The sequence below is a fragment of the Brassica napus genome, chromosome A3 (assembly GCF_020379485.1).
Source record: "Brassica napus cultivar Da-Ae chromosome A3, Da-Ae, whole genome shotgun sequence".
Classification (NCBI taxonomy): Eukaryota; Viridiplantae; Streptophyta; class Magnoliopsida; order Brassicales; family Brassicaceae; genus Brassica; species Brassica napus.
This window is the reverse complement of record NC_063436.1, coordinates 27491418-27632389: the sequence shown is the minus strand read 5'-3', so window position 1 is coordinate 27632389 and position 140972 is coordinate 27491418. Positions and strand designations below refer to the sequence as shown.

The 140972-nt window shown below is 35.7% G+C and overlaps 16 protein-coding genes, 2 long non-coding RNA genes, 1 other non-coding gene and 1 pseudogene across 24 annotated transcripts in view; 11 read left to right on the top strand and 9 right to left on the bottom strand.

Moving 5' to 3' along the window:
* Window positions 1–5027: 5027 nt before the first annotated feature.
* LOC125590541 lies at window positions 5028–5911 on the bottom strand. Of its 2 annotated transcripts, XR_007326699.1 has the most exons (3): window positions 5825–5911; window positions 5692–5729; window positions 5028–5569 (listed from the first exon to the last, which is right to left on the bottom strand). It is a non-coding gene; the product is annotated as an uncharacterized LOC125590541 (long non-coding RNA). The 2 variants fall into 2 exon arrangements; XR_007326700.1 differs by lacking the exon at window positions 5825–5911 and having other exon boundaries at window positions 5692–5803.
* A 1972-nt stretch (window positions 5912–7883) lies between these two features.
* Window positions 7884–18654, bottom strand: LOC106444704. Of its 2 annotated transcripts, XR_007326698.1 has the most exons (8): window positions 18499–18654; window positions 18127–18230; window positions 17580–17780; window positions 17391–17506; window positions 10799–12481; window positions 10509–10712; window positions 9357–9381; window positions 7884–9274 (listed from the first exon to the last, which is right to left on the bottom strand). XR_007326698.1 is itself a non-coding variant. In XM_013886149.3 (4 exons), the coding sequence occupies exons 2-4, from the start codon at window positions 18217–18219 to the stop codon at window positions 17408–17410; spliced, it is 393 nt and encodes a 130-aa protein (XP_013741603.1). In that variant the 5' UTR covers window positions 18220–18230; window positions 18499–18629; the 3' UTR covers window positions 17321–17407. The 2 variants fall into 2 exon arrangements, 1 of the variants encoding a protein (XP_013741603.1); XM_013886149.3 differs by lacking the exons at window positions 7884–9274; window positions 9357–9381; window positions 10509–10712; window positions 10799–12481 and having other exon boundaries at window positions 17321–17506; window positions 18499–18629.
* A 10483-nt stretch (window positions 18655–29137) lies between these two features.
* On the bottom strand, window positions 29138–30739 carry LOC106444703 (heat stress transcription factor C-1). 2 transcript variants are annotated; one of them, XM_022717742.2, is made up of 5 exons: window positions 30649–30739; window positions 30120–30363; window positions 29879–30026; window positions 29593–29786; window positions 29138–29504 (listed from the first exon to the last, which is right to left on the bottom strand). In XM_022717742.2, the coding sequence occupies exons 2-5, from the start codon at window positions 30354–30356 to the stop codon at window positions 29292–29294; spliced, it is 792 nt and encodes a 263-aa protein (XP_022573463.1). In that variant the 5' UTR covers window positions 30357–30363; window positions 30649–30739; the 3' UTR covers window positions 29138–29291. The 2 variants fall into 2 exon arrangements, with proteins under 2 accessions (XP_022573463.1, XP_013741602.1); XM_013886148.3 differs by lacking the exon at window positions 30649–30739 and adding an exon at window positions 30544–30614.
* A 5458-nt stretch (window positions 30740–36197) lies between these two features.
* Window positions 36198–37867, top strand: LOC125590531. 2 transcript variants are annotated; one of them, XR_007326697.1, is made up of 5 exons: window positions 36200–36670; window positions 36764–36869; window positions 36921–36981; window positions 37116–37178; window positions 37356–37867. It is a non-coding gene; the product is annotated as an uncharacterized LOC125590531 (long non-coding RNA). The 2 variants fall into 2 exon arrangements; XR_007326696.1 differs by having other exon boundaries at window positions 36198–36670; window positions 36764–36981.
* Window positions 37868–44193: 6326 nt separating this feature from the next.
* On the top strand, window positions 44194–52715 carry LOC106440974 (protein REDUCED CHLOROPLAST COVERAGE 2). The gene is made up of 23 exons (XM_013882756.3): window positions 44194–44489; window positions 44571–44632; window positions 44726–44818; window positions 45022–45094; window positions 45186–45518; window positions 45587–45651; window positions 45725–45856; window positions 45947–45988; window positions 46064–46576; window positions 46656–46813; window positions 46997–47510; window positions 47632–47694; window positions 47772–47873; window positions 47987–48295; window positions 48383–48475; window positions 48567–48668; window positions 49108–49212; window positions 49325–49458; window positions 49537–49720; window positions 49825–49956; window positions 50026–50138; window positions 50284–50362; window positions 50460–52715. The coding sequence occupies exons 1-23, from the start codon at window positions 44420–44422 to the stop codon at window positions 52311–52313; spliced, it is 5325 nt and encodes a 1774-aa protein (XP_013738210.2). The 5' UTR covers window positions 44194–44419; the 3' UTR covers window positions 52314–52715.
* A 113-nt stretch (window positions 52716–52828) lies between these two features.
* LOC106440976 (cytochrome c oxidase subunit 6b-3) lies at window positions 52829–54119 on the top strand. The gene is made up of 4 exons (XM_013882758.3): window positions 52829–53044; window positions 53478–53566; window positions 53671–53752; window positions 53837–54119. Exons 1-4 carry the CDS (start codon window positions 52829–52831, stop codon window positions 53888–53890), a joined length of 441 nt encoding a protein of 146 aa, XP_013738212.2. The 3' UTR covers window positions 53891–54119.
* Window positions 54120–54234: 115 nt separating this feature from the next.
* On the top strand, window positions 54235–55788 carry LOC106444702 (tetraspanin-7). The gene is made up of 2 exons (XM_013886147.3): window positions 54235–54779; window positions 55136–55788. The coding sequence occupies exons 1-2, from the start codon at window positions 54273–54275 to the stop codon at window positions 55421–55423; spliced, it is 795 nt and encodes a 264-aa protein (XP_013741601.1). The 5' UTR covers window positions 54235–54272; the 3' UTR covers window positions 55424–55788.
* Window positions 55789–57820: 2032 nt separating this feature from the next.
* On the top strand, window positions 57821–63705 carry LOC106448178. The gene has a single exon (XM_048764109.1). The coding sequence runs from the start codon at window positions 58104–58106 to the stop codon at window positions 63264–63266; it is 5163 nt and encodes a 1720-aa protein (XP_048620066.1). The 5' UTR covers window positions 57821–58103; the 3' UTR covers window positions 63267–63705.
* Window positions 63706–72072: 8367 nt separating this feature from the next.
* BNAA03G48960D lies at window positions 72073–73724 on the top strand. Its single transcript, XM_013882755.3, has 5 exons — window positions 72073–72442; window positions 72604–72759; window positions 73071–73166; window positions 73266–73386; window positions 73458–73724. The coding sequence occupies exons 1-5, from the start codon at window positions 72185–72187 to the stop codon at window positions 73619–73621; spliced, it is 795 nt and encodes a 264-aa protein (XP_013738209.2). The 5' UTR covers window positions 72073–72184; the 3' UTR covers window positions 73622–73724.
* Window positions 73725–74091: 367 nt separating this feature from the next.
* On the top strand, window positions 74092–75892 carry BNAA03G48950D. The gene is made up of 4 exons (XM_013882754.3): window positions 74092–74342; window positions 75142–75214; window positions 75351–75572; window positions 75665–75892. Exons 1-4 carry the CDS (start codon window positions 74191–74193, stop codon window positions 75713–75715), a joined length of 498 nt encoding a protein of 165 aa, XP_013738208.1. The 5' UTR covers window positions 74092–74190; the 3' UTR covers window positions 75716–75892.
* On the bottom strand, window positions 75676–80503 carry LOC106444700. The gene is made up of 15 exons (XM_013886146.3): window positions 80006–80503; window positions 79798–79919; window positions 79630–79718; window positions 79517–79552; window positions 79345–79438; window positions 79220–79262; window positions 79012–79112; window positions 78869–78933; window positions 78300–78793; window positions 78133–78217; window positions 77438–77536; window positions 76797–77365; window positions 76590–76725; window positions 76301–76504; window positions 75676–76228 (listed from the first exon to the last, which is right to left on the bottom strand). Exons 1-15 carry the CDS (start codon window positions 80218–80220, stop codon window positions 76115–76117), a joined length of 2466 nt encoding a protein of 821 aa, XP_013741600.2. The 5' UTR covers window positions 80221–80503; the 3' UTR covers window positions 75676–76114.
* Window positions 80504–81185: 682 nt separating this feature from the next.
* On the bottom strand, window positions 81186–83866 carry LOC106444699 (annotated as a pseudogene).
* Window positions 83867–84396: 530 nt separating this feature from the next.
* Window positions 84397–86771, top strand: LOC106444698 (S-type anion channel SLAH2). Its single transcript, XM_048764105.1, has 5 exons — window positions 84397–84496; window positions 84619–84994; window positions 85224–85994; window positions 86148–86179; window positions 86266–86771. Exons 2-5 carry the CDS (start codon window positions 84626–84628, stop codon window positions 86585–86587), a joined length of 1494 nt encoding a protein of 497 aa, XP_048620062.1. The 5' UTR covers window positions 84397–84496; window positions 84619–84625; the 3' UTR covers window positions 86588–86771.
* A 1593-nt stretch (window positions 86772–88364) lies between these two features.
* Window positions 88365–89070, top strand: LOC106442794 (heat stress transcription factor C-1-like). Its single transcript, XM_013884438.1, has 3 exons — window positions 88365–88601; window positions 88676–88871; window positions 88985–89070. The coding sequence occupies exons 1-3, from the start codon at window positions 88365–88367 to the stop codon at window positions 89068–89070; spliced, it is 519 nt and encodes a 172-aa protein (XP_013739892.1).
* A 12238-nt stretch (window positions 89071–101308) lies between these two features.
* LOC106444697 (ethylene-responsive transcription factor CRF4) lies at window positions 101309–102979 on the top strand. The gene has a single exon (XM_013886144.3). The coding sequence runs from the start codon at window positions 101838–101840 to the stop codon at window positions 102813–102815; it is 978 nt and encodes a 325-aa protein (XP_013741598.1). The 5' UTR covers window positions 101309–101837; the 3' UTR covers window positions 102816–102979.
* A 5323-nt stretch (window positions 102980–108302) lies between these two features.
* On the bottom strand, window positions 108303–114531 carry LOC106440971 (histone-lysine N-methyltransferase ATX4-like). Of its 2 annotated transcripts, none has more exons than XM_048764098.1 (22): window positions 112922–114531; window positions 112793–112848; window positions 112429–112711; window positions 112258–112326; window positions 112102–112170; window positions 111927–112012; window positions 111747–111839; window positions 111512–111647; window positions 111318–111420; window positions 111125–111224; window positions 110923–111047; window positions 110526–110671; window positions 110271–110375; window positions 110039–110103; window positions 109726–109939; window positions 109575–109661; window positions 109430–109489; window positions 109247–109336; window positions 109074–109160; window positions 108918–108992; window positions 108711–108834; window positions 108303–108625 (listed from the first exon to the last, which is right to left on the bottom strand). In XM_048764098.1, exons 1-21 carry the CDS (start codon window positions 113543–113545, stop codon window positions 108730–108732), a joined length of 2778 nt encoding a protein of 925 aa, XP_048620055.1. In that variant the 5' UTR covers window positions 113546–114531; the 3' UTR covers window positions 108303–108625; window positions 108711–108729. The 2 variants fall into 2 exon arrangements, with proteins under 2 accessions (XP_048620055.1, XP_013738207.1); XM_013882753.3 differs by having other exon boundaries at window positions 108734–108834; window positions 112922–114530.
* A 228-nt stretch (window positions 114532–114759) lies between these two features.
* LOC106440970 (protein BOBBER 2-like) lies at window positions 114760–115882 on the bottom strand. The gene is made up of 2 exons (XM_013882752.3): window positions 115460–115882; window positions 114760–115327 (listed from the first exon to the last, which is right to left on the bottom strand). Exons 1-2 carry the CDS (start codon window positions 115821–115823, stop codon window positions 114819–114821), a joined length of 873 nt encoding a protein of 290 aa, XP_013738206.1. The 5' UTR covers window positions 115824–115882; the 3' UTR covers window positions 114760–114818.
* Window positions 115883–119003: 3121 nt separating this feature from the next.
* LOC106442792 (protein BOBBER 2-like) lies at window positions 119004–120089 on the bottom strand (the record flags this gene model as incomplete). The annotated part of the gene is made up of 1 exon (XM_013884436.3): window positions 119004–120089. A coding segment is annotated over one exon (942 nt), but the record flags the coding sequence as incomplete, so codon positions are not given.
* Window positions 120090–137123: 17034 nt separating this feature from the next.
* TRNAQ-CUG lies at window positions 137124–137195 on the top strand. The gene has a single exon. It is a non-coding gene; the product is annotated as a tRNA-Gln (tRNA).
* Window positions 137196–139440: 2245 nt separating this feature from the next.
* The window catches only part of LOC106444692 (membrane protein of ER body-like protein), a 1790-nt gene continuing 258 nt past the window's right edge, over window positions 139441–140972 (bottom strand). Inside the window, exons 1-3 of the mRNA XM_013886140.3 lie at window positions 140674–140972; window positions 140482–140543; window positions 139441–140213 (exon numbers count right to left, since the gene is read on the bottom strand). The exon at window positions 140674–140972 is cut by the window's right edge and continues 258 nt beyond it. Of these exons, the coding sequence (XP_013741594.2) occupies window positions 139719–140213; window positions 140482–140543; window positions 140674–140972 (856 nt within the window). The 3' untranslated portion in view covers window positions 139441–139718. The remainder of the gene's footprint in view (window positions 140214–140481; window positions 140544–140673) is intronic.

Below are 140972 nucleotides of genomic sequence, written 5' to 3'. Positions count from 1 at the left end.
TTTATCAGTTCATACAAACATTGCAACACAAGGATCACTGATGAATACAATGCATCAATACTATTAAAAGGGAAGGAGTTTTAAAAAATCTACCTATAAAAAGTTGTTTGGACCCTTTCATTTATCTCATTATTTTTTTATTTTACCTTAAATTTAGACTAACAATATGTTACCATATATTTCTCTAACAATAATTTATTCAATTCCTTTATTTATTCAAATCTCACTCCTAAATCATAATCACTACTATTACTATATTTAACATTTTTATTTTTAATCGTAAAAGCATTGAAACTAATGTTTTATATTAACACTTTTTCATATAATATATGATTTAAAGCAAGAGAAGTTACACGACATATATGTGTACATTCTAACTTCCTCTTTCCTGTATAATAAAGTAATCATATCATATATAAACTTTTCCACTAAAATCTCAAATCATATACTAAACTCAAACATCTATGGTTTGATAGATATTTTCATATTTAAAAATGAGTTTTCTGAATATTCATGTTACCTTCACAAAAAAAAATGTAGAAATTCATTGGTTCTGTTAAAGTGAACCCGACTTCATGATATCAGTATTGATTATTCATGATTTTGAAAATTATTGGTTTAGATATTATACTTTTATATCATCAATACTATTAAAAGGGGAGGAGTCTTAAAAAATCTAATATAAATAAGTTGTTGGAGTCATGTATAACTATTTTTTTTGGTAATACCATTAATCATTCTAACCATACAATATTTTAAATATTTTTAACAGATTCCAATATTATTCTTTATGATACCTTTACTGAGAAAAATATTTCATCAACCATGTTTTTTGTACAATAACGTTAAAAATCTATATCAAAAGATTGTTGGACCTAATATGGACGTAATGGCTCCACATATGTTTGGATATTTATAATGTGATGAGAACAGAAACAACAACTAAACTACACCACATATTCTCAATGTGAAGAGCCGGCAGCTCTGTCTTCTTTCCTGTCTTTAGCGAGATCGAAGAGCGCGTAATTGGATTCAGATCATAGACTTTGATGGTGATGGAGATTGGTTGGCATTGATCGACGAAGAGTCGAAGAAAGAGACAGGGAAGAGAGAGACAGGAAAGAGAGAGAGACAGAGATCGAAGGAAGAGGAGACACGTAAAGGGTGTTTAGCAGCTCTTAAAATCCCTTTCTAAGACCCCTTTCTATAATTTTTCCTATTTTCTGATTTATTTTTTGGCCTTTTAAAAAAAAATACCTCTTTAAAACTCCCCAATAGAGCTGGTCTAAGTATGTTGGTCGTCTCTACGAATGCGAATGCATTCCTCCAAAGTCAAATCCAAAAGGCTCTCACCCGTGCAGACGGCTCCAAAAGTTGACGAATTCTAAAATCTCTGCATGTTTTGGTTTTTGAGTTTAATCATATGTTTATGAGATTCCATAAAAGATGATTTAAAATCAATTTTAAAAATTTAAAAATCTTTAAAAATTAAATAACATTAGATTTTAAAAACTTGATTTAAATTATTCATTTAATAACATTAGATTTTAAAATAGAATTTAGAATTATCATTCGAATAATAGTGATTTGTGTTTAGATTTAAATTCTATTAAAATACATGATCGAATAAAACCCCTTTAAACTAGTATTATGGGATGAAATCAATTAAGTACCATGTAGTTTAAAAAGCAAAATAATTTGAAGAAAAATGAATACTTTTCAAAATATTTAAATCAAAGAATATGGTAAGAGATTCATTAAACAATAGAAATTGTCATTTCTTTATTTGATTTTTTTGTTCACAGAGAAAATTCATTAATCGGTTAAACTTGGTTCGGTACAATACCCCTAAGGGTTTGTTTAGCAAGACCATCCTCAAAGGTTAGGTTCTCACGACGACTAAATCGAAAAAACACAACATCAAAATTTTTTGTAATCAACATGTAGTTGTGTGTAAATTATCAAAACTACCATGTTTTGAATATTTAAAATCAGAGAAATGCAGAATAAAGATCTGAAGCTTTGAACACTAAGGGATTTGAACATCGAACCCAAATTTATTTCAAATTTCATTGGAAAAAATGAAAAGTATATAACCACAAATACTAATTATGAACTAATTTTGAATTTTTAGCGTTTCATCGATAGCATCGCTTTTGAATTGTCATTCACTTAAGCAATTCATTGGTTTTTATTTATTTCAGTTGCATAAGATCATTATAGTGTGCAACGAGTGACTAATGAATCGTACCGCTGAAATAGTAATGATAGAAACACAAATAAATCTTAGTCTTTAATTTTAGAGTCATTTTTCTCTCATAAACTTTAGCCAACTAAAATGGTACATAAAATTAGTTGTCGTCAATCGACTAGGCTTGCTACATTTTTTTCTTTTTGTTAGCGGGTTGTTATAAATTCTTGTTAGCGGGCCTATATAAATACATCATCGTTGATCTAAAAAAACAATGGGTCGCTGTCATGCCTCTGCCACCGATGATGAAGACGAACGTGGAAAAAAGGAAGTTCGAGAAGCTCTAATCCATGTACTCATAAAGCTCATTATATTCACTCTCAGCCTCGTCATAGCAGTCCTCTTCACATTATATTTTAGTTTTTTTATATCTAAAAGAACATAAAAATGCTTTGCCCAAACGGCCAAGCTCATATCCACTTAAGTTTTTTTTGTTCTCACATAGCTGGTATTTAATCTTATGCTTAATGAAAACTGGATTAACCAATAACAAATGACAATTACTCAAGCAAAATTCATAGTAAGATCACAAACTGGATTGTGCATTCGGGTCCCAATCGGGTTTTGATTTAGTCTAGTCGGGTTTTGATTTTTCGGGTTTATTAAAATCAACTTCATTCGGGTTATATGAAAATTTGGTTCGGGACCAGTTCGGGTTTTATCAGGTTCGGGTTGGGATTAGTAAATCTTCAAAGAACCGGTACAATCCGATGTACTTTCGGGTTTGGGTCTCAATCGTTTCATCGGTTTAATGTACCTGATTTATATCTACTTTATAACCAAAAAGTAAGTAAAATCGGTTTTTTGTTTTTAAAATACTTGATTTATACCTATTTTGTAACTAAAACATAAATAAAATCGGTTCAAAAAAAAAGAAAGAAACATCAAATGTGATCAATCAAAATCAAGTGAAAGGTAAACATAGTTATTGATCGAAATAAAACCAAATAAATGAAAAGATAAAATGAAAACCAAGTTCGCATGAAATGAAAAACATATTCTATGAAAACAAAAACAAAATCTAAAAACTTCAACCTTCAACTGCCACATTCAACCATCAATCTTCATATAATAGATAATTATTTTAGATGTTCAATATATTTTGAATACATATTAGGAATTGAGATCATGTTTGGTACAAGTTATTTTTGGAAATTTTGAATGTTTCGGGTTCTATCGGGTATCCATCTAAGTTCGGGTTCGTTTCGGATAATACCCATAATCCGAAATACCATAAAACAAGATCCATTCAGTATTTATGACGGGTTTGGATCGGTTCGGATTCATTTTTATCGAATCGGGTTCGGTTCGAATTTTCGGGTTCGGTTTATTTGCCCAGCCCTAGTAAGATAAATGAATTTTGTTTATACGCGGAACATTGGTCACATATCAAACTACAACATTGGTCAAACAAAATGGTAACTAGATTGGCCACATATCTTATAATACTGATAACTAGTTTGATTCAACAAATAATCCGTTTCTAACTATCTTTCAAAGCAAGCACGGATATATGGGTCATACGTAGCGAAAATGATCCAATCAATGGGATTGGTTTCACTTGATTACTAATTAAAGATTGTAAGTAATAGAACTAATTTATTTGGTCTGTAGACTCTGCAAATCAGTTAGAGAAATAGCTTACGTGTGAATACGCGGAAAAAGTTAATCCGAACAACCGGAATCAAAAACCTCAAGTAGTTAAGTTGTCAACATTTCTTGTGGGACAAGCAACTTTGCTCTGTTCTCACTGGAACTATCTATGTTAAATGAAATAAAAGATCACCAGAGAGAAGTACAAGAACGAGTATATGAAGTAATCTAGTCACGAAACGAAATCGAAAGATGCAGAGATCATGGACCAGGGATGGAACTTCTTACGTATTGTTAATAAATTTAGAGACTCCTTAAACACTAAACTCAAAGATGCGTGGTGCAGTGTACGCCGAATTGCCATGCAAGGATAATGAGCGCACGTAGGAGATGAGGAAAGCAGGATTGTTCTGGTCGCTCAGGCCAATGTAGCTGTGAGAGAGGAGCTAACGTACACTACAGATTTTACGTGATACTAGTATTCTTTTGTCATACACAATTTAAGAGAAACGATAAGAGTTATAGGTAGAGAGCTAAGTGATCCAACTCTTCTGTATCTCTGTATAGATAAATTCAATTTCATTTATTATTGTGAATGATGTATCCGACTTATTACTGACTCAAATCAGATTCAGAGACTCATGAACTAATAATACATTTGATGCACATCATCCTTCTTCTCTTCATCTTTTGTCATGGTTCCATCTTCCTGGGCATCAGTTGAGCTGTCTGGACTAGACCTCTTGTTCTTCTTTTCTCTTTCTCCAATTCAGTGAATGCAGTGATACAAACGCTCTTGGTGTTCTCGGTGCAAACTTTCAGCTGGTTTTGTAGCTGCTACTATACTTTTTTTTGGTAAAAACTGCTACTATACTTGCCCTTTTGACATTGCAAAAACAAGAAGACAGACAGAGGTAGGTGTGTTTTGATTTGCAACTTCTTCCTCCGAATTCTGTCTATTTTCTTATGATTGGGCCATTTTAAAAAATTCAGAAGGACCCCTAGTAAGGGCAATGAGAATGACGAGGCGACAGGCACTCGTAGAGGTTCGGAGGTATGTACGTATGTGTATTTTTGAAAGATTACATTTTGTATGTGTTTGCATTCAAAACAAATATGTAACATCTGTCTTTACAGTATATTCCTTAAAAATCACCTTTCAACAAAATATTTATATCTTTTCTTGATTGCAATTCACTAAAATTAACATAATCTCACTTGGTTAATCGCTCGAATATCTGTGACAAATATGATATATTTTCAGCTTTGAAATAGACATATATTATGGTAACACAACACCAGATAAGACATGTTTACTTGATCTAGACTCAACCAACCAAATTCTAATACTAATAATTGTCAACCATACCATCACCAAGATTGTCATCAAGGTGAATATCTTGGATAGAGTTTGCAAGTTCCAAAGCTCTGACCATAGTTGACTCGTTCATACGGGTCAGGGGTGCGATGCTCACTGTGTTCACCATGAAACTCAACATATGTTCTAGATATATAGTAATGTCTACTTGTAAATGCGACGCTTCTGCCTTCAACGCCAATGCTCGGATAGAGTTTGCATGTGAAAAAGCTGTATCTATAGTTTCCTCCCTCATACGTGTCAAGGGGGCCAAACTCACCGTCGTTTCCGCAAAATCCATTAGATATCCCATGTTGATTCGTACATCAACTATCAACCCAAAAGCTTCTTGCATCAACTGTTCCATGCTGTGAGACAGACATCACATGAATTGTTGTTACATACATGTGGTCGTCTCAATTTAATGTCTTTAAGAATCATGAAACTGAAAAAAAAAATCGAGAGAAGTATATTATAAAAATCGTTTTACCTTCGAGCTGGTATCTTCTTCCAGATGAGATATAAAGACTGATTCAAAATGAAAGAGCAGCAGTTAGCATGATTAAGATTTCAAATTAGAAGATTATGGATCAAGAATAAAAAACAAGTATATATTTAATTACCTTATTCCTTCTCTTTTAAGTTCCTGAGTCGTTGCTTCTTCTTCTTTTCTTATAATATATATACACTAATGTCATTGATCAAAAAAAAAAAAATACTAATGTCGTTTACCACCTAACTAACCAAGTGTCAAAGGTAGATGAAAGATATTAAACGTGCTAGTAAAAACTATTTTTTGGACAACTTACGTGCTAGTTACTGATGTCGTTTACCACCTAACTAACGGACTCTAAAATTGAAGTAGATGAAAGACATTAATGAATTGTGACAAAAAATCACTGCTTATTGTCGCAGTTTACTAATACATTCCATGCGTTAATATAAAACCCTACTTATGGTATTTTCGCGAAGAAAGTTTTGTCATCAGATTTTTTTTAATTATGGTTTCTCTCCACTTAATAGATGGGGCATACTCAGAGGCTATACAGATTACGTGTCCAAGATTTGAAATGTTCTGATTAACAAAAAAAAATGTGGAATGATGGATTTTGTATACAAAAAATACATAAAGCAACAACGGTTTAACCTAAAAATTTGTCACTAACCACAATGAATCATCGCAATCTCAGATAAGGTGATCAGTTCTTTGATATTTCTGAGTCATAAGTCATAACCAATGGCAATCATATGCTAGTAAAAGGACTACTTTGTTTTGGTCAGCGTAAGGTCATCATCAATCGGTTAGCTAGTCAAAATCTTATATATTAAAAGAGAAGTCACAACCTTGATTCATGTGTGATTTTTTTTAAAAATGGACTTAATGGACCTATTCCTAGAAAGTCATGTTACATTTAATATCTAATTTTATCATTTAAATTTTGGGCCTACAAGAAATTTTTATTGGGCTATCAATAATTAAATTTAAACAATAGATGATCCATTGGATTTATATATAGTATAAATAAAATAAATATAAATATTATCAAAAATTGTATATAAATATTTACTCTAATTTTGTAATTAGTAATAAAATTAATGTTATTATACATTAATATATATATTTTATTATATATTAAATTTATTATACAAATAATCAGTTATCTTTTATAAAATGAAAAACATTATATCAAATTTTACTATTTTATAGTTATATTTATCATTTTAAAATAAAAAATTGTATTTAACTAAATATGATAAAATTATTTTAAATTGATAAATTAATATATTTTATTTTGACAAACATTAAAAATTTATGCTAGAAATATAATATGTTGGTAGAACGGGTTAAAATTAGTAAATTAGATAATTCATGTATAAAATTAACTTATCTTAAACTTTTATATATATATAGTTATTATCTTAAATGAATAAACATAAAAAAATACTGATAAAGGAAATCTAGCGCTTTGAATTACGGATCATGATCATAATAATTGAATAAAAATAATTTTAAAATATATATAATAAAAAATACCAAATATATGTGATGATTTGAAATAATCAATTAACTTACAGCATGAAAACTATCAAATTGTTATATTTAAGATAGTTATATATAAACATTTAAATATATAAGTAACTTTAAAAATATATTCTAATTATGTAATATATATATATAAACATGAAAATTAATACCCGCACAGTTGTGCGGGTCCAAATCTAGTATTACTTAAATCTAATAAAAAAATTGTTAATAGTTTATGAACGTGTCCACCTAACGGCATAACAAAAAATCCAAATGAAAGAGACTTGCCCTAAAATAAAACTCAACCGTATACAACAATGACGAAAGTGTTAACAAGATTAACATCACATATACTTTGTATGTGTCTGTCCTTTTTACTTTCAAAGACGTACAATAACCGGACTTAACCAGACTCTTAGACCAGAACCAGAATTGTACACTTGGATCTTTGCCAATGCAGCGGTTGGGTTTGACTTAGGTGATCCTTACTGCTGTCCTTCCTTCTTCATTATTTCATGGACCGTATGCCAGCACAAGAGAGTGACAAAGAGGAAACCAATTAGAAACCATGCATGGCATGATTCTAACTCGAATAAACAAATTATGAAATTTCAGAATAGACATCATCAGCTGGTTTTCTATTCAGAGCCGCAGAATGAATAGAAAACGTTACTAGCGTTGTTTCACAGTTCAATGCAAAGAGTGAAACCCAATTTCTCAAACTAGAGTCTCCAACAGAAACCAATTGTCTAGTAACAAACAAAAAAGGAAAGTCTAGAGCTAGGTTAATACAATAGGCAAGTTGGAGATTACAGAATAAGGTGAAGGGGCTTTTCAAGGCTTGTGCCAGAATGAGCCCTGAAAAGGATCCTCAGCCTTCAACGACCATCGTTTTCAGCAGAATCTATTGTATCATTCAAATGGTAAGCAAGACGCCCACCTGCGTAGAGGTTTGCTAAATGTACTTTCAGCCAATACAAGCCTGACTTTCCAAATGGACGTCCTTGAGCAAACTCCACGGCAAAGATCAGAACTCAGATGAGGATGCATTGGGGTATGCACGACCCCTGAAGTCAAGATTGAACTTATTATATTCAGTCTATATATCTTTGCTAGCAAGTGAAGATGGAACAAAATGTTGATAGCTAACAAGAGGATATCTTCCAGAAAGCTTGAGCTCAACATCACATCTTAGATAATGCCCTTTCTCTAAGCTCATTTCTTCTTCTGTAGTCAAACGTATCAATGTGGGGGCGGCGCATAAGCACCTTTTTGCTCTTGTTCTTCCTTCTCTAACAACTTTCAAACACAACCCAAGTTTCACATAAGGCAAGTTGGGAGCCAGATTCTTCTCGCACATCTCCTTCTCCATCCAAGTTTCTCTTGTCGATATCTTTCCTCTCTGATTTTCAAAGTCTGATCAACCATTTTTGGCGGGTCTTGCGTAAACAGCCTCCCTCCTTCCCCCGAAAGTTCATTCCTTTCGACGGGATTCTCAATCAAGGCGCCTCCTTTTATGGTTGAGTCAGTCAGGTGATTACGGCAGTTTGGTGTTGTAAGTGAGAGGTTTGGTTTTTAAGGAGAAGCCGCCGCAGCGGGTGATAGTAGAAGAAGATAAAAGGTGGAGGAACAAATCTTTTGTTTTTTTTTTGTTTTTTCTTTTCTCGAGAGAGATATATTAATATTCATTACAACAGAATATTTCATTATTATATATTTAGTGTTGCAATTTTATTTCCATATGTACTCGTCTCATAAGCAACTAAACATAACAAATAAAAGTTAATTTGTCTAATAACATAACTTTAAACCAAACTGTCAAATATATCTCTAAACATCATCTTCATCGCTATCATCTTCAATCGGAATGTTGACCCCGGCGGCTTGGAGAATTTCGTTTAAGTGATGGATCGACACCTCCACATTAGTAAACATCTCGTTCAGGGGTCCATGGCTCATAGTGTTATCCGTAATATGGGAAAGACCATCAAGATTCAATTTGATTGCTTCAATAGCATTCAGAGCATTATTCTTCCACTCAGCCATTCTACAAAGATTTAAAATCACAACTCAAAAAAAGAAGATAAAATTCAAAATACGCTATATCAAAGAAAAAAGAATCATTTTACCTTCCAGTTCGTATCTTCGTCCACACTGATTCAAAATGAAAGAGTAGCAATTAGCATGATTAAGATTTCAAATTACAAGTTTTATGGATCAAGATTATTTACCTTATTCCTTGTCTTTTAAGTTATTCACTCATTGCTTCTTCCTCTTTTCTTATTATATATATACACTAATGTCATTGATAAAAAAAAAAAAACTAATGTCGTTTACCCCCTAACCAACTGTCATTTTAGGTAGATGAAAGACACTAATGAATTGTGACCAATATGTCAACGTCCGGTAGATGAAAGACACTAATGAATTCTGACCAATGTGTCAACGGTCATCATCAATCCGTGATACAAAGGCACTAGCTAGTCAAAGATTATTTATACTGTTAACTAGTGGTATTCCAGGCGCGTAAGTTTGTATATTTTATATTTTGATGAATTTTAAATTAATTTTATGATTTTAGTAAATAAAATATTTTCAAATAAACGAAGATGCATATATGTTGAAAGAGAATGATAGAGCGTACTTGTTAAGGATGAATATGATATGAATTTTGGATTGACAGATACATTCTTTACCGATGCATGATAGAGAGTAGTTGTTAAGGAACGACCGCCTCATTCTATTCATTGGTTACTTATTCTTCACTATTATGTTCTTGTTTTCATCGGGTGTCTTCTTCACCATTGCTGGATGAGGAGCTTTAACTTGATGGAAACTCTTTTTTTTTTTTACTTTTAATGAGTAATGGTACGTGCATAAGTGAAGGAAGTGTGGGGGCATGTTTACGTTACGAATAGCAGTGAGTTTATCCGAGTGTTTTAAACGTGGAGGCCTACTCCCTAGTTCATTTGGCTTGCATTTGATGTGACCATCCTGAAACTATTATTATACCAACATGTATGTACTTTTATCAAACAGTGTAGTTAGTGCGGAACTTACTGTACAACTGAGTTTTGAATATCATTTTTCTTGTCGTTGTTTACGATAATATTAATATTTTGGTCTAACACTGTGGGGTTTAGTGGTTGCGATTTGGTTTATGTTAATAAGAAAATATTTGCAGGCTGTTGGATCTATAAAGCCTTAATAGCTTAGGAAGTCAAACGAAAATCCTGAAATGTTCGAGTAAAGGGGTTTGAAAACTGGTAAATGAAACACACCTGCAAGTTGTCTGCCAACTCTTCCAATTTTTTCCGATCAGTGAATCAAATAGGTACATGGGCATCATCGAATATGAAGCTTTGGTGGTTCCTAGTAACAGCAAACAGGCTAAGCTCGTAAATCATAAAAAAAATTCCTTCTATTAGGATATGTTTGTAGGAGTTGAGTCGGTGGACATTGATAAACCCTCGAATCATGCTTGACTGTGAAAAAAGAATGTAAACAGTAAAGTGTTTGTTTTTCACAATTGAAGAAGTATTTCAACCAAACAAAATCATAATATACAAACCTTTCCATTGACAAAAACCATATCAACACCAGTGAGTTCTTCTCATTGCTTTAAATTCGGAGCTTCCCAGAAACGAAGACGATTACAGTTGCTGATTCGCCATTTCATGAGTAAACTGTGAGCGTGTTTGGGTTTCAGTGATCTTGTGCAAACGGAAAGATGATATTAACCGGAACACACAGTCTACAAATAGGACATCATGGATTGAAAGGCATAACTACATACGTTTCTTAGAGACATCAATGGGAAGAGGATGTGGAACGGAGAAGCTTCTGCAGAAAGGAGAGAATCAGCGCACTTGACGTGGTCGAGAATGTCGAATTAGGTTAGTTCTATTTGGGCCGTTAAATGTTTACGCAAAGCCCATTATCATTACTCTCGAGTGATGCTCTTATAACAAAACACACAGCAGAAAACTTTAAAAAAGATATGCTGCCGTAGCACGATTTGCCCCTATCTCCTTGATGAGGTGGAGCCGCAGTGCCGGCCCTTGCATGAAGCCAACGAAGCACCCGCTTGCGGCCGTGTATTTTATTAACTAAATTTGGCCACATTTCATAAATGTTTTCTTTAGTGTAGTGGTTAACTCTTGTCCACATTTTCATCAGAATAAGGGTTCGACACCCAGTGACCACAATTTCACTATCTATTTTTTCTTTATGTTTTTTTTTCCTTATAAAAGTGGCCACATTTTTATTTTTGCATCCGGCCTTTCAAATTCTAGGACCGGCTCTGGGTGGAGGGCTGTGTGCAGAACACAACTCTACTTTATATATAAAATAAGATATTTTATGAACGAGTCCACCAAACGGTCACAACAAAAAAATCCAAATGAAAGAAAATTGCCCTAAAATATAAAACTAAGGACAAAGACCCATTCTAGAAACTCTACGCTTTGGGTTTCAATGTAACAAATATTCTCATACTTTTTAGATTTTTTTTAACCAAACATGCTTACAATTATGTAAAGTCAACTGAACAATATATTAACATAGAAAGTCCACAACGTGCTTAACTCTAATTTTCACCAAGGCATTAAGGTGAACATAATTATTCACAGCCGGATAATTACTCCCATAGTGTCTATTTTAACCTCTTAGTTGAATTACTTTTTAGTACATTATATTCAGGGCCGGCTCAAGTAAATTATAGGTCCTTCACAAAATAGTTTCTCAAAAAAAATTGCATATATTTTATAGATAATTTAAAAAAGTTAGATCTCTTTTCTTAATTTTTGTAAAAATCAGATTCTTTTTAATACTAATTATGCAAAAACAAATTTGGGCTCAAGGTCCATGTTTCCCTTGCCCCTATACCTAAGCCGATCCTGGTTATAATATTCACTCCAAAGTATATTTTCTTGTAATTTTGGAGTGAAAATGGAGTGCAAATTCTCTTCATAAAATATGACAGTATCCAAGTTACCTGAAAAATTATATAAATGCAGTGCATATATACAGCAATACTATCACGTGGATGGCTTCTAGAATATAAAGTTATAAAAACCAATAGGTAAGAATATACGCGGTCTTATCTGCTTTTGCATATAATATTGTCGCTCAAAGAGACTTGGCACATAAGGCCCATGCCAAATGAAATTGACGTAGGCTCATCCAGCTAATTAAGTGATTTGCATGCACATCCCTTTATAAACGAATGAAATGGAGAAGCTAGGAGTGCACCCTGCGCATTTGGATCATCTCTTAGATAATTTATTAAATATATATTTATATTTTTCTAATAATATCCTAACGATAGATTTTTATTCAAAACAAATTTAATGTTCTTATTTATTCCTGAAATCATATATAATCTATTCACTGTGAAATCAACGACTAATATCATCAATCTAACTAATTATACCATGTCGTTTTTCTTTATGAATTATTTGCTAATATCATCAACAAAACCATTGTTCTATTGGACATTGTTGTATGCCTCATATTACACTCCTTCTTTATATTATGCATTACTTAACACTTCTTCACAACCAGTGGCGGAGTTAGGAAAATAAATCAATGGGGTCAAAAGTTTATATATATGAAATTTTTTTTTCAAAAAAAAAAGTTTATATATATATATATATGAAATTGGATAGATATTAAGGAGATCAAACTACTGAAACTTAACCAATTAATCAAGATATATTATATATTTATGCTTAAATTTGATTAATTCTTAAAATTGATATGGGTCAAATGACCCACATGATCTTTAATTGCCTCTGCCACTGTTCACAACTAATATTATTATCATTCAAAACTAAATTTATATCAGAGTCAGTCGTATACCAATTTGATGTTTTTTATGTTTTAAATTCTTTTTGAATCTATCATTCTCTATTAAAAGATAAATACAAATTTTATCTACCATAAAAAATCATAATAGGCACATTTCATTAATTACATCTACTTAATTATTTACATTAATCTATTAAATATATAACATTTCTAAAAAATCTTAATAATTATAAAGATATTTCATTATAAATCTATTGAGAAAAATCTAACAAAATATCACTAAAAATTTAAATACTTTTTAAATTAATAAATTGAATAATTTCGTAATTAGTAATATAAAATTATTATAAATTAGTTGTAAACCGAAATCTATAAAACAAAATAAAATAAAATTACATTATATTCTTATAAATTTTATAATTGTTTTATATATTATATTAAAATAAAAGAAATATATGAATTAAATATGAAAATCATATTAAATTGGTAAAATAACATTTTTTAAAAGTTACTTCATTTAATAAATAAAAAAATAGTATTCACCATTAATAATATTAAAATATCATTCACCGTTTAAAAAGAATAAAAATTTTAAATTGTTAATATATGTTAAACTTTTATATCTACCACAATATATTATCTATTTATTTATTTATTTTAAAACTACTACAATATATTTGTTAAAAGTATTATATACAAAATATAATATAGCTAACATTTAATTTAACTGAAGTTTACAAAATATACTATTCGAAAACTTTAAATTTGTTAATTCATTTAAGATACAAAAAATCAATTTTAATTATAAATTTGATGTTTATTTTTAATTATGAAAAATATGTTGAAAAAGTTATAAAGAATTTCATCAAAATTTTCAGATATATAAAATAATGCATTAATTTAGTAACAAAAAAATCATATTACTTTTCAAGCTCAAAAGTTATAAAATTAAAAATTACTTGCACGGACGTGCGGATCAAAGTCTATATACTGTAAAACAGAAGTCATGATTTTTTTCATGTTTGAGTTTGATATGACCCATTTCTTAGAAAATTTAAAATTTTTACATAATTTAATTATAACATCTTTTAATATTTTTATGTTTTTATTTGAAATACAAATCAATATTAAAAAAACTTTATTGAATCTTTTAAAATTATTTTCAAAACTAATTAATTTAAATTCTAATTATCATAAATATTATTAGAAATTTAAATTAATTTATTTTCGATTTATAAACTAAAATTAAAATTAAATAAATATTTTAATGAATAATAAAAATTTAAATTGATTATTTTTTGAAAATATATTAAAAAGATTTTAAATATATTCTGTTAAAAAATGTTCATTTTAATTCAAATTTAAAAATAAAAATACTTTATTTGTTAAAATAGAATTAATAATTTATTATCTAAATGTATGTTTTTATTTAAATAATAATACCCTAACAAGAAATCATTATTTAATTAAACTTTAATATAAATGAGTATATTACAGAAAACTTAAACTTGAAATATCCTAACAAGAAATTCTTATTTAACTAAACTTTATAGTACCGGTCGTGAGCAGAAAATAATAAAAATATCGAAATGATGATCCTTAAATGAAGAAAAGAGATATTAATGGTACTACTTCGGACTACTATGTGTATTATGTACTACTATCACTACTAGAATTAGTTTGAATTACCTTAAACTACCTTGGATTACTATGTATTATACATATTTCTAAAAACTTTATATTTTTGGCTTATTATATATTTTAGCATATATAACTTAAACATTCTGAAATTATATGTCCATATATGTGTTTAGATATCAAATTAGTCATATAATCTTTAATTTTCTTAAGATGCTAGAAAATCTATCATCTCCACAAAAACTTCCTTATATTTGCATGCCTAATGTTTTTGATGGCGAGGTCATAATAAAGTGAATTAAACAAATTACATATTTTCAGAATTTTGTTTATACAAAAGTGTTATATATGATCTAAAACTGTCTAAATGCATTGGTTCTACTAAAAATATTTTATTTTTCACATGGTGTTACTAATAAATGTTAAAATTTACAAAAATATTACTATTAACAAGATAATATTATTACTAGCTTGTGTACTACTAAGAGTAAATATGATATTATTTTATTATTTTCTTTTCAAACATGTGTTAAATATATTTTACATGTTTTAAGTGCCTTATTTATCTTAGAAAAATTATCAATTAGAAAATTGTCTTAATAATACCTAAAAACATAGTAATCCAAATTTTTTTTTTTTTGAATTATCAAAATAAAAAAGCAATGCAAAGGAAAGGATTGAAAAGGCTAATCAGGATACTGAAGCACTGTATCATATCTTGAAAATACTTGTGTTTACAAAATGTGCATTCAAGCAATTAACAGGTAGGGGCGGATCATCTGATGTTACAATATCCCATCATCTTGCAACTCCAAGACGATGTAGAAATAATATATGTTAAGAGTGTTTTGAAACCCGACCCGGACCCGCGGTTGAACCGGCAAATCCGGTGACCCAGAAAAAGTCCGGTTTGAGTTTTGTGAAAAACTCAATATTTAGAAACCCGCAAAAATCCGCAAAAATCCGCAAAAACCAGTAAAATCCGGAACCCGATGCCGGTTGAACCACGGGTTCAACTAATAAATAATTTTTACTTTTTTTTTTTAGTTTTTAATTATGTTTTCGGATTATGTTTTATATTATAGTTTCTAATTAAAAAGTTAGGTGCTGACAAAAAGAAGTTAGATTTTTCCTTTTCAGTTTTATATATGTGATTTTTAGATTTTGATGAAGATTTCACTATGCCACATGAAGAAAATGAAATGAACGATGGTAGAGAAAATCAAAATTAGTTGATGTGATTTGGTGTTAGTTTATTTTCGTTATTAACAATTTATTACAATGATCTTTTACTTTTTGTTTATTTTGTATTTGAAGTTTAATTTATTATTCACATTAAACATTTAAATATTTATAAATTTGATGTCTCGATTTTTTTTTAGATGTCATAACTCTTACCTTGTTAGAAAAAATTTTAAATAGTCTAAACTATTTTTTGATATTTTGTATGTCAAATGAAAATAAAAATATAAAAACTAAAGTTAAGTATTTTTTAAATGTTTTTAAACATAAAATATATACATATCCAAACTATTATTTTATGTTTTAATTTTTTTTTAGAAAATATTAAAATTTAGTTTCTATATTTTTATTTACATAACTGATTTATTATTATATAATAAAATTAATTAATTAATTAACTTGCGGTTCACCCGTGGTTCATCCGCGGTCGATCCAGTGACCCAACAATCCGGTAAGTCGTCCGGTTAGTATCCGGGTCGGGTTTTAAAACATTGGTTAAGACCGGTTAATGGGACTAGCACCAAAAATATATGACCTCTATATGTATGTTGATTTGGAACTTGTCTATTCAACTTAACCAAATCTTCTTTATGCAAATTGTAAAGTCTGGACGAACTTTTTGAATTAGAAGCTTCCCGTTTACCGACACTACTTGCCGTACAAGAAAAGAATTTCCCCTATGCACCTCCAATAGAACTTTCACTCTCAAGCTTCAACTAACGGACTTGAGGTCAATTGATGTCAGCGTGGAAAGCTACAAGTAACTGCATTAAGACCTAGACTAGTTATAATAAGCCTGCAGGAGATAAACAAGAAAAACAATTGATCCGCAACTACAGGATCTTAAGGCACACAGTTTATCTGCTACTGCTAATGCAGACATCGTACAATTTTGGTTCTTGAAGCAAACTAAATGTCATCCCAGAGATGAAAGGATGCATTTACTTGTTATAGAACAACAATAATTCGACGGCGAAAATAGGTTCTGATAGAGGGAAAAGCCAAAGCGTTACGAAGGAGACTGTAGAAAATAGAAGCTATCGATTTCGAAAGCTTCAATGGAGGATGAAGACGGAGAGGAGAGTGATTTGATCTCCTTTCGTCTGTTCTTGGTTAGAGCTAAAGAAAGAGATTTTCTTTTTAAGATATTAATTAATGAGAAGGAAGGAGAAGAGAAACACGTGTTAAAGTTAGGGATGGATCCGATTGAATATGGGTCGGATGGTTTAGTTTAGGTTCTGTAGATAAATAGATTCATTAAGGGTTTTCTTGTGATTAGCTACGTTTTCGATTTAAAAAATAAATAAAAAGGAAATGATTTTATTGGAATATTGTCCCTTTTCTTGGCCGTAAAGATTCGAAAAGAGCATAAGTTTTTGATTCGAATAGAAAGCATCATGAATGAAACCAATAGAGACTTGTTTCTTTATTCGCAATAGAGCATAAGTTTTTCATAAAACAACAAAACATACCAAATGAACTTATTTGTCTAAACAACTGGAGCCCCAAGAATACCAGCCGGATCTGTGTCTATATCAATTCCATTGAGACGAGACACAACACGCTCCATATTCAAAGCATGGTTATGCTACAAGCAAAGTTAAACCTCCAATTAGAATTGTAAATACATAAAATTAGAAATACAAATGAAATATTTATACCCCCATGATAATAAGTTCGTTAAGAGATTCAAGCCTTGCACGTAATCGATCAATCCGTTGTCTTACACGCCCTCTCTCAAAATCCAAACGGTCAGTTGCTTCTTGATTAAGAACCCCATCAAAATTTTCGGGGTTGGTGACCAAAGTCTTGAGACTACGAAGATGTGTCAAAGCAGTTTGAAGGTCCTCCACGCGGCTCAACTGCGTGGGAAAAATATATCATAATGCATTATAAATATTAATCTTGAAGCACACGATTTATAAGTGTTATTTTAAAACAACAAATAGTAAAATAACATAATTATAATATTAATTTCGAGTTTATATTTTAATTATTAAAATATATATTAAGAGAAAATCTGGAAAATCTCTTTTCATACTAAGCAAGTGTAGTTTTCAAAAGCTTAAACAATAAATGTATTTTTTTTTTTAAAAAAAAGTATTTTTTCAAATTATCCCAAAAATATATGCTGGAGCAAAAACTTGTACTCTATTAAAAAGAGAACAATTTTACTCTGTAAATCTACAATTTTACAAAAAAAATTACCTGGGAAATCGAATTATGGACGGCAGGAAGAGTTTCGTCCATGAAGCTCTTTAATGCATTAACTACCGTGGTTTGGAGAACATGTAGATCCATTATTTTGAGATCTACAAAAGAAAGAAAAAAAAAGGAAGAGAGGAAATTAAAAAATCAGGATAGGTCATCCATGTTTTTTAGATCCAATTCCAATGATAATTAAAAAAAAAAGAGAGAGAGAAGGAAAGATCGAGATCTAGCATCAGGAAAAACAAATATTGGCTTTCGATGTACAACTTTAAACTCCAAAACAAATATAACTCCCGATTCAAAATGAAAGATAAGCGCCAAAAGCAGATTTAGATCTAGAGAAGAAAAACCTATATAATCAATCTTTACCTTTCTAAGTTACTCAGTCTGACTAGAGCTTTCTTTGCATTTTCTTTTATTTATACTAGTGTCGATGCTTATACGACAAAAGTTTGAATAGCAGATTTTAGGTGGACGGAACCACTTTTATTCCACCTTCCATTCAAACTTCTAGTAGTTACACAAGTAAATAGCGTAACTATTCGTTTCAGACTTTTTGGGTTAGTTCAGCTTTAAGATATGTGGTGGACCAGTTGTTGAGTAAGAGAGTAGTAAATTTATAAAATTTGTAGATATTAAAAAAATAATAATAGTATTATGATTAGAAATTATATTTTCTAGAAAAATAAAAAATTCTTAAGATTCTTAAGTAATAAGAAATTTGTATAATTATAAAAAATAGAATTAAATAATATTTCCAAATTTGTAAATATTATTGTATTTATATTATTATATTATTTAATGTTATATTTGAATAAATTTATTTCTATGATGCTAAATGATTTATTATCATATTTTTTAAAATTTACCAAAAATATAAATAAAATAAATGTTAATGTTCATGCCATAATTAATTTCAAACCAGGTCATATTTTCAAGTAAGCAATGTCATTTTTGTAATGAAAAAAATATGGTGCTGATATATAAACAAAATTTTAAAAATCAGTTATTAAATAATGTCTATATATGATTGATCAAAATTTACGTGAGAACTATATACCTCCAATTATATTATATTTAAAAATTAATTCATAAATAATATCTGAGGAGTTGATCAAATTCACGTGATAATCATATATACCTAATAGTTATTTCATTCTTTTTATTGTTAATCTAATTTTTTTTTCTTTTTTTGTTAATCTAATTAGAAGGTAAATTTGGCATGAGAACGAAATATTTTTAATAGTCGTGTAATATATATATTTTAAAAATACAGAATTATGCCTTTATTAAGTGGTTTGATTGAGATTCATATATTCTCAAGAGTGATTTATTTATTTTATTGTTAATCATCTATGACAAATATTAATTCTGAGTAAGAAAGGTAATTTTTCATGGAAATAAATACGAGCGTAAATTTGCTTGACATGCAATTCTGTATGTGGTGTCATATATAATATTGTTATTTTGTCTTTCTATCTTACTGATAAAACCTGCAAACAAAAATAGTTTCCATTATTAATTATTAACAACAAAAGTAATTTGTGGCCCTCCAACATTCACATACCTTTTACAAATTATTTTTTATTTGGAAAATTCATAATAGCTTCGGAAAGAAAAAAAGTCTATTTTTGCAAAGGCTTTAGCGGTGATGGACGGGAAGCATCGGAGATTCAAAAATCTACATATGCGACGAGCAATTCTAGGCACAGTGCCAATATAACTGAACTCTTGCCGACATCCCATGTACGTTTTGCGGAAAATACTTTTAACTACTGTAAGTCACAATTGCAATATTGTTCTATTCCATTTGACAATTTTATTATGTTTCATTCCATTTGACAATACAATTTTAGTATATTCCATTCCACTTGACAATTACTAAAGAGTGTTTTATCTTGTTTAAAAATATAGTTTGTAATTTTCTTAAGTTAATATTTGGGTTTAGGGTATATGGATTTAGGGTTTAGTGATTAGGATTTAGGTTTTAGTATTTAGAAGGTGAGTGGTTATAGTTGGGGTCAGCATTAACTTATTCTATGGAATCAATGACATTTCATAATTTCATCAAAATATACTATGCTATTTATTTTGTTCCATTCTATTTGAGTTTAGGGTTTATATGTGGATTTATAATTTAGTGATTAGAGTTTAGAGTTTATATTTGGGTTGATGGCTTATATTAGGGTTTAGGGTTCATAATTTCATCAATATATACTACGCTATTTATTTTGTTTCATTCTATTTAGGTTTAGGGTTTATATGTGGGTTTATGGTTTAGTGATTAGGGTTTAGAGTTTATATTTGGGTTTATGGTTTATATTTGGGTTTAGGGTTTATTTATTTGGGTATTAGATTTAGTATTTAGTATTTAGGGGTTGGGGTGGGGTTGGGATAAAGTTTAGTATATAGAGGTTAGATTCATATACTACTTGAGTGATATGGTACTTGAGTGATATGGAATACACTCTTTATTAATTTTTTATTTATTTATATGAGGTAAAGAAGTGTTTGACGTAGCTGATTTATGTGAGGTGAAAGTAATGGTGTTTGCCTCTTATCTATAACACCAAGTGACAACGTCATGCACTCCCTCTTTCTTTCACCGGAAACTTGCTAATGAAGAGGATATAACCGAAAAAAATATGAGACAAAAGCTAATTACTTATTAACGTTAAAATCAATGCTATTTTCTTATTTTTCATTCAAAATTTGGCTACTGAGCAAATTTTCCCTTTTATGAACGTGTCCACCTAACGGTCATAACAAAAAAAAAAAAAAGAGAAAACAGTTGTTTAAATATCAAACATTCACCACTTTGCTAAAAAAAACACACTTTTCATTAATCTTTTTATTTGTGGATCAATTTTCACTAGAGTTTGTATAACCGGTTCCACACCTTTACGATCATGGTTAACCGGTTGAGTGATTTTCGAGTCGAAATATATCAAAGCTTCATAATTGATTCATTAGTACCAAAGAAACAAGCCACACACTTTGACAAAAGTGTTGGCCACAAAATCACAAGGGTTACTAAGTACTAACTATACAACATTAGGGGCCCTTCTGTTTTTTCGAGTTATTGTTTCTATATGAAGTTTCTCTCCTGTACAACTGTACCTATGACATACAACATAACTAAACCTATTCTCATTCCCAAAAAGAAAGAGCTTGATGCAATGACTTTGCATCCCATTATTGAACACGTACTGCCTAGAACCTACTTGCTGAGCTCGAAAGTTCTTCAATGGTTTGCCCAAAATTGTCTTAAAAGCCTCTTCTACATGAGTTGTCAGAATCTTGATATGTTGCGGTAGTCTTTCGAGCTGATTCTGGTTCTTTCCATGTCCTCTGAGGTGGTGGATGTTGATCTACAATTACAGGCCACCAAGACAAAATCCCCATCCTGGACTCAGTTGAAAAAAGTAGTGTGATTTGAGTACTTCCTTTAAATAGAAGTCATCTCTCTTTGGTATGGCTCTAGCTAGGAAACTCTGAAGTAACTGGATCAGGAATACAAACAAAATGTCAACAAAACAGATGAGGCTGTAATTGACACAAAAGTTTCAACCAAATACTTAGTTAAGTCATGTTCAGTCCTAAGCTTGCCGACTTGAGAGAAGCACTGTACCGCAGAGAAGGGAAGGATTGCTATGTGAGTTCCCATTTTATCTCTCCACAATTGTATCTTTCTCTCTTTTGTGTTGCAGCTGTTCAAGATCAGTGAGTGGTTGATGCTACAGAAAAAGGGAATATAGCTAGGCTGATCAACCATTCGGTAAGCAAATTCTTAATAAATTTATAGACTTAAGACTGAACTTAGAACATTTAGTACTGTTTACGTCATTCAGAAAATTAAAATTTATGACAATTTTTTTTATATGATAACTGTTTCAATGTTACATTTTATTTAACGTGATCTAGTACCTTTCTACCGATAATAATCAAAACAAATGACTTTATTATTGATTTAGAGCTACAGTATAAAAGAATTCAATAAATATACAACTCAAAAGAATTTAAAAAAGAACCAATAGAAGTACCATTCAGAATACTCTTCAAATCTCAAATTTTGGTTTCCACGTTTTAGTTTTGATTTTAAACAAAATTACGCATAACACAACAATCTAAAGACCTGAGATTTTTTTTGCTTCAAGATGTAACTTGTTATTCTCCATCCAAACTAAGCTTGGATTTGTCTTGCTCTTCAAGGAGATTGTAGTAGTATAAATGTCGTTATATTGGTTATATTCATACCACTCATTCACTTTACTTTTCTTATTAGTAACATCGTCCACTTTAGTCTTTGAAAAACCATTGATGTTTTTGGATCCCTAACATATTTCACCAAAAATTAGATTTTGGAGATATAATAGAAGTAGATTACAAAAATATTAATATAGAAAAGGTACTTACATCAACATGGTGCTAAGTGAAGCTATGGTGGGTAACTCCTCTCTTCAGGTCCCATGATCTTGTTGGTAAATGTTTCATGATTCTAAGAGCAATTTCGACTCAGGCGAAATTAGTAGAGTCTTGGTATCAAGCCCATGGATGCCCCCTGTCTGTGAGTCTTTTAAAGAGATAGGGCATGTAACAAGGAGATGCCCCTCCTCTGTTGCTGCTAAGCCATGCTCGAGGTGCAAATCCCTAACTCACATTACGGCAAATTATCCTCAGAAGCAATCACAGGATCCTCAGAAAAACAACCCTGAACCAACCAAAAGAAAGACCAGAAGAAGCAAATCAAGAGGTAAGCAGATTTGGAAGCGTGTTGATCAAGTTAACCTTCCTCAGACTGAAGCTCCCGAACAGAAGCTCCTCCGCCTATCGCCTCCACTGACTATCAACATACAGAGATTGTCAAGTATTCCAAGCTTGGCACTGGCTGCGACAGAGAAATAGGCGAAACAAGTGAAACGCCTTCATATCTTAAGGTCTCTAGACCCGGTAGCGGTTCTGGTATCTCAAGATCCTCTAAATCTGACCTGCCTTCTGATTCATCCGACGTTGAAACCTCAGATTAAGAGCTTGAAGAAGGTGAATTCAGTGACCGAGACCGTGATTTTCAGGTGGTGCGTAACAAGAAGAAGTTCTCAGGCCTGAAGCAGTCGGGCCAGAAAGGAAACCGGGGCAGGAGCCTCAAACTCTATTAGTATATGTCGACGGATATTTTTTGTTGGAATGTGCGCGGGCTAAATAAGTATAACCACCGCAGCGGCTTACGGAAATGGTATAAGAAAAACTCACCTTTTTTTGGCGGAATCCTTGAGACTCATGTGCAACAGCTCAAGATGAATAAGTTTGTGACTCAGATCTTTCCGGGTTGGTCGGCTGAAGGAAACTACAGCTTCTCACCGTTAGGAAAAATCTGGATTGTTTGGCACCCCTCTCTTTTGGTCACTATAATATCTAAGTCTTTACAAATGATAACGGCTGAGGTGATTTGGCCTACTAACCCTCAAATCAGGATCATCATCTCCACGGTCTATGCTTCAAACGACCCTGAGGAGAGGGCGCTTCTCTGGTCTGAGATCACGTCATTGGCGTCTTCTCAGGGCCTCGACTCCAAACCGTGGCTGATTCTAGGCGACTTCAATCAAATAAGAGATCCTTCGGAGCACTCGTTACCCCCCTCCCTGAATAGTGATAAAAGGATAAGGGATTTTAATCAATGTCTTTTGGATGCTAACTTGGATGATCTTAATTTCAGGGGGACCACTTTCACTTGGTGGAACAAGCGTAAACTCTACCCTGTGGCTAAGAAGCTAGATAGAAGCATGGTGAACGACAAATGGAGCACTGTCTTCTCTTCTTCTGTTGCTTTTGTGGGCAAGCCTGACTTCTCTGATCATGCGGTTATAACCATCATTTTGGAGCCTCACAGATTGAGAATGAAGAAATCGTTCAAATTCTACAACTTCATCATCAAGAGCCCTGAGTTTCTAGCCATGATAGGCACTAGTTGGTTCTCGTTCAACGTCACTGGCTCAGCAATGTTCCGTCTGTCGAGTAAGCTGAAACTCCTGAAAAAGGTTATCAGAGACTTCAGCAAAGAGAACTATTCTGGCATTGAGAAGAAAACAGCGCAAGCTCATGAAAAGCTTCTTCAAGCGCAGGAAGCTATGCTCTACCTTCCCAATACAGCAAACGCATCCACCGAGGTTCAAGCATTGCAAGAATGGGAGGTTCTATCAACAGCAGAGACGGCCTTTTTCTTTCAACGATCACATATTAGCTGGCTCTCGTGTGGAGATGGAAACTCGAGGCTTTTCCACAGATATGCTGCTACTCGCCAAGCAAAGAATCATATCCACTTCCTATTGTCCGAAACAGGAGAGAGAATAGAATCTCAAGAAGGTATCCAGAACCTGTGCATTAATTATTTTACGGACCTCCTTGGAAGCCCTGTTTCTCCACCAATGTTCATTCAAAGCGACCTAAACCTGCTCTTCAACTTCAAATGCTCTGCGGACCAGATCGCTAGTTTTGATAAAGCATTCACAGCAGAGGATGTCCGGAATGCCTTCTTCTCATTACCCAAGAACAAATCAGGGGGACCGGATGGATACTCGACTGAGTTCTTTATTGCTTCTTGGCCTGTAATTGGACCGGAGGTCACTGAAGCCATCCTGGAGTTCTTCCGCTCCGGCTGTCTTTTGAAACAATGGAATGCAGCAAACCTTGTCCTGATTCCTAAGAAGTTAAATGCGTCCCTCCCCTCAGACTTCCGTCCTATCTCCTGCCTCAACACAGTCTATAAGGTCATATCCAAGCTCCTTGCTTCTAGGCTAAAGGAGATCCTCCCTATTATGGTTTCCAACTCTCAATCGGCCTTCCTCCCTGGGCGCTTATTAGCAGAGAATGTTCTCTTGGCTACGGACCTTGTAAACGGTTACAACTCCCAATCTGTCACACCGCGAGGTATGCTCAAAGTAGACCTTAGGAAAGCGTTCGATACCGTGCGTTGGGACTTTATTCTAGCGGCATTGCGGGCTCTGGCCATTCCTGAGAGCTTCATCAGTTTGGTCTCAGAATGCTTATCCACAGACTCCTTCTCGGTGAGCATCAATGGAGTAATGGGAGGGTTCTTCAAAAGTTCTAAAGGTATCAGGCAAGGCAACCCGCTGTCACCATATTTGTTTGTCCTTGCCATGGAATGTCTGTCAAGATTACTCATGTCTTGCTACGAAGCTGAATCCATAGGCTACCACCCGAAAACTGAGGAGCTTAGGATCTCTCACCTAATGTTCGCTGACGACGTTATGATCTTCTTCGATGGCTCTAGTAACAGTCTCCATGGTATCTCCGAATGCCTTGATGATTTTGCTTCCTGGTCAGGTCTACACATGAATAGCAATTAAACTGAGCTCTTCACAGCAGGAGTCGACCATTGTGAAACCGAAGCGCTTGCTCGCTATGGTTTCCCAACTGGTAAACTTCCTATAAGATACCTTGGACTTCCCCTAATGAGCAGGAAACTCAAAATTTCTGAGTATGCGCCACTGATGACTAAGCTCACTTCATCTTTCCAATCGTGGGCAGTTAAGATTCTCTCTTTTGCAGGGAGGCTTCAACTGCTTAAGACTGTAATCTTTGGCATTGTCTCTTTTTGGATGTCGGCATTCATACTGCCTAAAGATTGTATCAGGGCCATTGAATCCCTCTGCTTGCGGTTCTTATGGTCAGGTACCGTGGACAAGACAGGGCTTGCTAAAGTTGCTTGGAGTACAGTTTGTCTCCCCAAGAAGGAGGGAGGTCTTGGTCTTCGGAATCTGTTCGTATGGAACAAAGTGCTTTGCCTAAAGTTCATATGGAGACTGCTTTCTAAGGACCCTTCCCTTTGGTCGGACTGGCACAGAGCAACGCATCTCCATGATAAATCCTTTTGGGCTCTAGAACGGGCAGCGGCTGACTCCTGGGCGTGGAAAAAGATTTTGGACCTAAGACCTCTCGCTCTCCTGTTTTGTAAAATGCACATTGGTAATGGTTTAGAGGCAAGCTTTTGGTTTGATGTCTGGACCCCTCTTGGGCAATTGATAACTTACCTTGGAGATTCTGGTCCCAGAACCTTGAGGATTAACAGAAATGCGGTTGTCGCTGAGGCAATCAGTAACTCTCACTGGTCTCTTCCCCATCCTCGCTCCCAAAAGGAAGTGAACCTTCATTGTTATCTTACAACTATCTCTCTGCCTTTAATAGATGATGTACCTGATAAATATGAGTGGATTGTTGGAGACTCATCCTCTTCTGTTTTCAGGTCTGCAACCACTTGGGAATTCCTGAGACCGCATGAGGAGACTAAGGACTGGGTAGACATTGTTTGGTTCAAAGGAGCCATCCCGAAGCACGCGTTCAACATGTGGATAGCTAACTATGATAGGCTGCCCACAAGGTCAAGACTTGCAGCTTGGGGCATGCCTGTTTCCCCTGCTTGCCCTTTCTGCTCCACGCATGATGAAACCAGAGACCACTTGCTGTTGACTTGCGAGTACAGCATTGATATATGGAGAGAAGTACTATCAAGATGTCTGCCTCCACCAACAATGTTCACATCACTGTCGGAACTACTGTCTTGGATTCAATCCTCACCCTCACGGAAGCTCACGCTTCTTAGGAAACTTGCAGCGCAAACCGTTATATTCCACCTTTGGAAGCAGAGAAACAATCTCATCCACAACCAGACTTCGATCCCAGCTGCAACGGTCTTTAACGGCATTAATAAGGAGATGAAGAACATCATCTCAGCTAGGAGACTTAGGAAGCTATTCAACTATCTAATGCCTTTGTGGATAAGATAGTCTCTTCTCTAAGTTTATTTTGATCCATCTTGTTTTTTCTTCTTTTTTGCCAAGATGGCTCAGAACATAGATCTTTTTGTAAGCTCTTTACTCATCTTAATGATATTTACATAAGAGCAATCTCACCGGATAGTATACTAAAAAAGGTTCTTAACAATTTTATATTTTTTGACACAAAAAAAAAAAAACAATTTTATATTTATATTTTAGTTCACTTTTAGTTATAATTTAATTTATTTTTTGAAGTAAAAGAATAGACATTGTGATCTCAGGTTTAATAATGTCTAGAAAGGTGTGGAAAGATTGCTTTTATTTATCTCAAATGAACCATAAATGTTTCATGATTCTAAGAGCAATCTCATCGGATAGTATACTAAAAAGGTTCTTAATAATTTTATATTTATATTTTTAGTCACTTTTAATTATATAATTTAATTTAATGTTTTAAAGTAAACTACTCACTGTGTTACAAAAACAAAAAAAAAGTAAACTACTCACTAACAAAATGACATGTATGAAAAAAGGTATCTTTTAGAGTTCTAACAAGTCTTATCGGAGAACCAAATATCTGATCTTCTCTCCAACTTTTTAGGTTTTTTAATTATTTATTTGGACATACGTTCACCTTCATCCTATTCCTACCTATGGAGATGGTCTGAGTAAGATAAAATCTGATTAACTTTGTTAGTTACAATTAATTTGATTTATTTTTCTGGATTCATAATATATATTCATAAAAGTGTATGTACTGTAAATCTATACTATTAAAGCAGGATTCTATTGTCATAATTACCTTAGGGGCATGTTTCCTTCACTAACATTGCATGTTTCATTAAGGGCAATTAAGTAATATTAATAACAAATCTATATTGGGTCATTATTTTTGGATCCAGCCCAAATCAAATCTCTCTTGGGCCATTTGGGCTTATTAAAAAATCAGATTCAATTCTCACTTTTTTTTTTTGGGCCATTGAGTCCAAGTTCAAATAATTTTTTTTCAACTATTCTTAATTATTATTTTTTTCTTTTCTTAATATAATTTACGCATTCATAAAAATAATTGCTTTTTTTATTGAAAAGTATAAATCTTTATTAAAAGTATATAATTTTTTAATTAAAATATTAACCCCATAATAAAATTAATTTATCAGAGTTATACCAACTTAATTCATTAAAAAAATAAAGTTTAATTTTTTTAACATAAATAATCATTTAAAATGAAATACGATAAATAAAATAAAATTTTTAAGTCTTTTATAAAATAAAACACAAATATATGAAAATGTGACATTTACTAAATATTTGTCAATTGAAAAAAAAAAACAAAAATAAACCCGCGCTTTCAAAGCGCGGGTCAAAATCTAGTTAATATGTTATTTCAGGAAACAAATAGAAAAGTATGTCGGTTCAATGAACACAATTGGTAAGTTTTTTAATAAGTTTATGCATGTCTCTATAATATTTATGAAAATTAAATCATAATAATTTTAGTATATATATTTTTAACTTTTCAGTGATTTCAAATCTCTTGTATTTATTATATACATAAAAATAAATAAAAGTTTATTCTAGGTAATAATATGTAGCTGAATTAATTAGGTCTATTCTTTTTTTTTATTATAAGAATCATTATTCATTCACTTATTCCTTGTTTGAGTATATTATGTGGTATATATTTTTTTAAAATGAACCACAACTATTTATTGTTCTAATTAGATTAAAATCAGATTATTTTTTGTTGCATTTATTTTAAATTTGGAAGTATATTTTTTTTTTTACAACGAAAGACTATTCTATTACTCAAACTTAGTTAATGAATCCAAAATTCTATTTTGTGCCCTTAGAATATAAAATATCTTGAAGTCCGGAAATCATATAACAATTCAAAGAAACTAATGAGAAGCTTATGATTTTCGTTTGGAATTTTAGAAATATTGCAACCCAGCACATTGAAAAGCCACTTTAAAAGTTGAACACAGAGACACGTCTTTACTACTATTAACCAAGAGCAAAAGAAAATGGAATGATTAAAGTTTATAGTCCAATAGAATGAGAACGGAGATCATATGATTTTTACTGATCTGTCTTTACTTATTTTTATAAGAAAACAATTTTGTAAAGATCATCGCATAGAATAGAGTTTAGTTATTTGTCACCCATTGCGTACTCTTGGATAATAAGTTATAAAAATAACGATCCGAATGAAATAGTCTTAAGATTAACTTATAATTAGTTTTATTCATTATTAAACTAGAAAGAAAATTAAATGTCAGATTCGAATAGAGTAAGTTTTTGATTCGAATAAGAAATGGGACGGCACTGCTGAGAATCGAGTCCCAGTTTTTGCTTAATATTCATTAGTCATGGAGAGCTTGCTTGCAAAACGTAATCAGTCCTCTTCTCCATGGCAGGATTTCGACTAAAAGCCTCCATCCACTCCCTAAATTTCTTAGTATATGCAATCATCGCTGGCTTATGCTTTTCACTTATCTTCTTTATAAGCTCGGGTTTGCCTGCCACAAAATTTTCACTTGCAAATTCCATTTGTGATCCAGACACTGTTTTTGTAAAGCCCTACCAAAAAAAAAAAGTAAATACAGTAAACGTCGATCAAACTGGATTCATATTTTTGTATGGAAAATAATCGTACAAACAAACTTACACATTCTTCAAGTAAATTGTAGGGGAAACAATAACAGGCACATCTTTGAGGATCCAACACTATGAAACTCTTGCCATTGGGTCCCCACGAGATGAATGAGTTTGTTGCAGGATCATCTACCACTGAATATATATGTTTGAAGATTTCAACTACCATCCCATAACTACGGATCTCTTCCCAGTGGCGCTTTCGATCTAAAATTTAAAAGACAAAACATAATACACTCATTAAGACCATGCATGGATAAGAACCCTACCAGCATCAAAGTCCAATATAGGATGCTCACCATTATCTTGTTTTAACCGCAACTCTCTATGTTGTTTCACCCTTGCCACAAAGGGGTCGCATATCTTTTCTAAACGTTGGGGTTGACCTCTCACAAAATCATCATTTGCATATTCCACTTGTGATCCAGAGACAGTCATCGTAAAACCCTACACAACAATAACAACAACAACAAAAATCTATAACAAACTTTATGCTTATTTGAATATTTGATAATAAGAAAAGAAAGAAAAAAGACTTACATAAGCTACAAATCTCTCCATGCTTAGAGCTCCCGAGTGGAAAAGAAAGGATTCGGTATATTCTAGGGGAAGAGGTCTATGCACTATGAGACTGTTGCCATTGGGACCCCACGATATCATTGAATCTGTTGAAGGATCATTCACAATCCCATATGCTTTTTTCAAGAAATAAAAGACCCTGTCTTTAATGTCTCTGAGTAGGGCGCGATCAAAAGCTTCGTCTCTTGTAAACTCCATCTCAAATCTACATCAAGGAATACATATTAAACAAAAGAGAAGCAAAATCAAAGATGAAATAAGCATGATTCAAAACCAAAGGCACAAAATTTTCAAATCTTATAGTACTCAAAGACAAATATGACTTTTGATCTACGAATTTACAAAACACAAAAACAAATAGAAAGCATGATTCAAAGTTCCTCACTCGAACATATATACAAAACAATCTTAAAATTGATTAATAATCATAGATCTGGGAGAGCGGAAAACATATTAAACAAAAGCAAAATGGTGAAAGAGTAATATTTACCTTGAGATGTTTTGTGTTTGTGTGGTTGGTATGTTTCAGAAAATAGCTCAAACGGTTTTATATGTGCTTGAAACCTAAAACAAAACCTAATCCAAATAATGGGCCCTATGAATACTTTAAATAGATTTTATTGGCCTGGTTTTTCAGTTTAAATCGGAGTCCATAAAATTTCTTTCCGACAACTAAGTACTGTGTGAGTAGGTATAGCCACTTTACCGAGACCCAAAAATTCGAATTGAAATCCACCCTAGGTGGATTAACAAGTAGTTAACAATTATCTGGCATCCTCTATATATAATTTTGGAGCCAGTGTTTTAAAAACCAGACCGATCCGATGGTTGGATCAGCTTCGACCATGATTTGGTCATGTAACCGGGTTGGTTCTAATAATTGGTTTGATCATAAACCGGTCATATAGCTCAATTGGATTACAAAACTATTGAACATAATAAAACCCATTGAAACCATCAAAAATTCATAAAAAAAACAAAAAAATAGTTTATATGTATAATATTTTATATTTATTTATATTTAAATTATTTATCATATTTACTAACATTATTTTAAAATTTATATAGTATTAAAATATATTGAACCAAATTATTGAACAAGGTTTAATCCGATTGAACCATATTGAACCATGACCCAAATATTTTTCGGTTCAGCTTTCGGTCCGATTTTAAAAACATAGCTTTGAACATTACAATATGTTTTCGTATGCACGTGTCATCACTAGGATGATTCTTAGAATCATTACAAAAATAAATTAGTCCTTAGAAATATAAATTATATTTTTTTATTAAACTAACTATCAAATTGATTAGTAGTGCACAAAAAAATATCCTCATTTTTTTCCTTAAATAAAAGTTACGGAATTATGTAATATGATTAACATATATATGATAAATAATGATTATGAATAATACATATTTGATAACCATTTTTGTATTCTTTCTCTTTTTGTATATTTTTTTTTATTATTAAAAAAATAAACAATCACATTAAGCATATAATAAAAAAATAGATTTTTTCTTATATGTTATATTTTGAATTTTGTAAACCGACTATAAATTATTAAAAATAATAAAAGTCTCACACTAAAAATTTTGTGATCAGTGATTTAACTTTTTTTTGTTCAAACAAGACACAAATGATCATAAATCATATGAATATGAAGTTTCATTAGTAAATATTCATATTATATACTTTTTTGATTGAAAAATATTCATATTATATATATATATATATATTAATATCATTTAAGTTAAATTATATACTATATAAAAATATATAAATATGTTAATTTCAAAATTTGCATTGAAAAATTATTGAAATCTTAATATTAGGTGATAATTTCTGAAGAGTCAATGATAAACAAAACGATAGCATAAAACTTAATCTTTTTCGTCATTTTATAATCGATGTTGTCTATTCGGTTTTGGTTATTTGTATCAGCCACAAAACTTAATTTTTTTGTGCATATGAAATCTTAAAAATAATGAAAATAAACTCTAATACGTTAACTCTTCGTGCATGTTAAAACTATTTAATGAACAAACATTAGTATAAAAAACTCATTTCACACATGTGCGCCAGTTTTTATCCAGTTTACTACAGAAGAAGCAATTGTTCATTGTTTCTTTTTTCATTTGTTCTAGAAAACCTGAAAAGAGGTGTATTTTTGACTTCCAAATTCGACTATTTTTTGTTGCTAATGGTACAAATCGAAGAAGTAAACTCCGTCCCTTATTTCGTATCTTATTTTTGGTGTTGCAATTTTTGATACCAACTTTTTGTCTTCTTCCGAATCTAATTTGACGCTTCTTTTTTGGCTCTTCATCTCCCAAGTAAAGACATAAGTTTCTTCTTCCAGCAAGAACTTGTTTATTTTTGGTTATCCATATGGATACAAGTTAATAGATCTACAGAGTAATATGGTTTTATCTTAAGAAACATTGTGTTCCATGAAAACGTGTTTCCTTTGTTGAAGAAAGTTTCTGAAGGTCCTCTAAACATCTTCCCACTAACAGATTCTGAGTTTTAAGATATATCTTCACCTATTACATGTTATCCCATTACATCTTTTCCAATTACACAATCACCTCTTTTTCATCACCCCCACCATCTTTACCAGGGCCGGGTCTGAATAAAAGTCCATCAAGCATGTGTTTGGGGCCCGAAAAAAAAAATATATTCTAGGAGCCAATAATAAACAAAGAGACCATGTAGCTCTACTCGTAACTTTATTCTCAGTGCGGAAATGGACCCGGGATCAAATTTCCCAACCGTTTTTTCAATATTTTCACTGTTTTTATGAAATAAAAAGGCCAGAAATATTTTTTTGCTTCTGGACCAATATTTTTCAGGTTCGACCCTGATCTTTACTTCTTACTTCTTGACCAAAGAAACCTCTCCTGCACATCTCCAATACTATCACAATTATTCTTTCCAAACTGATCATGATTTTCCCTTTTCTTCCTCATGTTAGTATTCTAAAAAATCTCTCCATCTCATCTTGCTTACATTAATAACATCACAAAAATATGCATTCTACATTCATTCTCAGAAGTTGAGAAATCCAAGGAATGGTTTGAAGCTTGTGATAGAGAGATCTGGGCTACTGAATCTACTAACACATGGGATGTTACGATTTTACCAAAAAGAAAGAAAGCAGTGGGGTGTAAGTGGGGTTGCACGTTGAAGTTTAATGTAGATGGAACACTTGAGCCTTACAAGTCTAGGCTTATTGCTAAAGGTCATATTCAGCCTGAAGGTCTTGACTATAACGAGACATTTTCACCAGTTGCAAAAATGGATACTGTCAAGTTATTATTAAAAGTCTCTGCGCCTAAGCGATGGCCACTTAAACAGCATGCATAAGGAGAAGCTGATGTGTGTGTGTGTGTGAAGGTAATAAAAATGAAGAGCTTGAATAAAATGTTTTGATCAAGGGTTAAAGTGGTAGGTGCCAAGGAGTTTTGGTAAAGTCTGCATACAAAGTGAGTTTTGCAGGGTTGTTTTACAGTAGAAGGAGACATTGTGAGCTCTGGTTTAATGTCTAGAAAGCTGTGTAAAGATTGGGTCTGGAGTATTATCTGATAAATGGGTCTTAGACGGGTTAAAAGCTGCTTGTAGTCGGTTTTCAAGCTATAGGTGGAACTCTCGGTTTCTGAACAATGTGTTTGAACAAAGAGTTGTGTCGATAGTCTTCTTAGTTAATGAGTGCAAAGTGGTGTGTCATATTGGAAAGAATAGAGGTACAAGTTAGTATTTCCAAGTTTTCGGCAGTGAGTTTCAGATTAGAGTGGGCCAGTTTCAGGATCTGCGGTAACAGTGAAGAGTGGAGTTGTGAGTTTGGAAAGTCTTGCAACAAGCTGCGGGTTTTTTGTACATGTCATGACTGATTTATAAAGTCTGACTAAGGTTGGCTTCGCTCAAGGTAGACTTGAAAGAGCTTAAAGCTGTGAAAGTCTGATGGACTTGTAAGGTGTATACATCAGAGGATAATCCACAAGAGATGATTAAGATGAAAGAAGAAGCTGTTTGAATGAAACTGTTTGACGCCAAGGTGGAGTATGTTGAGAGTTGTGATATCAAATCCAAGGTTCGTGAATCAAAGCAGATAAAGAGAAGTCAATATATTATTGGTGTATTTAGATAAGAACTAAGTACTTATGTAACATCTGGAAGGATTTTTTCTACATATTATAGATGTATGTATTTAGATTATATTATATTATGTATTTTAACTAAATTATTGTTGTTTTTTGACTAATGTTTTATCAAGTTCGAACTCAAGTTATATTATGTATTTAATTTTAACGTATTGTTTGTTATATTTTACTATATTTAAATTTTTGAACTGAAGTTTTTGTTTGTTTGAAATTTTGGGTAGACTTTTTATAATTTAATTTCTTTGTATTTTTTCTAAGTTTTAAATTGGTAAGTAAAAAAGGACCAAAACCACAAAGATTTTCTCCTTTTATTTTCTTTCCGTTGGATTTGAAAAAATCTGAGAAAGAAAACATCGTAAGAGGATTTCATTTTTATTGTAAAATTTCTCTATTTATTCTTAAATTTTATAAATTTAAATTATAATTATTTTGAACAAAATTTAAATTATATGATGTATTTTTAGATAAAATTTATTTGTTTTATACTTATTAAAATATTTTGTGGATTATTAACTTAATTGTTAATAGATTTGGTTTAAATAGTAAGAGAATTCCAAAGAGACCATACCATTTGATCTTAGAAGATGGATGTAGACAAAAAAAAAAAGTAAGATAATTACAAAATATGAAATTATTTATAACTTTATAAGAGTTTAGTTACTTGTCAAGTTTTAATTATATATCAAGAAGTTATCTGAACCAGCGGTTTAAGATTAACTGATCAACAAATCATATCATTGACATGATTCTACCACTTGGTCTTAGAAGATGGGTGTCGACAAAAAAAATTGTAAGAAAATTATAAAATATGAAATTATTTATAGATTTATAAAAGTTATAGTAAATGTGTCAAATTTTAATTATACATCAAAAAGTTATTTGAACCGTCGGTTTAAGATTAACTGATCAACAAATCATATCATTGACCTGACTCGTCAAGTTTGTTACATTTCTTTTTCTGTTACACACTATGTTATAATTTCCCATGGCCTACGGAAGACTTGTTGCGATTAAACGTGAAATGAAGTTCGAGACGCTCAGTTCAGTGTATTCATACAACTCGTTCTATTCACTATAAGCATCCTCATTGCCATACTTTTCACCATCTGACTCTTTAACCGCTCGGAGCAAGTCTAATGCCCACAGTTCACCACCGTGCATCCACCATGCACCCACCGTGGCATGTAATCTCAGATTCTTCATAATGTTTCATTCATGTAAATACTCATTACTCAGTCAAATATTAATAAAAAGATATTCAATGTTATGTGTCTTTCGCCATTGATTTTGAGTCTTCGAGGAAGAGAGATTGGAAGAAAACGATTCAGTCTTAGATGCTTGGATCGAAGTAACACTTTTCTACTACAATTAAGCTATTTAACATTATTGGGCCTTTAGCTTTATAAAGATTCGATTCTTTAAATGTTTTGTATTGATCTGTTCTAATGGCCTCGTGCAGCTTTTGACTTTAATCCTTGAAACGTGAAAGATAAGCCCAACTTTCTTCAAGTGTTGTTTATTTTGTATGATTGGGCTTGTTTATAAGACTTTAGGTGGTTCGTATTCTATTTTACTTTTTTTTTTCTTAATCTAAAAGAGGATCCAAAATGCTTTTCCCGGCCAATCAAATATCGACTAAGTATTTTAGTTTTTTTTTTAATTCATTTTGTTCTCGCATAGCTATTATTTAATGGCCTTATTTGCCATATCTATCTATCTATCTATAATAATAAAACTGAGTTTTCTCTCACCTCCTGCTGCCACGTCACTCTGGAGATAGGGGCGTTTGCCGACACGTGTCGCCTAACCAGCTCTTCCCGTTTTTTTAGTTTCATCTTTTCTGTGTTTTAGTGTTTTATAGCTGGGCTTTTATTTGATGGAATAGGTTTGGCCCATACATTTGGCCCGTTGGAGACCCAAACATGCTTAGTTTTTGTCGTCGTCTTCCTCTTTCAGAAGCGACCTCAATGATGTGATTCACCAACTGAAAGGTCGATTCCCAACTCTGAAACGTCTCCCCGATCCATAAATCATTTCTGTACTCTGAGTTTTTCTTAATTAATCTACTCCACCCACATGAATCAATCAATAAACCTCTTCGTTTTTCCCAGTAACTGGTTGAAACTTCACCTATAAATGTCTCTCTTTTCTTCGATGTTGAGTACAACTCAAACGATTTCCAAAAGCAATTATTTGGATGTTGGAGTCTGTGTCAAATATTCAATTAACACAATTGAGGAACCACAATAGTTATCTCACACGGATGTTTCCTGCGACTGCGAGAATTCAGCGTCCACCGCTCCATTCTTGGAGATTGGTCACGTCTATACTATGGAGTTGAGCTTCAGGTGGATCTTCAGATCTCTTTATTTTGATTAACAAAACAATCAGATTATTGTTCTGATCAAACGGAGTTTTGTGTTTATGTTTTCTTTTGGCAGGATACTTTGATGTTAGGTACAGATTATTACCAAACTGAATCTGGGATTGCATCTCTATTAGCAGAAGGAAATGTTCCAATATGTATTGGTAGAGATACAAAGATCAGTTAAAACCTTTTCAAACATCAATCAAGTTATTTTCTGGTGATTTATACAGGAAATGCATCATTGACAAGAATGCTAAGATTGGTAAAAACATGATCATCATGAACAAAGGCGTAAGCTTTCCTTGAATATCTTCTCGAAGGATTATATATTCGATCTGGAATCACTTTGGTAGTGGATCTTTGAGGTGCCAAAATCTACGAAAGTAGAGTTGAAAGATGATTTTTTTTTTCTTTTTGGCTCACAGATGTTACTTGATACGCAAGCCATGAAGACAATTCTTATAGAAATTCCTTCCCTTGCCAGACTGGTAGCTATCTCATCTTTACGAATTTATGTATATATGTGCCTCTGTATTTTAATTTTTTTTTGTTATTGATGTTATCTGAGCATGAAACATTTGGTATCATAAAGCATTTTTGTTTCAGTATGATATTGTATATACCAATTTAGCCTTTTAAATCTGAAGTTTGTGATATCATTGCAGACTTCAACTGCTGCCCAGCTAATCTAAATTTGTGAGCCGTGAAATAAGAATTGCTTTAATGGCATACTGTCCCCAATCGATTCAGTGGTAGACACTTATCATACTCCTCTTTTTACCTTGACTATGTAGTAACAAGATTGACAGATCTGCACTTTCTCCTTTTTCCCTTTGGACTATGAGGTTTTGAGCTCTGCATCATGGGTTAGATTTCTATTTCTTATTTGTATTCAACTGTTTAAGAATCTCTCAGAATTTCATTCCACAATGTCAAAAACTGTCTTCAGATTTTTAGGTAAAGTAACTTGCAAAATCTTAACTTCCTCTGTTCTCTACGTATCTTTAATGTTTGATTGATATTTTAGCAGATGAGGCCCTGCAACAACATAATCCGACACTTGAAAATATCACTTTTGTACATTTAACATTTTAGGTTGATGTATTCATGTTCAATCAAACAGAGTTCACTATGTATAATAAAACCAATAAGGAAAGATGACTGAAAATTCTCATGAGATACTCGCATCACAAGTAACCATCTGCAAATGATTACAGATGTAGCAAATCAAACATGATCCATAAAAAAATGGAGGCAGGGCACAATGTCAATGATACACGAGCACTGGTTTAGTAGTTGCCAAATAGATCCACTACTTATTAACATCATTACTTCTTTTTTCCTGAAGACATACATCGTTTTTAAAAATGAAATACTTGAGTTACATGATGTAGTGAAGGGCCATCTAGAAAATAGACAATGCTACTACACATACGCTACTTCTCGGTGAACTAATTCCTTGGAAAAGTTTTAAGGGAAAATAAATAATTACTCCAGATGCAAGACACATTTACACAAATAGCAAGAATTTATGGACTCCACGAGTGAACTAATTCCTTCAATAAATTGAAGGGAAAATAAATAATTACTCCAAATGCAAGACACATTTGCATAAATCACAAGAATTTATCGACTCCATAAGTAATAAACAGACACCATAATCAGTAACATTATCCCAAGAAAAAAAAAAGGACATAGAACAAGGTAAAAGATTCTCACAAGCAGTTGGTTAGTAACTTGCCAAATAAAATCCAGTGGTAACCAAGAACCTTCCTTTCGATTAAAGAGAAAGAACTTTATATAAATGCATTGTATTCAAATAAATTTGTAAAATAAAAAAAAATTATGACAAGAATCCTATAGAAAATCCTGACACGAAAGTATATATTTGCACAATTTAAATGATAGACAAAATAAATAAAAAAACATAAACTTATAAATGAAACTAAATAATCTAAAGAAAATAAAAAATGTTATATGCAGCCAAAATAAAAATAGTACATATTTCCATTAAACCATTAAAGAATTAGCTAAGCAAGACTAAAGTTGAATACTCTAGCATCAAACAAATTTAATCGAAAAAGAAAATAAGATATAACAAATAGGAATCACAAAAATAATGATTCATACATACTATATAATCAACACAAAAATCTTAACGTTTCTGGTCATTAATAAAATAAAGAGCTCATATCAAAACCGACTATTAACAGTGACTTATCATCACTCAACAAAATCACCAACGTTCAGTATACCACCAATACAAAGCAACAACTTTGGTACAACCTAACGACCAAACACACATTACACAGTAGTATATACCATCAGACCAAACCATCACCGTATAATCATAATAACATAAGATATTGACGTATGTTTTTTTATGTGCATCCTAACCTTCTTTGTGTTTTTGGCACTAACGAAAAATACAAACAACATATTTATATTACTACATAGTTTGGCATGCATAGACAACCGTCTGCACGTAGCCAATACGTCTACAATGAATTCACTTTGCCACATCCATGACATTGGTATAGCATGTGAGAATTGTTACTATTTTAATTATCTCCTTTCGAACAATATAATCACAAAACAAACACATGCATATACATTTTTTTTCTTTTTGGAACATCAACTTTACATTATGTTTTAAGTTCAACTTTAATTACTTTGGTGCAACTATCAATTATTTATTTTACTTTTATTGAATCAATCGTTAAAATCACTTACACTACAAACACTAACTACTATTAAATGAATCAAAAAACAATTTTGAACTTATTAAGGAATAAAACATACGAACCCGGCGCGTAGCGCCGGAATACCACTAGTACTATACTAAAAGGGGGATATAAGCCATGGAGAGGGTGTCCACATAGGATAGAAAAATCAACCAATCAGAGAATCCAAAATTGCCATGTCATCTCATTTATTTTTCGTAAAAAATAAAAAAACAATGCAAAGGTGAGAATCGAACCCGGGTTAGTATGATATATATATAGGACATTTACCACTAAGCCATTGAAACTTTCTTGGACACATATACAAGAACCACTAAGTATATAATCACAAATTCTCATGTACATTTACAATAATATAAACTCAACTTTCAAGACTCCGATACTTTGTTTTGTAAAAAAAAAATAAGTAAGTGACTAATATATTCTTAGAAAGTGTGAGAACGTTGACAAATATGAAAAAACATAGATTTTTGTTTTCGTGACAAAGTTAAGAATTTTGTAAAAGTAAGTTTAACATATAAATTTTCGTGACAAATATGAAAAAGCATAGATTTTTGTAAAATTTTGACAAAACAACTCATAACATACTTCTTTAATGTCTTAATAAAATATTATTTAAGGGTGCAATAATTAAATATATTAATTCAATAAATTTTGTAATTTATAGACAAAACAATAACACAACAAATTTTGAAACATTTGTTTAACCTATCGATTTTTTTTCATGAGAATCCAACTAAACAAGATAAAAAAATAATTAGATTTACAAATATTTAATTACCATTTTATTCAATTTTGATTAATTTCAAATTGTCATAATGTATCTTTTTGAAGTTACAAATATGAATCTATACTATACTAAAAAGGGGATATAAGCCATGGAGAGGGTGTCCACATAGGATAGAAAAATCAACCAATCAGAGAATCCAAAATTGCCATGTCATCTCATTTATTTTTCGTAAAAAATAAAAAAACAATGCAAAGGTGAGAATCGAACCCGGGTTAGTATGATATATATATAGGACATTTACCACTAAGCCATTGAAACTTTCTTGGACACATATATCTATACTATACTAAAAGGGGGATATAAGCCATGGAGAGGGTGTCCACATAGGATAGAAAAATCAACCAATCAGAGAATCCAAAATTGCCATGTCATCTCATTTATTTTTCGTAAAAAATAAAAAAACAATGCAAAGGTGAGAATCGAACCCGGGTTAGTATGATATATATATAGGACATTTACCACTAAGCCATTGAAACTTTCTTGGACAAATATACAAGAACCACTAAGTATATAATCACAAACTCTTATGTACATTTACAATAATATGAATTCAACTTTCAAAACTCCGATACTTTGTTTTGTAAAAAAAAAATAAGTAAGTGACTAAGCTAATATATTCTTAGAAAGTGTTAGAACGTTGACAAATATGAAAAAACATAGATTTTTGTTTTCGTGACAAAGTTAAGAATTTTGTAAAAGTAAGTTTAACATATAAATTTTCGTGACAAATATGAAAAAGCATAGATTTTTGTAAAATTTTGACAAAACAACTCATAACATACTTCTTTAATGTCTTAATAAAATATTATTTAAGGGTGCAATAATTAAATATATTAATTCAATAAATTTTGTAATTTATAGACAAAACAATAACACAACAAATTTTGAAACATTTGTTTAACCTATCGGTTTTTTTTCATGAGAATCCAACTAAACAAGATAAAAAAATAATTAGATTTACAATTATTTAATTACCATTTTATTCAATTTTGATTAATTTCAAATTGTCATAATGTATCTTTTTGAAGTTACAAATATGAAAAAGCATAGATTTTTGTACAATTTGACAAAACAACTCAAAACATATTTTTCTAATGTCTTAATAAAATATTATTTAAGGATGCAATAATTAAATATATTAATTCAATAAATTTTATAATTTATAGACAAAACATTACCACAACAAATTTTCAAACATTTGTTTAACCAATCGATTTTTTTTTCATGAGAATCCAACTAAACAATTAGATTTACAAATATTTAATTACCATTTTATTCAATTTTGATTCATTTTAAATTGTAATAATGTATCTTTTTGAAGTTACAAAAAAATAATGTTCTTTCTTTATTACACTAGCATTATATATAGATTCTATATACACAAAATAAATATAATATAACAACATAAGCTTGCTTTCCCCGATTCATATGAAAACTTTTTAAGTTATCCACCAAAGCAAATTAATTAAATCAATGAAATTGTTAAAATACAGCAAATTAATATATAATTTTATTTTAAATTAAATTATTTAAAAAATGTATTTTCGTTAAAACAAAATAATAAATAAGTAAAACTCATTTGATGGTAATTTTTATGATATATATATATATATATATATCAATTCTGTGAAAGAAATAGAAGCTTAATATGAAAAAAAATCTTAAATACAAAAACCTCTAAAAATTAACAAAAAAACTAATAAATTAAACTATGATATCACTTAAAAGCTTCTTAGACCATATTAATAAAATATTTAAGCGATAATTAGACAAATTTGATTTTTTTATTATTAATTAGCATCAGTTATTTCAAGATGTTTAAGAAATGGTGGACAAAAAAATAGGATAGACATTAATGATAACTATGAATAGTACTTTGTGATGCAGACTTAGATAACATATCTGCACATTCATTTTCAGTCATTTTTGATGCCTAAATTCAATTTCTTCAGAGTAGTTATTCCACAAGTAGATCGTATGAGATATTGTTTTGATATGTAGATTTGTTTTTTCAATGTTAAGAAGATTGATAACTGTAAAAATGTCTCCTTCGTTTATGATATGTCTATAACCGAGTCTCCAATATGAGACAAGTTTGTTTAAAAAGTAAATAATTTTATTTTTCTTATATTATATAATCAATATATATTATTTACTGATAATAAAAATATAGTTATTCATCTATCACAAATATCTATGCAAATATGTGAACCAAGTACAACAATCAAACAACATAATGATTTTCACAAAGAAAATTTAAAAAATATATTTATGTTATGTAGTCATATTTTATATTTTTTAAATAATGTAATATAATATTATACATTATTTTTTTAGAATTGAGAAATACATATATCAGTTAGACAAATTAAGCGATAATTAGACAAATTTGATTTTTATTTTGTGAGCAAAAAGTTTATTATTAATTAGCATTACTTATTTCAAGATGTTTAAGAAATGATGGACAAAAAAATAGGATGGACATAAATGATATATGAACTATAAATAGTTTTTTGTAAAGCTGACTTAGATAACACATATGCACATCCATTTCCAGTCCTTTTTGATACATAAATTCAATTTCTTCAGAGCAGTTATTCCACAAAGAGATCGTATGAATTTTGATATTCAGATTTGTTTCTTGATTGTTAAGAAGATTGATAAGTGTAAAAATGTTTCATTCGAATATGATATGTCTATAACCGAGTCCCCAACATGAGACAAGTTTGTTAAAAAGTAAATAATTCTATTTTTCTTATATTATATAATAAATATATATTATTTACTGATAATAAAAATATAGTTATTCATCTATCACAAATATCTATGCAAATATGTGAATTAAGTACAACAATCAAACAACATAATGATTTCCACAAAGAAAATATAAAAAATATATTTATGTTATGTAGTCTTATTTTTTATTCTTTAAATAATATAATACAATATTATACATTATTTTTTAGAATTAAGAAATACATATAATATCTTATCCGCGCGTAGCGCGGTTAAAAAATCTAGTAACCAAATAAAAAAGAAAAATTAGATTTGTAGAGAGAGGGTAGAGAGAGAGAGATAGGAAAGAAAGTAGGAGGAAGGGTGTGGTTTTGGGTAGTTAATGGATTTGTGTTTTTTGTTGGGTTATAGGAACAAATTTCCCTTATTTAATCTTATGGTTAATGACAATTGGATAAGCGATGAAAAAATGATAAGGTGTCAAGAAAAAATTCAAAAAAAAAGATTAATGAACTTTTGTTTAATTTTTTTCTTTAAAAAAATCCAATATTTAATGTTTGAATGATAATCTTTAAGTCTCATGGCGGAATCCTTGACGGTTCTTTCAGCCATAAACTATGCTCTATCTCGCAACCTTGACTTCATTACCATCTTTTCGGATTCGCAAGTTCTGATCAACATGATTAATAGGAAGGAGATGAAACTGGAGATTTATAGCACTCTTCGAGATATCTACTCACAATCTACCACATTTAAGTCTATCGCTTTTAAATTCATTCTTCGAGCTTCTAATGTTAGTGTAGACTCTTTGGCAAAACATGCCTTATGGGCCTTGAACCCAACTTAATTTTATCATTGAAAATCTAAGTTTGAACAAAAAAAGAAAACAATGACTTACTTTTACATGAGGATCCATACTAATTTTGAACCAGCCCACCCTATAATTTATTCAAGAATAAAATAAACTAGTTTGATTAATCAAATATGGGAAGTCATGACTGAAATCTCAATTAGATTATCAAAACATTAATATCATTGGTTTAAAACAAAAAGAGAGAGAGAGAGATAGAGATAGAGAAGAAAAAGATGAAGTTGGTGATGAGGTGTTAAAGAAGCAAACAAAAGAAACGAGAGGCCTCAATTTTACTTAGCCTCAAAACACTCTTAGAGACAAGAGCTCTCTCGCACCTTATCCTATCCTTTCTTTCTCTCTCTCCAAATCTCTATTTTCTCAATCACTACTTTTACTTCCTTCCTCATTGTCACTAGACTCACTACCACCACAAAGTCATTCTTATAAAACACACACACCTTCTCTCTTCTTCCTCTTCTTCTTTTCATCACTATTCACTCATATACACACTTCCCCTAGAAAAGTCCTTGGTATATGCAACTCGATACATATCAAATTCAATTTGGGTTTTGTAACCCAACGTTTTAAGTATTGTGTCCATTGGTAATGGCTCCTAAAGCTGGGAGAACAAAGCCACACAAGAGCAAAGGAGATAAGAAGAAGAAGGAAGAGAAAGGTTCTCATTGTTATTCAAATCAATTTTTGCTTTCTTTTCCTCTATAACAAAATATTTAAAATTGTGGTGGTGGTTGTGCAGTGTTGCCCACTGTCATAGAGATAAGTATTGAAACACCAGATGAAGCCCAAGTGACTCTCAAGGTTTTGAGCCTTACACTAACATTTGATATAAGATAATGTTTAAAAAAACCAGTGAATACAATTCTCACAAGTTGACGATGTTATTGGTGAAAGGGAATCTCCACGGACAGAATCTTAGATGTGAGGAAGCTCTTGGCGGTCCATGTTCAGACATGCCACTTCACCAACTTCTCTCTCTCTCACCAGGTTTCCTCTTCATGCATTTATGATATTCGATGATGATTTTGTGTTAATGGCGTTACAAAAGTTTGATTAAAAAAACATTTTCTTTCAATATTTGCTAATGGGCCCAGCATAGGTATTGCGTAGGCCCAAAACAACGACGTTTTTTAGCTCTGTTTCTGACATTTGCCGCCTAACAAAAGAAGCAATATTTTCTTCTGGTGCAGGTGCGTGGCACTAGGCTCAAGGACTCCGTTGACATCGTATCGCTCAAGCCCTGCCACCTCACCATCGTCGAAGGTTATACTCTTAATCCAACGGCTAATCTTATTTACTACCGTAGGGTTACCCACAGCAGATTATTAATAAAAAATATTTTTTGAATTCGCAGAGGACTATACGGAGGAGCAAGCCACCGCGCACATACGGCGGCTCCTCGACATCGTCGCCTGCACCACCGCCTTCGGTTCGTCGAAACCGCCCGTACCTCGCACGTCTCCCAAGGAATCTGGACACAAGGATGCCGGCGATTCAGATTCCGTTCTCAGCCCTAAGCTCAAGGAATCAGAGAAGAAACTCGTCGTCGGCAACGGCGGCGGGGGATGCGAGGCTTCTCAAGCTGCGGAAGGCGGAGACAAGGGCGAAATCAACATGTGCCCACCGACTCGTCTCGGGCAGTTTTACGAATTCTTCTCCTTTTCCCACTTGACTCCACCGATCCAATGTGAGTTTCCTTCTCGCTACTTCATTGCCTGATCTGGCTTACTGATTCACGTTTCTTGAATATTCTAGATATCAGGAGGTCTGTTCGTCCATCAATTGAAGATAAAGGATTAGATGATCTCTTTCAAATCGATGTAAGGACACTCTTTCTTATTTGTTTGCTTTTTGAGAGAAACTGTAGAGACTGATTTGATTCACTGTTTGCAGGTTAAAGTTTCAAGTGGGAAGCCGATCACGGTTGTTGCGTCAAGAACAGGTTTTTACCCAGCTGGGAAACAGCAGCTTCTGTGTCATTCTTTAGTTGAGCTGCTGCAACAGATAAGCAGGCCTTTTGATGCTGTAAGTTTCAATTGATGATAAAAGGTTTTACCTTTTTATCTTTTCAGTTGTGTTTTCTGATCTCTGGTGTGGTTGTGATTGTGTCTGCAGGCTTATGACGCTCTTATGAAAGCTTTCATTGAGCATAATAAAGTACGTAAAAGCTACTTCTGTATGTTATGTTGATTAAGATGCTTCATAGTATAATAATTTGTTGTTCTGTTTCAGTTTGCCAACCTTCCTTATGGTTTCCGGGCAAACACTTGGGTAGTTCCTCCGGTTGTTGCAGATAGCCCATCTACTTTTCCTTCACTTCCAGTGGAGGATGTGACATGGGGGGGAGATGGCGGTGGGGTTGGCCGGTCTGGTAAGCATGACAAGAGAAAGTGGGCCAAGGAGTTTGCGATTTTGGCAGCCATGCCTTGTAAAACATCTGAAGAGAGACAGGTTCGAGATAGGAAGGCCTTTCTACTCCACAGTCTATTCGTCGACGTTTCTGTTTTCAAAGCGGTGGAGATAATCAAGAATTTAGTAGAGAGTAATCAACTCTCGCCTGCGTTGGCTTTCCATGAACAAAGAGTAGGTGATTTGGTCATAAGGGTGGCTAGAGATGACCCTGATGCCAGTTCCAAGCTAGACCGAAAGAGTGATGGGACTCGGGTTCTAGAGATCTCTCAGGAAGAACTTGCTCAGAGAAATTTGCTTAAAGGGATCACTGCTGATGAGAGTGCGACGGTTCATGTAATCTTGTTATAGCTTGTGCTAATTTTCTTAGTTTCCTCTTGCTGGATTTGTTACTGAGATTTATTCAATCATACAGGATACATCGACCTTGGGTGTGGTGGTTGTCAGACATTGTGGTTTCACAGCTATTGTGAAGGTTGCTGCTGAATTTAACTTGGATGTGGGCAGTCTCCCACTGGATATAGACATTGAAGACCAATCAGATGGAGGTGCAAATGCACTGAATGTAAATAGGTAAAAATCATCTTGTGTTGTATATGCGTTAGTCTTACTAATTCCTCATGGTTGTGTAAAGTTTCGAGCAACAAAGGCATCTCATATTTGCATTTCTCTTGGCATAATTGACATTTTGGCATACTATATGTGAATTGGGAAATATATGGTATTTAGCAATCGTTTTCTGAATATTCATTTCAGCTTGAGGACTCTGTTACACAAGTCGTCAACTCCTTCCAGCATAGCTCAGAGATCACCAAATGCAGACTCAGAACAAATACGTGTGGTTAAGTCCCTTGTGAGGAAAGTATTTGAGGACAGTCTGCAGAAATTGGAAGCTGAGCCCTCAAGGAATACCAAGCCTATAAGGTGGGAATTAGGAGCTTGTTGGGTGCAACATCTGCAAAATCAAGCTTCAAACAAAACTGATTCTAAGAACACTGAAGATGCTAAGCCTGAACCACCTGTTAAGGGTCTTGGAAAGCAAGGTGGACTTCTAAAGGAGATTAAAAAGAAGATTGATGTGAAAGCTAACAAGTCTGAACAGGGCAAGGATGCCCTTGCTAATACCGTTGACAATGACAATAAATCAGAAACTGAGGATCAGAAGGAACTCGAGAAACAGAATGAGGAGATGGAAAAGATGTGGAAAGAATTAGTGACAGAAGCTGCATATCAGCGTCTTAAAGAATCAGAAACTGTTTTTCATCTCAAGGTTTGTTTGTTTCCCCAGCTGATAACATTATTATATAGTAATAAGAGACGACGTCTACTTACCTAGTTGGCTTTTATGAATCTTACCTTGTGTACTCTCTCTCCATGAACTTGTCCTGCAGTCACCAAGAGAGCTGATTGAGATGTCCCGCAAATACTACACTGACACCGCTCTTCCGAAACTGGTCAGTTCCTTGGACTTTTTTTCCCTCTATAGTAATAATCCTCAGCTCCTCATAAACTTCGAATTGATACATTGCAGGTGGCAGACTTTGGATCTCTTGAACTCTCACCCGTCGATGGGAGAACTCTGACTGACTTTATGCACACCAGAGGCTTACAGATGCATTCCTTGGGGAGAGTGGTAACCATTTCAATTATAGTTTTTGGTACCTTTGCTTCAAATTGGAGGAATATGCTTAGACAAGCAAAGTGGCCCGTTTCTTTAGTAGTCACTCTTTTCTTCTTTCATCTTAGGTCGAGCTGGCTGACAAGCTCCCTCATGTGCAATCCCTTTGTATCCATGAAATGATTGTTCGAGCATACAAGCATATACTGCAGGCTGTTGTAGCAGCTGTTGAAAACGCTGCTGATATAGCCATCTCAATAGCAACATGCTTAAATGTCCTATTGGGAACACCGTCTGACACTGAGAGCGAATACGACGAAAAGATAAAGTGGACCTGGGTAGAAACTTTCATTTCCAAGAGATATGGGTGGGATTGGAAGCATGAAGGTTGCCAGGAATTGAGAAAATTCTCCATTCTTAGGGGACTGTCACACAAGGTTTGGGACTGTCAATCTGTTTTTTTTTTTTCATCCAATTGTGACATTCTAACCTTAGATTCTCTTTTTCATATGTTGTTTCACTAGGTTGGACTGGAGCTTGTTCCTAAAGACTATGAGATGGACACATCATGTCCATTCAAGAAGTTGGATATTATCAGTATGGTTCCTGTATATAAGGTACCATTGTTTATCTATCTTATTTCAGTAATAAGCCATAATAGAAAAGTGAAACTATTAAGTGACTAAACGTTACTGCTTTTCTGTGCAGCATGTTGCGTGTTCATCCGCTGATGGACGTACTTTGTTGGAGTCATCCAAAACTTCCTTGGATAAAGGAAAACTAGAGGATGCTGTCAGTTATGGTACCAAGGTATAACTGATCTCTTTCTCATTCCTCTTGTTATATACGAACTATGTAATGAAGCTCTTGACTAGTCTGAATACACTGATCCCTTCTTTGCATGACCTCTCCTGCCACTACTCATTATATAATCCTTCATCTGCGAACAAACTGAAATCAATGGAATACAATTTTTATTTTCTAAGCCCATCTTTTGTCCTTATCAACCAATTTTATATTTAGAACTAGCATAAGACTTACTGAGTAGGCATTCTTAACCCCATGTAAATATGAATAAGTGAGTTTTGTTTTAACGGGCAAGGATGATTATGCACTGAAAGAATCAATAGGCATTGGTTGTCTCTGACATTCTTAACCCCTTCAGCTTGTCTCTGATACTTTCTTCATTGAATGTATTTATTTACTTTAAACGGTTTAAGTGAGTTGATATTCTGGGGTAACTCTATAGGCATTGACGAAGCTTGTAGCAGTGTGCGGCCCATATCATAGAATGACCGCCGGAGCATATAGTCTACTTGCTGTTGTGCTTTACCATACTGGGGACTTTAACCAGGTATTCACTTCGAAAGAATTTGGGATCGTCTCCAAGTCATCGCTCAGTTCATTTACTTCCTGTACAGAAGAATGTCTCTACTGCATGCAACTAACCAGTTTTGATTTTTCAGGCTACCATTTATCAGCAGAAAGCACTCGACATAAATGAAAGGGAGCTTGGACTTGATCATCCAGACACAATGAAAAGCTACGGCGACCTGGCCGTCTTCTATTATCGTCTCCAGCACACAGAATTAGCTTTAAAGTATGCTCTCTGCGTTTCCGAAAGCCAAAGCCTAAAAATTAGTTGTTTCGAGCTGCTAACATGTTATTATTGTTTTAGATATGTCAACCGTGCATTGTACCTTCTGCATCTAACATGTGGACCGTCACATCCAAATACTGCTGCCACTTATATTAATGTAGCGATGATGGAAGAAGGTTTGGGGAATGTCCATGTGGCTTTAAGATACCTTCATGAAGCGTTGAAATGTAACCAGAGACTACTTGGAGCTGATCATATCCAGGTTGGTTTTGCTGCAAGGACTTGCATTTAAATGGTAAATTTTACTGTGGAAGCTTAAGCGATGCACTTGAGAATTGAACTACTTCTGTTATATATTTTTTTCAGACTGCTGCAAGCTACCATGCCATTGCTATTGCTCTTTCTCTGATGGAAGCATACTCCTTGAGCGTCCAGCATGAGCAGACAACTCTACAGATTCTACAGGCAAAACTTGGCCCTGAGGATCTTCGGACACAGGTGCGTAATTAGCTACTAATTACATTTAGTTTCACTTACAAAGTTTCTTACGCTCCAGAATTGTTTTAGGATGCGGCTGCGTGGCTCGAGTATTTTGAGTCTAAAGCTCTGGAACAGCAAGAAGCTGCACGAAATGGTACTCCCAAGCCAGACGCCTCTATTTCCAGCAAAGGCCATCTCAGGTATTAAAACGTTTGCCTTTTATATATTCTTAGCACCGTTTACATTCTGTACATAGGGACCAAAAGATAGAAATAGTATAAAGTTATATCTTGCGTAAACTCTTGTCCGGATTATGTAACTCATAAGCTTTCTTCCCAATAACAGTGTATCGGACCTGCTAGATTATATAACCCCGGATACTGATCTTAAAGCAAGGGACGCTCAAAGGAAAGCTCGCCTAAAGGTTATAATTGCTTTCTGCTGACTTAATTCATGTTTTTACTGAACTGCTCTCATTAACTAAGTTGTGACAGATATTTTGATCGAAAATGTTTATACAGGTCAAGGGAAGACCAGGACAAAGTCCAGGACCTGTGTCTGAAGATAATCAGAAAGATGATGAAATTCTGAGTCCGACTAGTATCACTGGGGAGAGCTCAAGTGACAAGGAGAACAAATCAGATGCAAAACCTGAAGAAACAAAGGTTGATAAACTTGATTTGCAACCTCAAGATCAGCTGACGCTGGTTAAGCTAGAGTCCACGGCACAAGTGGATGATGACTCTGACGAAGGATGGCAAGAAGCTGTCCCAAAAAATCGTCATCCTTCTGGGCGAAGAACCCGTCCCAGCCTGGCAAAGCTGAACACAAACTTCATGAACGTGACCCAGCAGACAACAAAAAGCAGAGGAAAATCCACTAACTTCGCATCCCCAAGGACTAATTCAAATGAGCTTACAATTTCTGCTGGTGGTTCTACTTCCCAGCACGCGAAGAAGCTTTTGAAGAGCTCAAGTTTGAACAGAAAGCAAAACAGTTCCAATATAGTGGGAGAAAAGCCAGTTAACAATAAATCACCCTTAGCAAGCTCACCTTCCACCGAACAGATCAACAAGCCAACTCTGATGGTGAGTCCTGTGACTCCACAAGCTGGAAAACTGTTTTCCTATAAGGAAGTTGCACTGGCACCCCCTGGAACAATTGTGAAAATAGTTGCGGAGCAGTTGCCAGAAGAAACGACTGCTCCAGAGACTTTGGATGCAGCAAAAGTCGCAGTAGATGGTCCTGAAAAAGTTAAGGCTGAGGATGTTGTTAGTGAGAATAAGCATGTGGCTTCAGAAACTGAAGCTAAAAATGCTGATAGCAAAGAACAAGGAGGGGTGGCTGTTGGTGGATCGGAGTCGATGAGTTCACCAGAGGATATCAAGGCTGAAAAGACAGCAGCAGAAGGATCTCCAACAGAGACAGCTGTTTCAGATGCAAGTCAAGGAAAATCAGAAAGTGTACAAACGGCTGAGGACTCAAATGGAGTGAAGCAACATAAGGATGTCTCTGGTACTGAACTGAAAGCAGTAGATGGTGAAACGGAAGATCTGCCCAATGGAGACTCAAGCCCAAAGGCATCAGTTGTTGCAGATGGAGAAAAACAAGAGGCATGCGAGGCACAAAAGGAGATGAGCAAGAAGCTCTCTGCCTCTGCACCGCCCTATACCCCAACGACCATTCCAATTTTTGGGTCGATAGCAGTGCCAGGATTCAACGACCACGTGGGAATCCTTCCCTCCCCATTGAACATACCGCCAATGCTTCCTGTAAACCATGTCCGGAGGTCAACTCCTCATCAGTCTGTAACAGCTCGAGTTCCATATGGGCCTAGGCTCTCAGGTGGTGGTTACAACCGATCTGGAAACAGGGTTCCTCGCAACAAACCAAGCTTCCCCATTATCGCTGAGTCCAATGGCGAGGCTAATCAATTCATTGGCCCAAGGATAATGAACCCTCACGCGGCTGAGTTCATACCGAGTCAACCATGGGTTTCTAATGGTTATCCAGTGTCACCAAACGGATATTTGGGATCACCAAATGGGACGGAAATAACACAGAATGGGTACCCGTTGTCGCCAGTAGCAGAAGGTGTATATCCGTGTAACATACCTGTACCGCCTCAGAATGGACATACTATAGCTGCACCACTGGCTACTGAAATCGCTGAGGAGAAGAGTGGAGGTGAAGAAGAGAGCAACAAGGAGAAGAAAGCTGCAGAGGATGAAGAAGTCATTGCACAAGAAGCACCTGAAAATGGACACTCGACAGAAGGTGAAGAGAAAACCACAGCACAAGAGATATCTGAAGAGAAAGGAGGAGGCAAGTGCTGGGGAGATTACAGCGACAACGAAATTGAAGTCACAAATTGAAGAAGCAATTTTTCTGTCATTGAAGTTTTAACATCGAGGCAAAAAAGGAATGGAGAGAAACTTGTCTCCATGGATGAGGTTGAGTTACATCAAACTTTCACAAGGAAAGCATTTCTACATTTGAATCTTTCGTGTTGCAGCGTAGGACCAAGACTTGTCCCTCATGCTTTAACAACTTCCTGCTCTCAGTTTTTTTTTTTTTTTTTGGTTTCCATAGCTGAAAACTAAAAATTGTTGAATCGTTGAGGAGCCTCCGAATAAAGTCATTTTGTCCTTTTGTTTTGCTATGTGTTTTGATTTACTGTGAATAGTGTTCAGTGTTGTGAACTCGATAACTCATGGGCTCCTAAAAGGCGAACACCCTGATTATATCTATTGTATTTTGAGAGTTTTAGGATTCAACGAGGAAGCAGAGTCACAGTCAGAGATGCTCTCTGCTCAACTCTCTTGACTGGAAGAGGAGGTCCAACAACCAAAATGAAATCGGCTAAACTAAACCGACTTTAACCCATCGGATGGTTAAAAACTTGAACCAACAAAAACAATTAGGCCCATTAATTTATGGAAGCCCAACACTGGACGCGGCCTTTTGGCTTCTCCAAGTCGTCACCGGAGAGAATGGTGGCCATCTTCAAACTTTCATTTTCAATAGACTCCGTCTGTCTCCTCTTTCTCCTAAACCAACCAAACCTTCTCATCGTTCCTCTTCAGAATCAGCCATGGAGGATGAGGTAGTCGTTCTTCTTTTCATATTTATTCAATATAAAAATGATATTAGCTTGTGGAAACAAAAAAATCTAAATTGTGGTTCTGAAAATTCGACCTCGATTCAAGATCTGATTTGATCACTATCTATCGTTTATATTATTTCATTTATTTGTATGTAATTCGATTTTGATGGAAGCTAGCTTAGCTACTTGGTTTGGTTGCTTGTGTGGTGTGTTCAATATGGTCGAGAGTTTAGATTTAAGAATCAAAAGGCAACGAGAGATGAAAGCTTTGAATTGTGAAGACGTTTTTTTAATTGAGAAGAAATATATATCTTATTGCAATAGAATATGCTGAAGAGAAAGAAAAAAATGAAGTTATCGTTTTCCTCTTTGTCAGTCACTAGGAAGTGTGTCTCGGTGTCTTACTTGTTTTTGTTATTTCTATTTGTGTCAGATTGATCTGAAAACTGCTCCTGCTGATTTCCGCTTCCCTACAACAAACCAGACAAGACACTGCTTCACCCGTTACATTGAGTTCCACAGGTGGAACTCTTATTCTAGTTTCAACATGTACTCTTGCTTGATTGAGTTACTTAGTGGCTCTTCAATCTATTCTAACGTTTAAAAAACAAAAACCATCTTTGTAGGTGCACAACTGCAAAGGGTGAGGACTCTGTTGATTGCGAGAGGTTCGCCAAGTACTACCGCGCTCTCTGCCCTGGAGAATGGGTTTGTTACTTTCTTATGTGTCTTTGCTCTGTTTCTTCATAATCTTCACCATCATTATTGACCTATGCGCTAATCTTTCCCTAGGTTGACAAGTGGAATGAGCAGAGGGAGACCGGGACTTTCCCTGGCCCTCTCTGATCCAATCAAGAAGCTCTACTTATCATGTTTTGTTTGAGGCCAGAAGGCCGTGTGGATGATCATTTCAATCCAACTCTATCTTTTTGTTTATCTTTTTACTTTGTTTGATCAAATAAAATAAACTGCAAGACATTCTTTTGGGGACCTAGATACTCCCATTTAAATTCTTGTGGATAGTTTGTCATTTCCAACAATTTGAGGGTGCAATATGCAAATTGTCTACCTGTCATTGACAGTTACATCCCAACAGATTCCGTAACGGACAAAACTAACAGTTGCGTAAAGAATTAACTTCGGCGACATGAGTGGCCTTTTTAGTTCCCACCAGATCATAAACTTTATAGCTCTGCCGTAAAGACCAAACAAAAACAAAAACAAAACAATGGTCGAGTGTAGCAATAACCTTGTCGGAATCCTCAACTTCTTCACCTTCCTCCTCTCGGTCCCCATCCTCTCCGCCGGAATCTGGCTCGGCAAAAATGCAGCCACCGAGTGCGAGCGTTTCCTCGACAAACCAATCGTCGTTCTCGGAATCTTCCTCATGTTCGTCTCCATCGCCGGTCTCGTCGGCGCTTGCTGCCGTGTCTCTTGCCTCCTATGGCTTTACCTTTTCGCTATGTTCCTTCTCATACTCCTCGGGTTCTGTTTTACCATCTTTGCCTTCGTGGTCACGAACCGCGGCGCCGGTGAGGTTTTGTCGGATAGAGGGTATAAGGAGTACCGTGTAGGTGATTACTCTAACTGGCTGCAGAAGCGAGTTAGCAATGCTAAGAATTGGGACCGGATCAGGAGCTGCTTGGTTTACTCCAACGTGTGTTCCACTTTCAGTAGTCGCTACGCTAGTGTAACCGTCAACGAGTTCTACAAGACCAATCTCAATGCCCTTCAGGTCAGATACAAACACACAAGCCTATTTTCTTAAAAGAGTTTAGTCTTTTGAAACTCTTTTTGATCAGTTCCCTTTTTCAGATTCTCAGATTAGTTTGAAAAGCTGCATTTACATTCTCTAATCTATTGAAAATATAACAATACTAGTGATGCTTTTATCTATCCACATTGATAGTTTAGGTAGCATTTGGCTGCATCTTGTTATGTAACATTTTTTTTTTTGCTAAAATATTGTTATGTAACATGAAACCCAAGTTCTTGTGTTGGGTAGACATAATGCTAGTAGTCTAATTTCATATTAACTTATAATGTGACTTTCACCAAAAATAATTTTATACTTTTGCTTCACTTGTGTAGTCTGGTTGCTGTAAGCCGTCCAATGACTGTAACTTCACCTACGTGAGCCCGACTAATTGGATAAAGACTACTGGTCCATACACAAACGAGGACTGTAACGTCTGGGACAATAAACCGGGGACTCTATGCTACAACTGCCAAGCCTGCAAGGCCGGTTTGCTCGACAACCTCAGAAATTCCTGGAAAAAAGTGGCTGAGGTGAACATTGTCTTCCTAGTATTCCTCATTATTGTCTACTCTGTTGGTTGTTGCGCCTTCCGGAACAATAGGAAACGCAGATGGCATTAGATCCTTATGTGCTGAGATACAAAAGAAGCCCTCCAAACCAATACATAGAGTAAAGAAGATATATAAAGTGCCAGTCATCTTGCTCTTAAGTACCTAAGATGTAGCCTTTTTAAGCCAATTCGTTGATCACTTTGTCTTGTGTGTGTGAGGGTGCATATGTCTATGTATTGTATCTCTTAAATATGCAACATATTACTAAATGAGTTACAACGGGACTTGCTTTGTGCCTACTATTTCTAGTCTTTTTTGTGTGTGTGTAGTAGTAGCTTCTTCATCTGTTAATTAGTCGAATTTTTCTTATGTCTGTCCACCGAAAGTATGTTTTCTTTCTATTATTTGATGAAATGATATATCTTTGAACCAATAAGAGAGCTGGATGCATGGGAAGACATACAATCATAGGATAATGACAAAGAGTCTGACTCATGGTACACATCATCTTAACCATCCTCTTTCTAATCTTTCAATACTTTGTAACTATTACTTTATTTGGGACAATCTTAATAATTTTTTGGATTCATGTAAATTTTATAACATTTTCAGATACATTTTAGATTCAAAATAATTTCAGTTCGATTAACAATATTTCGGATTCAATTATTTTATATTTATTTAGATTTTTAATATTTATGTCAGATATTATGAAACGCCGATTTAATATTTTTATGGTTTGGAAGTTTGGATGTAAGTTTTGAATGGTGACCAATTGTTTTGCATCGTACCGCCGTTAATAATAACAAAAATTAGGTGTTTTACCCGCGATGCGGGCTCAAACATTTTCATAACTTTTGAAAAAAAATTTGTACACTATATTCATAATTTTAGTAAAATTTTTATCTGATTAATATTTAATTATATAATTTATGTTTTTAACTTTTTACTAAAATACTTTTTCAGATAACAATACAAGATATATATAAAAATTATCTTTTTTTTTAATTATATTTTTAGATTTTGGTTAATTCAATATTCTATTTTTAATTATATAATTAAGAATTTTATTTGATTAATATTAGTTATATAATTCATGTTTTTAACTTTTTACTAAAAGACTTTTTCAGATAACAATACAATATATAACATAAATTATCTCTTTTTCAAATTATATTTTCAGATTTTTGATAATTTTTACTATTATTTGTAACACCCCCGAACCGTCCTAGACATATGGTCGATCAACCGGCCAACAATCAAACAAGAACATGACCGATCGACCGTCCAACACCCAGGGTGATGTGCCTCAGTCCGAGGAACTCGACCATCAGGAAGGTCAGGACATTCCAACCGAGGTTCATCACCCCAACCGAGGTCGAGCTGTGTACCGGATCGATCCACGGACGGACGGGAAGGAGCTTAGACTAGATCCTCGACCTATCAGCCCAACTGACCGTACGGGATGGTCTCTCTCTCGGACAACTCGCCAATCTCAGACTGACGGTCAAACCAGAAGCAACTTAGGCCGAGCCGAACTAGGAACTGGACGCGACTTCTCTCTTCTCGCACGTTTGGAACGTACCGACCGTATTGACGAACTGATCGACCCATTTGATCAGTTCATGCACTTTGATCATCCGAATCTCTCTAAGGCACAGATTCTTCATCTTTCAGAAGACTTGGGACGATTATGGTCGAAGATGGTTCAGGAGACGGACAAGACGGAACAGACGGACCGGCCCGCGACCGTCCTGCTCCTGGCCGCGGTTCAACCAGCCGAAGGGGCACTTTGACCAGTCCGCAAATTGAAGAGTCTTTCTTCTTTATCTTTCAAAATTCTAGTCAAAAGTCTTTAATTTTATTTGTCTTTCAAACTTCTAGTCAAGTAGCCCCTTTGTCTCCTACTTGTACTATACATAAGTATTTCATTTCATTAATAAAAGCAGATCATTTTGGATTAAGTTTCTGAGTTTAAACTCTCTGTTCTCTTTAGAACTTGTTTTCGATTGTCTTGGTGAGTCATATCCGAGCAATTCACTTCTCAACTAGTTGGTCTTGTGAGTCATATCAAGCAACCAGTTCGAGATCTTCCTTGGCGGACTTGTGAGTCATATCAAGCGCCATTGAAGTCGGGAATATCAAGGGAACATCCGCAACCCTTGTGCGACCCAACGTTTCATCAGTTCTCCTTTCCGGAGTTCATATCCAAACGAATCCAGTCGAGGGCAATCCGATCTTAGGGTCCTTCAAGTGGTATCAGAGCCACTCTTCTGGTATTCTCTAGCTCGATCCATCTTCTCATCTTCCATTTTCTTCTAAACACTTCTTCATCTGTCTATCTTGAATCCGGGCCCCTCAATACCATCCACTTATAAAAAAAAAAAAGAAACAAGCAAGATCCATATTATAAAAAAAAAAAAAAAAAAAAAAAAAAGAAAGAAAGAGTTTACTTTGTGGATTGGTGGTGGAAGAGGAAGCCTGCTGGCTGAGGAGAAATCCAGCCTTTGAGGAGGTTAAAACGGATTCTTTCAAAACAAATCTCTTATCTTTCTATCTTTAAAGTTCCCGTGTGTTTTGCTTAAATTTGGCAATCCAGATTCCGAGATCTGTTCTTCATAGAACTTTGAGTGGAAACTTGAGTGATCACTTTTAAATCGAGAGAAACACGTGTGTGGGTGAGGAACAAACACTTGAGAGTGTGAGTTTTTAATCCTAACGTTTTGTGTTTAAGAAAATTTCAGGAACCATGAGTAGCCATGAAGAACAAAACCGTCCCGGAAATTCAGTTGCTGGACTGTCTAATCTTCAGATGCGAGCTTTGAATGATTCTTTTTCTAACCTTATAAACACAGGTCTAGAGCAGATCCATCAAAGGCTTGACGAACTTCAAGTAAGTCAGTCCCATCCGAGATCAAGGACAAGAACCAATCAGCCGCGAAGGAATACCCGGTCAGATGATGAGTTTCCTGATGAGGACGCCCAAGAGGACGAGGTTAGATCCGCTTACCGGCCTAGAAGAGGTCATAGAACTCGAAACCCAGGTGATGTCAATCCATTTGCTAGAAACAATCGTACTGATGATAGTTTGAACGGATTGAAATTGAAAATTCCACCTTTTGATGGTAAAAACGATCCTGATGCTTTTCTAGAGTGGGAAAGAAAAATTGAGCATGTCTTTGATTGTCAAAACTATTCTGAACTTAGAAAAGTAAGGCTTGCGGCCACTGAATTCTCTGGCTATGCTATTAACTGGTATGATCAAGTGTTGACCCACAGGAGGAGAACAGGTGAGCGACCGATTGAGACATGGGATGAGCTTACCTTGTTGATGAGGAAACGATTCGTGCCAACCCATTATCACCGTGACCTTCACCAAAAGCTAAGACGTTTGCTTCAAGGAACCAAATCTGTGGAAGACTATTATCAAGAGATGGAAGTTTTGATGACCAAAACGGACACAGATGAACCTTTGGACGCCACTATGGCTCGCTTTCTTTCAGGCCTCAACCGTGACATCCAAGATCGTATGGAGCTTCAAGAGTATGGAAGTGTGGAACAGATGCTACACAAAGCCATCTTGATCGAGCAACAACTCAAGAGAAGGAGTTTCTCAAAACCGGCCACTACTTCTAAGCCGGCCTACTCTCCTAAACCGGCCTATGCTCCTAAGCCAAGCTATCAAGACAAAGGTAAGTCTCCTATCACAACACATACTGCCTTTAAAACTAATGTTTCCACTCGTGATGACAAAGGAAAGGCAGTAGACGACTCAAGCCGAGCAAGAGACATTAGATGTTTCAAATGTCAAGGGCTAGGACATTATGCCAAGAACTGTCCAAACCAGCGTGTGATGATTCTCTTGGAAAATGGTGAAGTTGAGTCCGAGGATGAACAAGAAAACAAGGAGGATCTTGGTCCTATCTTTGATGAGAAAGAGGAGTCCTTTGACTACCCACATCACGGACCATTACTTGTGGCTAGGCAGGCATGGAACGATCCCATCTTCGATAAAACGGACGGCCCCGCGAACGGCCACACGGACAACGACCATGACCCGTCCTTTGATTCAGATTCTGAGCCGATCTTTGATGATGAAGATAGTTTTGACTATCCAGCTCATGGACCACTACTGGTCACTAGACGTTCCTTGAGTGTTCAGCCCAAAACCGATGAAAAGGAACAAAGGGAGAATCTCTTTCATTCTCGTTGTTTAATCTCTGAAAAAGTTTGTTCCTTGATCATTGATGGTGGGAGTTGTACTAACGTTGCTAGTGATACTCTTGTCAGGAAATTAGGTCTAGCTACTCGACCTCTTTCTCGTCCTTTCAGGTTGGAATGGCTCAATGAAACTGGTGAACAGTATGTTAAGGAGCAAGTCACGATCCCTCTCACCATTGGTCGTTATGAGGACGAGATTGTGTGCAACGTCCTTCCCATGGATGCTTGTCACGTTCTGTTGGGACGTCCATGGCAGTTTGATAAAAGAACCGTCCATGATGGTTACACAAACCGGCACTCCTTTGACCATAAAGGAAAGAAGATCACGCTTGTACCACTCTCGCCCTTGGAGGTCCATCAAGACCAGCTCCAACTTAAAAAGAACCGTGAACAAGAGGCCAAACCAGACAAACCTGAGTCCTCAATCCGGAACTCCAACTTCTTTGTCAAACAAAGTCAGGTTAAGAAGTCTCTTCATTCTCAAAAGCCCTTTCTTTTACTTGTGTACAAAGAATCTCTGATGGCTTCTACTTCTTCTAACCTTGCACCGGAAGTTCCGAGTGATTTGCTAGATGTCTTGCAGGATTATTCGGATGTCTTTCCAGATGAAAACCCAAAGGGTTTGCCACCAGTACGAGGGATTGAACATCAGATTGACTTTGTTCCGGGTGCGTCTCTACCTAACCGGCCAGCTTACAGAACCAATCCGGTGGAGACCAAGGAACTTGAGAAACAAATTGGAGACCTTATGGAGAAATGTTACATCAGGGAAAGCCTCAGTCCTTGTGCCGTTCCAGTTCTACTTGTCCCCAAAAAGGATGGATCATGGCGCATGTGTGTGGACTGCCGTGCCATCAACAACATTACGGTAAAGTATAGGCATCCCATTCCTAGACTAGACGACATGCTTGATGAACTTTACGGTTCATGTGTCTTTTCTAAGATAGATTTGAAAAGTGGCTATCACCAAATCCGAATGAAAGAAGGTGATGAATGGAAAACTGCATTTAAAACCAAGCTAGGATTGTATGAATGGTTAGTTATGCCATTTGGTCTTACTAATGCACCTAGCACTTTCATGCGATTGATGAACCATATCTTGAGAGCATTCATTGGTCATTTCGTGGTAGTTTACTTTGATGATATTCTTATCTACAGCAAGAACATGGATGAACAAAAGAAACATTTGAAATCTGTCCTTGAAGTTCTTAGAAAGGAACATTTGTTTGCTAACCTTGGAAAGTGTTCTTTTGGCACAGATCATGTGGTCTTCTTAGGTTTTGTTGTAGGTGCTGAAGGACTTAGAGTGGACGAGGAGAAAATCAAAGCCATCCGAGACTGGCCAAGTCCAACTAACGTGAGTGAAGTAAGGAGCTTCCACGGCCTTGCCGGGTTCTATCGACGGTTCGTCCAAGATTTCAGTACCATAGCGGCCCCATTGACCGAAGTCATTAAAAAGAATGTTGGGTTCAAATGGGAACAAGCTCAGGAAGAAGCCTTCCAAATCCTTAAAGGGAAGTTGACTAATGCCCCTTTACTTGTTCTTCCTGACTTTTCTAAAACGTTTGAGATCGAATGTGATGCTTCGGGTGTTGGTATTGGTGCAGTTTTGATGCAGGATAGAAAGCCTATTGCTTACTTCAGTGAGAAGCTTGGAGGCGCCACACTCAACTACCCAACTTATGATCAGGAGTTGTATGCTTTGGTAAGAGCTCTTCAAACGTGGCAACACTATCTTTGGCCTAAGGAGTTTGTTATCCACACGGATCATCAGTCCCTGAAACACCTTAAGGGGCAACAGAAGCTGAACAAGAGGCATGCCCGCTGGGTTGAGTTCATTGAGACATTTCCTTATGTCATCAAATACAAGCAAGGTAAGGAAAACGTTGTGGCTGATGCCTTGTCCCGAAGGTATACTCTTCTTTCAGCCCTCGAAACGAAACTTCTCGGTTTTGAATTTATCAAAGACTTGTATGCTTCTGATCCGGATTTTAAAGAAATTTTCAACAAGTGTTCCAGAGTGGCTTATGGCAAGTATTATCGGAACTCGGGTTTTCTTTTCTATGATAACCGTTTGTGTGTGCCCCAATGTTCTTTGAGGGAGTTGTTTCTCAGGGAATCTCATGGAGGAGGTCTTATGGGACACTTTGGAATTAAGAAGACATACAAGGCCGTGTATGATCATTTCTACTGGCCTAGCTTGATGAAGGACGTAGAGAGAATTTGTGGCCGATGTGTGGTGTGCAAGAAGTCCAAAGCCAAGGCATCCAATCACGGTTTGTACTCAGCCTTACCCATTCCTTCTCATCCTTGGATTGATATTTCTATGGATTTTGTTCTTGGATTGCCTAGAACTAAGAATGGCCGAGACTCTATCTTTGTGGTTGTCGATAGATTTTCGAAAATGGCTCACTTTATTCCTTGCCATAAAACTGATGATGCTGTACAAGTTGCTGATCTATTCTTTAAGGAAATTGTGAGATTGCATGGAATGCCTAAGACCATTGTTTCTGATCGTGATGCTAAGTTTCTTAGTTATTTTTGGAAAACTTTGTGGTCTAAGTTAGGAACGAGATTGATGTTTTCCACAACTTGTCATCCGCAAACTGATGGTCAAACCGAAGTTGTTAATCGAACTTTGTCTGCTTTGCTTAGATCTCTGGTCAAGAAAAATCTTAAGTCTTGGGAAGATTGTTTGCCACATGTTGAGTTTGCTTATAATCATGCTATGCATTCAGCTACAAAGTTCTCTCCTTTTGAAGTTGTTTATGGTTTTAATCCCTTATCTCCACTTGATCTTTTACCTTTACCTTTGAGTGAAAGAGTTAGTACAGATGGTAAAAGAAGGGCGGACACCATCAAAAAGCTTCATGAACAAGTTCGAGTCAACATTGAAACCAAAACCGAGGGTTACAAAAGATATGCCAACAAGAAGCGAAAGGAGTTGGTTTTTCAAGAAGGTGACTTGGTTTGGGTTCATTTGAGGAAGGAACGATTCCCGGAAGAAAGGAAGTCCAAACTTATGCCTCGAGTCGACGGTCCATTCCGGATTCTTAGAAGGATCAATGATAATGCTTACCAGCTAGATTTGGAAGGTAAGTATGAAATCTCTTCAAGTTTTAATATTTCTGATCTATTTCCTTTTCTTGCAGATAATCCAGATTTGTGGACAAATCCTTTTGAAGAGGGAGGGAATGATGTGCCTCAGTCCGAGGAACTCGACCATCAGGAAGGTCAGGACATTCCAACCGAGGTTCATCACCCCAACCGAGGTCGAGCTGTGTACCGGATCGATCCATGGACGGACGGGAAGGAGCTTAGACTAGATCCTCGACCTATCAGCCGAACTGACCGTACGGGATGGTCTCTCTCTCGGACAACTCGCCAATCTCAGACTGACGGTCAAACCAGAAGCAACTTAGGCCGAGCCGAACTAGGAACTGGACGCGACTTCTCTCTTCTCGCACGTTTGGAACGTACCGACCGTATTGACGAACTGATCGACCCATTTGATCAGTTCATGCACTTTGATCATCCGAATCTCTCTAAGGCACAGATTCTTCATCTTTCAGAAGACTTGGGACGATTATGGTCGAAGATGGTTCAGGAGACGGATAAGACGGAACAGACGGACCGGCCCGCGACCGTCCTGCTCCTGGCCGCGGTTCAACCAGCCGAAGGGGCACTTTGACCAGTCCGCAAATTGAAGTGTCTTTCTTCTTTGTCTTTCAAAATTCTAGTCAAAAGTCTTTAATTTTATTTGTCTTTCAAACTTCTAGTCAAGTAGCCCCTTTGTCTCCTACTTGTACTATAAATAAGTATTTCATTTCATTAATAAAAGCAGATCATTTTGGATTAAGTTTCTGAGTTTAAACTCTCTGTTCTCTTTAGAACTTGTTTTCGATTGTCTTGGTGAGTCATATCCGAGCAATTCACTTCTCAACTAGTTGGTCTTGTGAGTCATATCAAGCAACCAGTTCGAGATCTTCCTTGGCGGACTTGTGAGTCATATCAAGCGCCATTGAAGTCGGGAATATCAAGGGAACATCCGCAACCCTTGTGCGACCCAACGTTTCATCAGTTCTCCTTTCCGGAGTTCATATCCAAACGAATCCAGTCGAGGGCAATCCGATCTTAGGGTCCTTCACAGGGTTAGAGATGAATGAGCCGACCGGCCAGCCAACAATCAAACAAGAACATGACTGACCGTCCAACCCAACACCATGGTCCGGAAGCGCTACGTGACGGGCTAGGGACAATCCGGTCAGAGTCACAAACTTTACTCCACGACCTATACCAGTTCATCCACTAACTCGTCCCGCTGCGTCAAGGCATAAGGCTTTGCAGCCCGTACCTAGAGTTAGCGTTTTCCGTTAGATCAAGGCCTAAGGCTTTTCAACCCGTACCTCGACCTAACGTTGTGTTAGACCGGACTAGTCAAATATCAGAGTACTCATGAAGCGCATATAAAACAATTACTTTTATTGATTCAAGAAATATTCATACATTGAATAATTCAAGACTGGGCCCGGCCTAATGCCAAATCGAGTCAACATAACACAATTCACAATACCGTTTACAAAAGGCATGAAAATCTACACCGGCGGTCCTAACGTCCAGCACGAAGCTATCCGATCATCCTTACCTAAAGCGACCTGCAAAAAGGACAACGGAGTTGGATGAGTAATCTAGTATTACTCAGTGAGCTGGCGGCCTCTACCCGCAACCTAGACTCTACCCAGACAACCCAAAATAACAATCAATCTAGCCCTAGCATGCAATAAAAGCTAAGGCTAAGCAAACTGTTACTAAGTTAGACTTGGCCTCCTGCCATGATCTAGCTTCAAGTAACAGGAACCTGCATTAAAACAAGTCAACAAGCAATCCCTAGTTAACCATATATACGCCTGAGTTCAATACTCATGTAGTGTTAGACACTTAGACTATACAAGTATCATTAATCGATCGACCAACAATCAAACAAGAACATGATCGGCCAACCAATGATACCGCATAGCTTTAATATCCACCACCCTTCACAAGCAATCACTCAAACACATACAGGCCAACGTCAGGCCTACACTAACGAAATACACATCAAGCCTAATCCGGTACCTAAACCAGACTTAGACTTAACGTCAGAACCTGCAAGCAAATCAATCAACCACAAACACAATCACAATAATAAGACTATGAGTAACTACGACTCGATCTAACTTGTAACACCGTATATCGGTGCTACACTAACTCGAGGGTTCCATAACCCTCTACGACACTCTAACACAACACTCTAACTTGGGCCCTGGTGACTTCGTGTTCCTCCTCTCTATCGGCAATATCCTATCTCCCTACCACAAAGGCCAGAAGAAGGAACTTTCAACCGACCGCGGCCCACAGTCATTCGGGTCACCGCGCGACAGCCCACAGTCCTTCGGGTCACTACCACATTACACCGTCGTGTAATCACTCAGCCATAGGCCATGATCCCGTCTCTCTGAGTCTTCCCGATCCAGCGAATAAGGGGTTTCCTTGAACCCGCTGGGTACGAGGCCGAGGAAACACTAATCACCCCTACACAAGCCTAGTATGGGCGGGTTACGCACATACTGTCGGCACACTCACACAACACAAACTCAATCTAGAACCTAACCTAAAGATAGAGTTCCAGATCCTAACTAGACACTCGACTCCACAAGACTAACCATAGTACCAGTAGTCCGGCCTATATGGCCTAACTACTAAACAACTAAACAACAATATGAATACTAAACAACTCAATCAAACCGTTACCCAGATAGTCCAGCCTTCCGCTGAGAAACTATCTTTAAAGATAACGGGAACCTGCACTCAACCATATCAACACGCAAGAATAGAAAACATGATGCATCCTAATCTTAGTCCTAATCAGGTTATCAACTCAGTCTTAATTCCATTCATCTCAGCTTAGCCCTTGCTAAACTGAGTCCGGTTCCATAAATAAAATAACCCTAAGGACTCTACCATTCAATAGCGTGATCATTCTAATCTATATGCAGACTCGATCTACCCTAAATTCCAAGTGGAATTCAAACAAACCAACTCACAAAACTACCCTAAATTCCAAGTGGAATTCACACAAACCAACTCACAGTGTTCTAGGCGAGAAGCAGCTGGTTGATCGGAGAAGACTTGGCCAAAACCCAATGGACGCCTTGACTGGACTGGAATGGACTGATCTTGTCTTGGACACAACCTTGGCTTCACCATGAAGAAGTTGACAGGCCTCGACAGGCTGATCTGGACTCGGACAGAACGTCCTCTAGCTTCTGGACAGTTCTTCGGACTTCCCGCGGAGTATCGAGCAGAACTTCGACTGATCTGAACCCGTGGTTCTGAACTAACTCTGGGCAGCACCTCCACTAGACCATCATAGAATATGACTGGCTTGGACGAATTGAATTGGACAGAGCTTCCGCGTCACAATCGTAGAGAATCGCCGATTGGACGGAACTGGCCTTCTCGGTGGAGTATCGGTCTTCAGAATCGACCATACTCTAGAATCGATCACTTCCTTTCTCTCTCTCTCTTTATAGCCACGTTGACTTGACTCCCATCTGATCTGATCTTCACTTGATTAACCTTCAGTTGGACAGAACCTTCCCAAGGCGATGACTCGAAATCAATAGAGAACTGATCTCGAAAACTCTCTAAAACTCTCGAAATAGCTCGGAATCACTTGCTTTCTTTTTCTACTTTTCTCTCAAGGTTTTAACTTTGTTTGGACAGGTCTGGATGTGAAGAAATGAGCTGGGGTCGTGGGGTATTTATAGGAGACACCAGCCAATCAGCTTCAGGTTGGTGGCAGCCCGTGTGTCGCTCCGCATGGCTCCGGACGCATGCACGGCGACACCTCGTGCTCCACATGGCTGGCTGCATGTCCAGGACACATGCAGGACGCCACCACTCCTCCCAGATGTCAGGCTGCATGACTGGAGCTCATGCAAGGCGCCACAGCATCACACACATGTCGATCAGCATGCTTCGGTTGCATGCGTCGCGACATCTCGTGCTTGGCTAATCCACCTCGTGCTCCTACATGTCAAGCTGCATGTGCAGCTTCCATGCACGGCGACACCTCGAGCTTCTCTTGACACTCAGCTAGTTAGACAGTTGCCACCACATTCTTATCCCTTCTGATCAAGCCACCTCGAGCTTCTCGGTTTCTTTGCGCGATTTCGATCCTTCTTGTGAATTTCTGACCCGCGATCAATCCTGAATATTTTTCCGCTCCCATTCTGATTCTCTGAATATTTTTAATAAACTACAGATGATGTCTGATATCCTTTAAAAATATTTCCCGAGCCTCCGGCTTCCTCAAAGAATTTCGTAATACCGAAATTAGGGTTTTCGCCCAACTTCGGGTTTTCCCGTCGTGCTTCAATCCCGTCGTGCTTGCTTCCCGTCCTGCTTAATTCCCGTCCTTCTTCCGACTTATAATGTCTTCAGAATAATATTTTACTGATACGAAGATATTCCGAGAAAACTTCGTGATGAAGAAACGTCAGTCTTCAAAAACGTCGAGCTTCTAAACCGTCGTGCTTCCAAAAATGTTATGCTTCCAAAACATCCTTCTGATCAATCTAACACTTTTCTAACCATGGTCCAGCAGCTTATGGTTCACCCATGATCAATTCTTCGACCATCCATTGCCTGCGGTATGACCACTAAATAAATTTTTTTTTTTTTTAACGGGTTTCTACATTCTCCCCCCCTTAATAGAATTCGTCCTCGAATTCTTGGTTGCGCAATTGCTCGTCTTCACAACATTCTCCACTCATCTCCATAACCTCTTTACGCTGTCCACCACGGTTCCTTGAGTGTCCTCTTCAAAGCCTCCACAATTGTCTTCATATCTCATCACTGGAATGATCACTGAGTCATCCTCTTTCTTTTACTCTGCCATAACACCCTCATTGCCCATGATACTATCTTGTCCAGATTCCTCAAATCCTTTCTCGATCTTTGTCTTCCCAATTACTGATGAAGTCCTTCCCCAATGAAGTCTTGTTTCCTCCCATCTGTCCAGTCCATACCACAGCCCAGTTCTCTGAATCTGTCTCTCCTCTTTCGCTTCGGGTTTGGGTTTGGCCTTGAACTCCCTCCACTTTAAGGTTTTCATCCCTTAAAGTTCCGATCAACAAACATACTTACTCGCTGCAACTCAAAAGAACACTTAACATGCAAGTTAGTAGACAATTAATCAAATAATCTACTAACCTAGAAAATACTAACAATGCAACCTAACCGCAATTCTAACCAGCAACCTAACAGTTCTACCCAAGCAACCTAACAGTTCTACCCAAGCAACCTAACAGTTCTAGATTCCACTATCTCAATCCTAATTTCCTAGAACCACAAATCCTATCGCTGGACGTGACCGGTTTCCCTAATGCCTTTTGTGACTCATTTTGACTCGATAAATATTTAAAACCGATTAAATCATGAGTTCCGGAAGCATGGACGAAACCATGCTCTGATACCACCTCTGTAACACCCCCGAACCGTCCTAGACATATGGTCGATCAACCGGCCAACAATCAAACAAGAACATGACCGATCGACCGTCCAACACCCAGGGTTAGAGATGAATGAGCCGACCGGCCAGCCAACAATCAAACAAGAACATGACTGACCGTCCAACCCAACACCATGGTCCGGAAGCGCTACGTGACGGGCTAGGGACAATCCGGTCAGAGTCACAAACTTTACTCCACGACCTAGACCAGTTCATCCACTAACTCGTCCCGCTGCGTCAAGGCATAAGGCTTTGCAACCCGTACCTAGAGTTAGCGTTTTCCGTTAGATCAAGGCCTAAGGCTTTTCAACCCGTACCTCGACCTAACGTTGTGTTAGACCGGACTAGTCAAATATCAGAGTACTCATGAAGCGCATATAAAACAATTACTTTTATTGATTCAAGAAATATTCATACATTGAATAATTCAAGACTGGGCCTAATGCCAAATCGAGTCAACATAACACAATTCACAATACCGTTTACAAAAGGCATGAAAATCTACACCGGCGGTCCTAACGTCCAGCACGAAGCTATCCGATCATCCTTACCTAAAGCGACCTGCAAAAAGGACAACGGAGTTGGATGAGTAATCTAGTATTACTCAGTGAGCTGGCGGCCTCTACCCGCAACCTAGACTCTACCCAGACAACCCAAAATAACAATCAATCTAGCCCTAGCATGCAATAAAAGCTAAGGCTAAGCAAACCGTTACTAAGTTAGACTTGGCCTCCTGCCATGATCTAGCTTCAAGTAACGGGAACCTGCATTAAAACAAGTCAACAAGCAATCCCTAGTTAACCATATATACGCCTGAGTTCAATACTCATGTAGTGTTAGACACTTAGACTATACAAGTTTCATTAATCGATCGACCAACAATCAAACAAGAACATGATCGGCCAACCAATGATACCGCATAGCTTTAATATCCACCACCCTTCACAAGCAATCACTCAAACACATACAGGCCAACGTCAGGCCTACACTAACGAAATACACATCAAGCCTAATCCGGTACCTAAACCAGACTTAGACTTAACGTCAGAACCTGCAAGCAAATCAATCAACCACAAACACAATCACAATAATAAGACTATGAGTAACTACGACTCGATCTAACTTGTAAAACCGTATATCGGTGCTACACTAACTCGAGGGTTCCATAACCCTCTACGACACTCTAACACAACACTCTAACCTGGGCCCTGGTGACTTCGTGTTCCTCCTCTCTATCGGCAATATCCTATCTCCCTACCACAAAGGCCAGAAGAAGGAACTTTCAACCGACCGCGGCCCACAGTCATTCGGGTCACCGCGCGACAGCCCACAGTCCTTCGGGTCACTGCCACATTACACCGTCGTGTAATCACTCAGCCATAGGCCATGATCCCGTCTCTCTGAGTCTTCCCGATCCAGCGAATAAGGGGTTTCCTTGAACCCGCTGGGTACGAAGCCGAGGAAACACTAATCACCCCTACACAAGCCTAGTATGGGCGGGTTACGCACATACTGTCGGCACACTCACACAACACAAACTCAATCTAGAACCTAACCTAAAGATAGAGTTCCAGATCCTAACTAGACACTCGACTCCACAAGACTAACCATAGTACCAGTAGTCCGGCCTATATGGCCTAACTACTAAACAACTAAACAACAATATGAATACTAAACAACTCAATCAAACCGTTACCCAGATAGTCCAGCCTTCCGCTGAAAAACTATCTTTAAAGATAACGGGAACCTGCACTCAACCATATCAACACGCAAGAATAGAAAACATGATGCATCCTAATCTTAGTCCTAATCAGGTTATCAACTCAGTCTTAATTCCATTCATCTCAGCTTAGCCCTTGCTAAACTGAGTCCGGTTCCATAAATAAAATAACCCTAAGGACTCTACCATTCAATAGCGTGATCATTCTAATCTATATGCAGACTCGATCTACCCTAAATTCCAAGTGGAATTCAAACAAACCAACTCACAAAACTACCCTAAATTCCAAGTGGAATTCACACAAACCAACTCACAGTGTTCTAGGCGAGAAGCAGCTGGTTGATCGGAGAAGACTTGGCCAAAACCCAATGGACGCCTTGACTGGACTGGAATGGACTGATCTTGTCTTGGACACAACCTTGGCTTCACCATGAAGAAGTTGACAGGCCTCGACAGGCTGATCTGGACTCGGACAGAACCTCCTCTAGCTTCTGGACAGTTCTTCGGACTTCCCGCGGAGTATCGAGCAGAACTTCGACTGATCTGAACCCGTGGTTCTGAACTAACTCTGGGCAGCACCTCCACTAGACCATCATAGAATATGACTGGCTTGGACGAATTGAATTGGACAGAGCTTCCGCGTCACAATCGTAGAGAATCGCCGATTGGACGGAACTGGCCTTCTCGGTGGAGTATCGGTCTTCAGAATCGACCATACTCTAGAATCGATCACTTCCTTTCTCTCTCTCTCTCTATAGCCACGTTGACTTGACTCCCATCTGATCTGATCTTCACTTGATTGACCTTCAGTTGGACAGAACCTTCCCAAGGCGATGACTCGAAATCAATAGAGAACTGATCTCGAAAACTCTCTAAAACTCTCGAAATAGCTCGGAATCACTTGATTTCTTTTTCTACTTTTCTCTCAAGGTTTTAACTTTGTTTGGACAGGTCTGGATGTGAAGAAATGAGCTGGGGTCGTGGGGTATTTATAGGAGACACCAGCCAATCAGCTTCAGGTTGGTGGCAGCCCGTGTGTCGCTCCGCATGGCTCCGGACGCATGCACGGCGACACCTCGTGCTCCACATGGCTGGCTGCATGTCCAGAACACATGCCGGACGCCACCACTCCTCCCAGATGTCAGGCTGCATGACTGGAGCTCATGCAAGGCGCCACAGCATCACACACATGTCGATCAGCATGCTTCGGTTGCATGCGTCGCGACATCTCGTGCTTGCTAATCCACCTCGTGCTCCTACATGTCAAGCTGCATGTGCAGCTTCCATGCACGGCGACACCTCGAGCTTCTCTTGACACTCAGCTAGTTAGACAGTTGCCACCACGTTCTTATCCCTTCTGATCAAGCCACCTCGAGCTTCTCGGTTTCTTTGCGCGATTTCGATCCTTCTTGTGAATTTCTGACCCGCGATCAATCCCGAATATTTTTCCGCTCCCATTCTGATTCTCTGAATATTTTTAATAAACTACAGATGATGTCTGATATCCTTTAAAAATATTTTCCGAGCCTCCGGCTTCCTCAAAGAATTTCGTAATACCGAAATTAGGGTTTTCGCCCAACTTCGGGTTTTCCCGTCGTGCTTCAATCCCGTCGTGCTTGCTTCCCGTCCTGCTTAATTCCCGTCCTGCTTCCGACTTATAATGTCTTCAGAATAATATTTTACTGATACGGAGATATTCCGAGAAAACTTCGTGATGAAGAAACGTCAGTCTTCAAAAACGTCGAGCTTCTAAACCGTCGTGCTTCCAAAAATGTTATGCTTCCAAAACAGCCTTCTGATCAATCTAACACTTTTCTAACCATGGTCCAGCAGCTTATGGTTCACCCATGATCAATTCTTCGACCATCCATTGCCCGCGGTATGACCACTACATAATTTTTTTTTTATTTTTTTAACGGGTTTCTACATTATTAATTTTAATCAATTATCTAATTATATAAATTAAAATTTCGTTTTTATTTTTTAATTTACTTATACATTTTATTCATTAAGAGTATAAACGATATTAACCACTCTAACTTTTAACGTGAGAGTTCGATTCCAAAAACTTACTTCGCAAATAATAGTATAGATTTATATGTATCTGTATTTTTTGTTATTATTTGGACCGCTTGCAGTTGTTCCGTATGTTCAAATTCGTAGAATTTGTTTTTTGTTTTGTGACGAATGTAAATTCTGGTCATTCAGATTAAATTTTCAGGTAGACAAACAAATTGAAAATGTTAAAAAAGAAAAAAATTGTGGGCCCATTGGGCCTAGATATTGGAGCTTGTAGCTTAGCAAGAAGCTGAGGACATGGTTAGTCCACCAGAAAATGGCGTTTCTCTGTTCATCGTCTCTTCCTTCATGCTCTGTCGCCATTTTCAGCAAGTCAAACACAGATGGAGTCCGGTCTTCTCCTTCCTATAGGCTCCGGTTACGTCCTATCTCCGCCTCACACATTCTTGCTCCAGCGATCGACAGGTCAGCGATCGTCATATCCGAAACAGTGTCTGAGGACGAGCTTTGGGCTGCAGCTTGCCTCCGCGTGCGGACCTTCAACGAACTCAACCCTTCTTCTTTCAATATCCAAGTCAGTTCTTCTCCCTATTACATATGTTTGGTATCTTTGGTTTTGGACTTTGGGAGTGTATATATACATATTCAAGAAGTCTTGAAAGTGTTTCTCTTTGATGGGTTTTATCCTTATGTTCTTGAGCTGATATTACGTTTTGCTGTTTAAGTTTCTTTTAGGATCACAGAAAATACTTGGCGGAGCGTGAGTTCGAAGCGCTTAAGGAGAGAGTTTCAGGGAAGAGGGAAGGTTTTACGAGGGTGTCCTGCGTAAATGCTACTCTTCCACTATCTCAACTATCAACCTCTTCTGAGGATTTATGCTCTGCATGTAAGGTCTGTCTTTTCATTTGCTCATCTTGTATTATTACCAGTGGCATCCCAGTAGAGTTAGTATAATAGAAGACTTTTTTTCAAGGGACTTTGAAGAGGCTTCCTTTCATAAATGTGAGGGCAGGATCAGCCTTTAAATTTTAAGTATTATACACAATTTAGTAAAAAAATTAATAAAATTTTGTTTTTAAAAATTTGGAGGTTTTGTGTTTATTTACATTTCCTCTTAAAAAATTTGGGTTATATAGACCAATATTTCATTGTTGCTTTGGGGTTTGATATGGATTTGTGCTATGCTTCATCTGTTTCTTCAGTATTCTGATGGGATAGAAGACAGAGTTGTGGTGGGGAGCCTTGATCTTAACCAATGCCGTTGGCTTCCTGATGAAATCGCTGGAACAAAACCAGAGGTATGTATTTGATGTTACCAAACTTTGTATATAACAAAAAAACAAAAAAAAATCTTCAATGTGATAGTAGACAAGCTTATAGTCCTTTTTGTTATATAGGGGTTTAGTGTGGATTTTGCGAGGGCATACTTGAGCAACGTCTGTGTTGCGAAAGAGCTGCATCGTAATGGAGTTGGTTACAAGCTCATTGAAAAGTCCAAAGTAGTTGCTAGAGAATGGGGTAAGAACTTTTGATTATAATAGTACACTTCAAAAATGGACTTAGAAAAGGAGTTGTGATATTGGTTCCAGGAATAACGGATATGTACGTGCATGTGACGGTGGTCAATGAAGCAGCGAAGAGGTTATACATGAAAAGTGGGTTCGTGCAAGAGAGCGCTGAGCCGGCGTGGCAAGCTCGGTACCTTAACAGGCCACAACGGCTGCTCCTCTGGCTCTCTCTCCCTACTTCATGATTCATGTCCAAATGTAAATCTTTTCATAATTAAATTTGTGTAAATTTCCTTGGTAATCAATTAAAAAACTTTATATAACTCGCAAACATAATCACCTTTTATTTCAAGCTTGTAATTTTTTTTATTGTCTTAAAATCAATTCCTTGCACATATCTGATGTTTTAACCAACATTGTAGCTTATTAACTTGCATAAAAAAAATTGTTTGAGAAAGGCCCTTAAGTTAATGATTTATTAATACTTTTACACCAAGAACTTTAGGATTTGAATCATAACAATATGGTGCAAATTGGAATTATTTGTCATTGGTCTTTATATAGCACTAACAAATTCTATTAGAATAAAATAATAATAGATTAATGTTAAACATATTCTTGGTGTTAGTCCAGTGTCTTGTATAATCAAGTCACCCTTTAGAGTTTTTAATTAAATAATGGATAAGATTTAAGATATTTTATGTATTTTATTCTTTGGTTATTGGTGGGTCTAAAACGGCGGCGTGTTAACTGGAGTTTGGTAACTAATCCTCCAAAAAGAATATAAAAAACAGAGAAAGGCGCGTGGGAAAATATGAAAGGCTTAGAAATGGTGGTGACGTCGTCTCTCTCTTCAACGCCGTCTATCTTCTTCTTCTCCCTCGGAGCTGCTGATCCTCAAGTTTCTTCTTCCAGTCTCCATGGACGCCTTACGATTCCTTTGACTCCCTATTCCTCTTCTCTAGTGTAAGTTTCTATCTGAAATCTATTTCTCTCTCCTTGTCGAATTACATTTCTCGGTTTCTCATATGTTTTGTGGAAAGTTTTGAACTTTCGGCATGAACAGCGTATGTAGTAGTGTTCTGTCTCGTTATTTTTCAAATTCGTGTTGTGGGTTGTGATTTTCTGTAGCTACGCGCCATTAAAGTGTCTGACTTTGAATCCTTTTCTCTGTAACTGAATGTTGGATCAATGGTTTTTTACCGTCTCTAATGTTTGGTCAAGATTTTTTCTTGTCAGTGGGTAATGCCTCAGTCTCAGATGATGTTTTTTTTTTGTAATGTTTGGTTAACATTTTTTGTTTTCTGGGAGCGGTTCACTTTTACATATATCACACTTGTGATGTGAATGTGTTTGCTCTTGCGTTTGGGATACGTTTACTTATTGGTAACCATCTCATTCACTTTCTTTGGTGTATGTCAAGTTTGGCATACCGAATTGGTCGTTATTTTATTCATGAGATAAGCGTTCCTCTTATCCCGCATTGCATGTTCTACGTTTGTTCCCTTGTATTCCATTTCCAGCTTTATTTCTTCTCCTTTTTTGCTTCGTCTCTTGAATTATGTTATGATATTTTTCAATTTGACATGGTAATAAGTCACGAGGGAGAAAGTATTCAAGCTTAGTTTTTATCTATTATTTTCCCATGTGAGCCACTTCAAGGTTACATCCAATTCAGGAGCCATTGGTCACATGTTACCATTGCTTTTGATAATAAGATATCTTCAACTATATTATTCATCCATAACTTTTTGTGGTCTCTCAGAAAGGGACTAAGAAGACACCAAGATGCAACAAGATCCAGAGGTGGAGCAGTTCGAGTCCTAGCTAATCCAAATGTATGACCTTTCTGACCATTTTGCTCTGATAGATTAGCTTTTCCATTTGCAAAACAAGAACATTTCACTTTCTGGTTGTTGAGTCTTTCGATAGTATAGTTTATAAGTTTCTGCCCATGCCTGAGTGTTTGTGTAGGCATCTCCTCCTCCAGGAAGAGTAAAGGCAAAAAAGGAGGTAATCATGGTAGACCCTCTTGAGGCCAAGCGATTAGCAGCGAAGCAAATGGAAGAGATCAAAGGCAGCGAGAGGCAACAAAGAAGGCGTGAAATAGAGGCTATTAACGGAGCCTGGGCAATCATAGGACTCACCATTGGCCTTATAATCGAAGCCCAAACGGGGAAGGGTATCTTGGCTCAGGTTTGTTTATATTCTACACTTCCTCACTATTGCTTAGAACTAGAAATAAGACTTTTTTACTGAAGACTCTGTGTTGTATTTTATAACTGCAGTTGGTTGGTTATTGGTCTTCGCTTCTGCATCTATTCACTCCATCAACATAAGAGGCTCCCAACTGTACACAATCAAACCTGACCATTTGGTTTACTCTATAGTTTCTTCTGATGTTTGTTCATGTAAGTTGTTTAACACTCTCTACTCCACGGCTATGTCTATGTGCAGATCGTAAGATGGATACACAAATTATATACAATTAAAAGAAGTGAAACAATGTTGCAAGATATGTTTGGTCTATCTTATCTTTAAAATCTGTGAAATATAAAAATGAGGCTTGACAAAAACAGCTAAATTTTGTATTAATAATAAACAAGAGATAATTAACTGTACATGTTTTATTTACAAAATCTCCAGAATTAAAGTTTAATAGTATGATAATACTATGAAATATTACTCATAAAGATGAAAAATTTGTAGAAAATGTTATCAGGAATTTGTTGGGGTTACTAAAGGAAGTAAGAGAGCTGTTCCTGCTTCCTGGAGCCTCCTTCTCCATACAATTCATTCCACTGCTTCAGTTCATTCATTCCTGCTCCTTCTGCTGCAAAACTAGCAGCAACCTGCAAAAATGCAAACCAATTAGCTTTTGAAGCACAAGATCATCAAACACAAACTAAGTGCCTTAAACTTACCTGGCTTTTAGCTACTCTCATGTCTTCCATGCTCAAAGCTCTCAGCGTTATCACTCTCTCCTCAGATGCTTCTTCTTTTGCTTCAGTTCCCTCTTCACTACTACTCTTCTCTGCCTCCTCTCTCTTCTTCCTCTCCTGGTCTTTCAAGCACTCATGCTTTATCAGCTCCCTCACTGGTCTATATGCAGCTGTTGTGCAAAAGTTCTGTTTGTAATAACATTCACCATAGTCAGTCCATGAAGAGAAGATAATGGTGTTGGTTAAAGTGAGATGAGGATTGTGGTCAAACCTTGAGATCACTTCCACTATAGCCATCTGTCATCTGTGCAAGCTCATGGAAATCAAGATTCTCTGTCTTCTCTTTTGACAGTAAAGTTCTCAAGATCTTCTCCCTGCTCTCCACCGATGGAAGACCAACCATGATTCTGCCTCCCAACAAAAACATGGAGTTAGCACAACTCAAGCTCAGGGTTTCAAGTGAAAAAGATCCACTAACCTTCTCTCAAACCTCCTAATGATGGCTTCATCAAGATCAAACGGCCTGTTTGTTGCAGCAAGAACGAGAATCCTATCACTTGAACTCGACATAAGCCCATCCCAATGCGTCATGAACTCGTTTTTAATCTTCCTCATAGCTTCATGCTCTCCAGCTCTAGTCCTCTGCCCCAGCATGCTATCCACTTCATCAACAAAGATAATAGTCGGAGACACTTTAGCTGCAAGTGTGAACAAAGCTCTCACATTCTTCTCGTCTTCTCCAAACCATTTTGAAGTGATTGTGGACATAGACACGTTTATGAAACTAGCTCCAGCTTCGTTCGCTATAGCTTTCGCCATCATGGTTTTACCGGTGCCAGGTGGTCCAAAGAGGAGGATCCCTCTGCAGGGCTTGAGAAGGCCTCCTTTGAACAGGTCAGGCCTACGGAGAGGAAGCATGACAAGCTCTTGAAGTGATTCTTTGGTTTCGTCTAGTGAACCTATGTCAGCAAACGTCACACCGATCTCATCTGCAGGGATAACCTCTGGTCTTATGCGCTTCTCGAATTCATTATCAGGTGGTACCTCCTACAAAACCGAACCTGTAATGTAACGCAAACACATTGACATATGAATGTTGAATAGTATGTTTTAGCTTACGTTTACAGGTACTTTTGGAGGCAGGGGACATTCATTCTTTTCTGAAGGAGTCGTCTCAGATTTGAGCTCACTGTTTATCATCCCTTCACTTTCTTCTCCCTGCACCAGAGCCATAAACATATCAGCCATCTTAATATTTCAAAAGCACATGGTCAGAATTAGTGCTGGGCAATCAGGTTTTCGGTGCAGATCGGTTCGCCTTATTAGGATTTCGAGTTATTCGGATTGTGGTGTTTAGGACTCGTTTAGGAACCGGACATTTTTCGGATTGGATCATTTCGGGTATGTTGGGTTTGGATTGGGTTTCAATTTATTTTTATGAAATCTGAATTGGAACCAAAATAGAAATAGTTATGGTTTGGTTTGGTTTGGGTTTAAAGTCGAAAAAACAAAAAAAAAACTCCGAAAATCCCATTTAAACCCCAAAAATTGAAATATTCTAATTTGGGGTTTTTAATATTTTTATTTATAAATAATATAAAAAGTTAAAATTGTTTAATATTTTATCGTATTTCGAATATTCAAGTGCTCGTTTGGTTCGCTGTTCGGGTTTGGTTTTGATTTCTCAGGATTAGAAAAATAGGAACGTTTGGGTTTTTGGTAAATTTTGGTCCAGTTCCGATTTGTCTGCTCGATTCCAGTTCGGTTTTCGGGTTTAAGATAATATGCCCAGGACTAGTCAAAACTGTTAATACCTTGGAGTCAGAGTTTCTGTCCATCTTCAAGGAGTTCCCATGACAACTATGACCTTCCTGGAATATACTCAGTCCATGGGATAAGCTGTTGCAATATCATTTAATCAGTTTAGCTTAAGAAAGGTGAAAACTTGTTGTTCTGAAGAGATAATTGTTCTTCTTAGTACCTGTTGGAAGATATTACAAGCCTCCCGTTTTTGTACTCAGGTTCTTTGTTGTTCATCAGATGGTAAGAGATTGCAGTAACCACAATCTCCTCAATGTGACTGCTTAGGAACATGGTATCTGCATGGCATACCGAACCTAAGTCATCACATTCTAAATCATTAGCCGCAAGAACCTCAGCTATGTGGTTCTTGTTGTCCTGGAACTGAATCAGTTTCATGTCGTCTTCAAACCGAGTTTTCCAGCTCATGAGTTGAGATTCATCCTCTGGAGGTCTGATCTCGATGTTGTAAGGAAACAAAGCGGAAATGCCTTCTCCTACTTGTTGGCAGTCATCTTCAGGTTCTAATAGTCTTGAGCCGAGAAGTAAAACAGGTCCAGAAAGCTTAGACAAGAGCTTCTGGAACAGTTTGTAGAACCTTTCTGACTGAAGAAGCTTCTCAACGTCCCTTAGGTATATTATAATAGGATTGGCTTCCGAAACCGAAACCAAGACCTGTAAAGATAACAGTGTTCAGTTTAAGAGTTGAACTGAATCATTCCATGATGATTTTGACTTTTGAGGTATTACCTTGTAAAGTGACTGAAGGAAAAGTCTCTCATCAAAACACAAGTTTGTACTGCGTTTGCTTGAAGCTATAGAGGTATAGACAACCACAAATGAACAAGAGATCTAAGAATCTGAAGGTTAATACAACTAAGACGTTTCCATACCTGAAACAGAAGTTCCAGAACGGGATGATATACTACTGATATCAGAAGCAGCAGAAGCATTTCGCTTGAGTTGCGGAGGATGACTTGAACCTTCAAAGCCCCTGGTACTTCAAAGGAACTAGTGAGCTTACATAAAACAGATAGAGCTATACCGTCAAGAGAGTTTTAAGATACAAAAAGAAACCAAGCAAGACAAGCACCAATGTACCTTGAGGTAAGATCGTTGCCACTAGTGAGCCTACGCAAGGTCCCTGCCATTTACAATAATGCTCACACTTGAGATTCATTAGGAACAAAAAAAAAAAATTCTAAGACAATTGAGAATGTATGTACCTCTTGGTTGTTCCCTTTGGGTGAGCATAGAGAAAGATCCCACTAGATTCGACATTTTGTCCAACGTCAGCTCAGAAATAGACCTCTTGTGAGACTAGCAAACAGTAGATAAGAAATAAACACACAGTCACAAATGTATGCTACACTAACATAAGATCACAGAGTAACATACAGGTTCCTTCTTGACGCATCCGTACTTGCTTTGTATCTGTATCAAAAGATAAAAGCTTACAAAAGCTACTCTTTACATGGCAACTTCTAAAACTATATGGGATTAGTTATCACCTTAATAGAGAAGTCTGTTACATCTAGTAGTAATAGTTTCGATTCAAAGTAATGAGCCAATGCTTTTGCTAGCATTTGCTGATAAAACTCTGCCAAGAAAATAAAATAAAATTACACAAAACCATTGAGGAGACTGAGGTATGAATACAAAAGGGGAGAGATGTTAACCTGCAGGTCCAGAAAGTAAAATAGCCTTACTTGCAGGTGCAAGATTACGAGTGTGCTTGGAGATATCGAACTGCTTTAGGTGAACATAAGCTGCATTTGTCAATAAAAGCCGAGTTTTCTCGCTGCAACATGATTAAAGCGAAGCATTGTGAGTATAGTAATATAAGCAAATGCTTCTTTCTTGATACACAAGAAATGTTGATGTTACCTTAGGAAATAAGGAAACTCGTCGAAAGTGACACCACTCTCTCTTCCATCAACAATCTGCCTCACCAACTCTTGCTCAATCTTTTCTCCCGTAAGACCATCTTCTGCAGATACCGAGCCGTTTGCCCATTTACCTAAACCTTGACCTGATGCTAGCCCGAGTCCTAAACCAACACCGACCCCTAACGCTGAGAACAACACGCTCTTCTGCTCCATTTCTGCCAAACAAATCCTTGAACCAAACGCAAAAGCATTCCCTGATTAAAATGTTGTCTTTTTGTTTTTTATTCTCAAATAACTCAGTTTTATTGGGTGAATAAGGATTTGGTGGACGATAGAGAATACAAATAGGTGTGATATGTGTAGGACGATCGTTCTCTATCTATAGAAATGCTTTCATTAGCTTTTATGGTCGTTAACCCTTTTGCCGGGAAATATCAACCATTTTGGAATATTTTACCCCAAAAAAAAACCATTTAAAATGTTTCTAATAAAAATAGGAAAGTAAAACTATTAAGGAAAAACTGTTTTTTTAGAGCAAAAAAATAGTAACTATGTCCATTTAGACTAATCTATATTTTGTGTCATATTTTCCTATAACACCCTTTAATATTTTTGAAAATAAATTTAATAAATAGTTTTACTAACAAATTTTTTTAAAAAAAATAGTAACTTTTGATAAAATACCTATATGAACTTAGTGATATTTTTTCTAGTTATAAAAAGTTAAAATTATAAATTTCATATTATGTTCTAAATAAAGTAGAAATGACATTCTACGAAGTAGAAAACGAAATCTACTTTTTTCATTGAATCTACAATGTTTAGAATACGTGATCTACGTAAATAGGAGTATTCTAAAAATATTTAGAATACACATTCCGCGCTTAACCTATCGTTCTAAAATCTTTAGAAATCAAAATCTACACATTAATATAAATCTAAAACACGTAGAAACCGACTTCTACAGCTTTACTATAAATCTAAAACATGTAGAAATCAAAATCTAAACATTACTATAATTCTAAAAAACCGTAGAAACCGATTTCTACATATTAGTTGTATTCTACGGATAAGAAATCAGTTCCTAAAAATATGGAAACAAAATATTTGGGAATATTCACTTTTATATTTTTTTTTTTAAAATAAAAAAACGAAAAAGGAACAAAAAAATATAAAAAACGAAAAAAGAATAAAAAATTACAATTTTAAGGGCATTACTGCTATTTTGAAAAAAATTAGTCTAATGGGATATAAAGTAGTATATATTAGTATAAAGGGACATAGTTACCATTTTTTTGCTCTAAAAAAACAATTTTCCCAACTATTAATTAGAGTTTGATAAAATTAACAAATAACAAGACTAAAAGATTAATACAAGTATACAACTTTAAAAAAAACTTAATGGAATAATTATATTTAATTTGTTAGGAAACAAATAGTTATTTATTTTCACTCTTCTTTTTTCACATAATGGGATTTTTAGTCTTGTAATAAAAGTGATTGCGTCACATTATATAAGTTTTTTTTCTTAACAATGGAGATACTTTCATAGGGGAGGAGAAGAGAAGAAACAAAAGCTAGTGAGTGAATCCCACCATGAAGACATAAAGAAGCTTGTTTTTTTTTTTTTTTGATCAATCATAAAGAAGCATTCTCTTTCATTTTTTAACAAAAGAAGTTGGTTCAGTTCAAGAAACAGAACGGTTTAAAGAGAAAACATAACTAGAGCCAAAAGGTTACAGATTCACTACGTCATGTAACATCAAAAGCCATCACCAGTGGCACTCTACATATATATACTAGATTTGGTTCCCTCATTCTAATATGATGGGCTGATCTTTTGTAGACCCTTCTTGAGTTTCAGCCGTTGGAGCTTTGTCACATTCCTTACTTTTTATCCTCGTGTCCACCACCTCCTCAAGAACAGGATCATAGCCTTGTGCAGCAGCAGGGTCTAGCTTGAAAGAACCAGGTGGAACTTTATGAGAAAACCTCTGCATTTCCCCCGGACAGATGATCTTGATGAGTCCATGCTGCTCAACACGGTTTAAAACCGACTCAAATCCTTCAACTCTCCCCATATATGCCACTGAAATGCCTAGTTTATCGTCAAACTCGGTGATAACTTCCACAAGGTCGTACCTATAAGGAGGGTCAAGCAGATCCGAGTGACACTTCCAGCTTATATCCCAATCTCTGAAAAGAGCCCATGTTTCACCCTTTCTTGGGTTCACTATGACACTCTTGTCACATTTGATGTTGTCCATCTCATGAGCAAACAACAGGTGGCTTTTGATCTCTGTATCTCCATATTCAAACCTCCCACAAGCACTGGAAAGAATTGATTTCTCTTCCTTTGTAGTTTCCACATGTTCAAGTAATGTCACCTGCAGACTAAACTGAGAGCTAAAGATTCTCCTGATCTGAGCATAGATCCTTGGCATGTCATCTCTAGGGTCATATAAAGCCCATACTTGATCTACAGCAAAAGAGCTCATTGACTTGCCAAAACCATTAAACTTTTTATCAGGACAAGTTAACGGTTTAGGATCCTTGTCACTTTTATCTTTGCAGACAGTTTCTCCAATGTCTCCATCCTTTGAAGCACAAGCCAAATCTGCTTCTTCAGGTTTATGTTTTTTAGCTGGAGGAGTAAGAGAACCAGCACCATTATCATGCTCAACCTCATGGTTGGATCTCTTTCTAGTCTCTGCATTTTGCTTTGATCTTTCATCTAACACCATCTGCTTCAGTTGAAGCTCTTTCATCCTTTCTTCTAGTGTCTTCTCCCTAATCTCAAGATCTTTTCTCTTCAGTTCAGTCTCCTCTCTCCATCTATCAGCTTCTTCTTTCTGTTTCAACTCAAACCTCTCCTCCTTTCTCTTCAACTCAGCATATATCACCTTGATAGCCTCCTCAAGTGAGCTAAGCCTCTCTATCTTCACTCTTTGTTTCACATCAAAATATTTCTCTGCCTTCTCTAACCCACACAACTTCTCATGGATTGACTCAAAAACCAACTTAGCCTCATCTTTCTTCTTTTCACACTCACTTGTAACATCTTCAAGTTTCTTTCTCACTGCTACTTCAGTTTGTCTCTCAATCACCAATCCCAAGAGAGATGCTTCAAGAACCTGAATCATATCAAAGTCCATCTCTTTCTCCTCCAACACTCTTGATTTCTCAGAACAGACTTCTCAAGCAAAGCAACTTCCTTCTCCCTAGATTCAACTACTCTAAGCCGTTCTTCCTTCTTCTTCAGCGACTCTACCATGTGATCAATCTGAAGCGAAAGATTGAGAAAAGATGTAGCCTTTTCCTCAATCTGCTCTAGGGTTTTGAGAACACCCTCACTGTTTAGGTCTGTAAAGTCTGAATCTTTTTCCATCACCATGATCTCTGAGCCGTGAAACCATAAGCAAAAACAAGGATGGGTCATCAAAGAAGGAACTTTTCATGAACAATGTAAACAAAGAAGACAACTAAATAAACAACCTCTTAACGTCGGCGGCTCTGTTTATTCTCCGGCGTGTCTGCACCGGAAAACAGTAGATATTCCGGTTACTTCCTCGCTTTTTCCGACCGGGAGATAAAAGGGATTTAGGCAAACGAAAAGTCAAAAAGACAAAACCTGTCTTTTTTTGTACATTCAGATACTTTTTTGTAATAAAGAAGGGATGATCTTTAATTGCTCTTTACCTGAAAATGGAGGGAGGAAGAGACTTGTGTTGCATTCTCTTTCATACTCAAAATGTATACACAACTTTCTTTCCTAATCGTTAGATGGGATTGTTTTTAGCCGTTAGATCATCTTGAGAGCTGAGAAAGGATCAACTAATGGGCTTTATAGGAACGAGTCAGCCTATTTAAGCACATTTCGAATCAGTAGGCCCAGTAAAAGTATACAACAACCAAACTCTATTATCTTAAGTAGTAGTGCACAGACGCGGCAAAACGAGACTGAAAAGGCCAAACCGTATTTTTTTGTTTTATTGTGTTGACTTGGGAGTCAAGGAACATTATCTTTAATACTCCTTCTCAATTTCTTAATCTAATTATTTGCATATTTTTATCATCGTAATCTATTCTTACCGTTGTTATATTTTTGCATTAATAGTTTCTTTTAGCAAATAGCTTGGGACACATTTCAGATAAAAATCACCGGTTGATGAGACCGAGAGATCCGTTTGGTTGTACAGAACCAATAAAATAAATTAAAAGTGAATGCAGACAAAGCCTTGCTGGTCAGAACACAACTGCTTGAATAAAACAAAAAATACAAAGACATAAAACTTTTATTTTTCTTTGGACAGCTCAAAAACTTAAACAATAGAGAACATTCTGGTCTTTCGGTGGACTTATTTGACTTGACATATATAGCAGCCACTACCCACTGCCCAGTGCCCACACATAAACATTATTACTCCTGTGCTTTGTAGTGATCAGATCTACATCTTGTCTGTTTCCATCACTTCTCTCTTTATTTTCTGTAAGTATATATGGTTTATATGTTATATACATGATCCAATTAGATAGCAGTGTGTATCTTCAATGTGACGTTTTTTATTTAATTTATATGTGTGTTTCTGTAATTTTTATGTACTAAACCAGAGAAATTATGAATAATCCAAGATCGGCTAGTCCTTCAGTTTCTCTGGCAACCTCAGATCTATTAGACAAACAACGTCAATCGAGTCATGGAGAGTTCACACGACTAGACAAACGAATGGGAGGGAGAAGGATGACGTTTCACTCCAAGTCTATGCCTAGAGGTTCCATGTTTCTTGGCCAAGAAGCTTCTAGAAACTCCCATGACAAGAGGTTTGACCTATTCAGGACCATGTCAGGGAAACTCGAACGTCAGATCTCGAATTTACGTGGAAAACCCATTGACAGATCATTGCAAGAGGATAAAGAGATCACTGAATCTTTAACCGCTGATAGATTCTTCGACGCTCTTCAAGGCCCTGAACTTGATACTCTCAAGGTATTAATATTTTTGATTAAAAAACATAGTTTAAATATTAAAAATATCACAGTTTTAAAAATAAATGTATGAATATGAATAAAATAATTAGTTTTAAGTATTAAACTAGGTAGGAAAAAAATTAGGTATTAAAAAAATTTAGTTAGTATGTTTTTATGGAATTTTGTTGTTATTCTTGCTTTTTAGTTACTTGAATTAATGGTGTCTTAACAAATATATGAAAGAACAGGAGAAGGAGAAGATAGTTCTCCCTGATGACAAAACGTGGCCGTTTCTTCTTCGGTTCCCAATCACATCGTACGGGATGTGTCTTGGAGTAAGCAGTCACGCCATCATGTGGAAGACCTTAGCAACCACAGACGCCGAAAAGTTCTTGCACGTGACGCAAGTGGTCAACCACGTGCTCTGGTGGATCTCTCTCGTCCTCCTCATCGCTGTCTCCATCACTTACCTCTTCAAAACCATCTTCTTCTTCGAGGCGGTCCGCCGCGAGTTCAGACATCCCATCAGAGTCAACTTCTTCTTCGCTCCCCTCATAACAGTCCTCTTCTTGGCACTTGGGATCCCACATTCCATCACCTCGAGCCTTCCCACTATACTTTGGTACTTCTTTATGGCTCCAATCTTGTTTCTTGAAATGAAGATTTACGGACAGTGGATGTCTGGTGGACAACGACGCCTCTCCAAAGTTGCTAACCCTACAAATCACCTTTCTATTGTTGGTAACTTCGTTGGAGCACTTCTTGGAGCATCGATGGGGTTAAAAGAAGGACCGATGTTTTTCTTCTCCATAGGGTTGGCTTATTATATGGTCTTGTTTGTGACTCTGTATCAGAGACTTCCCACGAACGAAACCTTACCTAAAGAGCTTCATCCTGTTTTCTTCCTCTTTGTGGCTGCACCGGCCGTCGCTTCCATGGCTTGGACCAAGATCTCTGACTCTTTTGATCTCGGTTCGCGTCTAGCTTACTTCGCCTCCTTGTTCTTGTGCTTCTCTCTGGTAATTTTCTATATTTAATTTAACACATGTAGTCATAGTGAGAATAGAGCAAAGTTTCTTGCGTCACAAGAAATGATAACAGTGAGAACAGAGCAAAGTAGCTTGCGTCACAAGAAATGTTACCAACTTCACTACTTGTGGTTCTTGTTTCAGGTTGTTCGGATTAACTTTTTCCGCGGATTCAAGTAAGATACTTCTCTAACTGATTAGAAGAGTCTAGAGATCAAATAAATTAGATGTTATCTGATATATCTATATTGTGACATGTTAGATTCTCGCTAGCTTGGTGGGCTTACACGTTTCCGATGACGGCCGTGGCCACCGCGACGATAAAATACTCAGGGGAAGTCACCGTAGTAGCAACTCAGATACTGTCGGTTTTATTGTCGGGAGCAGCAACGCTGACGGTGATAGGTGTCCTGGTAATGACGGTGGTGCACGCTTTTGTCAAATGTGATCTCTTCCCCAACGATGTCGCCATTGCAATAAGTGCAGAGCAACCAAAGCAGAAGAAATGGTTCAAACAGCTCAAGGTTTTGGATCCGGAAGATAATCAAATAGATGTAGAAGCCCCTCCTTTATTAAATGCATAGTGTCACACGGATTAAATAGCCCAATGATTCAGCTTAGAGGTGTGAACCAAAGTATAAGCAATTTATAATAAAGCATACAAGAAAAAATGTAAGGATCTAGTCTCCGACAATGATACAGGGTTGCTGCTTTGTCAGACTTAAGCTGGGGAGTTTCACTCTCACAAGTATCATCTTTTCTCATGTCTTTGACTATAGCATGACGCAGGGTTAAGCAAGACGAATAGTTTTCTTGAATGTTATACTACCAAGTGCAAGCTACACCTTGGCGAAGACTATGATGGATATCTTAGTTTCCACTTTGTTTTTCGGAGGCTCCGGAGAGCTTTTTATTCGAACGTCTTTGTGCATTTCTTTTTCCTAGTTGCATTTCTCTTTCATTTATACAATTTTTATAAATTTGAAAGTATGACAGTGTTTTTATCTTGATAATGTGACAGTCCTTTTAGCAAAAAAAAAAAAAGTGTGTTAAAAGAAGCCTATAAAATATTAAAATAATCATGTCAAAAAAATATATTAAAATAATCATATGGGCCCATTATATGGGTTAGGGTTTTGTTTTAGGTTTCAACTTTCAAGCACATATGATGTGATCATGGAAAGCACCAAGGAATGAAAGTATGAACCTGATTGTAGTTGAGTATGCAACATTGAAGAATGCTTGGAAACAAGAAGAATACATTAGTCTTGGCGGAAACTTGATCATCCTAGACAGCTTAACCATCATTCAAGCTACTCCACCTTCAAGCTGATCATCATCTAGGCAAGTAGCTTGTGTGTGCTCTTTTCCTAACTTTTGGTTTTGTCCCATTGGATTTTCCAAAGAAAGGTTTTTAACAAGGCCACAAGTCTACTTCTCTTATCTCCTAGATAATTGATCTTGGTCTGTCCACATGAAGACTTTATGTTATCTTTTAAGCTATGCTTTTATGTTATTTAGTTTTCAAAAACTCTAGTCTTTGTTGTGTTTCTAAGGAAGCCTTTGTCTTTATTTCCCTTGTATTTTCGAGACCTTGTGCATGTACAAGGCTTCTCCTTTATATTCTGGTTGTGACCCCCTTGTAGAAACATCCAATCTTTTTATCAAAACCTTTGTTTTCTCTTTTCTTCTTGCTTGTCGAGTTGAATGAGTGTTGGTGTGTAATATCCAACTTCTGGTGTGTGATATCCAGAGACTAAGGGCTCTAGTTTGGTGTGTCATATCCAATCTATTGCCTAGGAGTATCAAGGAGCCTTTCCGCAGCCTCTTGTGTCATCATTCGATCCACATACCTTGAGAAACTTGAGTCTTTTGATTCGTTTCTGCAAAGATTATCCCATATGTTCCAGAGCATCATCCTACGATCTCATTAACATATAAAACTGTTTTGAGATATTGTATGAAACATTTCAACCACACAAACATAAAACATCCCAAGGTAAATATTGTTGCTCTATCGCTATTTTGCTATTGTTTTGTAGACTTTCTCTACCAGATATCTGATAGGAATCAATTTAAGATTGTATGTTGCTCTATCACTATTTTGCTATTGTTTTGTAGATTTTCTCTACCAGATATATGATATGAATCAATTTAAGATTGTTTTGCACATTTTCAAGTGAGGAACTTCGAATCATGCTGTGTATTTTGTCTTATTGTAGATCGAAAGTCATCTTTGTTTCTGTCTTAGAGGAACTATAGTATTTGAGAGCTTTGTGGCTTTGGTTTCGAATCATGCTTATTTCATCTTTGATTTTGCTTCTGTTTGGTTTAATATGTATTCCTTGATGTAGATTTGAGATGGCGTTTACAAGAGAAGAAGCTTTTGATCGCGTCCAACTCAGAGACCTTAAACACAGGGTCTTTGATTTTGTGAAAAAAGCATATGTGATTGTGAATGATCCTTCAACAGATTCAATGATCTTGTGGGGTCCCAACGGCAACAGTCTCATAGTGCAGAGACCTCTTCCCCTAGAATATACTGAATTCTTTCTTTTCCACTCTGGAGCTCTAAGCATGGAGAGATTTGTAACTTATGTAAGTCTCTTTCTTTTTCCTTATCATCATAGTTTCAAATAAGCATGAAGTTTGTTGTTGTTATTGTTGTGTAGGGTTTTACAATGACTGTCTCTGGATCACAAGTGGAATATGCAAATGATGATTTTGTGAGAGGTCAACCCGAACGTTTAGAAAAGATATGTGAACCCTTTGTGGCAAGGTTGAAACAAGATAATGAGTTACGGTTAAAACTAAATAATGGTGAGCATCCTATATTGGAATTTGATGCTGGTTGGGTTCTTATCCATGGTCTTAATGAGTTTGTATTATGTTTTGTCTTTTAAATTTTAGATCGAAAGCGCCAATGGCAAGAGTACCGTAGTTATGGGATGTCATTGAAATCTTCAAACATATATATTCAGTGGTAGATGATCCTGCAACGAACTCATTCATCTCGTGGGGATCCAATGTGGCGCAGCGTATCAACGGTAACTCAGCTCAAATCTAAAGATTTAGGTTAAATCTTTAGAGACCTGACTTCTTGAATCGAAGAACTTAATCAAATTCGATACAAGGCTCTCGTATTGACGACAGAATCGAATCAATGCAAGGCTTTAGAGAAACTCTAGTTTATTATCTTTCAAAAACTAATTATCAAAAGCACAATTAGAATGCCTTATATAGGCTATTAGGGTCGGTTTATAAACCTCCAAACCCTTGACTAAATAGGAAAACTTATAAATAAGAAAAGACATTATAACTTATCTAATAAAAGGAAATCACATAAAGCCGTTGAGAAACAAACGTTGCTTGTTGGTGAAGCAATCATGATGCTGCATCAGGTCCCCCGGGGTGAGAAAGATTCGACCTCGAATCGTGGATGGCGTCTGGAGGAACATAACGCGACAAGTACTTCACGTTAAACACATCAGACGTCGTAATGTCAGCCGGTAATTGCAGACGGTAGGCGTTATCATTGATGCGTTCAAGTACTTGAAGAGGACCAATCTTCTTTGCTTTAAGCTTGTTGTAGGCATGAGCTGGCATCCTGTCTCTCGTGAGAAATGCCCATACAAGATCACCGACTTCAAACACAAGACGCCTGCGATGAACATCAGCCGCAGCTTTATATTTTGAAGCCGAAGCTTCCAAATTCGTGACCACCTGTCCATGAACCTTAAGTATATCGTCAATTAAATCATCAGCCCCTCCATGAAGTCGTACGCGATCAGGGAGAGTAGCAAGGTCAAGTGGCCCACGCGGAACAACAGCATATATAACTTGGAACGGGCTAAACCCAGAGCTACGGTTAAGTGCACGATTGTGTGCAAACTCTGCTTGAGGCAGTTTAGAATCCCATGACTTTATAGAATCGCCGACTAAGCAACGAAGTAAGTTTCCCAAAGAACGATTAGTAACTTCAGTTTGACCATCTGTTTGAGGATGATACGCCGAACTCATGTCAAGAGTAGTTCCAAGCATCTTCCACAAAGAACGCCAAAAATATCCCAAAAAACGAGAGTCACGATCAGAGACTATGGACGTTGGTAATCCATGTAAACGGTAGACTTCCCGAAAGAATAAGGTAGCAACTTGGAGAGCATCAGTAGTTCGCTTACAAGGAATGAAGTGAACCATTTTAGAAAAACGATCAACCACCACAAAGATCGAATCAAAACCCTTTTGAGTACGCGGAAGTCCCATCACAAAGTCCATACTAATGTCTGACCATGGTTGTGTTGGTACAGGTAGAGGCAAATAAAGACCAGCGTTGGTGGCATGACCCTTTGACGTTTGGCATGTAACACACCGTTCCACGTACCGTTCAACGTCATGGCGTAAAGATGGCCAAAAATAAGAAGTGGAGACGAGGTGTAAAGTTCTATCACGCCCAAGATGACCTTCATTATGTATCTCAGAGATAAGCTTGAGTCTAAGGCTCGAATCCGGAATGCATAAACGATCCCCACGAAAAAGGAAGCCATCGTGAAGTGTATAATCACGCGAGAGGCCAGACTGAACTTCGGCCAGAACTCGACCAAAGAAGATATCCGATGGGTAAAGATCAGCAAACGTTCCCAAGCCCGGAACAGAGACATGAAGAACAGTCAACAAGTTATGGCGTCGACTCAAGGCATCTGCTACGCGGTTGGAAAGACCTGAAGTATGCTTGATCACAAAAGTAAATTGCTGTAAGTAAGCAACCCATGCAGCATGTCTTGCAGAAACTTTATCCTGGCTGCTAAGATGCTTGAGTGCATCATGGTCTGTAAAAAGAACAAACTCCTTATGAAAAAGGTAATGTCGCCAATGCTTTATAGATTGCACCACTGCATAGAACTCGATGTCATAAGTACTATAACGCATGCGAGCACCACTGATCTTCTCGCTGAAGAAGGCTATAGGACGACCACGCTGACTTAGAACCGCACCAATCCCCGTTTTAGAGGCATCACAATGAAGCTCAAAAACTTGAGAAAAATCTGGAAGAGCAAGAATCGGCGCAGAACTGAGCTTTCTTTTGATTGCCTCAAAGGCCATATCAGCCTCGGCAGTCCAAACAAACTGACCTTCTCGACGAATACAATCAGTTAAGGGCGCCATTAAGCTACTGAACTGTGCAACAAACCGTCGATAAAAAGATGCCAGACCGTGGAAACTGCGTGTTTCAGTAAGCGTTGACGGAGTTGGCCATGTTTTAATTGCTTCCACTTTGCTGGGATCCACGGCTAGCCCACTTGCAGAGACGATATAACCAAGGAAGTGAACCTGAGAAGAACCGAACTCGCACTTCTTCTTGGTGGCGAACAATTTATCACGACGGAGCACAAGGAGAACTTCGCGCAAGTGGTCCAGATGCTCGGCCAGAGTCATGCTGAAGATTAAAATATCATCAAAATAGACAACCACGAACTTCCCTATAAAAGGGCGCAGAGCTTGATTCATGACTCGCATAAACGTGCTTGGCGCATTTGATAACCCAAAGGGCATCACAAGCCATTCAAAAAGTCCTTCACGAGTTTTAAACGCCGTTTTCCATTCATCTCCTGGACGAATCCTGATTTGGTGATAGCCACTCTTTAGATCGAGTTTCGAGAACACGGACGCAGCCCCAATTTGATCTAATAAATCATCAAGGCGAGGGATTGGGAATCTGTAACGAACTGTTATTTTGTTGATAGCGCGACTGTCAACACACATTCGCCAAGAACCATCCTTCTTAGGTATTAACAATGCGGGAACTGCGCAGGGGCTTAGACTTTCTCGTAAGAAACCCTTGACGACGAGTTCTTCCACTTGTCTTCGGAGTTCTTCGTGTTCATTAGGACTCATGCGATAATGAGCTCTGTTCGGGAGTACTGCATCGGGAACTAGATCAATGCGATGTTGAATATCACGGAGAGGAGGAAGGCCAGATGGCAAGTCATCGGGGAAGACATCTTGAAATTCGTCAAGTAAAGCTGTAAACGCGCTAGGGACTGATGGAAGTGTCGTGGGTGGCTCTGTAGCTAACAGAATAAACACAAATCCTTCTTCCCGAAGTGTAGCTTCAAACGGTTTGCGTTGCAGAATTAACGCGGGTGAGGATGGTAAGCTCTGTTTCTCTGGTAACGACGGCTGGAGAGTAAAATTACGATTTTGAAAACGAAAACTGTAGGTATTGAGGTAGCCGTCATGTTGAATGCGACGATCGAATATCCATGGTCGGCCAAGAAGCATATGGCAAGCATCCATGGGCGCAACATCACAGTGAATTTGATCTTTATAAGAATCACCAACCGAGAATGAGATCATTGCGCGACGAGTGATCAGTAAATCTGTCTTTTTGTCTAGCCAGGCAAGCTTGTAAGGATAAGGGTGAAGTTCTGTAGCCAAGCTAAGTTTGTTCACAACATCCTCAGCCACCACGTTTTCACTACTACCAGAGTCAATAATGAACTTGCAGACCTTTCCTCCAATGGTACACTTAGAATGAAAAAGATTTTTGCGTTGAGGATTCTCATTGACGCTATGAGGAGCAAGACAAACTCGGCGAAGCATTAATGCGGTACCAGTGTCCGCTGTTAGTACTTCAGTATCATCGACGACGTCGGGAATTTCTTCATCATAAACGACTTCAACATCGTTACCTGCTGTGTCGAGAAGAAGACCACGACGGTTCCGGGTAGGGCAGTTCGCCTGTCGATGGCCAATTTCTCCACAAGAGAAGCATCGAAGGGAACTTGGGCGTGTCTGTCGAGTATCAAGTGGTACAATGGCCGTCTCTGTTTTAGCAGAGGATGTATCATCACTTGCGACTGGAGCTGTTGGTAACGGAGTGGTACGAACGGGACGAGATGACGTCCAGGACAAGCTACCCGTTTTTGTTTGAGCTTCAATTGTGACTGCTTGCTGATGAGCTTCCGCCAGTGTGAGCGGGTTGAACAAGTTGATTGTATGCTGAATCTGTTGTCGAAGACCGGCAGTGAACCGTGCGACAAGTTGACGTTCAGAATCCTGTATGTCAACACGAGTCAGGAGTAAGAAAAATTCCGTAGAATAATCAGCAACAGAACGCGGTCCTTGACGAATATTATGTAGACGTTGGAACATAGTCTGATCATAATTATACGGCAGGAATTTTTTCTTCAGCTTTGACTTCAATTTATCCCATGAAACGATTTTTTGCTTGCCGAGACGAGCTCGCGTTGCTTCCTGTTGTGTCCACCATGCCGCTGCTCTATTTCGAAACCGCATGGTTAGAACAGGAACACATCTATCCATTGGGACTCTTTTGAATTCCAGAATTTCTTCAACCGTAACAATCCAATCAAGTAGTTCTTCAGCGGAGGAGTTGCCATGGAATTCAGGGATTTCTGTTTTAAATCCTTTTTCCCATTGAAAACCGTCATTATCTCCGGGGGCAGCTTCACGAACTACAGCACGGTTTTCTCGGAGTGGAGCAAAAGGATTATCGGCGAACAGGTTCTCATCTCTATCATCTTCTCCATCTGTTTGATTATCTTCATTATTGGCGGGTAGTGGGGCGTTGCGTTGAACGTTGAGGTTCTGAAGGGCGGCTGTGATGGTTTGCATCTGGGCTTGAAGCTCAGCGATTGCATCATGGGTGATTTCTGCTTCGGTTCGAACAGGTACGCGACGAGGTCTTGCCATGATGATCGAAAAAAAATTTCGAGGAGCGTAGCAAAGCTCTGATACCAACCTGGCGCAGCGTATCAACGGTAACTCAGCTCAAATCTAAAGATTTAGGTTAAATCTTTAGAGACCTGACTTCTTGAATCGAAGAACTTAATCAAATTCGATACAAGGCTCTCGTATTGACGACAGAATCGAATCAATGCAAGGCTTTAGAGAAACTCTAGTTTATTATCTTTCAAAAACTAATTATCAAAAGCACAATTAGAATGCCTTATATAGGCTATTAGGGTCGGTTTATAAACCTCCAAACCCTTGACTAAATAGGAAAACTTATAAATAAGAAAAGACATTATAACTTATCTAATAAAAGGAAATCACATAAAGCCGTTGAGAAACAAACGTTGCTTGTTGGTGAAGCAATCATGATGCTGCATCACAATGGCAAGAGTTTCATAGTGCTGGATCCTCAAAGATGTGCCTGTTATTGTTTCCCCTACAATTTACTTGAAGAATTTGTAAGTTTGTTTGTATGATTATTTTCCATACAAAAATATGAATCTACTTTGATTGATGTTTACTGTATTTTTTTGGTATGGTTTTACAAAAACAGTGTGTGGATCACAAATGGAATTTGCAAGTGAAAATTTTTGTGGCAGGTAAGATAAGCGAAAAGCATAAGCCAGCGATGATTGCATATAGTAAGAAATTTAGGGAGCGTATGGACGCTTTCAGACCAAATCCTGCCATGGAGAAGAGGCGACGTTGTCCAGCAAACTTAAAACTTTGGAGAGGCGATGTTGCCCCCATACATGGCCTCTCCAAAGTCGTCTGTCATTCATTGTTGTTGTCACGGTCGCTGGGAAATCTTTTAAAATATCAGTAGTGTTTTTATTTGTTCTTGACGTGCATAAACTCTTTGAAAGAAATCCTTCTCATGTAATCCGTACTAGGTTAAGATCTGCGCCTTACGCAGAATGAACATTATATATATAAGAATTATTTTATGTATTAAATATTTTTACATATTATGAAATAATAAATATATATTGAATAATTATATTAAATATATAATTAAATTGGTGTGAACATATAAATGAATTTTATTACACCAAAAAATATTTTTTTATATTTGATAGGATATGTAATTAAATTTAGATGATACTAACATACATAGTATATTTTAGTATATTTTTAATATAAATGTCTATTAAATGATGATTGATACTCATATTGTTTTTTTTATCATTTGTATCTTTTATAGAACAAATTTTAAATTACTGATAACAAAATTTTCATTGTGGGATAGTTTTAGTAATTTATATTTTTTTAAATAAGTTGTCAATGTTTGTTTAAAACTTTTATCAAAAAAATTGTTCAAAGTAAATTTTGAAACTAAAATATTTATGTATTTTATATGGTTTAGAGTTTAATTTAAAATGATATATATATATATATATATATATATTAATCTTAATAATTAATTAAATTAGACTTTTTACTTATATAATTTTGTAATCATTTGTATTTTATTATAACAAAAATTTTAAACCATGGATCACAAAATTTGAATGTGAGGCTTTTAACAGTTTTAGTAATTTATAGTCGTTTTTAAAAATTCAAAATATAACACATACAAAAAAATCAAAATTTTTATTATATGGTTATTGTGGATGTTTAATTTATTTAATAGTTTTAAATTAAACAAATATGATAGAAGATACACTAACTTTTTATCAAATCTTTATTATTCAAAATCATTAATTGTCATATATATACTTTAGCCACATTAGGCAATTCCGTAAATTTTATTTAAGGAAATAATAAAGTACATTAATAATAAATTTATTGTTAGTTTAATAAAAAACTTATTATATAATTAAATAGACCATCATATTTCTAAGGATTCTAAAAATCATACTAGTGATGACACGTGGCTACAAAAAGAAAATGTAATGTTTCTCAAATAATATATAGGGGATTACCATGTTCATCATTGATAGGCAAATCTTGTTTCTTGAATATCTTGTTTTTGTGCACGGTTGACAAATTCTAAAGCCAATAAATAATCTAAACTATTAAAACAGAAGTACAAAAATGAAATAACTCTTATTTTTCCTAAAATATTACCATCCTATGCCACTGGATTTAAATATCATTGTTTAAAAAATTATTAAACCATCTTAACTAAATTGATAGACTTAACCATATTACTAAAACCAATGATATTCCATAACAGCTCCAAACTAATATTACGATATCAATATTTACTTAACATCTCCTATTTTTCAGCTATTAAATTTCCTAATGCGACGTCAATTTTTTTATTAATTCCAATTTCCTTTAAAACTAATATATTCCAAATATCTAATGAACAAATTGTATATGTAATTATCGGTTATAGGAATATTCCTTCTATTGTACCACAACCCAACTTAAGTCTTTTTAATGTTACAAATCTAAAATATAATCGCAACTAACCAAAACAGTTTTTCGTAATAAATGTGTAAAATTTTATAATAAAAAATCACAATACCTATTCTCTATCTTATTAAGAACTAAAAAAATTGCTATTAATAAATAATGAAATATTATAAAACAATAGTATATAAACAAACAAATTGTTTGTTTTAGTTAATTCACCTTTAGTGTTATATATCTATGTTTCATTGCTAACTCATCATGATATATGTATATATACATATCTATATATTTGTATACATAACCGAGTAAAACAATTTGACAGTTTAAAACAATTAATAAAATTGATGCAAATAGGTCTGTATTGGTTAGTCGTAAAAATATATACAATCATGCATATAAGAAAAAATATGAATGATATAGAAATTAAAAACAAATACCTGCATAGGCGTGCGGGTCAGAATCTAGTATCTATTAAAACTAATGAAATGGGCCCATTATCTCGGTTAGGGTTTTGCTTTAGGTTTCAAGCACGTATAAAACCGTTTGAGCTATTGTCTGAAACATTCCAACCACACAAACACAAAACATGTCAAGGTATATATTGCTATTTCACCATTTTGCTATTGTTTTGTAGATAATCTTTACCAGATCTATGAATATGGATCAGTTTAAAGATTGTCTTGTACATTTTCGAGTGGAAAACTTTGAATCATGATGTGTATTTTAACTTATTGTAGATCGAAAGTCATCTTTGTTCGGTCTTAGAGGAACTATAGTATTTGAGAATTTTGTGCCTTTGGTTTCGAATCATGCTTATTTCATCTTTATTTTTGCTTCTCTTTGGTTTAATATGTATTCCTTGATGTAGATTTGAGATAGAGTTCACAAGAGAAGAAGCTTTTGATCACGTTTAAAAGTGTTTTTATTTTGCATTTATTGTCTTTTGAATTTTTAAGATTTTAATAATTCTTAATATTCGATATTATTCGGTTTAATTCGATATTTTATAGTAAGTATCACGCCTTTTTGAAAAAGGAGGCGAGGGGTATTACACGGATATTAAACCTATATATTTTGAATACAAAAAAACTTGAAAATATACCATGTCACACGAATAAATACATAAATGTACATGAAGATCATAAACTCGTCTTTGATATATATATATTACTATTTATTCTTACTTAGAGTTTTCAATATTTTTTCAATAATGTATATGTGTTGAGGTGTTTCAAATATTAACCATACAATAACAGCTTGAATTTTTTCTTTGTGATTTCTTAAATTCATGATCTAAAATTCCGTTCATCTTTTTTTCAAGATCAGTCTTTTTCGAAACTGTTTATCATAGGCCACACTAAGGAGATTGCTTATTGTATATCTTGTAATATTTACCAAGTAATATATTAAAATTACGATTATAAAAAAACGTTGCTATATATCTTTTTAATTTCACGTTACCTTTTACTTATCCAGATAAATTATGAAATCTTTTCACATACAATTTAGTTTAACAAAACGAAAAGTATAACAATATATATAAAGTAATAATAAAATACAAATGATAAGAAAATATTGGCATCGGCCTTATTGGTTTAGCCTTAAAAGAGTCTAATAAGCACTAAACCAAAGTCCAACCGACATGCTTTAAAGATACATAGCAAGCTACAAGAGGACACCTCAACACAGACATTATTGGAAAAACAGAAACCGGTTGATGTTTCATGTTTGAAATACTGATGCAGTTGGAATAGTTTGATTACAATGTCTTCTGGTGAAATTTTAGATCATGAATTTAAAAAATTACAACGAAAAAATTCAAGCTGTCATTGTATGTTTAATATTTGAAACACCTCAACACAAACATTACTGAAAAAATATTGAATATTCTAAGTAATTATTGAGAAATTTTTATCAGATAAGTATGAATAAAAATATAATATAGATTACAATACAAATGTCTTTATAAAACTCCAAACGTTATTTAATAGTGTATATGATTTTTTCTAGAATCAAAGTATTCTTAAATCTTAATCGTAATTTTTAATTTATTTCCCCTTTTATTTGTATATCTGAAAATGGCTTTCAATGGTGTCAAAGCTGAGGCAACGGGTGCATTAATTGATTTTATTGATGAAATGATTCCAGCTCTTCTTCAAGATTTTAAAATGTTTATGAAAATATAGTTTTTTAAAAATATAGTTAAATACCAATAAAAATATATCCAAATTTTTATATACATTTTAAGTGATTGTAAACATTTTGATTATTTATATATGTTCACTTAAATATATAAATACAATGTAGATGTAAAGTTATAACTGAGAAATTAATATAACAAAGGTAAAAGATACAATATTAACCAAAAAGTTATTTGATAAAAATATGAGAAAAACAAAAAACATTAGCAAACAATCGTCAAAATATAATGAAATTACAATAATAAATGAATTGTAAAATATACACATCATGAAACAAGAATGATGTAAAACAGTTTAAACCAAATATATATAAATAATAATTAATAATTAGTTGATTACTTGCAGAGGTAAACTATATTTGATTAAGTATTTAAGTCAAGTAAAAAATAAATGTTGGGATCCATACATTTCTCATATGAAAAAAGGACATGGTAGTTTTTTCTTTTCGGACATTGAACACGGTAGTGCATGTATAGTATAGTGCTTCAAGTTACGGCCGAAGCACATGCATTGTTGATTTCGAAAACCCAAATTTTGAAGCTTTTGCATATGATCATCTTAAAATATCCCATAAATTTAAGAATTATTCACATCTAATTCCACTAAGACATCAAATTATATTAACCCACTAACCGCAATGCGCTTCATGCTACAAACACGGAATATTACAGAAATCAAAATATCAGTTTCCAAGAAAAAACGGCAGACTAATAACTCCGGGTGCAACACAAGTAACCACTACACGACCACTTCGAGCATGGACCATTCTATAGTATTTTCTAAGAATCACCAAAACTTTTTCTTCAAATCTAGCTAACGACCGAGGGCTTTAACCATTGTTTAATATCCGAACATGCAAAAGCCTGAAGACGTATGCAAAGTAGTATATAACAATTACAACTACACGTGTCAGTGATTCGACTAACTACAAATCTATCTTCAAAGTCTCCATAACTTAGCAAAATAATATTTTTATTTACGGGATGGAGAGTTCGTGCACAAGAGAGCATGGTGAATGCCAGGTTCCATTCATTATTCAATTAGATTTATAAAAAAAAATGTTGAGAATGAAGATAGAACTTGCTTATAGACTGAGTGTAGAGGCAATCTTCGATCATCAGTCTCCAGTTTTGTCTTTAATGAATCAGGGAATCGCGATATTGTTGGCATCTACTCAGTAATGGCATTAATTATATTCATTAATGTTAGTACAATGTTAATGCGGTTCATTAATGGCCTTCAGTTGGCTTCATTTGACAGCTTGGTTTAAGGGATAACATGTTTTCAAATTCATCCGTTTTCAACGTCGTTTAACAAAATCGACTCAAATCAAAAATATTAAAAGTTTCTACATCAAAATAATTTGAACAAGTTGTTTTCATTGGCTTTGTTGCATGTTTTAATTATGGCACAAAAGAAGGCCATTTTCGCCATTGATTGTCCCTGCTTGTGGGTTTTCCAGCTAAAACAAACATACTCTCCCTCCGTTTCACAAATAGACTTTATATAGTTTTCACGTATATTAAAAAACACATTAAGTTACTATAATAAATCTATTGTTTTCAGCAATTTTTAGTTTTTAATATTTTTTAACCAATAATAATTTAATAAAATCAATTAATCTTTTTAAAATTTAATTCTTTTTCATAGAAAAGACAAAATATTTATTTTTGTGAAATCTATCTTTGCTAAAGAGATAGAAGTATTAGCGTTATCACTATGTAGTACCACTCAAAACATATTCAAAATTTTGACTCAGATTCTTAGGAATACGTTTGTCAAATAAAATTACTTATAGGAATAGCCGGAAAAAATACTTTTGATTCGCTGTAACAATTTTATTGTCCACAATTTGGAAAAAATCTCGATCTCTAATACGATAGATATTTAAACTATAAATACACTTTCACAAATAAGACCAACATTTCTTGCTTGTGAACTAAGACTGTCCACGAGAATGACTTAAGTAGTACTCACGAGTTGCGACCATGTAGCTTCTGCTACAAGACATACATTAACTTGGGGAAACTCGAAACTCACACGTTATGGTAATTTTTAATGTTATCTTAAACTTGTTTATGAGAAATAATTGCTCAAGCGGTTGCCTTCTCTAGTCTTTACTTGTCCATCAAAATTCGAGCTTATAACCTCTTTAGTTTAAAGCTATACACCATGACCAACGTACATCAAAGAAATAGTATATGATATATTTCTAATGGTGATAAAGCTTTCAACGTTTTGCTACTTTGAAGGGTTGCCCTTCTTTTTAGAATGGATATTTGTCCTTGGTTTTAGTTTAACCAAGCCTCTTTCATTTGGATTCTTTGTTATGACCTGTAAATTGGACATGTTCATATATTATGCATATATTTTTATTAGATTTGAGTAATTCTTTACTAGCTAGTACGTCTAAAATTTTTTTGAATGAATAGCTAGTACGTGTAAATTTCAATCACGCACACTAGTATTACATACGCATAACCAATTACTTTGTACAAATTACTATATAATAACCAATTACAATAAGATGAGGTTTATATATTGCATATATGTATCTAAATAGAAGGATAAAAATATATCTTGTCTTGCTAATTTCATCATGGGCCTGAGGCCATAAACACTGTCTGTTCCTGAGTTTTTATTTATTTAAAAGTATCCAGTTTGCCCAAAAAAAAAAATATATGTGGATTGGTCAGTAGTACTTGGCTCCATGGAGGACAGTGGCCAAGAACACTGCACTAAACCTCGGGGTTTGTCTTTGTCAATCCAAAGATTCCTCATGTCGTCTCTCTTCCCACTTTGGATCTTTCATAACGTAATCGTCCTTAGTTTCTCTCACGCACCCTCAGGACGCTCTACCAAACTGATACTAAACTACAAGGACCATAATAACATGTGGAATAACTCCTAAAATCACGTTTTTAGTGCATGGACTGACTATATATAATTGCATTTAGCTGTTACGAAATTCAATAATTGAAAAATATTGCAATAATGTAGAGGTTCCAGTGGATTGAAAAACGAAAATACGAAGATTAAGCTATTGGCGGGAGCTAGTGTGGAAAAATAAATGGTAAAACCTTTCTTAAAAAAAAACTTGAAAATAAATAAATGGCACCAAGTCCCAGGTTGTCTGCAACGTCAGTCCTCACTGTAAATTAATGAGAAGATCTTAATAAATAATTTGTTACCATTTTCCTTAAAATAATTTTGATAATAGAGGAAGTAAAATCTATACGAACAGAAACAAATATATTTTAAAAATATTTTTTTTTACATATATTATGGCTAAAGATCCTATAAAAGAGGACTAAAAGAGAGTGAATTCTGAATCTTTCACTTTAAACTTGCCTACTTTTTCTGCATTCTCTCTCTCTCTCCCTCTCTCTCTCTCTCTCTCTCTAATTAACTAGAATCCTTCAAACTTTTCACAAAATCAAAATCAGAATCTCAGTTTTTCCTCCAAACAGAATCTTGAAAAGCAAGAAAATATAAGTTAGGTGAGAGCCGAGTGATGATGATGGATGAATATATGGACTTCAGACCAGTCAAGTACACAGAGCACAAGAAAGTGATCAAGAAGTACACTAAAAAGTTGCCAGTGGAGGAGAACAAGAGGAAGAACAGTACTGGTCGTGACTCGGCCAGGTTGGTTCGGGTGTGCGTGATGGATGGTGACGCCACTGATTCATCAAGCGACGATGAGGAGGAGTTTATGTTCCCTAGGAGACGTGTCAAAAGATTGATTAACGAGATCAGAGTTGAACCGAGCTCCTCCTCCTCCGGCGAAGTCTCGGCTCTGGCCGCCGTTGACTCTCCTCCCCAAATGGTCTCTGTTTCCGGCGCCGACCAAAACCAGAAGAAGTTCCGCGGCGTGAGACGTCGACCGTGGGGAAAATACGCGGCGGAGATTCGTGATCCAGTGCAACGCCGGAGGATCTGGCTTGGTACTTTCTCAACGGCGGAGGAAGCTGCTGTCGTCTACGACAACGCAGCAATCAGGCTTCGTGGCCCTGATGCTCTTACCAACTTCACCGTACCACCAAAACCGGAACCAGAACCGGACCGGGAGAGCAACGTATCTGTTTATTCAACATCAGAATCAGTGGAAGACTCTCATCATCATCTATCTTCTCCAACATCAGTTCTGAACTACCATATACCCGAGCCGGTTGATGAACCGGTCAAACCGGTTAAGCAAGAGTTTATTGAACCGGAACCAATAAGCTGTCACCTAGACGAAGTTTATAATTCATTTCCATTGGACATTACATTTCCGGACAACTATTTCACCGAAACATTGGAGGACATTTCCATATTTGATCAGTCCATGTCTCCTATTCAATCATCGGAGAGTAATTTCTTCGACGATCTTATGCTATTCGATAACAGCAACATAGGTGGAGAGAGCTACTCTTCTAAAATGAAAGAGATTGGTTCCATATTCAATGATCTTGATGATTCTTTGATATCGGAACTTTTAGTTGTGTGATATTTGTACCAAGGAGAAAAAAAAACATTGGTTGCGAATATTGCTGGTGTAAGTCACAGTTTTGATTAATTTTTCTGTTTTTTTTCTTTATAATGTTGAGAAGTTTTGTAATATTGTATTGTCAGTTTGTAAAACAGTTTTGGGAGAAATATTACAAATGAGTAGCTAATTAATTAGTTTGATTGTTTTTTTTTTGTTAGTATAATTTGAGCTGTCTGAATTTTGTGATTTGTTCATTAACTATAAAATAAAAGCAAAATTAAAAATTTCTTTGGCGATGTCTCCTCACAAATCATGGTCATGACCCGTGAAGCAATTGGCTTTTGGGTCAGTCTCAGTCGACAGTGTTGGCGTTTTTTTTCGTCCTTTTTCTACGTTATAAAGTGTTTTTGTGTTCGCTCAGGCTGGTCATAATGGAAACAAATCAATATGTATCAACTTATTGGAAACCATCCTTTTCAAAATGAATTTCGACTAAAATATTTGTTTACTAAATATAATTCTCATCGTTGACTTGACTGATTTAATCAATTAGATTTTGAACAATCCACCACTTTCTGGTTTCTTATTTTATTCTTTATAAATATTCATTAGTGGAATGGGAAGAATGGTTTCCAATTGTAGATATTAAATACCAAATATTTTCCCGGATCTTACAAATTTCGGTTTTGTATGATGATTAAAATTTGTTTGAACATTTAAAAGTGTAACTCAGATCCTATTTATATTTGCAAATTTTGACTACTAAAAATAATAAATTGGATACTTTCCATGTTTACAAGACCACATAATACAAGGTATAATTTTAAAAAAGAAAATATACTAGCCCGTTAAGAAATTAATTGCTAACTGATATACATATATATTATTTTCTTTCTTCTTAAAAGCTACTTCAATGAATCTATGATTTAAACATTTTCAGTTATTTTCCTCAATCCTCATAATCAAATATTGGTGGCAGCTTAATTTAAAAAGATTTACATTTACATATTTTTTTACAAATGATTCATTTCTTATAATATTAAATTAAATTTCTTATTTTTCACGTGCATTTTTAACAACTAAAATCATAACAAATGCCAAAGAAAAGATGGGAAAAAGCAAAAGGGACAAATAATTATGTCCGAACGATACAAAAATAAAAAAATATTTACAAGGTAAGGATATGAATGAGTATGAAACGTTGCACTAGTGTAAGAAATAATAATATCTCACAAGCGCCTATCCACATGTTAGTTTGCAGATGTACATATCATTATCATTATTATGTTTGAACTCATGCATGCTATATAGATATGCAAATATACGCACTTGTATACAACATATGAGTCTATGACAATGTTACTATTTTGATTGAAATCATATAATACAAGTCTAACTCACAAATTAAAAACACAACACCAAATGCCTTTTTTTTGTGGAGAATAGGTGATAATTCCACGGACGCCATGACATATCCACTTAGAAAAGAACAAAGAAATTCGCAAACATGCAGGTTGACTAAGCAACTTTTTGGTTAATTGTGATACATATTAGATCAAAACTTTTTCAAAGGAGACAGCATACATGAAGACGTGTTAATTAGAGAGAGAGCTGAAGCAACAAAGACTTTGTTGAGTAGTTACAAGAGTTGACTAGGTGTTTCTCTTCTCCATTGAAAAGATCCAATCTTCATTTATCATTGGCCACATAAAAAGGTTTGATTTACAAAGCTTAGTTTTTGTTTTTGAGAAAATTATTATAAAGCTTAGTTTTTCTTAATTAACACCACAAATGAAAACGTGTTCATTACGGTATTATGGTTGCAAATCTCTATCGTGCCCTCAGTGGTATGCAGCGTTTGGTACACAAAAAATTCAAACTAAGAACATCATGATTAATCAACAAAAAGATGTTAATGATTGCGATGTGTTACTATTCTTTTAACATTTTGTATCGACTATCTCGTAACTCTCACGTTCTATTCATATATCAAAGAAAGAAGTGGAAGTCGCCTATTTGTTTTGTTAACGTTTGCCGGTTGGTAACTGATAAAGTGCACCGGTAATGGAAAAGTAGAAGAAACATATTAGAAAATACAAAATAGGTCAATGTCGGAGAAGAAAAATCAATGACTATATGACATCGCAAAGGGATTTTTCACGTGGACAAAACACCGACTTTCTATTTGTCAACAAACGAAGACTTTGGTTTCATTCATCACCAAAATTGGTGAAAAACAATAAATGATTTCTTCGCTAAATCTGGACAACTTGAAATGACGTTTTTACACGTCGGTGGGTCACAACTGGGAGTAAATCAGAATTGTAATTTTCAGCTTACAGTTAGAGAATGGCACACAGGTATATATGATTTTTCAATTAACCTCATGTCTATCAAATTTTGTAAATACGATGATACGAATGGATGAACCTTACTCATGAAAACTGACGTTTTTTTGGAACTAATACATTATATAATTTCAAATATAATTTTTTTTGCTCTCTAAGAGCATCTCTAAAAAAAAACTCTATTTTGAAGTTTCCAAAATTCTATATTTAAAGTTTAAAGGTGTTCTTTTCCAAAAGCAAAACTTCAACCTCAACTTCAAAACTATTTATATTTTATAATATGGTCCTTATATTTGTCATAACTAATTTGAATTCATAAAACTTTTGTAAATAACTAGCACATATATAAACATATTACAACAATATTAATTAATAAAATATTCTATTAAATATAAAAATTTAAATAAAAATAACTTAATTAATATTAAACTTCAAACAAAATACCATATTATTTCATAAAATGATTTCGTAATGCATATATGACCTATTAGTGCATTTCGAAGTAAAAATGGGTCTCCTCATTTTTGCTTTGTAGATTACGAGCTAAAAGTTGTTGAAATCGGATAATATTGATACTTGTAAATACATTAGATCAGAACAAGAAAGTAAAAGATAAACATAAAATATTGCTAAAAGACTAATTTCTTTTCGATGATATTGATACTCGTGAATATATTCGATATGAACAAGAATGAATTGTACGAAAATACATCAAAAACAACAACAACAATCATCTTCAGTTACACAAAACATCTGGACATTATTTGAAAATTTTGAAGGTTCCATATCAAACTTACCTGACTATTAGTGTTGTTGTAATATTTAAATTTTTGTAATAGTTAATTATGTCTTCATGTAATTTTTTAAAATCTTTTTGTTAAGTTTTTTTTGTATATTATTGTTGTCTAAATCTAGCTTAAAATATTTTAAATCTTATTTTAAATTTTTATTTAATTTTATGTGCAAAATTTAAAATCTGTAAACAAAATTTAAAATATTTATGAGATATATTTTTTTTAAGGATTAAAACAATAAACGAGAAAATATTTATAAATCATAAAAGTGATGTGTAATTGTATGGACCAAAATGCAATTAAAAATATGAAACTTCAAATTTGAAGTTTTGAGTAGTGAATATAGAGTTTCACTACTCAAAACTTCAAATTTGAAGTTTTGAAGTTTCTTTTTGGAGAGCAAACCACTTCATATTTGAAGTTATAGAGTATCTTTTGGAGATGCTCTAAAAAGAAACTTCAAAACTTCAAATTTGAAGTTTCACTATTCAAAACTTCAAATTTGAAGTTTCATATTTTTAATTGCATTTTGGTCCATACATTACACATCACCTTTATGATTTATAAATATTTTCCCGTTTATTGTTTTAATCCTTAAAAAAATATATCTCATAAATATTTTAAATTTTGTTTACATATTTTAAATTTTACACATAAAATTAAATAAAAATTTAAAATAAGATTTAAAATATTTTAAGCTAGATTTAGACAACAATAATATACAAAAAAACTTAACAAAAAGATTTTAAAAAATTACATGAAGACATAATTATTATAAAAATTTAAATATTACAACAACACTAATAGTCAGGTAAGTTTGATCCGGAATCTTCAAAATTTTCAAATATTGTCCAGATGTTTTGTGTAACTGAAGATGATTGTTGTTGTTGTTTTTGATGTATTTTCGTACAATTCTTTCTTGTTCATATCGAATATATTCACGAGTATCAATATCATCGAAAATAAATTAGTCTTTTAGCAATATTTTATGTTTCTCTTTTACTTTCTTGTTCCGATCTAATGTATTTACAAGTATAAATATTACCTGATTTCAACAACTTTTAAATCGTAATCTACAAAGTAAAAATGAGGAAAGCCATTTTTACTTCAAAATTCACTAATAGATCATATATGTATTACGAAAATCATTTTATGAAATAACATGGTATTTTGTTTGAGTTTAATATTAATTAAGTTATTTTTATTTAAATTTTTCTATTTAATAGAATATTTTATTAATTAATATTTTTGTAATATGTTTATTTATGTGTTAGTTACTTACAAAAGTTTTTTGAATTCAAATTAGTTATGACAAAATATAAGGACCATATTATAAAATTTAAATAGTTTTGAAGTTGAATTTGAATTTTTGTTTTTGGAAAAAAACACCTTAAAATTTCAAATATAAAGTTTTGAAAACTTCAAAATAGAGTTCATTTTTGGAGATGCTCTTAAAAAGCCAATAAGCAAGACGTCGATATATCTTTGATTCTTTTCAATCAAAATTTGTGTGGTGTGTGTGTTTTAGAGATGTAGGAAGCTAGGAATACGGGTTTTAGTACAAGATACACAAACAGGAAACAGTCTTCTTTTCGTTACTAGTACGAACGGTCTTAGGCTCTTACGATGAGTCAAACGAAGGTAGGCCACTCATATAGAGAATATTCAGATTTTGTAAAGGGGCTCCACAATATACAACTCTTTGATGGTGAAATGGCCTAAAGAATGGCAATCCATGTGTCAAAAAGTCCACTAAATATGCTCGTTACATCTTTTTTCTTTGGTCTATTTAAAAAGGTCTTTAATGAACAAAATGGTAGTCTAGTGGTAAAATTTGAGACAAGGTGTGAATCTGTCTGGCATGGCTCCATTTCATGTGAAAACAAAAATTGATGCCATTTAGCCAATTTAGATTTAAGCTTGGTCCATGCAGTTTTCAGTAACAAAACATTTGGATATCCTGATATTAACCGGAAGATATTCTAAATTTGGATTAGTCAGTATGATAGCCAATTCACTTTATTACACTAAGTGTTTTTTTATCCAGAACCTATCGAATTAGTTGATAGGACAAAAAAAAAATATTTTACATTTGGGTCAAAAATTCATTTTCATATAGATTCATGCCACTATATTCAAAAGTGAAAAGTATAATGTTTTTCTCAAACGTGTTTAGGCCGGAATAACTCTAGTTTTGACAAATCGCTGCATGACGCATGCGATCCAATTAAAAAAGGATAGGCTTTTGGAAATTGGAGATGCATCATAGTTGGAGGAGGAAGCTGCATTCAGTGAACTAGAAAGAGAGAGAAATAAGAACAGAAGGAGGAGATAGGTTCAATACCCAATCCAGGCAACTCAACTGAGGCTCAGGAAGATGCATCATTGACAAGAATAATTAAAACTGGATTCTTCCTGAAACTAACAAGTTGTCTATACAGAGAGCCAGAAAAGGGATATAGAGTTGGGTCACTTATTAGCTCACTACCTATAAACTATATCGTTTCTTGAGCAATATATATATAAAAAAAAGGAGAATATTGCTTGGCTTCTTTATCTTCTTCTTCATGTTGTATCATGTGCACCTTATCTAATCTAATTCATGAATTTCCTGCAGTTGGGAGCTTTACATAGACATGGCACCTTGAATTCCTCTGGCTCGTCTGGATCAAATAAGTAATCATACCTGCCAAACAACACATACAACAACAACAACATTCTCTTAAACTAATGTATGACATTGACATCATCAGCTTTAGATTGAAGAATACTATAATATAAATCTGTAGTCTACGTTAACTCCTCTCCCACAGCTATATTGGCCTTGGCGATCAGAACTATCCTGCTTTCCCCATCTCCTACGCTCATTATCCTTGCATAGCAATTTGGCGTACACTGCACCACACATCTTGAGTTTAGGCTTCAGTGTCTCCAAATTTATTAACAATACATAAAAAGTCCCATTCCAAAGTGCTTACCGAATGGTTGATCAGCCGAGCTATATTCCCTTTATCTGTAGCATCAACAACTACTTCCTCACTGATCTTGAACAGCTGCAACAACACAAAAGCCTTCCCTTGCTTAGAAAGAGAGAAAGATACACAATTGTGGAGATAGATAAAATGGGAACTCACATAGCAATCCTTCCCTTCTCTGCGGTAACGCGCTTCTCTCAAGTCTGCAATGCTGCCTCTCACTTGTTCCCCTCTGTATTCAATAACCTGAAACAAAATAGCGTCTCTCATCATTCACTCTCATCCCAAAATAGAACTAAACCCACATTCAAAGATGGGGACTCCTTACGTACCATTTCTCCATCTTGGATAATTCTTTTAGCAAAAAGACCCCATCCATGTATTCCAGATCTCCCAAAGCAGACCCTATCCATTTCTGTCCTCTGTCACACGAAACATTCACTTGTTACATTTAATACCAAAAAAAAAGAACCTGAAGACTGCAATCTCTTTAAAAGACCAGAGAGTGTGCTTGCCTGCAAGTGGCGAAGTCGTTCTCTGAAAGATGAAAACGATTTGGGTTCCTCCGGGACATGCTACACGTAATACAAAACCAAAACTGTCAGATCTAGATAATACTTGGAGAGTGGAGTATAACCATTGCGTGAAGACTTTCTTTACCCTGAAAGTGTTTAGAGTTCGGATTGCTGCTGATGGATGATGGCTTGGTCCCCTTGTGTGGTGAGGGATAGCTTCTTCTTCACTCCTCTACAAAACCAGTATCAGCCTAGTGAACAATAGCGCTTTTTGTGGAAAAGATACAAGATAGTACCTTCTTGGTATTGGTATTTCTTCTATATACTCGACAACGAGCAGCAGAAAACGGATCACATGTAACGGTATCCTCTGCGGGTGACTCTTTATCGTCTCTTCTGATTGATGAAATGAGCCTGGAACCGCCTTGCTTCTTGTTTTGGACAAGACCTTTTGCAGAGAAGACATCTTTAGAAGTTTGCATAATTAACACAGTATCTGGGTCTGGAGCCCTACACACCAAAAAACAAAAGTGGAAAAACATAATTCATAACCACACATCATAATACCACAGCTTCTTTAAGCAGAGACAGAGTATTGATCAATTTTACCTGTGATAAGCACAGTAGGATAGCATTTTTGTTATCTGCCGACCATTTTTCTCCAAGCTGTGCAACTGCATACATAATGCATGGAAACAATTTCTCAGTTCAAAGACTATAAAGGTGAAGAGGCAAGACACGATGTGTATACAACAATTTGGATTCATATCTTTCAAATGAAGGAAAGGTAAATCAATGTCGTCTGAGGAAATGAAGAAAAATCAGAAACACTAAGGCATACCTCCATTCTATAACCAGCTCGGGAGGCACACATAGCGTGATAATACGTAGAGCACTTGCAGCACTGAGTGCACGAGCCATGTATTTGTTTGCATATCACACATATCTAAGCCATCAAAACAAATGTTTCTTGCATATCAGTTTAGAAAAGAAAATCTGAAAGTAAAGTTTCTTGCATTGTAGCTCTCAGCTGATAATGGAATTGTTATGAAGTGCCAACCAAAATTGAACACAATAAGCTAACACTAAAACATACCTTGACAAAATTACTAGATGGAATACTCAAAATCCCAACAGCTGGTTCCATTTTTTCATCACTTGCAAAACATACTTCAGGCTGAAACCAAGCACACGTCACATGAACCCACAGTGTTTCCACATCAGTTGGCTTTAGTGCACCTCCTATCATCAATCAAAACATTTGTCGGACCAAAGAATATAGTTAATGGTTGGATAAAGCCTAAACAGATAGCGCTTTATAAAACCATCTTTAGAGAAATTATGCAAAAGTGCTACCAGGAAAGCAATCACTTTTAGAAAAGAAAGCGTTTTACTAGCTGTGACACTTTGAACTCCGATAAAGAAGCTAACACCGTGTCACATATAAGTTAAGAAGAAATATGTTAACGCCACAAAATGAGAAAGGCATATACCTTTTACAGGGCAGAGGCAGCAATCCCGCTTAATACTTGGCTTCTGGCATGCTTTACAGACCCATGAGGTGAAATCATGAATATTTGTAGCCCCATAGCATTCTTGATGCACTGCTATTTGGCATCTGACAAGAAAAAAGAAAGAACAAACATCTTAAACAATGACATGGGAATGCTTCACAAGTCGCCTTTAATAGTGTACCTGTTGCAGATAATAATCTTGTTGTAGTCCCAGTCTTCAACCCATCTACAAACAGCACATCGTTCTGTTGTCCATTTCGCATTGACCGGTTCATACCTCTCTGCCAACAACGAAAGAAACAGCCAGCAAAAGCATCATACAAGGCACTCGAAGCTTTTCAACATGTTACAGGATATCATTATCTTTAATTTACCTGACAGAAAAGCACGCAACTTCTGCTTTCTCTGCTTTATGGAAGGTCGTTTAGGAACATTAGCTGCTGTAGCATTTGCATGCAACTCTCCTAACTTCATCATCTGCGGGGTAAGGGAATGGTCCGGCAGATAAATGTCAGTTTACTTTTACGTAAGACAGCTAAAACTCAGAAGGATTTGCAATTGTACAAACCCATTCTTCTAGCGGCAGCTTTGAGCTTTTGACTTTCACACTCGTCTTCCAATTTCTTACTTTCGATCCAGTATGCCTTTCCCATTCACTAAGTGCTTTCTTTTGAGGTCCACATGAGCCACACTTACATACGATTCTGTAAATAAACAACATTTTGTAAGAAGAAGACTCTGCACATCAATTAGCAGAAGAAACCTGAAAACCTAGCAAAGGTAAAGAAAAGGTATCTACTTACAGATGGAGACTTGGGAAATAGATTCCTTCAACTCCAGAGCATACCACAATAACCTTGTCAGGAAGAACCATCCCACCATCGCCTTTTCCAAGTCTGTACCAGAAACCTCACAACAATTTAATTTGGCAATGAAAAGACAGTTATTGTGAAACCAATAAGAAAAGCTAAAGAGAGACCTACTTTAACTTTGGTTTTTCTGAATCTGATAGCTCAAAGTTGAATTTAGCTCTGCAAGTAGGACAGTAGTAATCTGTTTCTCCCAAACCCTTCAGAGATCATCAAATGAGCTTTTGTTTCAGCACATGCAAGCAGATTGGAATAGGATAACCTTGATGAAGTCAAAAAAATATTATACCTTCAAATGTTTATCTGATGTTTTGTCACACTCTACGTGTACCCAAACTTTACAACCATCACATTTCACCTATGCCGATATAAAATGATCAAAATAAGAACAACCAAAACCTGAGGCTATACACTACTATAGGACCTAATATTTTAGCATTAGTACCCAGGTTTGCCTGTCCAAATGATTCCCTATCCTCTTGCATATACCACAATTGTGTTTTGACTTTTTCACCTGCAATAACAACAACGAAAGTAGGCTTACTCGTGTGCAACCATTTCTGCATCAATTAAACCGAAACTAAGCAAAACCACAGAATTAAAAGACACTGCATACCCTTGAGCATGGTTTACACAACAATTGATCACCGGGAGTCAGAGCTTTCATTTTTTTAGCCATCTCAAAAGAAATGACTGTTTCACATCCTGCACAGGCTAGTGGATTTCTGTAATTCTTTAACTCCTGCAAAGAAGAATCGTCAAAACTCGAGTTACCAGCAGCCGTGTGAATATCATCCATCAACTTCTCCATGAATCCCTGATCTGCCAAAAATGCTTCCTCCAAAGCCATCTGAAACCTCCCAGGGCTGCATCCCTGCAGCTCAGACTGTTCCTGGAACCTGAATCAGTAAGTTAGCCACTAAGCTCTAATCCACAATCAAGACACTTTTTTAATAAATATATAATTAAAATAAACCCACCTGGCAACATAATCCAGAAAAGGGAAGATCATCCCTCTCCTCACCCATGCATAATCCTGCTTGCATTAAAAACAGTTAGAAAATTCAAAAGAATCCATATCCGGAGAACCAGTTTGTCTCTCTCCTTACCCTTTCACTCTCGTTCCCAGAGTGACCAAAGAAGACAACGCAGGCTGAATCAGGTATACAAGAACGCAAGACAAGCTCTGGCGCTTGTACCATCGGATCAATAACAATAGCTGGCCAGAAAGGCTCAGATCTTCCAGACTTAGCCCAAACCAAGTCGCCTGAATAAAAGTTCTCAGGCCCATAAAAACCTTCTCTCTGAACCCTTTCGTCTTCCCTCTCTCTGACAACAACACAAGCACGAGCCTCAAGTTGCTTGCTTTTCAAACTACTACTAGCTTTCTCCTTCCTGCGTTCAACTTCACCCTCTCTGCCGTTCTTGCCATCTTTCCTCCAGTTGTCGAGCACCGAGTCGTTGAACCGAGAAGGAAGCATACGGATTCTCCCCCTAGATGTCGGAACAAGCGGTGGACGGGAGACTCCAGACGGAGCCTCCCTCGTAGAGAAACCATTCGGACCTCCGCCTGGAACGATCCCGGAGGAGATATCTCCGAGAAGGCTGAGAGGGTAGTAGTAACCTCCCAAGTTGGACTTCCTCTTCTTCGTGGAGTGACTCACCGAGTTACTGAGTCTGCACCGTTTCAAACTCGGTATCATCTGGGTTTTAAGTTCCCGTTTGATAATCATCTTCCTTCTTCTTCTCAGAAACAACAATCAGAGCATCAAGCTTCCCAAATCGTTCCGCGAACCCTAACCTACCTCTCCGATGTCACGAGTAAGAATCAAGAGAAAGTCGATCGTCTTCTCTGACAAGGAAAGTCGCAAACTTTGCAGTTTTTATTTTATTTGTATGGAGGAAGGGAGAGAAGAAGAGACGTTCCTAACTTCTCTCGCTCTATCTCTATCTTCAGTTTTCAGAAAGATCAAATTTTTATAAAGAAAAAAGAGTCCTTTCTTATGATTTGGATAACAAAAACTGAGAAAGAATTGTTTTTTTTTTTAATTTCTGGGTGAGAGAAAAATTTAGAGAGAGAAAGCGTGGCAGAGTTGGAGAGAGAGAAGAAGATGCAATATGTGGGTTGTACGAACGGCGTCACATTCTGAATAGCGTGAAGGAAGGTGTACATTACTGTGGTTTTAGCTAACATGCGCCTTGGTGAGGTTAAATAAGCAAAAACAGAGCTCATGCTTTTTCTTCTTCTTCTTCTTCCTTCATTTTTTTTTTTGTCTTCTCGGACACAATTTAAAAGATCGTGTATCTTGTCTTTGTTATCAAAATCAAAGTCTTACTCTTTTTCATTTCTTTATATATATGAGTTTCCGTTCCAAGATCCTTGTATCTGCTTTTGTTTATTTTCTCCCGTATGTTGTGAACAAAGTTACGGAGAATAGCCAAAAACTACTATTCTCTGCACAACTCTCTCCTTTTGTGTTCCTCTGTTTATAAATGTTTGTTCTGCTAAGTTGTGCACCGGTGAGCCAGCTTAGCTTTATGGAAGAAAGCAGCTATGACAAAAGAACAAAAAAAATTGAAAAGTTTCCCACCAAATTTTTCATAAGGGTGTTTATGTAATTACACAACTTGTCTGAGATTTCCGGTTTAGAAATTAACCGAGGATCTCTGTGTTTATTTTTCTCTTTTATATAGCAAGGAGAACCAGATCATATTTGAGTTTGTTTTGGTATGAATGTTCAGAAGATCATGTTCGTGTTGATTCATAGCGTTATAAACATGGTTTGTTCCACACACACCTTTCTCTCAGCGTTCGTACATATTGTAGAGATCAATACTGTTAACAAACCAATGATTAGAAGTCTAGACGCTCATAAGAGAATTATAGCCTAACGATTTATATTAGACAAAACCAAAAGGGCAGGTGATAGTTAAATAACACAATTGGTTTTAAGAGGAGAATATTTTGATTATCATTAAAAGAAGAAGAACAAAGGAAAAGATTAGTTAAAACTTTGCATTAGAGAAGTCCATCTCAGGATGCTGAGACATAAACTTCTTCATCATATCTTTCTTCTCCATCTCATCACTCGTCGGTAATCCCATCTGCTTCTGCCTTTGATCAAACATCATCTTCTCAACCGTACTTCGAGTCTCCGGGTCCAGATCAGACAGTTTGCTGCTCTCCGGCTCAACTTTCTGAGTGTCAATCTCAGGCTCCCCTTTCACACAGCACTTCCACCACTCCATCTGGTCTTGCTTTGTCAAGAGCACCGATATGAGCTTCTGATCCTCGATGTTCCAGAAGCAGTCGTCAGGCTTCACGGCGTTGAAGAATTCTCCGTCTATGATGGGTTCTTGCCCCTTGATACCAACTTTCAGACGGTTCTTCTTGATCTCGCAGGTAACTGAGCGTGGTTTGGTTCCGCTAGGAACTGGGATAGTGACCGTGACCTCCTGGAGATTCTGTGTCCACGAGTATGTCTCGAAATCAAAACCATTCCCTTTGTTAGGAACTGCAACAAACAGGACAAAGAAGTTAGTTTTGCAGTAAAGATCTAAACTTTATCCTCTAAAGGTCTTAAAGATCTAAACTTTATCCATCTAAGAGCAGAACCAAGATCCAATTACCACTAAGAAAGACTTACCGATGGGACCCTCTTCCTCCTTAGGCTTCTCCTCCACCTCCATGGGCTCTGTAGGCTTCAAGCTCTCCTTCTTCGGCTTCTCCACCTCCATGGGCTGACTACTCTCCTCTTTCAGCTTCTTCTCAAGGGGCTTCAAGCTATCTTTCTGCTCCTTCTTCTTCTCGGCTTCCCTCAGCCTCTTCTTTGCGGCAGTAACAGCGCTGGCGATCTCCTTCTCCGCCGTGTCTTTCAACAGAAAGTCGCTTTCTTTTCCGATAAAGTCAAGGACTTTCTCCAAAAACCCTAGTGGGTTTGAAGGATCTAGACTTGCGTTAAACGGCAACAACGAGGGTTTCTCTTCCTGCATCTCAGAGATGATCGCCATTGGTATTTTGTTAAGCTTTTAAGGGTTTTCGCTGGTGTAGATCAGAATGGAATTTACTTGATGCCAATGAAGCAAAGGTTGTGTATTTATAGTGGAAGCAACAAAGGCGAGAAAAGAAGGTTCCAGAAGAACCCTTCAGATTTTGTATTGTTTTTTTTTCCTTTAGTTCCCAAAGCTTTATCTAAGTTTTCCAATATTCATATAACTTTCGTTATTCAAAATCTTTTCTTGATTTTTTTTTGTCAAAGAAAAGCCTTTTATATTTCATTCAATTATATAGTATGGAAATTTGCAAATCCCTAAATGAGAATCTGTGTGTGTGTGCTTCTTCTACAAGTTTTTGGCTTTTAGATTTTGGTTTTTGATTTTCAGATTTTTATATTTTAACTTTTAGTTTTGGTTTTAATCTTTAGACTAGGATAAGATCCGCGCCTTGCGCGGGATGAAGTTGTTATTTTTATTATATTTGGAGAATGAAACAAAAGTTCGGTTTCATTTGGATTAGGGGTGTTTAATCCGGATATCGGGTTGGTTTCGATTCGGTTCAGTTTTTTTGGTATTTCGGTTAGTAAAATATAACTACTATTCTAAATTCATATTTAATTCGGTTCGATTTGGTTTATATACGTCTATCTTCAGTTTATTCGGTTTTATACCGAAAAACATAATTACTTAGTTTAAGATCATATTATATATTATACGAATTTTAGAGTCATGTTGTCAAAAATTCATTTGTTAAAAAATATTATATATTTAAATAAAAGAATAAAAACAAAAAATAATGCTTCTATCATCTAATAAAATAATCAAATCTAGAATTAATATCAAAGCTCTAAATTTTGAAAATAAAAATAAAAAACAAAACAGAAGCATGAAAGAAATTTTTTTTTATTCTTTCATATTTAGTGTTCATCAAATTAATATGTTTCAATTGAACACAACTCTGTTTGTTTAAAGATAAAAAAAGTTGTAAATAATTTCAACTAATTGTTGTCCATCAAATTTATATTCTTTACTTCAATTTAGTTACAGTTAAAATAAAGCAAAAAGATCAAAAAAGAAAGACTAAGAAAATAATAAGCCTCAGTTGCAGTAAATTGTTACGTAATTATAGATCAAGTGATTCAAGTGATTTACAAATTATAATTATAGTTCAACTCATATAACAAATAGATATTCATGCGTCGTTATAAATATATACATATTTACATGTTTCAGTTTAATCGGTTATAAATCAAACCATATCCAAATCCTACGGTTTTTATAAAATCACATTCATTCGGTTTGTATGATATATACCAAAACAAAACCATATTATCTATTTTTGTTCGGTTCGATACTCTTCGGTTTTAGCATATTGAACAGCCCTAATTTGGATATAAGTTGGTTTTGAATTGTTTTTTATCATGTCTTAATATCCTATTGTAAAATTATATTTTAAATTTATATTTTTTTGGAACCTTACATGTGAGTTTTATCTTGAAAATTCACTGAAAGTTTTGAAAGTAAAATATTTATGTAATCTTATATGGTATATAGTTTAATATATATATATATATATATATATATATATTTGTTTTATTATTAAATGATACTTTTTTCTCATATGGTTTTAAAATAATGTGTATCTTTTTATAATAAAAATGTTAAACCATTGATCATTAATTTTAACATAGTAATTTTAATAGATTTAGTCATTTATTGTAGTTTTTTCAAATTCAAAATATAACATATACGAAAAAATCTAAAGTTAATTTTATAGCTAATTTAATTGTTTAATTTATTTTTATAATATAAAAATTAAACAAAAAATGATGGAGGAGATATAAATTATTATCAAATCTTTATGATTAGAATCATTAATTGTCATATATATATTAATCATTTATGGTAATTCCATAGGTTTTATTTAAGGAAAGAAAATAAAGGACATATCATCATATCATATAGTTTGACCAACGAATGTATCTAGCAACATATACAATTCGAATATGGACCTACTTGTTTTTCAATTGAATGTAATTGACTACCTAATTGAGTGACACCTAAGCATGGGGTCTTTTTTAATTAATACAAAATTGAGGTTACAAGTTTTCAAATGTTTCTCCTTTAATATATGGGGGATTTTGATATTTAGTTTTTTAGTTTTAGTTTTAATTTTTTTCCAAAAAATACTTAATACATTATTTTAAGATACAACAAAATAGAAAAAAAAATATCAAGAAGTTACCATTAAAATTTATCAAAATATAGTGATTATTTTTTAAAAATAAAAATAGATTAACATGTTTTTAATTTTTGCATATTACACTAAAATATAATCTTAAAATATCTATAAACTATAAAAAAAATTAAAAATACTAAAATTTGAAACTATTTATAAATTTTCTTAAATAAATTTTAAACTTGAATGGCTATTTTTTTATTTTTCAAAATTAATATAATGTATTGTATTAATAAAACATAATTTTTTATAATTTTAATTATTTTTAATATGTCTAATAGTTATTAAAATTATTCAATAATTATTAATAGAAATTCACAACTAATTGCTTACAATTAATTAATATTATATACATATATCTACATTTATTTTACAGAAACAAAACACAAATAAATTATTTAACATTATTGTTTATGTGATATCTTATGTACAAAAACTTTATGAGAATTTTATCTTTATGAAAATATTGTTGTGTTTTCTACAAAAAAATATCGTTTATTTCATTAAAACTCACAAAAGTTGATTTATGGTTTTTATTGATAACTTGGTAACAAATTTGAAAACTAGTTTTTTCTAAATTTTAAGGAATCTATTTTAAAATAAAAACTAAAAGCTAAAATTTGATTCTATGAAAATGGTTTTTGGAAAACAAAACGCTTTAGATTGATTCTATGAAAAATGGTTTTTGGAAAACAAAACGCTTTATAGTTGAAACCAATCAGAGAAATGATCTGTACCGTTTCATAACGCTTTAGATTGGTTTATAGTTTATACCAACAGTTATTTTTCTCTCATCGTTCGTAGTATTGAACAAATCAAAACAACATTAATGAAGATTACACTTCTAGAGATGTCAATGTTGTGTTACAGTCTCATTTTCCATTTTTTTTAAAACGTTACCCTTTGCTGTCTGTACATTCACAATCTATCAAAAGTCAAAAGTTATTCACGTCAACTGTTAATTCATACGGTCAAACTATAGAGAGCAGCATCAAAGAAGCCTATATATAATTAAATTTTTAGAGCAAGATCTAACATATATAATCAGCATATCACTTGAGTAAACTCCAACAACTTGTTATCCTGTCCTAATCATATTACTACTTACGCTTATTCGTAAGATTCCTCCAGAACCATGGTTCTCTCTGCATTCTTAGAGAATGATTCTGAGACATGGACTTCTTCTTCAAATCATGCTTCTGCCTTTCATCAAACATCATCTTCTCAACTTTACTGCGAGTCTCCGGGTCGAGTTCATCCAGTTTACTGCTCTTCCGGTCAACTTTCTGAGTGTCAATCTCAGGCTCCCCTTTCATACAATATTTCCACCATCCATGCCAGTCTTGCTTTCTCAAGAGCACCCATATGACCTTTTCATCCTCGAGATACCAGAAGCAGTCGTTAGGATTCACAGCACCGAAGAGTGCTCCATCTATGATTGTATGTTGCCCCCCTTGGAGACAAACTTTCAGACGGTACGTGTTGAATTCACAGGTAACATACCGTGGATTGGTGCCGCTAGGTACTGGGATGGTGATTGTGACCTCCTCGTGATCCTGTGTCCATGAGTATTTCTCAAAATCAAGCCCATTCCCTTTGTTAGGAACTTCACCAAGCGTGACATTCCATTTCTTAGGAATGGCACCAAACGTGAACTCCCTCTCCTTAGGCTTCTCTACCTCAATAGGTTCCGTAGGCTTCAAGCTTTCCTTCCTCAGCTTCTCTACCTCAATGGGTTCCGTAGGCTCCAAGCTTTCCTTCCTCAGCTTCTCTACCTCAATGGGTTCCGTAGGCTTCAGCTTCTTCTCAAGGGGCGTCAAGCTCTCTTCCTCCTCCTCGGCTTCCCTCAACCTCTTCTTCGCAGCCGTAACAGCACTGGCGATCTCTTTATCCGCCGTGTCTTTCAACAGAAAGTAGCTCTCTTTCCCAATAAAGTCAAGGACTTTGTCCAAAAGCCCTAGTGGGTTTGAAGGGTCAAAGCTTGCGTTAAACGGCAACGAGGGTTTCTCCTCCTGCATCTCAGAGATGGTCGCCGTTGGTATTCGTTAAGCTTTTAAGGGTTTCTTGCTGGTGTAGTAAATAAAATTTACTTGATGCCAATGAAGTAAATAAAGCTTGTGTATTTATAGTGGAAGCAACAAAGGCAAAAAGGAAGGTTCCAGAAAAAAAACCTTCCATATTTGTATTTGGTCCTTTCCGTAATCCCCAAGCTTTTTTAAAGATTTTCCAATATTCATATAACTTTCATTATTCGAAGTATTTTCCTTTTTTTGTCAAAGATATTTTACTATTTATCATTCAAAATCATATGGAAATCTGCAATTCCCTAAAAGTAGATTATGGTGGTGATTGTTTTCCTGGTTTTTGGATTTTAGTTTCTGGTATTTGGATTTTAGTTTCTAGTTTTTAGATTTTAGTTTTTGGTTTTTGGTTTTTGATTTTGCAGTAGATTTTCGTTTTTTGAAAAGCATGAAAGGTTGTTTTAGATTTTAGTTTTTAGTTTTTGATTTTGATTTTAAAACTAATAGAATAAAAATATAATTCATAGTATTTAAAAAAACTGTAAACAGAAAATAAAACTGTGATTAAATGCTAAAATATTTTTTATTCATAGATTTCTATCGTTATTTTTTCTGTAATTTTTTTGGTTTTTCTAAAATTAAAAATAATAAATATTTGTTTTAATTTTTGGTTTAACTATATTGATTTATTATTTTTGTTTCAAGCTGAGTTATACTAAATACTAATATTAAAATTTGACTTACTATAAAAATAAGAAATATTACATACTTTACCACAGTAAGATAAATTTATTTATCTTAGAAAATGTTTAAAAAATAATAAAATAATTTTATTGCTTGTCTTGAACTGATATAAATGAATGAACCTACATTCATATATATTATATGACAATACACAATTAATCATTATTTTTAAAAACAAACTAAATAAAAATTAATTACATTTTAAAAATTGTGGTAGAAGTAAATAAATTTACGAAATTCAAATATATAAATAAATATCAATAGTTCGATCTTAAAGTGATGTTTAATAAATATAGAGAATCTTTTAGTTTAATAAATCAAAAATAAATATCTACATATTATCAGTAAAAATATTTACATTTTTTTATTTTGAAATTAAAAATAAATAATTATGTTAATTTAAACTTTGTATAAGAATTTTATTTTTCATATTAGATTCTAGATGTAAAATATTTTATTTAACTTTAATAATTTGGAATAATTACTATTTATCACTTTAATCCTTTCTTATTAATATTTGCTTATATTAATACATAAATATGGAAATATTTTAATAAAAAACAAAAAAAAAGTTTACAAAACCCACGTACATAGTTTAGAAAACCAACAAAACATGGTTTTTGGTTTTTGCTTGAAAATAGGTAGTTAACCCAAAATCTGGTTTCCCTATTTTTTAGGGAATCTATTTTTATAAAATCTTGATTGGTAAAATAATGGCTTTTACAAAATCAAAAACCAAAAACTAGTTTAGAATCTGCAAACAATCAACCTCATACCATTTACAAAGATGTCCATACAAAAAAAAAGATAATACAATTTACAACATTTTAATCTATACTATTATTTATGAAGTGATTTGGCTTATTTGTCACAATCTCCATGATTTTAGTGATATCTTGCATAATTACATTGTTTTAACCTTCTATTTCTTGCATGTTTTGATCATCTAGATTAGGAATCATGCATTTTAGTCTCTTTTTGCATTGCATAAGTCTTTATCAGGTTTTGGAGTTTCCATTGGAGATCTTAGAGGTACTTGGAAGCATTTGGGATCAAAAAGGGAGTGGGAAATGCTGTTTAGGCGAGCAAAGCACCAGAGCGGGGTACGGGAGCGACGTGCGACACCCGCTCCAGAAGAATCGAAGGTTGGCGCGACGTCTTGCACCGAGGTGATACACCCGCTCCAAGCCCAACTTCTTGTCGACGACTTTCATGATGCGGAGCGACCTATGGGAGCGACGTCACGCACCCGCGCCGGATGTAGAGCGACCTCTGGAGCGACGTCATCAACCCGCGCGCGTTTTGGAGAGGTGAAGCATGTGTTGCGGAGCGACCTATGGGAGCGACCTAGTGCACCCGCGCCGCGTTTTATCTTATGTCGAAAACTTATGTTTTATTTGGGCTTTTGAAGTGATTAATTAAGCCCATTAGGTCTTAGAAGTCACATAAATACTCTCTAAACCTAATTGTAGGATCTTATCTTGTTTTCTATCTAATCACAAAAGAACTCTTAGGTGAAAGATCCTATCTTGATCATTTTTCTCTTGTGATTGCTTGATTATCTTGATCACTAATCATGATTAGCACCAAATCATCTTTGATTCTTGGGCTCATCATGGAAAGTAGTGAGTAGTCATCTTTGGATTCATGGGTTAGGGAGATTAAGGGTGATTAAGCTAGATCTAAGGTGTTTAGGTGTAGATCAATCTTATTCCTTGCTAGTAGAGGGCTTTTAATGCAACTTTAGAGTTGGCCTCTCTAAAGTTGAGCTCTAGGCATTTCATACCCGGAAGGTGTTTGATGAAATGCCTGAACCAACTCTCCTAAGCTTTTAACATCCTTTACCAAAGGGATTTGTTGTTAAAGGTGTTAAGATGGCTAGTAGACTTGAGATTAATGATTACCTAGATAACATTCAACCAAAGGGATTTGATGCTTGAGTTATCTAGGTAAATGAGCATTCATCTAGGGATAGAGTTTGCTTAGGATTGTGTCTAGGTCTAAGGTAGATATAGATTGGTTCAAAGTTGACACCTTTAGGTTGAATCTTGATCACCCAAGATCGATTCCCATAGCCCATGAGTTCTCCCTTCTTATAAGAAAGAAAGCTTTGTCCTTTATTGCATTTTAGGTAGTAATCTAGTTTAAAAACATCTCAAAAACTGGTAGCACTTAGATTAAGCATGGTCTTGCATTCCCTTTGCTTTAGAATCACTTAGAACTGGTTTGACATCCTTTATACTACAACATTTGATTAGGAGCCTTGAAACTCCTATCATCAATTTGGGAGCAAGTGTGAGCCTTATGCCTCTCTCCATTGCTAAAAGGCTTGGCTTTACACAATACAAGAAGTGTAGACTCTCTCTTGTGCTAGCTGATCGCTCAGTAAAGATTCCCATTGGTATCCTAGAAGATCTCCCTGTTATGGTTGGAAATTGTGAGATTCCTACAGACTTTGTGGTGTTGGAGATGGATGAAGAACCAACGGATCCTTTGATATTGGGGAGACCTTTCTTGGCTACAGCAGGAGCAGTTGTGAATGTTAAGGAAGGGAAGATTGATCTTCACCTTGGAAAGGGAAACATTCTTCACTTTGACATCAAGGAAGTGATGAAGAAGCCTATTACTCAAAGCCAAGCATTCTACATTGAGGAGATGGAGGTTTTAGCTGATGAGCTTCTAGAGGAGTTGGCACTTGAAGACTCTCTACAACATGCCTTAACAATTGAGAGAGAGGTCCAAATGATTGAGAACAAGGAAAGTGATGCCTATGTGAAGATGCTGGACTCTCACAAAGAGATTAGTGATGAAGAACAGAATGAGGAGTTTTCATATGAGGATCACCATGCTTTCTCAGCTACTCAACAAGAGAATCTCCAAGAGGATGATTGGAGTGAACTCAAAGCACCAAAAGTGGAGCTTAAACCTCTTCCCCATGGTGTAAGGTATGCTTTCCTTGGCCCTAATGAAACTTACCCTGTCATAGTGAGTAGTGAGCTTAGTGAAGATGAATTGTCTAAACTTTTGAGTGAACTTAGAAAGTATAGAAAGGCAATAGGCTACTCACTAGATGATATTAAAGGGCTATCACCTTCTTTATGCATGCATAGGATACATCTATACGATGAATCTATGACTTCTATAGAACATCAAAGAAGGTTGAACCCCAACTTGAAGGATGTTGTAAAGAAAGAGATTCTAAAACTCTTAGATGCAGGAGTCATCTATCCTATTTCGGATAGCAAATGGGTGTCTCCTGTGCATGTTGTTCCAAAGAAAGGAGGAATGACTGTGGTTAAAAATGATAAGGATGAACTAATACCAACAAGAACAATAACAGGACATAGGATGTGCATAGATTATCGAAAACTTAACAAAGCATCTAGAAAGGATCATTTTCCATTACCATTCATTGATCAAATGCTTGAGAGACTTGCAAATCATCCCTATTATTGTTTTCTTGATGGGTATTCAGGGTTCTTCCAAATCCCCATACATCCAAATGATCAAGAGAAAACGACTTTCACATGCCCCTATGGTACCTTTGCTTATCGAAGGATGCCATTTGGGCTATGTAATGCTCCAGCCACTTTCCAAAGATGCATGATGTCTATTTTCTCTGATCTTATAGAGGATGTTGTGGAGGTGTTTATGGATGATTTCTCTGTCTGCGGATCTTCGTTTTCTGCTTGTTTGTCAAATCTTAGCAGGGTCCTCAAGAGATGTGAAGAGACCAACCTTGTGCTGAACTGGGAAAAGTGTCACTTCATGGTAAAGGAAGGGATTGTGCTTGGACACAAGATTTCAGAGAGGGGGATTGAGGTAGACAAGGCCAAGATTGAAGTAATGGTTGGGTTAGCTGCACCAAAGACAGTTAAGGATATTAGAAGTTTCCTTGGTCATGCTGGATTCTATAGAAGATTCATCCAAGACTTCTCGATGATAGCAAGGCCAATGACTAAGCTTCTATGCAAGGAGGCTGCATTCGTCTTTGATTGGGAATGTTTACAAGCTTTCAAGATGTTGAAGGAGAAGCTGGTTAGTGCCCCCATCGTGCAGCCACCAGATTGGGATCTCCCCTTTGAGATAATGTGTGATGCTAGTGACTATGCTGTGGGAGCTGTTCTTGGTCAAAAGAAGGACAAGAAGACTCATGTGATCTACTATGCAAGTAAAACTCTTGATGAAGCCCAAATGAAGTATGCTACAACTGAGAAGGAGTTGCTAGCCATTGTCTATGCCTTTGAGAAGTTCAGAAGCTACTTAGTTGGGTCAAAGGTCATAGTCTACACTGATCATGCTGCATTGAGACACCTCATGGCCAAGAAGGATGCTAAGCCAAGGCTGTTGAGGTGGATCTTGCTGCTACAAGAGTTTGACCTTGAGATTAGAGACAAGCCAGGAGTTGAGAATGGTGTAGCTGATCACTTGTCTAGACTGAAGATTGAGAGTGGGATCCCTATTGATGAAGGGCTTCCAGAAGAGCAAATCATGGCGATTGGAGCAGTGGTAGCAGTTTGTGAAACTGGAAAGAAGCTTGAAGAGGTGAAGGCAACTAAAGAGAAGGGGCCTTGGTATGCTGATTTGGTGAACTACTTAGCCTGTGGAAGAGAGCCACTCGATCTTGAAAGATATGCCAAGAAGAAGTTCTACAAAGATGTGAAGAGATACTATTGGGATGAACCTTACCTCTACATCCTTTGTAGAGATCAACTCTATAGAAGAGCAGTAGCTGATGAAGAAGTTGAAGGGATCCTCACACACTGTCATGGATCATCTTATGGAGGGCACTTTGCCACTTTCAAGACTGTCTCAAAGGTGTTACAAGCTGGGTTTTGGTGGCCTCATATGTTCAAAGACACTCAAGACTTTGTCTCTAGGTGTGATTCATGCCAAAGGAGAGGAAACATCACCAAAAGAAATGAGATGCCTCAAAACCCAATTCTAGAAGTAGAGGTGTTTGATGTGTGGGGTATTGACTTCATGGGACCATTCCCATCATCTTTTGGAAACAAATACATCCTTGTAGCTGTTGACTATGTTTCCAAGTGGGTAGAAGCTGTGGCAAGTCCCACCAATGATTCTAGAGTGGTGATAAAGATGTTCAAAAGCACTATCTTTCCAAGGTTTGGAGTTCCAAGAGCTGTCATCAGTGATGGAGGTTCTCACTTCATCAACAAACTGTTTGAAAGTCTTCTCAAGAAGAATGGTGTGAAGCATAAGGTTGCAACTCCCTACCATCCTCAGACAAGTGGTCAAGTTGAGATCTCCAACAGAGAAATCAAGTCTATTTTGGAGAAAACAGTGGGGACTACAAGGAAAGATTGGTCCATCAAGTTAGATGATGCACTATGGGCTTATAGGACTGCTTACAAGACTCCTTTGGGAACCACACCTTTCAACCTTGTGTATGGGAAGGCTTGTCATCTACCGGTTGAACTTGAGTACAAAGCATTGTGGGCTGTGAAGTTGCTGAACTTTGACATCAAGAGTGCCAAGGAGAAGAGACTTCTCCAACTTAATGAACTGGAAGAGATCCGACTTGATGCTTTTGAGAACTCAAGGATTTACAAGGAGAAAACCAAAGCTTTTCATGACAAGAAGATCTTGAAGAGAGAATTCAGTGCTGGAGATCAAGTGCTTCTCTACAACTCTAGACTGAAGTTGTTCCCCGGGAAGCTCAAGTCAAGATGGTCCGGTCCTTTCAAGATCAAAGAAGTTAAGCCATATGGAGCAATTGTGTTATGGAACAAGGATGGTGGAGACTTTACAGTCAATGGACAGAGGGTTAATCTCTACATGGGAGCCACAACAGAAGAGGAAAGAACTTCGGTTCCACTCTTCGACCCCATTCCCGCCTAGCTAAAAAGAAAGGAAGTCAAGCTAGAGACTTAAAACAAGCTCACTTGGGAGGAAGTCCCATGTCTATCCTTGTACATACTTCACTAAAAAAAAAAAAAAATAAAAAAATAAAAATAAAAAAAGGGGTCGCGGGGTGTTGCCGCGAGGTCTAGGAGTCGTTTCGTGTATCGACAGCTCGAGCCTGAGATGGAGCGGGGTGATGCAGCGGGGTCAGTAGGTCGCGCCACATTTTGAGTTTCGGAAGATGGTTTGGCGCGGGGTGTGACCGCGGGGTCAGGAGGTCGCGCGTCATTTTGAGGAACGGACATAAGTTCTGGGAGCGGGGTGTGGCCGCGAGGTCAGGAGGTCGCGCGTCATTTTGAGGAACGGACATAAGTTCTGGGAGCGGGGTGTGGCCGCGAGGTACCGTCGTCGCACCACGTCACCCAGGTATGAATTCTTAACCCGAAACCCAACAAACCGACCCATACCCGACGCCCCGACCCGGCCTAAAACTAACCCAACCCCGCTCCCTTTTTCTCTCTCTCTCGTTTTCTTCTCTCCCTCCCCAAACACAAACACACTCTCTCAATTCTCCCAACTCTAGAAACCCCATAACTCACTCAAATCTTCCCCAAATCAACCCATTCTTGTTTCCAAATCCAAGCTTTCGCCCCTGTAGTCTAATTTCTTGAATCAATTCATCTTTTCATTCTAATCCAAGCAAGGTATGGTAATTCAAAGATGAATTTCGTGGGTTCATGAACCCTAGAAATTCAAACTCAAATTTAACTTGGTTTCTTGCTTGATTCTTGTGAATTTGGCTAGGGAAAGCTTATATATCATGTTGGGTTGCTAATTTTGTGGTAGAAGTGAGTTGAATCCGAAATTGAAAAGCTAGGGTTCTTGAGAATTGGGAATTTTCGAAATTGTCCACATTGGGTTTAAATATTGTTTGGCATGAAGTGTTTGGATGGTTTTGGACTGTGCTAGCTTTACTTAGACCTGATTATTCATTGTAACTCATCTCTTGTGATTCTTGCTAATACTCTACCAAGATTTGACCATTATAGGTACAATGGCAAAGACAAACAAGACGGACATGGAAGCTAAGAAAGCAGCAGCTGCAAAACGCGAATTCGAACTGCGGGGAAAGCCTCTAGAACCTGCTGAGCCAAGCCAACAAGGAGTGGAGAGAACATCTAGGCAACGAGTTCTGGATGCAAGGAAGGCAGCGGAAAAGGAGAAAAGAGCAGGCAAGGCTGTGGCATCTTCTTCTAGAGATGAGGAAGAAGAAGAACCAACTCCACCAAAGAAAGCCAAGATGTCCAAAGGGAAAGGGATAGCTCTTGAAAGGGACAGAAGTAAGTCACCAACAGTTGAAGAGCTACACCATCACTTGGCTAAAGGTGTTTCTTGGGTTCCAACACGCTTTGCTGACCCCAAGATGATGGAGGAGCTAGGAATCGAAAACGATGTTAGGACAATGCTGCAGCACATGAAAATGGAGAGCTTCTACTCCATGGCCTATCCTACTTACGAGGAACCTTCTTCTCAGTTCCTTGCAACTCTTGAAGCATCTTTCTATGAGAGTAACCATGTGAGACATGGATGGGGCAAAATCAAATTTAAGGTCAATGGAAAGAGCTATTTCATGAGTTTCAAGGAAATTGGAGCAATGATGGGGATTGAGGATAATGAAGATCAAACCCTCCCAAGGTTCAAGAAGCTTCCTACTGGTGTTTGGAGAGTGATAAGTGGAAATCAACATGCTACTGGTCATGACAAGAACTCAGCCATCAGACATCCCGCAGTGCGTTATCTCCACAGGATACTTGTCCACACTCTCTACCCTCGCAAGGAGGCAGGGACAGTCAATGAAGAAGAGCTGCGACTACTCTACCGGGCTGTTATAGACAATGTTACACCAGAATAGCTTGAGGAGTTTGAGGAGACTGATAAGATGAAGTTTCCCACAACTGACATCTTCAAACGCTTTGGAATGGTTGGTCTCTTTGTGGAACGTCTCATGTACTACAAGGATTGGGTTTGGACTACAGCAGATTCATCGCCTCAGCTTGGAATTGGTGGTATGATAACTCCACTGCTGATAGCAAATGGTGTGAACTTGGGGAATGATCCCAAAGGACCAGCATTCATTGATGCCCCTTATTCGAGGATTGCTACTTACATTGGTGGAAGGTATCAAGAGAAAGTTGTCTACACCTACTTCCGCAAGGGAAAGATGGCTAAGTTGCTGCTCCCAAATAGAAAGCTCACAAACATAGAAAGGCCGGGGATCATCCACTTCGACATAGATGAATCAGAGCTCTTTGGACCCCATGGCCCTATAGATCCTGTGACTGCTCCTAAGAGAAGGAGAGGTGGAGGGAGAGGTCATGTAATGACTGGAACAAGTGATGCTACACAAGAAGGATCTGCTACCCCCCTCTATGGTCCACCTCGCTACCACTTTACTCAGAGCTCAACAGCTTTACCCCATGGCCCTCTCCGTGAAGCTCATGAGCATATTGACAAGATTCAAAGATGGAACAAGGCTCAGGACAGGACAATCTTCAAACTAAAGACCAAGTACAAGGAACTTAAAAAGACAGTAAAGAAGCAAGCTGAAGCTTCAGCTCAATTCATGAAGAAGGTGGCTGATCTTTTGGTTAGAGGAGGATGTAGTTCTGAAGACTTTGTTACTAGAGATACCTCAGTTCCTCAACCTCAGCCCTATGACCCTGTCACCAACCCTTCCTTGGACCTTGGACCTCCCCTTACTGCCCGACAGCTCTTGCGCCTGGCACGAAACCCCCAAGCTCATAAATCCAACTCCGGGAATAAATCTCCTTCCCTTGCCTCAACCGATGCTGAAACCGACAACGAGGAAGTTGCCAGCGAGCCCCAAGAATACTACACTACCTTCCCTGATGACTCCGGATATGGAGACTCGGGTTTCTTCCCGAACGCTTAGACAGGTACTCCACTACCTTTCCATTGTATATACCAGTTTTTCTTCGCAATTGTTTTCGGTATCTCCTCCAACTTCCTAACACAGAGACTGTGTGAACTAAGTTTGGGGGAGGCATCAAGTATTTAATATGTTTTCTTTGTTGATTTGAGTCTCATGCATTGCATTGTATATATATATATGCATAAAAAAAAAAAATTAATTAAAAAATTGAAAAACACAAAAAGAAACATGTAGTTGCATCACTTGCACTTTTAAGATTGAGTCTAGAGCATATAGGTTGCATTCACTTGCATTGGGAACAATGATTTAAAATGCCTTGCAAAGAACCCTTGTCTAGAACTCAAAATGACACCCTAGTTAAACATATCAAGTAGCTTAAACATCTCCTGAAAACCTTGCACGCTTCGAGCCTTGAAAACTCTTCTTGAAACTTGTTTGCTTGCTTGATGTTAGCATTGTTCTTAAGATCAGCTCCAATCTAAACTTGGCTTGAATGAACTTAATTTCTCTTGCATATGGGCATTTGCATACTTGATCATGGATCTCATACACATTTGGGTTATCTTATTCTTTCATACCTATCTTTGTTAACCCAAATGGCACTCCTTACCCTAAAACCCTAACCATTCCTTGAGACCAAACATTTAATTGCATGAGTGAGGCCTCTTTTGATAGCTTGTCATGTGCAAAATCTTGAGAGTATTGGAGGCGACATAGGTTTATTCTCATCTCTTGCTAGCACAATGAGTTAGCATTTAGGGATGTGAGAGGGATTTGTGTGTTTTAAATTTCAATATCTTGGGTTTGGAGAGTGAGAAAGATGAGAGATATGAAAATAAAGCTCCTAGGGATATATATAAAAAAAAAAAGAAGAAGCTCTTGATCATGTAATAAAGAACCTTCCCCCTAATAAAAAAAAAAGAAAAAAAAAAAAGATCAAAAAGAAGTTGGGGAAGGAAATGAAAAAGGGTTAGAGCTTGTGGAAAGTGGATTAAAATCCCTAGTGAGTGGGTCAAATGAAAAGAAAAGAGAGTTGTACATTGGGTGAGTGATGTGAGGGGGTTTAGATTGATTTTGAGATGATAATAAAGAGGGTAGAACTTGTGATCATTTACAACAAAATGGGGTAGAATGATGAGAATGAATCTATGTATGCATGAGTTTCTTCTAATCTTAGAAAAATTTTGCATAATGATCAAGCTCCTTGTTTTGAGTGATAACCACCCTTAAATAAAAAAACATTTGAACCCATCTCTTCATTCATATTAGACCATTGCATGCCTAGCCAAATGATTGAGATCATGTGCCCATTTGTGAGACTTCACCTTGTGTGTGTGTGTGTGAATCAATGTGAGAGCTGATTGAAAGGACTTGTTGGTAAAGAGTATTGCAACTTGAGTAGAGGAAAAAGAGTATGGATAGGCCTAGAGAAGCTAGAGTATAATAAGGAGAATGCTCATGCTATTTGTTATGTTTCTTTAGGATGTTAAGTTGAGTGCTAGGAAGTGTTACTTTTGGCTATGAGTTCCCACTTTCAAACCTCTCTCCCTATGAGTTCTTACAAGTCACTTGAGGACAAGTAAGATACAAGTTTGGGGGAGTTGATATCTTGCATAATTACATTGTTTTAACCTTCTATTTCTTGCATGTTTTGATCATCTAGATTAGGAATCATGCATTTTAGTCTCTTTTTGCATTGCATAAGTCTTTATCAGGTTTTGGAGTTTCCATTGGAGATCTTAGAGGTACTTGGAAGCATTTGGGATCAAAAAGGGAGTGGGAAATGCTGTTTAGGCGAGCAAAGCACCAGAGCGGGGTACGGGAGCGACGTGCGACACCCGCTCCAGAAGAATCGAAGGTTGGCGCGACGTCTTGCACCGAGGTGATACACCCGCTCCAAGCCCAACTTCTTGTCGACGACTTTCATGATGCGGAGCGACCTATGGGAGCGACGTCACGCACCCGCGCCGGATGTAGAGCGACCTCTGGAGCGACGTCATCAACCCGCGCGCGTTTTGGAGAGGTGAAGCATGTGTTGCGGAGCGACCTATGGGAGCGACCTAGTGCACCCGCGCCGCGTTTTATCTTATGTCGAAAACTTATGTTTTATTTGGGCTTTTGAAGTGATTAATTAAGCCCATTAGGTCTTAGAAGTCACATAAATACTCTCTAAACCTAATTGTAGGATCTTATCTTGTTTTCTATCTAATCACAAAAGAACTCTTAGGTGAAAGATCTTATCTTGATCATTTTTCTCTTGTGATTGCTTGATTATCTTGATCACTAATCATGATTAGCACCAAATCATCTTTGATTCTTGGGCTCATCATGGAAAGTAGTGAGTAGTCATCTTTGGATTCATGGGTTAGGGAGATTAAGGGTGATTAAGCTAGATCTAAGGTGTTTAGGTGTAGATCAATCTTATTCCTTGCTAGTAGGGGGCTTTTAATGCAACTTTAGAGTTGGCCTCTCTAAAGTTGAGCTCTAGGCATTTCATACCCGGAAGGTGTTTGATGAAATGCCTGAACCAACTCTCCTAAGCTTTTAACATCCTTTACCAAAGGGATTTGTTGTTAAAGGTGTTAAGATGGCTAGTAGACTTGAGATTAATGATTACCTAGATAACATTCAACCAAAGGGATTTGATGCTTGAGTTATCTAGGTAAATGAGCATTCATCTAGGGATAGAGTTTGCTTAGGATTGTGTCTAGGTCTAAGGTAAATATAGATTGGTTCAAAGTTGACACCTTTAGGTTGAATCTTGATCACCCAAGATCGATTCCCATAGCCCATGAGTTCTCCCTTCTTATAAGAAAGAAAGTTTTGTCCTTTATTGCATTTTAGGTAGTAATCTAGTTTAAAAACATCTCAAAAACTGGTAGCACTTAGATTAAGCATGGTCTTGCATTCCCTTGGCTTTAGAATCACTTAGAACTGGTTTGACATCCTTTATACTACAACATTTGATTAGGAGCCTTGAAACTCCTATCATCATTTAGTTAATTTGTTTACTTGTCATATTTTTAATGATTTTAGGATAAATCATTAGTTTAATTAATATTATTATTAATTTTTTAATATTTGATATCTATATATTTATCATGATATTTAAAATCATGATAAACATGAACCTATTTTACCGATATATATACTAATATTTTCTAAAAAATATTTTAATATATAATAAACATGATATTTACGATATTTAATTAATAAATAGATATTAATAATATATACCGATAATATCATCATTACTTTTCTCTCATTTATAATTTTAATGACTAATATTATAGCCAATTTCTCTGATTTTTTACTGAAAATATTGATCAAATACAGATTATTATAAAATTTATATATAAGTATACTAATATATCTGAATTAAAATTTAAAATTTGTATCTAATTCAATTATTATTATCTTATAAAAAATAGAATTAAAAATTGTTAGATGTACAGATATATTTATCCGCACAAGGTGCGGTACATCAACTAGTTGATTTTAAAAAGCTTGAGATTTGTTTGTATAAAAAATCTTCAGAATTTTACTTGCAAGGGCATCCGAGGTCGTAATACTTGCAAGGCAGCTCAAGGGACTCGGCTACTTTCTCGAGAGCTAAGAGCATCGGTATCGGGGGCCCTTAGACCAGTCCCGTAAGTTTAAATGGGTTAATAATAAATGAAAAAGAAATTAAAAGAGAGTGGGACGGGCCTTAAGTAAGGGCTGTTCGGGCTCGTCTCATAGGAGACATGGCAGCACGGGAGTGGGCGATTCCATCTGTGTTGTTCGGGTGTTCTTCTCCTCGAGAAATCTGAAATCGAAATTAAAATAAATTCCAAAGCTCGATGGCGATGGCGATGGCGATGGCGAAGCCTTGATCTCTAAATCCATCTCTTCAAATCGAAAGGCAACCCTGCGTCTTCTCTCTTTCACTGGAGTTGGAGATCTCTTTATCTCCGTTGGCGAGGTCGCAGCTTCCGGCGTCGTTTGATCCCCTGATCCTCCTCCAAAGCCCAATCCACATCGGTTCGTCCGTTCCAATACGACGAGAACCAATCCTCCCCAAAACCATTGAGAATCGTCCCAATCTTAACAAGGTTTGTTTTTCAAGCCCGATCTGATTTCGATATTTTTTTTAGGGTTTTCTCGAAATTCGACGAATAAAATGGTATTTATCCGAGTGTTTGATAGATTCGATGGAAAAAAGATATAGATTCATTGGTTTGAGAACAATTGAATAGTTGCTAGGGTTCGGCAATTTATGATAGTTCGTATAGATTTCCAAAGCTTTATATGGTTCGATTGTATGATTGTTTCGTTGTAGCTTGTGTGATTGTTTTGTTTTGATTGTATGATTGTTCAAATTTCTATGTTTGATTGTTTAGTATAGATTTCTATGAACAACTGTATGATTGTTTCGTATAGATTTCTATGGTTCGAGATCAATTGTTTAAGTGGTTTAGAGTTTGATATGTGTGCAAATTCCAACCTGTGAAAATAAGCTCATGTCATTTGTATATATTTGATTCGTATAGACTAATAGTTTAGAGTTTGATTCGTATAGATTTAAATATCTCATATCATTTGTCTTGATTAGCTTTCTTCATGAGACTTTGCATTTTTCATAGTTTATAGATCAATGTTTTTTTAAATCTTGCAATAGTAATGCATTCAACTGATTGTTTCTCTGTCTTCTGTTAGACATTTTGTGGTATATATTAAATGTTAGATATATATTTAAGCCACTGATGTTTTAAAAGAAAGTTGATAGCTTTTTAGTTGTGTATTAAGTTGGGATTAGACATTTCTTGTTCGGAGTTGGCCATTAAGGTGGTGATGTACTTTGTATTCTTCACTTCCTCCTATTTAAATCTCTTATCTTTTCTCTCTTCTATCATCTCATTAGTCTTTCTCCAAGAAATCTCTTATATTTTCTTACTGTTATATCTTCCTAGCCAGTCCTCTAGCTACGTAGGACTGCTTCACAGTCAATAAGGTAGCATTTTTCATGAAAACTTTCCTTATGAAAGTTTTCATTCTAGTGTTAACTTTGGAGAATCACAGCCTTTTCCGGCTTTCAGTTCACAACAATCTCAAGACGCACCAGTAGAGACACCCGTACAGACACCAGCTGCCCGTGTTGTAAGACGCAAATGGAATCTAGCAGATGACGAGGTGCTGATCAGTGCGTGGCTTAACACTTCGAAGGATGCTATTGTTGCAAATGAGCAGAGGTCGGGGGCCTTCTGGAAACGGGTTGCTGCTTATTATGCATCAAGTCCTCATGGAAGAGAGGATGGTGTGAGAGAGCACGGTTGTTGCAAGAAGGGGTGGCACAGAATCAATGAAGATGTTAACAAGTTCTGTGCCGCATACTCGGCAGCAGAGCGACAAATGAGAAGTGGTGAGACTGACACTGACGTTCTGAAGAAGGCACATGACATTTTCTTCTCTGATCAAGAGCACAAGTTCACACTTGAACATGCTTGGTGTGTGTTGAGGTTTGAACAGAAGTGGCTCAGCCTCAACACACCCACGACTGGTGGCGTTTCGAAGAGGAAGAATGTGGAGATAAATTCCTAAACTTCTACCAACGAAGGCTTCGTTGATGTTGAGAGCAGGCCCGAAGGTGTCAAGGCTGCTAAGGCTAAAAGAAATACGGGTAAAAAAAAGTCCGTGGCTGAGATTGCGACTGTTTGGGAAATGAAGAAAGACGATTTGGTGAGGAAGGAGAAACTGTCGAGGCTAGCAATACTAGACACTCTCCTTACCCGTACTGAACTATTGAGTGAGGCGGAAGTAGTTGTGAAGAATAAGCTCCTAGCCGAGTTATTCTGAAAAAAAATTAAGAAGAAGATGTCTCTTTATGTATGATATTTTCTGTATGCTCTATGTTCTTGTTTGGTGTATGTTCTATGTTCTTGTTAGGTGTTTGGTCTATGTAGTTCCGGTTTCCTTAAATGGGTTTTTATTAATGAATCATTTTCTTTTAATGTGTTGGCTCTATGTTTGTGTATAGGTCTTTGTTTCTAACTGTATATAGCTCTTTGTAAATAAATGTGATACCCATTGTGGAGTCCTTAGGATTAGATTAGTATTATTATTATTATTTTTTATTGAATAGTTAAGGACTCTTGTGAAAAATGTGTGTACAATGGTGATCACGAAATTGGAATCTTTAGGAATAAAAAAATGTATCTTTTTTTTGTTTAGTGAAATATAATTTTTATATATTGGATGATTAAATAGGATAACTTAACATAAAATACAATAAATAAACATAAAAACAATAATTAAACATAAAAATACAACAATTAAAGATAAAAACAATAATTTTACATAAAGATAGAAAAATTCCTAAATAAAAACATGATTAAATATAAACATAATTAAATTTTTTTTTGTTTCGACATAACCCAACACAAAACCTTGCCGGGCCAACCATCAGACGCCACGTGCAGTACGGACTTGATCCTTCGAAGTCTTATTTACGGACTGAACCGTCTAAAGCTTAGCCCAATTCACAATTTTTTAATTGTAAAAAAGCTAAGGATTTGGGCTACGGACCCGTGACAGACCGCCGTTGCGGTTGGTCTAAACATCGAATATCTCCGAGCTCTTGTCTACACGTGGCACAACGGTTGTGCACTCTCTCACTTTACAGGTCGAGCATAACGTGTGTCCATTTTGACACTACAACAAGAAAAAAGAGAGACTTTAAAAAAAAAAAAAGATTATTCAAGCAAAAGCATTGTCCGAACAAGAACATCGTAAATGAAAGTTCGACATTACCTGATGGATAGGTGGATACATGGAAAAGGTACAGTCAGGGCACTCTAGAAGCTCGTAGACGCTAGTTGCCGCCGGACCGACTATATTGGTAACGACGGCGTGAGTCTTGGTGGAAGAGAAGTGGTGAGTTCCTTCGTTCATCGACGATTCAAACTCCATACTCTCCGTCTCCATTTACCAAAAATCAATTTCCAAAAATCGAAAAAACAAAAAAGTCCCAAAATTCAAAAACTAATCATTTTCTCTTCTTCTTCTCGGAAAAGAAAATTTCTTTCTTTCGAAACCGATTAACAGTACATTGCTTCTTTTGCCACTTTTGGGAATCTGTGAGAATGGATTCGATTATAGAAATCTGGAAATGTCGAGAAAGGAGAGACAAAGTTAAGAGAAATTGATTGACAGAATTAACTGAAAATTTTCCAGGAAACCGAACTGGTGACTCTGTCTCTCCCTTCTCTCTCTCTCTCGTCAACGTCTGGTGCTTTTCTTCTTTGAGAGAGAGAAGAAGAAGAAGAGAGATCAAATATGAGCCGTCCAGATGCTGAGGCTCCCTTTGAATCCGACGGTTGTCTCTTCAACCCCAATGCGGACGTAACTGATGTCCGGTAATGTTCTTTTAAACGCCGTCGGTGAGTGTAGCGTACTTTTATGGCAAGCCTGGTGATATATAGTTATAAACATTTATATCGATAGACATAACAGGTGGTTCTATGGTCTAGCGGTTAGGACATTGGACTCTGAATCCAGTAACCCGAGTTCAATTCTCGGTAGAACCTACTTTTTCATCTTTTTCTATTTCTTCATACAAATTACAAATCAAATCCCCTATATATTAATTGAGAAACATTTGAAAAGATGTAACCTCAATTTTGTATTAATTAAAAGAGGCCCCAATGCATAGGTGGCACTCAATTAGGTAGTCAATTACATTCAATTGAAAAATAAGTAGGTCCACATTCGATTTTTATATGTTGTTAGATACATAAGTTGGTCAAACTATATGATATAATGATATGATATGTTATTTTCTTTCCTTAAATAAAACCTACGGAATTACCATAAATGACTAATATATATATGACAATTAATGCTTTTAATAATAAAGATTTGATAACAATTTATATCTCCTCCATCATTTTTTGTTTAATTTTATATTATTAAAATAAATTAAACAATCAAATTAGCTATAAAAATAAAATTTAGATTTTTTCGTATATGTTATATTTTGAATTTTTAAAAACGACAATAAATGACTAAAACTATTAAAATTATTATGTTAAAAATTAATGATCAATGGTTTAACATTTTTATTATAAGAAGATACACATGATTTTAAAACCATATGAGTAAAAAATATCATTTAATAATAAATAAATATATATATAGATTAAACACTATATACCATAAGATTACATAAATATTTTAATATTAAAACTTTCAATGAATTTTCAAGAACATTTATAAATTATAAAATTATTAAAGATTTCAGATTGAAAATTTTGTTATCGATGATTTAAATATTTTGTTATAAAACGATATGAATGATCATAGAACCGTATGATTATAAATTCTTATTTAATAAATAACTATACAAAATATACTATTCTTAGAAAAATAGGTTGGTTCATCTTAACTTATATTACACTTTTTATAAAACTAACTATCGAATTGATAAATAACGTACCAAAAAATGTTTTGCACTTTCCTTAAATAAAAGCTACGAAATTACCTAATATGATTAACGTATATGTGAAAATTAATTATTATGAATAATAAATATTTGATAACAATTTTTGTATCTTAGTTCTTTTTTTAATTTTATATTATTAAAATATATTTAAAAATCACATTAAATATATAATAAAAACATTTATATTTTTTCTTATATATTATATTTTGAATTTTTCAAAACGTCTATAAATTATTAGAAATTTGAAGATCCCCACTTTGAAAATTTTGTGATCAATAGATTATTTTTTTGTCATAATAAGTTACAAATGATCATAAAATTGTATTAATATGAACTTTTATTTAATATTATAAGAAGATACACATGATTTTAAAACCATATGAGTAAAAAATATCATTTAAAAATAAAACACATATATATATATATATAGATTATACTATATACCATAAGATTACATAAATATTTTAATATTAAAACTTTCAATGAATTTTCAAAAACATTTATAAATTATAAACTTATTAAAGATTTCACATTGAAAATTTTGTTATCGATGATTTAAATATTCAGTTATAAAATGATATGAATGATCATAGAACTGTATGATTATAAATTCTCATTTAATAAATGACTATATAAAATATACTATTCTTAGAAAAATAGGTTGAACTATCTTAACTTACATTATATTTTTTATTAAACTAACTATCGAATTGATAAATAATCTATCAAATTTTTTTTTGCACTTTCCTTAATTAGAAACTACGAAATTACCTAATATGATTAACGTATATATGAAAATTAATTATTATGAATAATAAATATTTGATAACAATTTTGGTATCTTAGTTTTTTTTTTTAATTTTATATTATTGAAAGATATTAAAAAATCACATTAAATATATAATAAAAAATTTATATTTTTTCTTATATGTTATATTTTGAATTTTTCAAAACGTTTATATATTATTAGAAATTTGAATATTCTCACTCTGAAAAATTTTTGATCAATAGATTTTTTTTTTGTTATAATAAGTTACAAATGATCATAAAATATAACGCATATGAATTTTTATTTAATAAATATTCAAACTAAATAATATATATATATATATATAAATACTAATGATCTAAAGCAACAAGATTGGTTGATCAATTTAGTCGTCCAGTTGAAATCTTTCAAAAGTATGTGAAAGACTAAAGTCAAAGTAAATATGGTTTTAGAATAGTAATTATATTTTACTAACCGAAATATCGAAAAAAACCGAACCGAACCGAAACCAACCCGATATTCGGATTGAACACCCCTAATCCAAATGAAGCCAAACTATTGTTTCATTCTCCAAAATATAATAAAAAGAATAACTTAATCCCGCGCAAGGCGCGGGTCTTATCCTAGTGTATTGATATCACATAAATCTGGTAAGATACAAAAAATAAATTCGAATACAGCCACCATTTATTATTTTGTGCTTCCTACACTTGGAAACGACTACGTACACACAACAAAGATTTGGCATAAGGTAAAACACACACACACACACACAAAGGTTTATCAAGAGCTCACAAAGCAGAGTAAAAGAGAAAAGTAACCCGACCTTGGATTCTGTGTTCAGTACGATGATGAGTATCCAAAGCCACCAGCCTTTCTCCCCATAAGTGAAAGCATCATCTCTCCCGCCGGAGTTTCAGACCCATCAGACCATCCGTACTTCTCAATCAACTGATTCACAACGTTACCAACCACGTACGTAATCCCCGACACAGACACAGCAGTTATCGCGTAGTACATAACGCTCTTCAGATAACTGCTTCTCGGGTTCCTCACGTGGGCTTTGGCTAGAGCGAGCAAGGCGATACATATAAGAGATGCGCCAAAAACTGATGCCACTTTGTAGTCTTTGTTGTGTGTTTTGCTGAATGAGAAGTAGTAGACGACAGGTGGGAGTAGTCCGGTGATTATGAAGGATAAGATTGCGATTGTTGCGTGAAGCATGAAGTTTTCTCTTCGTCCCAAGAGTCGCTTGTACCGAGTTTCTTTTTGACCATTGGTCTGGCTTTCAGCTGTTGTTTCTCTAATGGGTTCCTCCTTTCTTATTTCGTGGAGCTACCAAAAATATTTCTCTGTTAGTTTATTGAGATTGTGGGTTTAAGCATAACTCATACTCGTCAGGAACATAGGCAAAGGAACTGATCGCTTAAGATCCAGACTCGGTCTGGAGCATCATGCATGATTTTATGCAACAATTTTAGTCGTACTTAGGAAAAAAATTATATGAAACATACAAATTAACTTTTATTCGAGCTTATGAAATTATGAAAATTTTAAAAATGTCAGACCAGTAAAGATTAGGAAACATTAAGTGATTGCTTACATTATGAATAATGAGAACAAGCCCGCCAAATAAGTTCGCAAGCCCTAATACCAAAATGTTCACTGCAGCCAAAACGGAGTGTTAGGATTTTCTACCAACGAACTTTGTGCCTTAAAAAAAAAAAAAAAACTTTGTGCCTTGTGTTTCACAATCACAATGAAAGTGGTATGCTAAGGGTGAGGGTCTACTTACATGTTGAAGCACCAGAACCAGCAGCAGATGAGATAACACCGAGGCTTGTGATTGCTTCTGCTAGACCTCCATATACGATGCTTTTCAATATCTCCACTTTACGTCCTTCAACAACTGGTGTGATCAGTAACGGTTCCGCTAGAGTCACTGGGTTTGATACGGGGATAGGTGATCGCATCGGGGTGAGACGTCCTTTTTTCTTTGGTGGTTTTTTCCTGTCATCATTGGCCATCTTTTGCTGTGTTGATACGGGGAGAGATGATCGCATCGGGGTGAGACGACGTCCTTTGTTTGGTGAA

Excerpts from the sequence above, each read along its gene's own strand:
- LOC106444704 (XM_013886149.3), bottom strand. The coding sequence starts at position 18,219 with ATGGATCTACATGTTCTCCAAACCACGGTAGTTAATGCATTAAAGAGC. Across the intron at positions 17,781-18,126 it reads TCCATAATTCGATTTCCCAG|TTGAGCCGCGTGGAGGACCT; the intron begins GTAATTTTTTTT and ends TTTCCCACGCAG. Across the intron at positions 17,507-17,579 it reads ACGAACTTATTATCATGGGG|CATAACCATGCTTTGAATAT; the intron begins GTATAAATATTT and ends CTTTGCTTGTAG.
- LOC106444703 (XM_013886148.3), bottom strand. Across the intron at positions 30,027-30,119 it reads TGGAGAGATTTGTAGCTTAT|GGTTTTACGATGACTGTCTC; the intron begins GTAAGTCTTTTT and ends ATTGTTGTGTAG. Across the intron at positions 29,787-29,878 it reads GCGGTTAAAACAAGATAATG|ATCGAAAGCGCCACTGGGAA; the intron begins GTGAGCATCCTA and ends TTTAAATTTTAG.
- LOC106440974 (XM_013882756.3), top strand. The coding sequence starts at position 44,420 with ATGGCTCCTAAAGCTGGGAGAACAAAGCCACACAAGAGCAAAGGAGAT. Across the intron at positions 48,296-48,382 it reads TTAGGGGACTGTCACACAAG|GTTGGACTGGAGCTTGTTCC; the intron begins GTTTGGGACTGT and ends TTGTTTCACTAG. Across the intron at positions 49,957-50,025 it reads CTGAGGATCTTCGGACACAG|GATGCGGCTGCGTGGCTCGA; the intron begins GTGCGTAATTAG and ends GAATTGTTTTAG.
- LOC106440976 (XM_013882758.3), top strand. The coding sequence starts at position 52,829 with ATGGTTAAAAACTTGAACCAACAAAAACAATTAGGCCCATTAATTTAT. Across the intron at positions 53,567-53,670 it reads CGTTACATTGAGTTCCACAG|GTGCACAACTGCAAAGGGTG; the intron begins GTGGAACTCTTA and ends CCATCTTTGTAG. Across the intron at positions 53,753-53,836 it reads CTCTCTGCCCTGGAGAATGG|GTTGACAAGTGGAATGAGCA; the intron begins GTTTGTTACTTT and ends ATCTTTCCCTAG.
- LOC106444702 (XM_013886147.3), top strand. The coding sequence starts at position 54,273 with ATGGTCGAGTGTAGCAATAACCTTGTCGGAATCCTCAACTTCTTCACC. Across the intron at positions 54,780-55,135 it reads CCAATCTCAATGCCCTTCAG|TCTGGTTGCTGTAAGCCGTC; the intron begins GTCAGATACAAA and ends TCACTTGTGTAG.
- LOC106448178 (XM_048764109.1), top strand. The coding sequence starts at position 58,104 with ATGAGTAGCCATGAAGAACAAAACCGTCCCGGAAATTCAGTTGCTGGA.
- BNAA03G48960D (XM_013882755.3), top strand. The coding sequence starts at position 72,185 with ATGGCGTTTCTCTGTTCATCGTCTCTTCCTTCATGCTCTGTCGCCATT. Across the intron at positions 72,760-73,070 it reads ATTTATGCTCTGCATGTAAG|TATTCTGATGGGATAGAAGA; the intron begins GTCTGTCTTTTC and ends CTGTTTCTTCAG. Across the intron at positions 73,167-73,265 it reads TCGCTGGAACAAAACCAGAG|GGGTTTAGTGTGGATTTTGC; the intron begins GTATGTATTTGA and ends TTTGTTATATAG.
- BNAA03G48950D (XM_013882754.3), top strand. The coding sequence starts at position 74,191 with ATGAAAGGCTTAGAAATGGTGGTGACGTCGTCTCTCTCTTCAACGCCG. Across the intron at positions 74,343-75,141 it reads CCCTATTCCTCTTCTCTAGT|AAAGGGACTAAGAAGACACC; the intron begins GTAAGTTTCTAT and ends GTGGTCTCTCAG. Across the intron at positions 75,215-75,350 it reads GAGTCCTAGCTAATCCAAAT|GCATCTCCTCCTCCAGGAAG; the intron begins GTATGACCTTTC and ends GTGTTTGTGTAG.
- LOC106444700 (XM_013886146.3), bottom strand. The coding sequence starts at position 80,220 with ATGGAGCAGAAGAGCGTGTTGTTCTCAGCGTTAGGGGTCGGTGTTGGT. Across the intron at positions 79,920-80,005 it reads GAGTTTCCTTATTTCCTAAG|CGAGAAAACTCGGCTTTTAT; the intron begins GTAACATCAACA and ends ATCATGTTGCAG. Across the intron at positions 76,726-76,796 it reads ATTAGGAGGTTTGAGAGAAG|AATCATGGTTGGTCTTCCAT; the intron begins GTTAGTGGATCT and ends GTTGGGAGGCAG.
- LOC106444698 (XM_048764105.1), top strand. The coding sequence starts at position 84,626 with ATGAATAATCCAAGATCGGCTAGTCCTTCAGTTTCTCTGGCAACCTCA. Across the intron at positions 84,995-85,223 it reads CTGAACTTGATACTCTCAAG|GAGAAGGAGAAGATAGTTCT; the intron begins GTATTAATATTT and ends ATGAAAGAACAG. Across the intron at positions 86,180-86,265 it reads AACTTTTTCCGCGGATTCAA|ATTCTCGCTAGCTTGGTGGG; the intron begins GTAAGATACTTC and ends GTGACATGTTAG.
- LOC106442794 (XM_013884438.1), top strand. The coding sequence starts at position 88,365 with ATGGCGTTTACAAGAGAAGAAGCTTTTGATCGCGTCCAACTCAGAGAC. Across the intron at positions 88,602-88,675 it reads TGGAGAGATTTGTAACTTAT|GGTTTTACAATGACTGTCTC; the intron begins GTAAGTCTCTTT and ends ATTGTTGTGTAG. Across the intron at positions 88,872-88,984 it reads TGGTTGGGTTCTTATCCATG|TGGTAGATGATCCTGCAACG; the intron begins GTCTTAATGAGT and ends ATATATATTCAG.
- LOC106444697 (XM_013886144.3), top strand. The coding sequence starts at position 101,838 with ATGATGATGGATGAATATATGGACTTCAGACCAGTCAAGTACACAGAG.
- LOC106440971 (XM_013882753.3), bottom strand. The coding sequence starts at position 113,545 with ATGATTATCAAACGGGAACTTAAAACCCAGATGATACCGAGTTTGAAA. Across the intron at positions 110,376-110,525 it reads CATCTAGTAATTTTGTCAAG|ATATGTGTGATATGCAAACA; the intron begins GTATGTTTTAGT and ends TTGATGGCTTAG. Across the intron at positions 108,835-108,917 it reads CTCGGCTGATCAACCATTCG|TGTACGCCAAATTGCTATGC; the intron begins GTAAGCACTTTG and ends TGTGTGGTGCAG.
- LOC106440970 (XM_013882752.3), bottom strand. The coding sequence starts at position 115,823 with ATGGCGATCATCTCTGAGATGCAGGAAGAGAAACCCTCGTTGTTGCCG. Across the intron at positions 115,328-115,459 it reads GGAGGAAGAGGGTCCCATCG|TTCCTAACAAAGGGAATGGT; the intron begins GTAAGTCTTTCT and ends TGTTTGTTGCAG.